General features: G+C 34.5%; 1 pseudogene; it reads right to left on the reverse strand.

Annotated features, from left to right (window-relative positions):
- Positions 1-60,379: 60,379 nt before the first annotated feature.
- Positions 60,380-88,967, reverse strand: LOC134379114 (TBC1 domain family member 14-like; annotated as a pseudogene).
- Between the last annotated feature and the right edge of the window lie 55,212 nt (positions 88,968-144,179).

Genomic DNA, 144,179 nt, shown 5'->3' on the forward strand with positions numbered 1-144,179 from the left:
TAGGTAGGCAGACAGTAAAGTGCAAATAGTAATTATATGGGTTAATATTTGAGAACTAGATTTTAAAGAATTAGTAGTTTTTTAGTTCCTATAACTATTGCATTTACCGTTACAAAATAATTTTTTTAAAGTATAATGAAACCTTCAAAGATTTTTTGTTAACTTCTAGATATGACAAAGAAAGGTAGAAAGTAAACCAAACTACATATTTCTTAAAACAAAAACCAAAACAATCTCTAAAAAAAAATATGAACTATGATTATTTTTTCCTTTATAGGCGGAGAGCAGACCATCATTAAAGAGGTATTATTTACACTCTTATTACTGAGAGAAAAAATATAAAAAACAAATAAACATATTAAAGTTGCACTATTACCAAGACATTAATGGTATCAACAGCCCAATCAATGGCAAAATTATTGGAAAATAAAGCAGAATGAGCTATTGGTAAAATTCTTATATTAATTATATGGTTATCATGATATTTATTTTTATTTATTTATTTTTTAAGTTTTATTTTGTCGATATACATTGTGGCTGATTATTGCTCCCCATCACCAAAACCTCCCTCCCTTCTCCCTTCCCCCCTCCCCCCCAACAATGTCCTTTCTATTTGCTTGTCGTATCAACTTCAAGTAGTTGTGTTTGTTATATCTTCTCCCCCCCCCCGGTTTGTGTGTGTGTGTGTGTGTGTGTGTGTGTGTGTGTGTGTGTGTGAATTTATATATTAATTTTTAGCTCCCTGTTCATCGCAGCACTCTTTACAATAGCCAGGAGTTGGAACCAGCCCAAATGTCCATCATCAGATGAGTGGATATGGAAAATGTGGTACATCTACACAATGGAATACTACTCAGCTATAAAAACGAATGAAATACTGCCATTTGCAACAACATGGATGGACCTTGACAGAATTATATTAAGTGAAACAAGTCAGGCACAGAAAGAGAAATACCACATGTTCTCACTTATTGGTTATCATGATATTAACAATATATTATGTATAAAAGCATTTGCCATCTTGCTCTAATATGACAAAATATTTTGCTTTATAGTTGATTTAAATAACTCATGTGCATATAGAGAATTAATTATTATCATTTTTCAATTCACAAATAATGGAAAAAATGCTTTATAACTTTTTGATTTATTAATATAGAAAATTCACAGAACAGGAGAACAGATAGATGATTTCATAAGCCATATTTTACATATGAACAGGTGCCAAAGGATCAGTTATGATGGGATATTAATAAGAAAGTGTTTCACTAGGGGAAAAAGTTATTTCTGAATATCAGCGCAAAGAAATTGTTGATGGTCAAAAACAATCTTTCTGTTCTGATTCTATAATTTAAACTTCAGATTTCATTTAAATAAAGATATGCTTCTCTTGACATAGTAATTTGGTAGACTCTTGTAACACAACTGTGACTTGAAACTGCACATGGCTACTAGAGCTCAGGAATGCTCAAGTGATGGGTATAATAATACCAATATAGCCAATTATTCTAATTTTTCCATTTAAAAGACAGAGATTATCACAGTATATAAAAGTAAATCCCAAGGATATGCTTTTTACATGTGACTCAACATAAATATAAAGTTACATTGAAAGTAAAAGATAAAAATGAAGTATACGACTGTATATATACCAAGTATATATTATATTATATGTACACTATAAGGTTCATGTGTATAAATGCATGTGTATATAAAAAAGCTGATAAGTCTGCGTTATAATAAGAGAGTGGAATTTAAGACAGAAGGTAATACTAGAAAAAAAGAGAAATGGTTTATAGTTAAAGGATTAATTATGAAGACATAATAATATTAGATGTGTATGCAATCAGTAACAGCAAAAAAGTCTCAGAACTAAGAAAAGAAATAGACAAATCCACATACACAGTCACAGATAGTAATAATCATAGTTAAAATAATCTTAGTTAATTACAGTTAAAATCTTTATTGTAATGCCCTCTCCTGGTAATTGAGGGAACAAATAGACAAGTCTGTAAGGATATAGAATATTTGGTAGGAATGTAAGGGGATGCTACCACTTTAGTAGATTGTTTGACAATTTCTTAAACACTTAATTCACTCCACACACTATTAATCCATTTGACCTGACTGCTAGTGAACACCGCATGCAACAGTTGCGGGATTCATATTCTTTTCGATGTGCATATGGCACATGTACCAAACTAGAATATTTGCTGTGTCTTAGAAAAAAACTATCAATAAAATGAAAAGATTTGTCATCCCTCACTACAAGGGTATTACATTAGCAATCAAGAAGATCGATAAGAAATAAGAAACAATAAAATATTTAGAAGATCTGAAAATCATTAAAAATTAAGTAGCACACTTACAAATAACTCACAGTCAGAGAAGAAACCACAAAGAAATCAGGATATATTTTATAGTAATTTGCATGCCTATATTAAAAAAAATTCAATGAAGTAAGATTACACATTAAGAGGTTTGAAAAATGAGCAGGTAATACACGAAATAAAATTTAAATAACTAAGATAACATTGGAATAAATGACATGGGAATTAAACAATAAGGAAAAATTTGAAAAGCCAAAATTTGATTCTCTAAAAAAATTACAAATATTAATTAACTTCTAGTAAGACTGATCAAGAAAAACAAAAAGAGAATACAAATTAACAATACTATAATTGAAAAAGAGCATATCACTATGATATTTATAGAATGAGGATAATACAAGAATATTATGAACAATTTTACGTCAAAATTGGAGGACATACATTACTTAGTTTTAAGATGTAATATAAAGCTATACTAATTAAGAGAATGTGACATTGGCATGAGGATAAACAAATGAATCAGTTGAACAGAATAAAAAGTCCTGAAGTGGATCTACTGCTGATTTTTGACCAATTTGCTGAGTTAATTTCACAAGTGAAAAGAATGTCTTTAAAGAAATGATGTCAGAATCACTAGAAAGTCATAAAAAAAAATCAGTCCTTAACTCACTCCAATTAATTGCACAACAATTAACTCACACAACAATTAATTGCAGGTTAATTATAGACCGAAGCATTAAATACAAAACTATAAAGATTCTATTAAACTATAGGAGAATCGGTTTGAGTCCTCATAGAGAACATACATAGTACAAAATGTTTTTAAAAATACTGATTAATAAGACTACCAAAATTAAAGTTTTCTGCTCATTCAAACACACTAAGAAATGGGAAGGCAAGCCGCAGATTATGAGAAAGTATTCACAATACTTAAATCTTTAAAAAGATGAAAAGATAAACAACATTTTGCAGAAATTCAAAGATAACTACATTACACTTGCAATGGCTACAATTTAGAAAATAAAAATAAGATTTCTGACAAAACCAAATGTTTGGAGCAGCTGACACTCAAAAATTGGTATGAGGATGCTACTACTTTAGTAGAGTGTTTGACGATTTCCTAAACATTTAAATATACATCTACTCTATGATCCAGAACTTCCACATATTAGCCAAAAAGAAATAAAATTATAAATACATGTGTTTACACAAATACTCAGATAAGAATGTTTGCAATACCTATATTCAGAATCGTCCAAAACTAGATAGACTCAAACATCTACAAATAGAAGAATGGACAAATATGATGGTGCATATTCTTACAAAGAGTATGACAAAGTGATAGAAAGGAAAGCTACTGATATGTGGGAAAAGGAAAACACTGATGAAACTCAGAAGCATGATAAACAAAATAAACCAGACATAAAAGAATATATATGGTCTGTTTCTCTACTTTAAAATTCTGTGGCTGTTAAGGATGAAGAGCAAAAAATATTCTAATTTATTGCTGACAGGAATACAAAATGGTAAAGTCACTTTAGAAAACAGTTCAGTAGTTTCTTATAAAGATAAACATAGAGTTCTCATATGATCCAGCAATGGTGCTCCTAGGTCTCTATCCTACTAATTTCAAAACAAGTCCATACAAAAATCTGTACGGGGGGGAGAGGGCTTTTGCCACATACCCCTGACATCTGCCCTCTGCTCCGCAATGACTAAGCCACCACTGGAAGCGCCCCCACCCCCTAGTCTCCCCTGTGGAAATGAGGGGGTTGCCACAGGCCTCAATCCCACCCCTCCTCCTTCTTCCTTCTTCCATCAAATTTCCTTCCCCTTTCCCTCTCCCAGTCCCTCCCAACTGCCCCACAACAACATCCTAGAATGTAAAAAAATATATATACATATAAATAAAATAAAAAAATAAAAATCTGTACAAAAATATTTATAACCACCAAAAAGTAGAAGCAGCCAAGATACCCTTCAAAAGACGATGTATGAACAATATATTATGCATCCATATAATGGAATACTATTCAGAAAAGGGGAAAAAAAATAAAACAAGGTATCAGGTCACACAAAAACATGATACATCTTAAATGAAGATTTCTACGTGAAGAAAACTAGTCTGAAAGACTACATATTATGTGATATATATATATAATATATATATATATTATATATATGTGTGTATATGTATAAAAAACTAGAATTAATACCCAGGTCAGTAATTGCCAGGAGCTGAGGGATAGGGAAGGATTGAATAGGTGAAATAGAAGATTCTTTAGGATGGTGAAACTAATCTATATGATTCAGGTTATATTATACTATGCATTTGTCAAAACCCATACAACTTTACTGCACAAGAGTTAATCAATGTATGGAAATTTTAAAATAAGCCACTTAGGATATTGGGGATCCCCAAATGGAGTGCAGACTGTGACAAAAGTTTCTAACTCTGTTAAAAATGTATGAAATAATATCAGTGGGGTTGGGCAAAATGTATTCTCCTAAGTAACTTTAAGTGAATTCTGTAAAAACAAAGGCAAAAGAAATTGTACATAAGCACTGTACTCTAGTTGGTAAAATTGTGAATTTTACCTTTCATTAGCAGTACCATCAGGGTACTAGTTAATTCTGAAACCAGAATTGAACAATTAAGTAAGTGGATGTTAGATGGTGGGAGTCAGATTGGTCCTTGTTGACGTGGAGGTTACAGAGAAGGAAAAGGCTAGAATAATTTATGTGACAGTGGATTAGAATTGGAGACCGCAGTACAATTTTGTGTTTAGCTTAATATATATACAGAAGAATTCATACACAAATATTTTTAAATATGTATATTTGTATGAGTTAATTTACACACATATTTCCTTGATCTGTCAGTTGAGAGACATGGAAGCAATAGCACCCCAATAATAATGAGCACACGCAGAGACCAGATCTTGACTTAAAGCTCCTTATTCAATAAAGTGAACCAGGAATGCTTGGAGTAATGGATGATTCTAGGTCTGGATCAGGAAATAAACAAAATAAACGTGGAGCATCTTAAAGTGCCAGAAAATAAGAAAGTGCTAAATAAACAAAGATAAAAATAAAACAAACAACAACAATAAAACAAGCACAAAGAAAGCATTGACAGGGTATGCCACAGGGACACAGGAGCAATCTGAAAAAACTCCCAATGGCAAAGCTGGAACATCTTGAACAATAAAGTAAATAAAATTATATTGAATTATAACCCAAAGTATAAAATAAATATATATGAGTATATACTGATATAAATACGTGATTGAAAATGTAAATAAATAAATGGGAAAAAAGACAAAATTACACACAAAGTATATGTAGACATGACCTCCTCACGGAGGTGATAAACTGGAAGGAATCACAAAGAAATTATCCGAGGTGATGTAAATAGTCTAAATCTTGATTCGCAGTTCTGTTGGTATATTCATTTGCTTAAACTCATTAAATTCCATATCTAGATCTATGTATTATACTTCTGCTTCTGGACAAGGTGAAGTAATAGGGTCTAGATTTCTTCTTTCACTTTAAAAACAAATAAAAGACAATACATTATGAAATAGTGACATGTACAACCTTGAAAAGCAGGTAACAAATGACAGTGAAACCTGAGAGATAGGAAACAGATTAAGTGAATCCTGCTATTATCCTTGCTTACTTCCTAGAGAGAGTTCATAGGTTGTGGTGGGATGAGTGGCAGCTGAGGCAGAGCCCAACAGACTCCCTGAGTTGAGGATGTAGAGCTGAGAGTCTGGGGATTCCAAGGCAGTGAGAGTTCATGGAGTGGAGTTTTAGAAAGAAGAAAACTGCACACAGAAAGAATTCTGGGAATCTATAAAGGGTTCTCTTCAAGTGTTCAGCTGAGTATTGATCAACGAATGTATTTGAGGAATCTAAATGAGAATAGAGAAAGAACTGTCAAAAATAATAAGAGGAACTAATACAGAAAGTTCACACTGGGGAGGGAATGATGCCTGTTTTCAACAGCTGATGTGGAAAACCTTATAATTCAGTTATTTGATTAGAGCTGGCTTCAGCAACTTTGGCCTAGGGGCAAATCTAACCTATGACCTATTTGGTTGTAGACTTTGAGCCAAATGGTTTGTATATATCAAAAAGATGTAAAAAGAAAAATACTCACATACACATGAATAAAAAATAATATTTAACAGAAACCATAGTGACTACAAAGCATAAAATATGTACTACTTTATATAAATACTATTTTATATGTTTCCTTTACAGTAAAAATATTTGCTGGATTGTTGGCTTTTTGGGGGGTCTTGCTCAGTAGTGGGCGACAATTAATACTAGATGAATGTAGCTTTGTTTCTTCTTGAAAAAAAAAGCTATAAAAAGCAAGATTCAAAAGTAAATTATTTTCAAATAGCTTAATGGTGCCCCCAAGCAAATCACAAGAATAAAAAAATTTCCAACATCTACAGAAGTAAAGTTTATGAAGTCTAGCATCTAAAAAAAAAAAAAAAAAAAAAAGCCAGTTATGGAAAGAGCAACAAAATGCAAGTCAAGTGAAAAAAAAAAAAATCAATAGAAACTGACCTACTTGTAACACAGGTAATAAAAAGTTTAAAGGACATTAAAATATTTTTTTTATGACTGTTTAAAAAGAAAGAGAAAAAGTTGGTCTTAAGTAGAGACGTTACATATATATATATATATAACTTCAGAAAGTTCATGGAAAAATAGAATTAAAAGACAACACAAAATTTTTCATGAACTTTTTGAAGACCTCTCATGTGTATATATGTATGTATAGATAGTCTTTACAACCATTTTAAAAACACATTGTAATTATACATATTTATGGAATACAATCTAACGTGTTGATACATATACATGGTATAATAATAATTGGGTTAGGGTAGTTAATGTATCAACCACTTCATGCATTTATCATTTCTTTGTGTTGAAAACTTTCAGAAGCCTCTCCTCTAGCTAGTATGTAATATACAAAATTAAACTGTTAACCATAGTCACTCCACTGTGCACTAGAATGTCAGAATTTATTTCTTCTAATTGAATTTTGTAGCCATTGCACAACTTCTCCATATTTTCCCTCCCCACCCACCCCCTCTTCTCCCCAGTCTCTGGTAACCACTGTTCTACTCTATGCCTCTATAATATCAGTTTTTTTTTTTTTTCTGTTTTTACATTCCCTAAATGAGTGAGGTCATATGATATTTATCTTTCTGTGCCTAGTTCACCTCACTTAACATAATTTCCTCCAAGTCCACCCATATTACCACAAATGACAGAATTTCATTATTTTTTTTACTGCCGAATAGTATTCATACCATACGTACATGTGCATATGTAGTATATATACCACATTTATTTTTATACATTTATCTGTTGTTATACACTTAGGTTGATAGAAGTTGATTCCATATCTTGGCTATTGCATATTGTGCTGCAATAGACATGGAATGCAGATCTCTTTGACATACTGACTTCATTTTCTTTAGGTATATACCCAGTAGCGGGATTGCTGGATCAAATGGTACTTCTATGTTTAATTTTTGAGGAACTTCCATACTGTTTTTCATAATGGCTGTACTAGTTTACACTCCCACCAACCAGTGTGCAAGTGTTCCCTATTTTCCACATCCTCACCAATGTTTGTTATCATTTGTTGTTTTTATCATAGCTGTTTTAACTGGAGTGAAGTGGTATCTCATTGTTTTGATTTGCATTTTCCTAATGATCAGTGATGTTGTGCATTTTTTCATATGCCTGTTGGCCATTTGTATATCTTCTTTTCAGAAATGTCTATTAACTTTGATGGAGTTTGGATGTGTTGTCCCCTCCAAAACTCATGTGGAAATTTGATCCCCAATGCGGCAGTGTCAGAAACTGATTGAGTCTTGGGGGCAGATCCCTCATGAATTGATTAATGCTCTCCTTGGGGGAGGGGGATTAATGAATGAGCTCTCACTCTATTAGTTCCCACCAGAGCTGATTGTTTAAAAGACCCTGGCATCTCCTCTCTCTTTCTTGCTTCCTCTCTCTTTCTTCCTCTCGCCATGTGATCTGCTTATACCCACCAGCTGCTTTCCACCATGAGTAGAAGCAGCCTGAGGCCTGCACCAGACACAGCTGTCCCAGAATTGTAAGCCAAATAAACCTCTTTTCTTTATAAATTATCCAGTCTCAGGTATTTCTGTTATAGCAACACAAAATGGACTAATACAGAAAATTGGTACCGAGGAGTGGGGGTGTTGCTGTACAGATACCTGCAAATGTGGATGCAGCTTTGGAACTGTGTGTCAGGCAAAGATTGGAGGAGTTTGGAGGACTTAGAAGAAGACAAAAGGATCAGAGAATGTTTGGGACATTTTAGAGATTGGTTAAATGGCTGTGACCAGAATGTTAATAGAAACGTGGACAGTAAAGGCCACACGGATGATGAGGTCTCAGATAGAAATGAGGAACTTTTCAGGAATTGGACAAAACATAACCCTTGCTACACCATAGCAAGGAATTTGGCTGCATTGCGTCCATACCCTTGGAATTTGTGGAAGATGGGACTTAAGAGTTGTGAATCAGAATGCTTGGTGGAAGAAATTTCTAAGCAGCAAAACATTAAGGAAGCTGCATGATTACTTTTAACAGCCTACTCTGAGTTATGGTGGCAAAGGCATGATGTAAAGCCAGAATATAAAAGGGAAGCAGAACATAAAGATTTGGAAAATTTGCAGTCTGGCCATGTGGTAGAGAAGTGGTAGGCAAGAGAAAAACGCAAGAGTGAAGTAGATAAACTGGTTGCTAAAGACATCGATTGGTAGTGAGGCAGCCAGATGCTAATAACCAGGACAATGAAAAAAAAAATCCCTAACGGCATTTGAGAAGTCTGGAGGGGTGCCCCACCCATCACAGGCCCTGAGGCCTAGAATGGCCAAGTTGTCCCAGAGGATAGACCTGGGGAACAGCTGCCCTCAGGAACCAACTCCCAGCATCCCAGCTGCTCTGGCTAGAGCAGTTCTGTCGAAAAAAGCCCCAAGTATGGTTTGTGCAGCAGCTCTGGAGAGTAGAAGCCTGAAACCCCAGTGGCATTCACGCTGTGTTAAGTCTGCAGGCCAGCAGGACGTGAGAGCAGTGGAGTCACGGCAGCCTCCACCCAGATTCCAGAGGATGTATGGAAAAGCCTGGGGACCGAGGCAGACACCTGCTGCAAGAGCAGAGGCACCACAGAGGCCATATCAGAGAGCAATGCCAAGCAGGAAAGTGAGGTCTGAGCCCCCACAGAGAGCCCCCACCAGGGAAATGTCTAGTAGAGTCAAGTCAGTGGAGCTGCCAGCAGGACCCCAGATCTGTAAGGCCACTGACAACATAAAATGTAGGCCTGGAAAAGCTGCAGGCACCAGCAGAGCTGTGGAAGTGAGGCTGTCCGAGGCTTTGGGGGCCCAGATGCCCAATTGTGCCCATGATGCAGGACTTGGAGTCAAAGAATATTATTTTGGAGCTTTGAGATATAATGTCTGCCCTGCTGGGTTTTGGACTTGTTTGGGGCCTGTTTCTCCTTTCTTTTGGCCTACTCTTCCCTTTTGGAATGAGAATGTATACCCAATGTCTGTTCTACCACTGTATCTTGGCAGTAGATAAATTTGTCTTTGATTTTTACAGGTTCACAGCTGGAAGGAGATTAGCCTTTGGTCTCAGATGAGACTTTGGACTTTTAAGTTGGTGCTGGAGCAAGCTAAGACTTTTGGGACAATTGGATGGAATGATTGTATTTTGTATGAGAGTGACATGACTTTTGGGGGGCTAGGGGTGAAATGATAGAGTTTGGATGTGTTGTCCCCTCCAAAACTCATGTGGAAATTTGATCCCCAAAGTGGCAGTGTCAGAAACTGATTGAGTCTTGGGGGCAGATCCCTCATGAATTGATTAATGCTCTCCTTGGGGGAGGGGGATTAATGAATGAGCTCTTGCTCTATTAGTTCCCACCAGAGCTGATTGTTTAAAAGACCCTGGCATCTCCCCTCTCTTTCTTGCTTCCTCTCTCTTTCTTCCTCTCGCCATGTGATCTGCTTATACCCACCAGCTGCTTTCCACCATGAGTAGAAGCAGCCTGAGGCCTGCACCAGACACAGCTGTCCCAGAATTGTAAGCCAAATAAACCTCTTTTCTTTATAAATTATCCAGTCTCAGGTATTTCTGTTATAGCAACACAAAATGGACTAATACAAAATTCTTTGTCAATTCCTCAATTAGGTTATTATTACTATTATTATCATTATTTTGCTCTTGAGATGTTTAACTTCCTTATGTATTCTTGATATTAACCCTTTGCCAGATATGTAGTTTGTAGGTATTTTCTCCCATTCTGCAGGTTGTCTCCGCACAGTATTGACAATTTTCTTTGATGTGCAAAAACTTTTTAGTTTGATGTAATCTGACTAATCTATTTTTGCTTTTATTACTTTTGCTTTTGATATCTTACTTAAAAATTCCTTGTCCAGCCCATGTTGTGGATCATTTCCCCTACATTTACTTCCAGTAGTTTCATACTTTTGGGTTTTACATTTAAATCTTTAATCTATTTTGAATTGGTTTTGGTATATGGTGAAAGGTGGGAGTCTAGTCTCATTCTTCTACATGTGGAAATCCAGTTTTCCCAGCACCATTTATTGAAGAGAATATTTTTTTCCCAGTATGTGTTCTTGGCACCTTTGTGCAAGATTAGCTCGCTTTAGGTGTGTTGATTTATTTCTGGGCTCTCTATTCTGTTCCATTTGTCTATGCCATGGTAGTGGTTTATATCTCAGTACAATGCAGTCTTGGTTATCATTGCTTTGTAATATTATTTGAAGTCAGATAGTGTCATGCCTCCAGCTTTGTTCATTTTTCTCAGGATTGCTTTGGCTATTCAGGGTCACTTTTGGTTCCATATGAATGTTAGGATTGTTTTTTCTATTTCTGTGAAGAATGTCATCAGTATTTTGATAGGAGTGGCATTTAATCTGTGGATTGATTGGATAGAATGACCATTTTAACAACATTGATGCTTCTAAATCTATGAACATGGGATATGTTTGCATTTATATGTGTCCTTTTAAATTTCTTTCTTCAAACTTTTATAGTTTTTAATGTAGAGGTCTTTCATCTCCTTGGTTAAGTTCATTCCTAAGCTGTTTTGTTTTTTTTTTTTTTTTTTGGCAGATACTGTGAAAAGAATTGTTTTCTTGATTTCTTTTTCAGATAGCTTACTATTAGTATATAAAAATACTACTGACTTCTTTATGTTGATTTTGGATCCTGAAACTTTACTGAATTGGTTTATTAGTTCTTACAGTTTTTGTTGTTGCCATTTTTTTTTTTTTTTGCTTGTTTGTTTTGTTTTGTTTTTAGTAGGGGAGTCTTTAGGGTTTCTATGTATAAGATCATGTTGTCTACAAACAGGCACAGTTTGACTTCCTCCTTTACAATTTGGATGTCTTTTATTTCTTTTTCTTGTTTATTTGCTCCAGCTAGGACTTCTAGTACTATGTTGAGTAAAACTGGTGGTACTGGGCATTGTTGTCTTGTTCCTGATCTAAGAGGAAAAACTTTCAGCTCTTCCGCATTCAGTATGATGTTAGCTGTGGGTTTGTCATATACAGCCTTTGCTGTATTGAGATACACACTTTCTATACCTGGTTTATTAAGAGTTTTTATCATGAAGGAGTGTTGAATTTTGTCAAATGCTTTCACTTGATCAATTGAATTTATCATGTTTTTGTATTTCTTTCTGTTAATGTAATGCAGCACATTTATTGATTTACATATATTAAAACATTCTTCCATTCCAGGATAAATCTCACTTAATCATAGCGAATGATCTTGTTAACGTGCTGTTGGATTTATTTTGCTAGTACCTTGTTGAGTATTTTTGATATATGTTCATCACGGATATTAGCCTATAATTTTCTTTTTCTGTTTTATCCTTGTTCAGTTTTGGAATCAGAGTAATGCTGGCCTCTTAAAAAGAATTAGGAAGCATTCCCTCCACTTCAATTTTCTCAAATACTCTGAAGAGATTTGAAATTATTTCTTCTTTAAATGTTTGTTAGATTTCAGCAGTGAAACCATCAAATCCTAGGCTTTTCTTTAACAGAAGACTTTGTATTAATGATTCAATGTCCTCACTTGTTATTGGTCAGTTAAGATTTTTTATTTCTTTATACTGTAATCTTGGTAGATTGTATTTGTCCAGGAATTTATAAATTTTTTCATGTTATCAAATTTGTTGGCATATAGTTGTTCATAAGAGTCTATTATGATTTTTTGTGTTTCTGTGACATCAGTTGCAATATCTCCTTTTTCATTTCTGATTTTATTTCTTTGAGTCTTCTCTCCTTTTTCTTGATTAGTCTGTCTAAAGGCTTATCAATTTTATTTATCTTTTCAAAAAGGCAATTCTTCATTTTATCAATCTTTTCAATTATTTTGTGTGTTTTAATTTCTTTTATTTCTGCTCTCAGCTTTGTTATTTCTGTCCTTCAGCCTATTTTGTATTTGGTTTGTTGTTATTTCTATAGTTCCTTTAGGTGCGACATTAAGTTGTTTATTAAAAATCTTTCTTCTTTTTTGATGTAGGCATTTATTGCTGTAACCTTTCTTCTTAGAAACTCCTTTGCTATGTTTAATCAGTTTGTTATGATTGTTTCCATTCTTGTTTGTCTCCTTCTTATTTCTTCAACAACCCATTGATTGTTTAGGAGCATGTTGTTTAATTTCCATGTGTTTGAAAATGTCCAAAGTTTTTCTTATTGTTGATTTATAGTTTTATACCACTGTGGTCTGAAAAGATACTTGATATGATCTCCATCATTTTAAATTTTTGTGGACTTGCTTTGTGACCTAATATATGTTCTATCCTGGAGAATGTTTCATGTGTAGCTGAGAAAAATATATATTCCAAAGCCATTGGATGAGATGTTTTGTAATTATCTGTAAAGCCCATTAGGTCTATAGTGCAATTTAAGTCAGATGTTTCTTTATTTTCTGCCTAGATGTTTGGTCTGTTGTTGAAAGTGGTGTGTGAAAATCCTTTACTATTATTGACCTTCAATCTATCTCTCCCCTTAGGTCTAATAATGTTTGTTTTATATGTTTGGGTGTTCCAGTGTTGAATGCATATATATTAACAATTGTTACATAATGTTGTTCAATTGATCCCTTTATCATTCCATAGTGAGGTTCTTTGTCTCTTTTTACAGTTTTTGATTTAAATTCTATTTTATGTGATATAACTATGGATACTCCTGATCACTTTTGGTTTACACTGCCATGGAATATCTTTTTCCAGGCCTTCACTTTCACTCTTTGTTTATCTTTAAGTTAAATAAGTCTCTTGTAAGCAGCATATCATTAGCACTTGTATTTTTATCCATTCAGTCACTTCATGTATTGGAATTGGAAATTTTAACTTATTTATATTCAAAGCTACTACTGATATGTGGGAACTTATTTCTGCCATTTTCTTAATTGTTTTCTGGTTATTTTGGAGATCCTTGGTTTCTTTCATTTTTTTTTTTTTTTTTGCTTATTTACCTCTGTTGATTGGTGATTTTCTTTTGGTGCTAAGCTTTGTTTTCTTTTTCATTTTGATTTGCATATCTGCTATAATTTCTTTTGTTGTGGTTACTTTTGGGGCTAATGTAAAGAGTCTTGTCATTATAATAACCTGTTTTAATCTGATATCAACTTAATTTTGGTCACATGAAAATACTGTAGACTACACCCCCATTTATATTTTTGTTGCCTTAATTTATACTGTATGTGTACTAGTTCGTTTCTGTTGCTTATAACAAAATACCTGGCACTAGGTAATTTATGAGAAAACAAAATTTATTGCTTGAAGTTTCTGAAGCTGTGAAGTCCAAAGTCCAGGAAATACATCTGGTTAGGGTCTTCTTTGATGGTGGCTTTATAGCAATTCAGAGGTTTCACATGTCAGAAAATGTAGGAGCAGAGAAAGAAAGAGACTCATGTGCTCTCCTTTTAAAGCCCTCCAAACCACATCCCTAATTACCATTATTAATCCATTCACTATGGCACAATCTTACAATATAGTCATCTCTTCAAGGCTCCACTTTTCAATTACCATAAAAGGATTTCCCACCCTCAACAGTTAAAGTGGGAGTTAAACTTCTAATATACAAACTGTTGGGGACACAATTAAATCAATCCATAGCAGTATTAATTGTATATCCCTTATACAGTAATTTTAGCTGTTGTTGTTTTTCACCATTATGTCTTTGAACCTTCATACTACTCAATTGAAGGATTTACACAGGACAATTATCTCCCTGGGACATCCTGAGTTTAAATTATGAATTTACCTCTGAATTTGAATTACGAATATGCCAAACATGAGTTTTGTACTTTTTTTGTATTTTCATGGTAGTAATTACCATCTTTTCATTTCCAATGGTAGCACTTCCTTAAGCATTTTATGTATGGCTGGTCTAGTAGTGATAAATCACCTCAGCTTCTGCATATCTGGAAGATCTTTATTTCTCACTCATTTCTGAATAGCTTTGCTGGATAACATATTCTTGGCTGACAGTTTTTTGTTTATTTGTTTGTTTGATTTTTCTTTCAGCACTTTGAATGTATCAGCCTTTTCCCTCCCGGCTTCAAGGCTTCTGTTGAGAACTCTGCTCATGGTCTAATGTGGATTCCCTTATATGTGACTTTCTGCTTATTTTGTGTGTTTTTTAGAATTCTGTCTATGACTTTTGACAGTTTGACTATGATGTGCTTTGGAGAGGATCTTTTTTGAGTTGAGTCTAATTGAGGACCTTTGAGCTTCCTGAATCTGACTGTCTGTATCTGTCCAAATACTTGGGAAGTTTTCAGCTATTTTTTCTTTAAACAGGGTTTCTGAGTTTTTCTCCATCTCTTCCCCCTCTGGATCATCTATTATTTGAATATTTGTTGGCTTAATAGTGTCCTATAAGTCTTGTAGGATTTCTTCATTCCTTTTTATTTTTATTTCTTTTTCTTTCCCTCTGACTAACCTATTTCAAAAGACCTGTCATCAAATTCAGGAATTCTCTCTTATGCTTGATCTAGTCTGTTGTTAAACTCTCAATTGCATCTTTTATTTCCTTCATTAAATTCTTCAGTTGTATGATGTTTTCCTTCGTTCTTTTTAATTTTTAATATATATATATATATATATAATCTTTATTAAATTTTTCATTCAGCTCCTGAATTTTTTTCTTGATTTCACTGAACTGATTGTTTTTATTCTCTTGTATCTCATTGAGTTTCCTTAAGATTGTTATTTGAAATTCCTTTACAGGAATTTTGTAACTATCCTTTTGTTTGGCATCTGTTACTAGAGACTTATTGTGTTACTTTGGGTGTGTTATGTTGCCTTGTTTTTTCATGTTTCTTGTGTCCTTACATTGATATATGTTCATCTAATGGAGTAGTTGCTTTTACTGATTTTATTTAGTGGATTATGGAGAAATGACTTTTAACTGTACATTAGTCCTAAGGTATCTTTTGGATATGTCGCATTAACTTTGGTTTTGGGTGGACTTGGTAGCATAGTCTCTGTGCTGTTTCTTTGGTTGTAATCCTCTTCAATGATGTCTACAGAAGTTTATGCCAACACTGGCACAGTTTTGCTGGATCAGAGTCACAAGGCTTATTATTAGGTCAGATATGAGTGGGTACAGAAAGCCAACTGTCTGGTTATCTCTCTGAGGTGCAGAATTGTTGTCTTACCAGCTATCAGACCAGGCATGAGAATGCAGCTCTCTCCCAGGTTATCTCTACCAGGGGTGGTACATAGCCTAACTAGGTTTTGGGCTATTAACAGGTGAGCCTGGGTGTGGGGTGGGTAAAGAGAGCAAGTGGCTCTTCAAAGACATGTCAATAGATTGGATGCCACCTCCTGGCCAGGAGCAGGCAAGCATGGGTGTAACATGGTTATGTGGCTCTATGGAGGGCCGCCAGATCAGTTATTGAGCATTGAGCCAGAGAGGCTTACAAGGGTGCAGCTGGGCCCAGCAGCTCTGTGGAGGACCACTGGGTGGAGGTGGAGCCTCTGCCGAATCCACTATCCAGAATGCCTCAGGCATGCACATGCAGAAGAATCTGGCTGCTCTGTGGTAGACTGCTGTGGTTCACTGCTGAGCTAAGAATAGGTGTGTACCAGTGCAGTAAGATTTGAAAGCTCTGTGAAGAGCTTCTGGCTCAGTTATTGAGAGGGAGCAAGCCTGCAAGGATGCAGCAAGTTCTGGAAGCTCCGTAGAGAACTGACATGAGAAGATAAGCTGCTGATTGATTGTTGGTTAGTCAGGGAGCAGGTGAACACTGGTGCAGCAAGGCTTAGTGGCTCTGTGGATGGCCATGGGCAGAGGAAACACTAATACTGAACTGGCTGTCTGGCCAGTGTGAGCACCTATGGACTCAGCAGGCCTGTGGGCTGTGCAGGGTAGGTGCATGCAAATGTGGTGAACTGAACTGCCACCTACTGGTAGCTTCCCTGCTGAGTGGGTCTGCTTATTCACTTGAGGGGGAAAGGGGAGCCACATGGGTTTAGACACTAGAGTCTTAGTTTTCCTTTCTAGCCTGGGCAGCTGGGGTTGTGGTCTTGTTGGTGGTCATGTGAACATGATAAAATAAAAGTGGGGCCACAGGATGAAGAGAGTCAACTATTATAGTCCCCCAGCAGGACATGCTAGCTATAGGTTCTGTTTCAAGATGTCACTATGCCAAAGCTGCTTAGGTAGGGAGGTGGGATTCCTCTACTATGAGGCTGTGTAGCTGCACAAACTCCCACCTAATCTCCAAACTGGGTTTAGAAAGACTGAAGGACTCTCCTGTGGCAAGGACTGGTGTCATTTGTGGTGGCAGTGAAAACATCTGGGATTTTTCCAACTTGCATTCTCTTCACCTGACTCCAAGCTGGTCCAGCTCCTGTGGGGAGACATTGAGATAGAGGCAAGATGCCTCGTTCCACTCTCTGTGCTGCTATGCTAATCTTCTGTGCTCCACAAGAATTTTGCCACTCCCCTGGTGCTCTGCAGCATACTTCTTCAGTCATTCCAGCCAAAATATAGTTGTTTGTTTGTTGTTTTGATCTCTCTCTGTGTGTGTGTGTGTGTGTGTGTGTGTGTGCGCGTGTGTGCGGCAAAGTGCCAGAGAAGTCTAGTCAACCATCTTGCTCTTCCTTCCTGGAATTATGTGTATAATCTTATGGAGATAAAAACTATAATGTCTGAGATAAAATATAAAATACACTAAATGGAATTTATGGTAGTATAGACATTTCAGGAGAAAAGATTAGGGAACTTATAACATAGCAATATAATGTTTTCAAAATAAAATATAGAGGAATAAAACACTTAAAAAAAACTAAACAATGAACTGTGAGACAATTATAGCTGGACAACTAGATGTGTGAATAGTGTCCTTGAAGAATGAGGACAAAAATTATTTGAGGGGTGAATATTACCCAAATTGAGTAAAAATTATAAACTCACAGATCCAAATAGCCTAATGAATGGCAAGAGCAAGAAACATGAAGAGAACTACACTAAGGTACATTATGATCAAATTGTTAAAAACCAATTGTCAAGAGAAAATCTTAAAAACAATAAGAGAAAAATGAAAAACAAAAAATAAGCAAAAATTACTATGACAACTGACTTCTCTTCAGAAACATAGCTAGATATAAAATTGTGTAGTTAAACTTTTAAAGTAATAAAAGAAAATATTTGCCAACTTAGAAATTTGTTTGCCCAGTGAACATACTTTTCAAAAAAAAGTGAAATAATGCCTTTTTAGACAAAAGGAGACATGCTTTACAAGAAATGTTAAATAGAACTCTCTGAAAGAAAGCAAATAGTAGGAGAAGGAAAATGGGATATGCAAAAAGGAATAAAGAGTGCTGAAAATAGTAATTACATAGGCAAATACAAAGACCATTGTTATTTATCACCTTTAAATGATAACTGACTATTTAAAGCAAAAGTAATACATATACACATACACTCACACACACACACACACACATACACACACATATATATGTGTGTGTATTTGAGGGTGTATAACATTTAGAAGTAAAAAGCATGACATCAATAAAACAAAAACTTGGAGAGAAAAAAATGGAAGTAAACTACTCTAAGCTTATTGTAATATGCTGTATATTGGATATTTCCCAAACTCATTGAAGCTTGGTCCCCACTGTGACAATATTAAGATTGTAAATTCTATTATGGTAATTGAAAGGTGAGGCCTTGAAGGGGAGATTAGATTTTGAGGATCACGCCCTAATGGATTGATCCATTGATGGTGTATTGGTGGTCATGGGCATTGTTCTTATACTTTTAAAAGGACAGTGTATGAGAAGATCTCTTTCTGTCTCTGCTCAAGCTATCTGCTATGTGATACCCTGCATCACAGTAGAGCCAACTCCAGAGCAAAACACTCACCAAATGGGTTGTCTAGACTGTAGACTTCCCAGCCTCCAAAATGTAAGCAATAAATATTGTTTTGTCTAATTACCCAATTTTGGGTATTTCTATTATAACCAACAGAAATGGACTAATAAATACAGTACATGAAGTCATATAATATCCCTTGAAGAGAAAGTATGATAAATTAAAGGAGTATACAATAAATGCAAAACAACCACTAATAAAGCATAACTGAGTTATAGATAAAAAAACAAACTTAGGAGTTAAAATAAACTAAGTACATTTTCAATTAATTCAAAAGTATGAGAAAAAGATAAAAAAGAAACAAACAGCAAGGGAGAACATACAAATCCACAGATATTGATAATTACATTAAATATAACTGGTCCAAATTCTCCAATTAAAAGGAAGAGATTGTCAGATTCAGTGAAAAAGCAAGACCAAAATGTTTGCTGCACACAAAAAATCTGCTTTACATTCAGAGACCATAATACATTAATTATAAAAGAACTTCATATATGTGTGTGTGTGTGTATTTATATATGTATATATAGAGAGAGAGAAAGAAAAGAGAGCATGCAAATACTCACCAAAAGAAAGATTAATAAATATCAAAAAAACAGATTTCAGAACAAAGAATAACCCCAGGTTTAAAAAAAGTTTATTTCATGATAATAGAGGAATCAATTCATCAGGATGATACAGCAATCCTAAGCATTTATGCATCCAGTAACAAAGTTTTCAAACTCATTAAGCAAGTTATTATAAAACTTCAAGAATAAATAGGCAAATTCCCAATGATAGTCAGACATCTCAACATTGCTCTCTCAATAACTGACAGAAAATCAGTAAGGATATAAAAATCTTAAACAACATTATCAATTAAATTCACCTAATTAACATTTGTAAAACATGTAAGCCAACAATTGCTATTTTTAAGTGTATTTTCAAGTGTACACAGAATATCATGGGCCATAAAAACTGTTTCATTAAATTAAGAAGCATTTAAGTAAAAGAAAACATGTTTTCTGTCCACAATGGAAATGAATTAGAAATAAATAACAATATTTTCTGCAAAATATTTAAATATTTGGTAGAAATACCACACTTCTAAATAGTTTAGGAGGCCAAGAAGAAATCTAAAGGGAAATTAAAAATATTTTGAACTGATTGAAAATGAAAACAGAACATATTCACATTTATGTGGTACAGATACAGCCAAACATAGAAGAAAATTTATAAGACAAATGTCTTTTAAAAAAACTACATCTAAAATCATTTACTTCAGTTTTCACCTTAAGAAACAAGAAAGGGAGAAGAAAAAAAGCAAAAACAAGTAGAAGAAAGGAAATTATAAATACCAAAATAGAAATCAATAAAATAGAAAACAGAAACATAACAAAATAAATGAAACAAAAAAGTTGTTACGTGTATTCCTCATTGGTAAAAAGAAAACAAAACAAAAACACAACTCTTATCAATGAATAGAAGGTAACATAATCAACATGGTCAAGGTTATCTAAGAAAAGATTACAACAAATATTATGCTTAATATGAAAGACTGAAATGTTTTCCCCCAGAGATCAGGAGCAAGGTCAAGATGCTTGGTCTCACCACTTCTATAGAATATTCCTTTGGACGTGATAAATATGGTCACTATTTTGTTTGTGCTGTTGCATTACAAGTGCATATATATATCAAAACTTGTCAAGTTGTACCTTAGACCTATGCAGTTTATATGTTAATTTACCTTAATAAAGCTGTTAAGATTATTTGTATTACACTTCATCTTAGTCACAGCACAATAAAATACCATTACAAAAATATAATGAGTGATATCAATTTAGGAAATATTGAGATTTCCATTCAGCGCCTTATACAAATAATTCAATAAATAATATAACCTGAAAAAAGAACATCATCCCAAATTTTACATCCTCAAGTGCTTCTAACCATTTAATCACTGTGGTCTTTCTAAAATACCAGTTTGAATATTTCAGGTTCCACTTCAAAACTTCTTACTAATTCCATACAACAAACCACTTAAAATGACCTACACATTGATTCTGTTTACTATCTGCCTTTACTGTTTCTCTGTCTTTATCTGTTAGTAACACCTACGTTTCATCTTCTAAATCACCCACCCCACTCCATCTCTTTATCCATGGTGACCCAAGTTCCCTGCTGCATGAACATATTTCATAATATACTGTACAAACTCTTGCTTCACTTTCTTTTACATGCTTTTACTCAGGCCAGACAATTCTTCCTTATTGTTTGTGTTTTATCTCTCACAATGCTTTCTCCAGAGATCCTTCCTTGACTCTTTAGACTAAAGCAGGTAATTTTGCTATGTTTGCTATGTGAAATAAATTTTTACTAAAGAAAGAATTTTTGTACCAAGTTTATTAAATGTATTTGAAGAGGAAATACCATAAAGTATGACAAAACCAAATAAGAGACAATAAACAAAAGGAAGAGGTATTTTAATTTCTATCATAACTCATGTTATTCCCGGCTAGAAATTGTATGTGAGTTTTAATGGCATTGAGTATTTCTCCTAAAAGATTATATCCCCCTAATTCAGATCTCTTAAATGATGATAAATTGTGTATTTGGGCATAACTCTAAATCCCACAGTTTATGATCTACAAAATTGTCTCTTTCACTTCCACTAATAATAGTTTATTGATTAGAATCTCTCTAGAGCTGTATTTTGACATCCATAAATATAAGCTCATGTAGAATTCTTTTACTGCCCATCTCATCCACATTTATCTCAAAGAACTAGAGGTAAGAAATCAAGGATAAAGAACAAGGAGAATTGTAACAAAAATGGAAATTATTAGATTTCAATTTTTATTTTAAAGAAAATAGAAGCAAAGAACATGAATTGGAAAGAGATTTATTTATTCACTCTAATCTAAAGAGCTATAATAGAGGATTTGATGTACAATGTAAAATAACACCCTACTATATGAAGAAATCAACAAAGAACATTTTGGTGATTTTTACTCAAGTTAAAATAGATTCAGCTTGTATGAAATATTAAAGAATGCAAATAATTTCCAAAAAGAGAGGAGAGTTCTCAGACATTTTGTCTGCATGAAAATCACCTACAAAATTTATTAAACTATAAACTTCTGACTGGTTACTTCAGAATTTTTATTAAATTGATATTACGTGAGTATCCATCATTAGTATTTTTTAAAAAGCACCTGACATGACTTTTACAGAGGTCATATTGAGCCATACTTTTATAAACACTAAATTGAGAAAATCAATCATTCAAAATCTTATACCCCACAAGCAAATCCTATTAACATTTTAACATGTACTTTAGTATAAATTTTTCAAATCTTTTTTTTACTTGCTTTATATAGCTATTTTGTTTCAAATCTTGGCATATAACACAGCCTTTAGATAGGTGTTGTGAAAACCACTGAGTTGATTTTCTCTACAGGCCTGGAGATTAAAAGCAGAATTGTGGTAGTTGGCAGCCTGGGTCTAATCTTGGCTTCACTGTTTTCTTACTTTAAGCTACTTCTTTAACCATCCATGCCAAATTTTCCTCACCTATATAAAGATAAATAAACATTTAATGTAATTATTATAATAATTAAATCATGAGATATTTGTAAAGTACCAGACACAGTGATTATAGTTAATGGACAGTATATGAGCTATGATTATTGTCTTAGTAAAGAGTTGCTAATTTGTTCATATCAGAATAAAATACATTCTTTAAGTGACAGACTTCAAGTTATTTTATTTTAAAAACAAATATCAAAATAATAAAGTATATACCAACATATTAGCATTACTCCTTACATGTAATACATTATTTGCAGTAGATGTCCAACTTCCAATTATATGAGCAAAATTCCTTTGTTTTTATACCAATAACTTGATTTAGAATCATCATTTGGGGCCAGAATTGACAGGGCATGTAAATATTTAAATGAAATATAGTATATGAATCCTTAGTGTGATGAATTGAAATATTTTTCTTACCAAGATTTTTTTTACACAACGAATGCACATTCTCTAGTAAATATTACTAATTATATTAAATTTTAGTCCACTTAATGTGATGAAAAAGAGGATTGTTGATAAAATAATATTACCTCAGAAGTTATTTGTGAATACTACATTAAAGTTGCTGATGGAACCTGAACATAAACAAATGCCATTCAAAGATGAGTAAAACCATCTTAGTTACAGAAATGTCAGTGTTTGGGAATCAAACTTCAACAGCTATATACAGGCTTATCATTACAAACATAAGTATAATAATTACAGTCAATCCAAGAATGCTATCCAATTAGAACTATGATGATACATTCTTAAATGCATTTAAAGATTAATATTTCCTTTAGGTAAGTGAAAAATAAATGAAAACATACTAAATACATGGTTTCCCAGCTGTTTGAAAATATAACACTTCATGAGGGAAAAGGAAGAAAACTGCTTTTATATATCATAGAGGCCCTGGGGAAATCAGGAGCTTGTGTCTACACGTGCATGTGTGTGTGTGTGTGCGCATGTCTGTGTAAATGTAGACTCTTGTAACACAAAGCAGGAAAGTGGTGGATTGGAAGAGTGCTGTGCTTTCAGGCAGATATTGTGGCCATTGTCTTTTAGCCTAAACCTCACCTAAGAGAGAAAGAAACAAAACAAAACAACAACAACAACAAAAACAGCAACAAAACAATATCTTAGCTGTGCTTTTGAATAAATTTCTATTTTCCAGATTAATTCTTTCTTTTAAGGATTGTTCCTTAATCTGATATGTTACCGTGAACATAAACCTCACGTTTCTGGTGTGAAACACAAGCAGCTTTGAATTAGTGAATAATCTGTAATAAAGACAAAATATTCTGCTTAAACAATTAACTTTGAGAAAGTAGAAACCATTTATGAATTTTTAAATTGTTCTTCCCTGCTATGGATTCTATCTTGTGACATCAAGACAATCTGACTTTCAAAGCAACATCAAATACAAAAATTATTGTCTTCTAAGTTCAAAAATTTAACGTAAAGTGGTTAAGGCAAGAGAGAATAAAATAAAGTAACTATGAAAGTGATGGAAGTGAAATTCCATATAAAATCTTGGAGAATATAGTTTTATATATGTGTACAAGTAATTGTTTAGAAAGATATTTTTTATCCTTGTTGTTAATTCTTTTTTTGTGGTGTTGTTGCTTTTCCTTCCAAAGCATATTACATTTTCTGTATGCTTATTAAATTTTATTTATTTATTTTTTGATATTTATTTTTTTGATACACCAAGTTTTGAGAAATATTTTTAATTTTAACAATTCTAAGACAGGCAAGTTCTAAACCTTGGGAAGTCAGATGTTTTGAAACTCTGAATGTGGTTTTAGACAGTTTGAGTTCCTCAAATGTAGGAGTACAGAAAGCAGTAATATCAGTTGCAAAATAGCAGATTCCCCTCCAATGCCATTTTTAATGTTTAATTTTATAAAATGAAAAGTATTTCATTACACATATGTCTATAAATGAAATCTGGTATTTGTCATGAACCTGCTGATAGCTTAACAAGGTATCTTAGGAAACAGGCCTAAGATCTTCAGCAGTTTACACCTAAGTAAAGAGATAAGACAATAGAGAAAACAGAAATGAGAATGGAGCCAGCAGGGCAGGGGGAAGGATATGAGTTCAATGTTAGCCAACAACCCCTTTCAACTTTCCTCAAACCCTCTGCCCTTACCAGTTGCTTCACTTAAAAAGAGCTTTTACTTTGTGGATCACAAGAACCTTTCACATTGTGGTGAAAGATATAAAAAAAACAGTACCTAGGCAAATAGGCAAACATACAGAAAATTGTGTCCTATAATGGTAAGGAGTACATGGACTCTATAAAGACCACTCATGCTCTGACTTCATATCCTCCATTCAAATTGTATCAAATTTGTGCCCAGAATGACTTTGAGTGCCAAGAAACCTCATTCTCCATGTAATTAATTTATTACAGAGAAATAATTACATAATTCAAAGCCAACAAAGTTTTGAATATAGATGCTTTATATTAATTGATTTAAAATACGTATTACATGGGAAGAAATCGTGTACTGGTACAGCTGATTCTCCATAGTCCCAATCATGTTTTCAATTTGTCCACGGTTTCTGCAGTGTAATCATCACGTCCTTCAGGGGAGAGGGTTATAATAAAGGCCTCCACAGAATCCCATCTTCCTTGCCCACATGCCTTTGCTACATGACAATTTTGGGTCTATGGTGAAGAGGTGAAGTCTATTTCTGCATCCTTTTCAATCTGGGCTGGTCGGTGACCTGCTTTGACCAACAGGATTGAATAAAAATGCCATTGCAGCTTTTACTCTTATTCTTATTGGAATTCTGAGATCACTATGCTGTGAGCAAGTCCTGTTTAGCCTACTTCAAAATGAGAAACGCTGTGGCAGAGAATTATGGTACCCTGTTGACAGCCAGTAAGTTCCCATTGTCAGGCATTTGGGTGAGGACATCTCGAACCCTTTAGTTTCAATGGAATTGTCAAACAACTGCAGATGCATGAGTTATCCCAGGTAAATCCAGCAGAAGAACTATACAAGTGGTAAACCTTCATAATTAGGTAAAATAATATTTTTTTTGCTTTTGGCTATTACACACACACACACACACACACACACACACACACACAGTTGTAAGTGTACAATAGCTAACTGGACAATTCACAGTGGGAGAATTCCATAATAGTCCTTCTGTCTCCATGTATATATTTATGGAGTACACTGTAATGTTTAGGTATATATAATACTGTGCAATGGTCAAATCAGGGTAAGTAGCACATCTATCACCAGAAATATTTGCCATTTCTTTGTGTTGGGAACATTCAAAATTCTCCCTACTAGCTATTTGAAGTTATACAACAAATTGTTGTTAACATTAATTTTCTTACATCACTAAAGAACACTAGAACTTCTTGCTGCCTAGCTGCAATTTTGTATCCATTGACCACCCTCTCTCTACCCCTCTTACTCTTAACAATCTCTAGTAATCACTATTCTACCTTCTACTTCTATAAGATCAAGATTTTTAGCTTTCACATATGAGTAAGAAAATGAGGAATTTCTTCTTCTGTGCCTGGCTTATTTCACTTAACATCGTTTTCTCCAAACTTATCCATTTTGCCACAAATTGCTGAATTTCATTTTTTATGGCGGAATAGTATTCTAATGTGTATATATACCACATTTAAAAAAAATTATCTGTTGATGGACACTTAAGTTGGTTCCATATATTGGCTATTGTGAATACAGCTGCAATAAATGTGGGAGTGCAGGTATCCCTTCAGCAAGTTGATTTCCTTTCCTTTGAATATAGACCAGTAGAAGGAATGCTGGATCATAAGGTAGCCCTATTTGTGGTCTTTTGAGAAACTTCCATGCTGTTTTCCATAATGGCTTTAGAGTTTTCTGTATAAGATCATGTCATCTGCAGAAAAGAACAATATTTCCTCTTCTTTTTCCATTTGGAGGCCTTCTGGTTTTAAGATGTGCCTGCCTGTCTCTGATTTGAGCCATTCTGTTAATTTCGTACTTTAATTCCCTTATGGTGATCTTCTTGCCCTCATTTTTTAGTTCTTTTATTTATCATCCAAACCAAGACAGATCTTAGAGAGAAAAGTGCACTATTAAGAATTGTGACAGAACAATAGACATAAATCTATGTATGGTATATAGACTGCTTGACAAACTGAGATGTCACCTTCCTTATTTCCAGCTCTTAGAGGACACTCACAGTGGTACACATTGAACCTCTGCACAACACAGTAGCCTAAAGATGGTGTTATATGTTCATCTTCTAATTATAAAAGGCATGAAACACTAAAAGTTGATGATGACACATATAAAAACAGAACTTTGCTTAAATATTTTAGAAGGCAGAGAAAATGTGAATAGACAAATAGCTAAACAAAGTTATGGTATATGTCTCTGAAACAATTGACATGAAATAAATAAACATGCAAAATACAACCTCTTTTTGAACTTATTAGTATGTATTCCATGAAGCTATAAATTTTGTTGATAATAGTGAGAGTATTGATCTCTTTCTATTTGTGATTATCCAAGTTCAATGTCGATCTCTAGTTTCTTTACCCTATGTCTTTCTCACTCCCATCAACTCAAAATACTCATTGTTGTAAGGGATTTTTTTATTCCCTTTCTTCTTTGTGAAGTTCAAATTAATCAGTTTCTAAATGCCTTCTAGTTCACCTTCATTACCATTTTAATTTCCTACAGTATGGAAATAAAAAATAAATACATCCCTCCTCACAGATATGCACCACAAATACATACATACACCCCCTTTTATGAATTTTCCAACTCCCTTTTCCTATATACATTTATCTTTCTTCACTGTTTGAGATTAAAATTTTAAAGATAATATTTTCAAAATAATTAAATTTGATTGAAAATACTAAGTCACAGTGGAGAGAAATTATGTGGAATGGAGTATGATCATCCATTGAATTCTAAAAGCAAAAAATCAAAATTGGTCATAGGAAAAAATTATCTAAATAAATATAATAAATTATTGAAAGAGCAAGGATTGTGTTTATATTTTTCAGGTAGTTAACTAATATTCAGTAGCATAGTGAGGCTTTATTTGACTTTCTCAGTTTTCTATTAGAAATATGAAAGAAGAAAAGAAGGAAGAAAGAAAGAAAGGAAAGAAGGAAACATTATAAACTGAATGTTTGTATCCCCCCAAAATTCATATATTAAAATCCTAATTCCTCAATGTGATAGTACTAAGAGGTAGGGCTTCTGAGAGGTAATTAGGTCATACAGGCAGAATCCTTATGATGAGATCAGTGCCTATTAAAAACAACAACAACAAAGCAAACAAACAACACAACTGCAGAGAGTTTTTTCGCTCTCTTTCTGCCACGTGAGGATACAAGAAGAAGTTGCCAATCTGCAAATGGAAGAGAGCTGGCACTAGGACCTGACTATACTGACACCTTGATCTCAGACTTACAGCCTTTAGACCTGTGAGAAATACATTTCTGTTGTTTAGAAGCCACGCATCTATGGTAATTTTGTTACAGCAGTTCGACTAAGAAGGAAGGAAGAAAAGAAGAAAAGAAGAAAATGAGAAAGAGGGAGGGAGGAAAGTGGGCAGAAAGAGAAGTGGAGAGGAGGAAAGGGAACAGAAGGGGAGGGGAAGGGAGGAGACGCCACTGAGGTCAAAAGTCAAAGTGATAAAAACCAGATTCAGAAGTGAAGACTTTTTAAAAAATTATTATTTGTAATTATAGTTATGTGTTTTTTAAGAGATTGTAGCTGGCCACCACACTGAAAGAGGGGACCTTAACTTCCCCTTGTGTTGTCATGTTGTGGTACGGGATGTGGATACCCTAAGTGGCTCTGTTGATTCATTTAGTTGCTTCTACCACCCAGGCCTTGTCCAGCTACCCATGAGGGCCAGTTTACCACATGTCCTAAGGCTGGGGGCTTAGAGATCCCCGGGCCTGCTGTAGTGGAAGCTCAAGAAGCTCCAGCAACCAGGCCTGCCCTGACAGCGTTTATGAAAACTTTGACTCTTCCCACCACTTCTGGACTTACACCAGGGTACTTCAAAAAGCTTGTGAGAAAAATAGAATTAAAAAATAATATGAATCTTTCCAGGAACTTTTTGAAGTAGCCTCATATGAAGTGTGTCACCTCTGGACATGGGATCTGAAGTCTGCAGCAGCTGACTGAGGGATCTAGGTAACATCTCCTGAAAGCGTGGAGAGTTAATGCTCCCTAGGGAGGCTCTGAGCGATAAGAAGCAGAAGATGGGAAAGAGAGAGTAAGCGCATTTTACTTCTCCCCACCTCCAGCGCATTGTCAGGTGCGGTGTTTCCATACATCTCAAGTGACTGAACAACCAGCAGGATATTCTTGGGACTGGCTCAGAAACGCATCACTTTCTGTTTCCTTTCTCCCTAATATGCTTCCACACATTATTATCTTTCCTGGCTTGGATTACACCTCCCACTAAAATCTTAGCTTAAAAGCTTTGCGTCAGGCTGTTTTCTAGGGAATCCATCCTAAAACAGAGCATTTGTTTTTCTATACTGCTAGATATGGAAATTTCACTTTTATATAGCTTATTTTTTTAAAATTCTAGTGAAGTTATTTTATTCAATTATATCAACTTTCTGTTATTTTTATCCTAAACTTTTCTGAAATCCATTTCTTCTTGTCTAGCCCTACTGTCTATGATTCAATACGGGCCATCATCATCTCTGTCCTGGAATACAGAATCAGGCTTCTGTTTACTCTACCGACCTCTCTTCCTGTTCTTCTCCCATTCATTCTCCATGCAAATGTCAGAGTGACCTTTCTAAATCTTAAGTCTAAGCATTCATTCTTTTTGCTTTAAAACCTTTCAATAGTTCCCCTTTCACGATAAGATGAAGTTTTATTTTTATGATAAGCACATTGTGCTCTGGAACCTATTTCTAATTCTCTGTATCTTTATCCTTGCTCATGCTGCCCCGTCTGTCTAGGACTTTTCATCTGCCCTCCCCTTACTCTGGTTAAATCCTACTCTTCCTTTAAGGCAGTAGCTCATGACATTCCTTGACTATTTTTGTCTTGACACTTTCATGTTATTAAGAGACAATATTTTATCCCAAATATACATTAAGGCTATTTTGTAATAAATCTTCAAAGAGAGGAAATGATTTTACTAAAAAGTATACTAATAAGTTATTTTATTTTGCTAAAAAGCTATTTCTACCAAAGAAAGTCTGACTTAGCTGCAGCTTAGCTTACCAAGTCATGAGGCTATAAAATCTGTACAAATGTTAACAGTGGCTGCACCGAACCATACTTTCAGTTAGGAAGGGAGGGAAACAACTTTGTTGTTGTTTTGCAATTGATGTCACAATTTACATTAGACTTGAAAATATTATCTTGGCTGGCTGGCTTTATTGAACATGTTTTCCCCAAACTCAAGTACTGCTAATGAGTTCCTTCTTGAAAAATCTAGTAGTCTTTCATTCAGAACTTCTAGGAAGAATTTAATTATTATCTTTATTTGAAATATGGGAATTATTTTGCTTTAAATCATGAAATGTGCTTGTTTTATTTTTTCTTTACGTTTATGGGTTTTTACGACTGTCAAAAACAAAGATTTTATGATATGAGTGATTAACTTTTGTTTTCCTAAATAGTGGATCAACAAAAGTTAAATGTTTCCAACTTATTTCTCTTACAGTTGCCTGAAAACCTATCCATAATAAGCATAGACCAGTGCTTTTCTGTTCAATGGCCAAATACATTATTCACAAATGATTGCCTTGAGATGGGTCAAGGAAGCACTTTTTTCTTTTTTTTTTTTGGTCAGGATTTAATTATTTCACAGAAACTAAAAATCTCCTGTTATTCTGTAGACAAGCATAATCATAAGAATAGACAACATAGATAAAAACATAAGCAGATTAGAATGTATTTCTGCACTAGTAAAATTACATAAAAAAATATAAAAAATAAGCCACTGAAAGATGGAGAAAAGAAGTAAGACCAGCTTGGGAATCTGGGACTCAGGAAATGACACAGTGGTGATTTTCCTGGATTTTCTTTTTGCCTCAAATATCCCAGACTTAGAGCTGCTCTCTATAGCCAGAAGACCAGTAAAGGTTCAGCCTAACAAACCAGAAAATTTTTTGACAATTACCTCTCTTTGTCACAGAAAACAGAACAAAACAAAACAAAACAAAACAAAAATGTGGTTCTGCCATGCTAGGAAAGGCTGATTAGAGAACTTAGGCTTCCACCAAGTCTTCCTTCCATGGCTATAATGAGGTCTGCTAACACAGCTGCCAGATAGTATTAGAGAAGGCCAAACTGAGAGCTGAGACTTCTGTCCCACCAGCTGATAATGAGCCCACCATCCCCTCATGTCTGGGGCACTATATAGGGGCGTGGATTTCAACCTCCACCTGGCAGTAACAAGGTTTCACCTCCCTTTTCTAATTGGGGTGGTACAAGGGAAGGCCTAGCAGAGAGTCAAGACTTTCACTATTGCCCAGTAGTAGTGAGGACACCTTCACTGAAGTGTCAGTGGAGATCATGTGAAAACCTGGAACTCTCATCTCTTCTAAGCAGATATGAAGAGTGTGCCCACTGGCCCTGACCACAGAGTGTCAATGTCAGTGGAGGCTGACTGGAGATGCTAGACTTTTACCTTCACTTTGCATTTCAGTCTAATCATTTGAGCAGTTTTAGTAGTTGGGTAGCTCACTTTTTACTAATTCATGTTACACCCTTACTGAGTGGCTGCCATGTGCCAACGTGTTCACATGAGAGATACAGAGGAGGAAAAGTGGTTTCTTCCTCCTTGAATATTTTTGAAAAGAATATTTCCTCTGATGGAGTGATGTCAGAGAAATCTAGTTAAAGCAAAAGGTTTAAATAAGACCCAGAGTCTCATGACATATCTATTAATGTTTCAACTGAAAATCATTTGTCATATCAAGAAACAGAAAAAACCCAAACTAAACGAAAAAAACCAAAACAAAACACAGTATATGCCAACACTGAGATGACAAATGTTAGAATTACTTAATAAAAAAATTAAAACAGCTGTAATAAAAATGCATCAACAGCAATTATGAACACACTTGAAACAAATGAAAGAACAGGAAGTCTCAGCAAAGAAAGAAAATATAAAGAACTAAATTTTATGACTAAAACCAAGGAAAACAACAACAACATAAGACTGAATGAAAGCTCAGTGGATGCGCTCAACAGTAGAATGTAAGATATAGAGGAAAGAAGAGCCCCACTGAGTGCGTGTCAATCAGAGAAGCACCCAGCTATAGAAGCCCGAGATCTGCAGAGACCACAGCCCTGTGGCACCAGCATGCGACCCAGCAGGTAGGCCTCTTCACCGCTGCCTGACTCTATCCCCAGCCCCGCTGAGTGCGTGCTGATCAAAGAGGTACCAAGATCTGCAGAGACTGTGCACCCTGTGGTGCCAGCACGTGGCCCAGAAGGTGGGCATCACTGCCGCCTCCTGACTCTGTCCCCAGCCCCACTGAGTGCATGCTAATCAGAGAGGCACCCAGCCAGAGAGGTCCAAGATCCTCAGAGACTGCATGCCCTGCAGTGCCAGTGGCGACCCAGCAGATAGGCCTCTTCGACGATGCCTAACTCCATCCCCAGCCCTGCTGAGTGTGTGCTGATCAGAGAGGCGCCAAGATCTGCAGGGACCACACACCCTGTGGTGCCAGTGCATGACCCAGCACGTAGGCCTTGCCGCCACGGCCTGACTTCATCCCCAGCCCCGCTGAGTGTGCGCCGATCAGACAGATGCCCTGCTGGAGAAGCCCAAGATCTGTGGAGACCACGCACCCTGTGGTGCCAGCCTGCAACCCAGCAGGTGAGGATCGCCGCTGCCTGACTCCATCCCCAGCCCCGCCAAGTGTGCACTGATCAGAGGAGTGCCCAGCCAGAGAGACCCATGATCATCGGAGTCTACCTGCCCTGTGGTGCCAGAGCACAACACAGCAGGTAGGACTTGCCACCAATGCCCGACTCCATCCCCAGCCCATCCAAGTGCAGGCTGACCAGAGAGGTGCCTCCTCTGAGAGGCCCAAAATCAAGGTGACCACGCACCTGAGGCACTAGTGGGCAACCGAGCAGACACTGAGGCAGCCATATGAAATTGGCAACCCCAGCAGCATCCTAGCCAGACAAGAGTGTCAAACCAGTGGACTGTGAAATCCCCTGCCACAATGACTAAACATCAAAGGAAAGATACCAGAAATATGAAAAATCAAGAAAGTGCACCACCCAAGGGTAGTAACTCTCAAGATCTAGATCCTATAAAACAAGAAGCCTTTGAAATATCTGACAAAGTATTTTGAGTGATAATTCTAAGGAAATTAAAGAGATACAAGAAAACTCAACTAGACAACACAATGAAATGAGGAGAAGTATACAGGACATGAAAGAAGAAATGTACAAGGAAATCAATGCCCTGAAAAAGAATGTTGCAGAGCTTGCTGAGTTGAAGAATTCATTCAATGAAATAAAAAACACAACAGAGAGTTTAACCAGCAGGCTTGCACAAGCAGAAGAGAGAACTTCTGACCTTGAAGATGTGCTGTTTGAAATAACACAGGCAGACAAAAAAAAAGAAAGAAAGAAAGAAAGAAAGAAAGAAAGAAAGAAAAAATAATTAAAAACATTGACGAAAATCTAAGAGAGATATCAGACAACCTTAGGCACTCAAATATCCTAGTCATGGGTATTCCAGAAGGGGAGGATAAAGGAGATTGCATTGAAAACATATTCAACAACATAGTGACAGAAAACTTCCAAGGTATAGGAAAAGACACAGATCTTCTGATTCAGGAAGCTCAAAGATCCCCAAATGTATTCAACCCAAAAAGGTATTCTCCAAGATATATTATAGTCAAATTGGCAAAACTCAAAGAGAAAGAGAGAATCTTAAAAGCTGCAAGAGAGAAGCATCAAATCACCTATAAAGGAGCCCCAATAAGACTAACATCAGACTTTTCATCACAAACCCTAAAAGCCAGAAAGGGATGGGATGATATATTCAAAATACTAAAAGACAGATATTGCCAGCCAAGAATTCTCTACCCTGCGAGGCTATCCTTCCAAAATGAAGGGCAAATAGTATATTGCTCAGACAACCAAAAACTGCGGGAGTTCATTACCACACAACCACCCTTACAAGAAATTCTCAAGGGAGTATTGGGTTTGGTACGTGAAAAATAACTACCACTGTCATAAAAATTCAAGAAAAATCAAAACCCACTAGTAAAATAAAAAATGGCAACAATGAAGAGAAAAAAAAAAGTTTATCTACAACTCAAGGAACACACAAATACAGAAAACAAACAGTAAATCAGAATGAAAGGAACAAAAGACATTTAAGACATCCAAACAAAAATCAATAAAATGCTAGATGTAAATCAACACTTTTCAATAACAACTCTTAATGTAAAAGGCTTAAATTCCCTAATCAAAAGACACAGACTGACTGACTGGATTAAAAAGGAGGACCCAACTATATGCTGCTTTCAAGAGACCCATAAAGACTCACATAGACTAAGAGTGAAAGGATGGAAAAAGATTTACCATGCAAACAGAAATGAAAAATGAGCTGGAATAGCTATTCTTACATCTGATAAAATAGACTTTAAACTAAAAACTGTAAAAAGAGATAATGAGGGCCAGTACATACTGATAAAAGGATTGATCCTTCAAGAAGACATAATAATCATAAATATAAATGCACCCAATGTCGGAGCAGCCAGTTGTATAAAACAAACTTTGTTAGACCTAAAGAAGGAAATAGACACTAATACCATAATAGCAGAGGACCTGAACACCCCACTATCAATATTGGATAGATCATCTAGGCAAAGAATCAGCACAGAAATACAAGATCTAAACAATACTCTAGACTAATTGGACTTGGCAGGTATCTACAGAACATTCCATCCAACAACCTCAGAATATTCATTCTTCTCATCAGCACATGGATCATTCTCCAGGACAGATCACATATTAAGTCTCAAATCAAGTCTCAACAAATTTTAAAAAATGGAATTATCCCATGTATTTTTTCAGACCACGATGGATTAAAATCAGAAATCAACAACAAACAAAATTCTGGAAATGGTACAAACAGATGGAAATTAAACAGCATTCTAATTAGTGACACATGGGTCTAAGAAGAAATCAAACAGGAAATCAAAAAATTTATTGAAACTAATGAAAACAATGATACATCATACCAAAATCAGTGGGATACTGCAAAAGCAGTACTAAGAAGGAAATTTATTGCATTAAATGCTTACTTCGGAGGAATGGAAAGATGGCAAGGGACCAACTTAATACTTCACCTTAAAGAACTAGAGAAACAAGAACAATCCAAACCCAAAGTTAGCATACAGAAAGAAATTATTAAGATCAGAGCTGAACTTAATGAAATTGAAACCCCAAAATTCTATACAAAAGATCAATGAATCAAAAAGTTGGTTTTTTGAAAATATAAGTAAAATTGACGAGCCATTAGCATGGCTAACTAAAAAAGAAGAGAGAAGATCAAAATAACAAAAATTAGAAATGAAAAAGGCAATATTACAACTGATACATCTGAAATGCAAGGAATCATTTGAAACTACTGTAAACAACTATATTCCAATAAATTTGAAAATCTGGAGGAAAGAGATAAATTTCTGGACACAAAGAAGCTACCAAAATTGAGCCAAGAAGATATAGAAAATCTGAGCAGACCAATAACAATTAAAGAGATTGACGCTGTTATCAGAAGGCTCCCAACAGAGAAAAGCCCAGAACAAGATGGATTCACAGCAGAATTTTACCAAGCATTCAAAGAGGAATTGACACCAATTCTCTACAAACTATTCCAATTTATTGAAACAGAGGCAATTCTGCCAAACTCATTCTATGAAGCAAACATCATCCTTATACCAAAACTAGGTAAAGATACAACTAAAAAAGAAAATTACAGGCCAATATCCTTGATGAATATAGATGCAAAAATCCTCAATAAAATAATAGCTAACAGAATACAGCAACACATATGCAAAATTATACACCATGACCAAGTGGGATTCATCCCAGGGATACAAGGTTGGTTCAACATATGCAAATCAAGAAATGTGATACACCATATCAATAAAATCAAACACAAGGACCATATGATCATCTCTATAGATGCTGAAAAAGCATTTGATAAAATTCAACACTCATTCATGATAAAGACCCCCTATAAGTTAGGTATAGATGGAAAGTATCTCAACATAACTAAAGCTGTATATGATAAACCCGTCTCCAATATCATCTTGAATGGGGAAAAGCTGAAAGCTTTTTCTTTAAGAACAAGAACTAGACAAGGATGTCCACTCTCACCACTCCTATTCAACATAGTGTTGGAAGTACCAGCCAGAGCCATCACAGAAGAGAAGGAAATAAGAAGGGCATCCAGATTGGAAAAGATAAAGTCAAACTGTCCCTCTTTGCAGATGACATTATCCTATATATTGAACAGCCTAAAGCCTCTATAAAAACACTCTTGGAGTTGATAAATGATTTCAGCAAAGTAGCAGGATACAATATCAACACACAAAAATCAGTAGCATTTCTATTCTCCAATAGTGAACATGCCGAAAAAGAAATCAAGAAAGCTTTCCCATTTGCAATAGCCACCGAAAAAATAAAATACTTAGGAATAGAGATAAGCAAGGATGTGAAAAATCTCTATAATGAGAACTACAAACCACTGGTGAGAGAAATTAAAGAAGACAGAAGAAGATGGAAAGATATCCCATGCTCTTGGATTGGAAGAATCAACATAGTGAAAATGTCCATACTACCCAAAGTGATATACAAATTCAATGCAATCCCCATCAAAATTCCAAAGACATTTTTCTCAGAAATGGAAAAAACTATCCAGTCATTTATATGGAACAATAAAAGACCACGCATAGCCAAAGCAATGCTCAGCAAAAAAAATAAAGCTGGAGGCATAACACTACCTGACTTTAAGCTATACTACAAAGCTATAATAACCAAAACAGTATGGTACTGGCATAAAAACAGACACACTGACCAATGGAATAGAATAGAGAATCCAGAAATCAACCCACACACTTACTGCCAGCTGATCTTTGACAAAGGCACCAAGCCTATTCACTGGGGAAGGGACTGCCTCTTCAGCAAATGGTGCTGGGATAACTGGATATCCATATGCAGGAGAATGAAACTAGATCCATACCTCTCACCGTATACTAAAATCAACTCAAAATGGATTAAGGATTTAAATATACACCCTGAAACAATAAAACTTCTTAAAGAAAACATAGGAGAAACACTTCAGGAAAGTTCATAATCTCTCATCTTCACTTACATCCATCCAATACACTGAACTGATACAGTTTACTCTATGGTGTCAATCCTTTCATCATGACAGATTTGAAGTCATAATGGGATGCTGTTCATTGAAGCTTGGACAAGGTAGGCAACTTCAACTCTCACCAACCATGCTTGCTGGCTCAGCAGAACACTGTGCAGGTGGGGACTCAATGAGTTTGCTCACTGCTCCATGCCCAGCAAATAGCAGGTGATTAGTATTTTCTGAATGGGATGAAAATAGTAGTTATAATTAAGTGTTCAGTTGATAAATAATTTCCATATAGCACTGAGTAAACATATGACTATGTGCAGGCATTTGGGTGTGTAAGTTAATTTTACCATATCTAATTAGACATTATTTTTAAAAATCTATGTTTTAAAATTCTCAACATGTTTCAGATGGAAAGAAACTTCACTTTTCAAGTGTACTGTTAACTTGAGTCCATCTTAGAAATTAGTACATTAGAGGTATATTAACTTCTACATTTGTGGAGTAAACAATAACATTAAAAGACAGAAGAAATACTAACAACTGATTTATATTGAGATATACAATCACAATTAGTTACAATGGGGACTGTGATCTGTAAAATATGATTAATTGTATTCATTTTCCAGGTTCTGAGCAGAAGGTGAGGCAGAGTAGAATAATCAAAGCTGAGTATTTAAATAGTGGAACAGGAAGACACCCAATTGGCCTGACAATATTTTTACAGAGATATTTATTTATTTATTTAAAATATTGCCATTTAAGCACCTTGCTGATAATTTTCTTTCGAAGCCAAATGGTATGATAAATACAGGCAGAGGAAATCCATGAAGGTAGCAAATCCCTGGATTCTAGATTAAGTCATTTCCCTCACATTTTATGAATTCTATAGACTTTAAACTCTCTTTTTAAAGTACACTTTACAGTCCTTCTGGTAATAAAGATAGCCTTCAAGCTGAAAATCAGTGAATATTATGAGCTAAGAGTGAATGAATTTTCTTCATTTGTTTAATGAAACTTCTTTTGCTTATTTTCTGAATATTGGAATGTGTGGAACAGAATAATACATATTTAGTAAAAAATCATGGGCAAAAGTAGATCATCTGTAAATGTACCAAACTGTTCTCAGGATATTAACGGTATTTTGATGTTGTGTTTTGGGGTAAAAAAAATAAATTATATTACAGATTTCTTCCTGGTTCAATAAATGTTTCATATGGGCTTATGATGTGAAAAATAGACCCCTTTTCCAAAGAGTGGGTAAAACTTTACTATAATTTCTGGACAGAAGTTTATACCTTATTTTCTCATTTTGAAAGTTAAATTGATGCTTCTTGTGCCAGGCTAAATAATGGCCCTCAAATATATCCATGTTCCAATCTCTGCAAGCTGTTAATTTGTTACTTTACGTTGCAAAGGTATTTGCAGATGTGATTAGGTTAAAGATATTGAGATGAAGATATTATGCTGGAATATCCAGGTGGGTACAATGTAATCACAAGAGTGCTTATAAAAGAGAAGCAGAAGGTCAGAGAGAAGAGAAGGTGATGTGACCAAGTAAGCAGAGACTAGTGATGCAGCCTCCAGCTAAAGCAAACTGGTGGCCTCTAGGAGCTAGAAGAGATAAGAAAGAGTCTCCCTGAAGTCTCCAGAGGAAACCATCCCTGCCAGCTCCCTCGATTTTTGCCTGTAATACTCATTTCAGACTTTACCTCCAGAGCTATAAGATTATAAATTTGTGCCATCTTTATCCTCAAAATTTGTGGTAATTTTTTACAATAGCAATACAAAACTAATATACTTTGTTTAAAAGAAGTGACAGACTTTTTTGTTTACATATTTTAAAAAATAATTTGAGGTGATATAAACCTAAATAAAACCTATGAGTGAAGTTATTATATATAGATATGTGATATATCACATATAAATGAGTAAATGTAGATTAAAGAGATAATTTCTAATCTTTTCTGGTGCATCATGAATAGAAAGAATTTAAACCCTTTTTGATAAGTTCCTTTCCCTCAGTTATAGAAAATTTTCCACAAACAGTAGAAATTACAACTTTTTTGAGATGCAGTGCATATATTTTTATTTAAAACATGCTATAGACCATTTGTTTTAAGTTATGAGCATAATAATGATATTCATTGAAATCTACAACTATTTTGATATATCACCTAATAGATTATAATTATCTAGGTAATAAATCTTAGTAAATTAAATCATATAGATTATTCAAAAACTATTTTTATTTTGTCTCAATCTTTTTTTAACTGTAGGAGTGCTTGAATTGGGGAAGAAGAGAAACATAGAAAAAGATTAGGAAAGAAATGACTATATAAAATATAGTGAATTTTTAAAATATAAAATATCACAATTATTATCATATGTTATGTTAGCAGACATATTAAAACTTGAAAGAAAATAACTTATGCTGAGCAAAATCAATATTTACTGTTAAGATATGGGGAAAATTTTTATGATATTGAATTGTAACATAAGTACAATAAGATAGCAATTCTCCCTACTAAGAAAGATTATGTAATTTTATCTTTTGAATAATACCTTCTAATTAATACATATTTTTAAAAGAACAAATTATAGTCTTTGCCTATTGGCAATTATCATAATGAATAGTTATTAATTTAATAATGCAAAAATTAAAAATTATGTTATAATTTTAAGTATGTTAACACGGATCTGAAAAAGCCAGAATATTTTCTTTTATTATCCTCTATTCTTTTATTTGTTATTACTATTACTTTTTTTGAGAAACACAGAGGAAAATACTTGAGCAATCTCTGGAGATTCCTGTCTAAACAACATTGCAATTAAAGTAAAAGCAAGTGTTTTAAGAATGGGTGAAGACATAAATCTATTCAGGACAGAAGAAACAATAAGTGACCTATATTCATGTGAAAAATATGTAATGACCTCACCAGTAATTAAAGAAATACAGAGTTAAAAATACTGTGAGATTTCATGTGTTGCTTATCAAACTTGAAAATTATCTTTAACATAATAATGAGCAATTTTATTATAATTTGAGAGGAATGACACACTTCTACTTCCACTCCTACAGTGCTAGAGGGAGTTTAAAATAGTATAGACTTCCTGGAGGGCAAACTGGCGATTCTTAAATTGGCAGATATTTACTTTATTTAATTTTTTTAAGTGTGAAGATGGAAGAATAATGCCATCTTAGTGGGGAAGAGGTAGTCTGGGTAAGTTACTTGAAAGAATAGGTCCAAACACCTTCTGATTTAGTCTAGTATGACTGCATTCAATTGCTAAGAATACTGTATGATTGCTCAATTATGATCTTCAGCTGCTGTATGAGATTATTTATGAATATGATACTTGAGGAAGATAATGACAAACAGATTCTTTACATGTCATAACAAAAGGAGCAACACAAAAATGAGTTAAGAATTAGACACAATATTTATAAAGAAACAAAAGTACTGGAGCGTGTGATGTTTTTAATAAAAATTGTAGAAATCCCATTGGTGTTAACATGGGGCATCCTAAAATTATTTGTTTTCCACTAACATGAAAGACAAACTGGGTCTTTCAAGTAGCTAGGTTTTACATATTTCTTACCATGCTGTGTGCACCACATGTCCTTTGAAATGCTTACCCTTCTCCACACAGGAGTAAGTCATTAGTATTTGTGAGAGAGAAAGATGAAAAAAAAAAATTCAAGGAAGGAAGCATTAGGAAGTACATTTTTTATTTATTAGAGTATTGAACCATAAAATTTAAATTTTATGAAATGCTTTAAACTCCTAAGATACAGAGTGGTAGGAAAACACCATTCATTTCAGAAGCCTTACTTTTATTGGAAAGCTACAATCTTTTTCTTTTTAGTTTAAGAATTTTGCATGTTCTCTCACCTTCTTTAGGATCTATGTGGGTAGGATTTAGCAGAATTCAGGCATTGCATATAAATAAAAGGTTGATGTAAACACAAAAATCTCTGAAAAAGTTCTAAAAGACTATGTCAATTTGGTGGACATGCTGCATCTAACACTATTACTACCTGAAAAAGAAACCTCAAAAACTTCCACTCAAGGAAGCTAGAAACCAAGGTTCTTTCTTTGTATAAACAACATCCTGCTACATTACCCTTCCAGATTACTAATATCAGTTATTCTTCTTACTTTGATTTATATGACTATGTCAACAAATTACTACTAATGTAGTGACTTAAAGCAAAAATTTATTATCCCACAGTTTCCAGGTGTCTCATGTTTAGGCATGGGTTAACTGGGTTCTCTGCTCAAGGTCTTTCCATGCCCAAATCAAGTTAAGGATTGGGAGGCTTTCTTTTCTGAAGTTTGGATCCACTTTTAAGCTCATGTGGTTGTTGGAAAATTCATTTCCTTGTACATAGGACAGATAGATTCTCCTGACCTTTGTCTGGCTGCCAGCCAGGGGCTGTTCTCAGGCTCTCAGCTGCAGCTCTGCTCCCAGATCCTTGTAGCCTGGTTCCCTCCAATCTTCTGACTTCACAAAAGGTTCTCTTGATTAGATCAGCCCCAGCCAGATAGCCTCCCTTTTGACTAACTAGAAATCAACTGACTAGTAGCCTAATCGTGGGGGTAATATCCCATCATATTCCCACATTTCGCAAGCAGTCCAGGTTGAGGGCTGTGAATTATATAAGGTGTGCACACCAGAGGGAGGCAATCTTAGGTCCGTCTTGGAATTCTGTCTACCACAAATATACAAGTGCATGCTTCTTATAATATAAAATTATTACTTGAACTTTCCACTTAAATTCAAATGATAATACATTTGTCCTGTTTTATAGAAACATTAATTTTGTAAATAAAAGATAAGTCAGCTTTTTATAAATCTTCTGCCTCAAACTTAAGGAAATGACCTAGAATTTCACATATCAGTTAAAGTTCTTATTTGAAGATATTTAAGTTTATTTTCTAACATTTTTCAGTGTAAAATAAAATTCTCTATATGATCTACTAGTATAAATTAAAAACTTGAGATTTTAATTCCTTTTTGTTAATAATAACTTGATTAAAAGCTTGCTGTGTGATAAGTCCTTTCCAAGATGCCAAGATTTCTGTCACATAATTCTCATGTCAGTCTTTTGAAGTAAATATAATTATCTTATATTATAGATGTAGAGAAAGAAACTCAGAGAAGATCACACCACTAATAAGTGTCTAAGCTGGATTTCTATCCTTCTCTGCCTGTACTGCACCCCTACTGATAACAATGCACTCAGACAAAAACCACTGTTCTAAAGCAGAAGTTACCAGTGGAATTACACAATCCTAGATCCCTTCAAGACATACTAGGGCACCTCTGAAATAATTAGTTTTAAAATGTGTTTGGAAGTCTGAAATTCTGGAAATTTGTCTGACGGGCTACCTGAGGAATAAAGAAAAGGCAAAGTAATGTTATCTTTTTAGATACATTGTGGTATTTGGGACATGGGAGGTTATTCTACTAAAGCGTGCATTCTTTAGAGAGAGATGAATTCTATTTCTCATTGAACTCATCTTATAAAAATATATTGGTACCAGTATACGTTTTTGGTAACTTTTTAATTTTGATAAAAATTCATACTGAAAAAACAGACAAAATGGATAGACAAAAGACTGGCAAAGTGGATTCTCTGTGGCTAAAGAAGTCTTTCAAATTGCTAAACAGAACCAAAGGACCACAGCTGGGTGGAGGGGGCAGACATGTATCTTTCAGCTTGCAAATATATGTTGCTGTGCTACTGACTGCTATTTCTTTCCTGTAACTAAGTAAAAGGCAACTCGCAGAAGATATGGCCATATCAGTTACAGCTGGGATTCTACATTGACCTTCAAAAAGTCCACCTGGTGCCAGTCATTGACCACCCCCTTCTCATTCTTGGGGGTCACGTACAGCTCCAATTTGACAGTAAACAGAATCCATGGACAATCTTCTCCAGATAATAGGGACCATATCAAAACCAGACGTGGTCAGTCTATGTAGTCTGCTTAGTAATATACCTTAGCGCCTTATAATTGCGTATATGTTCACTCACTGCATGCACGTATAGCCTTTGACATAAATATTTATATCATTCCTCTAAGCTCACTTGAATATGCATGTAAACTCGATCCCTCGTGGCATAAATACCAGTCTCCTCCCCTAGCTCCATGGGAGCACATATCTTCCGTCCTGTTAGAGGCTGTTTTTCTTAATCTTCAGATTGTTTACTTTCCTGGAAAGTAAAGTTGTCTTTTTCTTCTTTAGCAGATCCTGTGGTCCTTGTTGTTAACAATACTTAGAGAAAGATTGTAAGAATAGTTAAGAAGCTCTCATACAACTTTCAGCCAGAGTCACCAAATGTTTACATTTTGCTCCATCTGTGTACTCTCTTCCCCCATATATACACACACACATACACACATACATATTTATATATAAGTGTGTGTGTGTGTGTGTGTGTGTATATATATAATTTAAGTATATATATATGCGTAAAATTTTTTTTAACAATCATTTAGGAGTAACAGAGATATCATGCCCCTTTATCTCTGAAATGCAATATTTTTAAGGCTACTCTAGCATTTTAAAAATATTCTTCTTCTAATCAGACAAAAATTTTAGTTTTGAACATTTATTCACTGGCTCTAGTTTTGCTACTATTACCATACAGATTAAATATAATTCTTCCATGAACTTCTTAATTTCAAAAAGCCTATTATATTTTTAAACCTTTCTTTAGGTCCTGTTACTGTTCCTCAGATGACTTGGGGTAAGGATGCTGCTTCTTTTCTACATGTAAGATGGATTGTTGTTATCCTAAAATTTGTTGTTATCCCTAAATTTTTACTACCAGGTTCTGACCAACACTGTTTCTGCTTAATGGAATTTTCACATCCTTTCTTCGGGACACTGTGTTGCATCCATGTTGCTACCTGTCTAGGGCAGGCACATAGTCAATTTTAAGAGCTAATGATAAATTATTTTACAAAGTACTTGCACCACTATATGCTCATGCTATAGAGGTATTAGTTCTCCCTGGTCTACAACCTCAGCAACGCATTTTAAAATTTGCAAATTTGTTAACTGTAAAATGCTTTTTCATTGTAGCTTTAATATGCATTTCCTGATGTCTAACATCATTTTTAAAATTTATTATTTATTCATGTTTTTTTTCTGAGTAAAATGCCTGTTCATATTATTTTCTCAGTTTCCCAGTAGGTTATCTTACTAATCTGCAAAAATGTACATATATTCTCTACACTCATACATTTTTTTTATATCTGATGAAAATTGCCTTCTAGTTGTGTGTGGGGGGGCTTGTCTTTTCACTTTCTTTGTAATGTCTCAAGATGCAGGGTTTTATAATTTATTGTAAATTAATTTATTTCAGAATCACGAATATATTTTCTATATTGTTTTAACATATTTAAAAAACTTGTATTTTACATTTGAACTCAAAATCCATCTGTAATTGCAAGTATGGGTAAGATAAGATGCAATTTTTCTGGGTTTTTTTGTTTGTTTGTTTTATTAGGGAAAGACTGTTTTATAAGTAGTTTGTTTTAGCACTACTTTTAATACCTTTTTTCACCTCTGATCATAATAAATGCTGCCTTGTTACATGTCAAGTTTTCATATATATATGTACTTGAATCTGTCTTCAAAAGTTTAGAGGTTGCAGTACCTGTTACATGCAAAGGGCCAGAAATAGTGCCTCCTCCTGCCAGCCAGAATGGAAAAAGTCATAACTGATGAAACAGTGTATTGAGTACAGAGAAGAATCTTGACTCAGTAGTGGGGTATAAATAATCCTAGACTGAGAACTTATTTAGAAACCTTAAAAGCAAGACTTGAAAAGATCAAAAGATTTCCAGGTAACTTAACTGCATCACAGGAAAAAGCTCAAGACTATTTACAGAAATATAGTAATATCTAACATCAAAAGGATAAAATCATAATATTTGGCATCAAGTAAAAATTTACAGGGAATGCAAAAACCAGGAAAATATGACATGTTGAAGAGAAAAATCAATCATTCAAGACTATTAATTCTAACATCTCTGTCAGTTTTGACTGATTTTTCTCCTCATATGTGTCTCTTTTTTTCCCCCGTAAGCTCTCTATATAATACATATAATAAAAAACTTCTGACAATTCAATAAGAAAACAAGCCCTATAACAATAGGCCAGGGTTTCACTTGACACTTCACCAAGAATACTACTACAGACACTTTATCAAAGAATATTTACAGATGGTAGTATGCAAATGAAAAGATGCTCGACACCATTAGTCACTAGAAAAATACAAATTAAAACCACAATGAATCGTTTGAAGAGAATTGGTATTAATTCCTCTTCAAAGGTTTTGTAGAATTCAGCAGAAAAGCCAAGTCCTGGGCTTTTCTTTGTTGGGAGATTGCTGGTTACTGCTTCAATCTCATTGCCTGTTATTGATCTATGCAGGTTTTCTATGTCTTTTTGGTTCAGTATTGGTAGTTTGTATGTGACCAGAAATTTATGCATTTCCTCCAGGTTTTCAAATTTTTGTGTATAGTTGTTTATAATAGTCTCTAATGATTCTTTGTATTTCTATGGTATCTGTTGCAATGTCTCCGTTTGTATTTCTGATTGTTTTTATTTGGGTCTTCTCTCTTTTTTTAGTTAGCCTTCTTAATGATTTGTCTATTTTGTTTATCTTCTAAAAAAACAACTTTTTGTTTCATTGATCTTTTGTATCATTTTTTTTGTGTTTCTATTTCATTTAGTTCTGCTCTGATCTTAATTACTTCTTTCTATCTACTAATTTTGGGGGTTGATTGATCTTGTTTGTGTACTTCTTTGAGGGGTAGCATTAGGTTGTTTATTTAAAATCTTTTTATTCTTTTGATGCAAGCATTTATTGCAATAAACTTCCTTCATAATACTGCTTTTGCAGATTCCCACCGGTTTTGGTATGATGTGTCGTTATTTTCATTAGTTTCAAGAAATATTTTGATTTTCTGTTTAATTTTTTCTTGGACACACAGTTTGGTGAGGAGCATGTTGTTTAATTTCCATGTGTTTTAATAGTATCCTGAGTTTCACTTGTTATTAATTTCTAGTTTTAATCCACTGTGGTCTGAAAAGATGCTTGAAATGATTTCAATTTTTGAAATTTGTTGAGACTTGATTTGTGACCTAACACGTGGTCTGTCCTGGAGAATGTTCCATGCACTGATGAGAAGAATGTATATGCTGTAGTTGTTGGATAAAATGTTCTGTAGATATAAGCCAGGTCCAGTTGGTCTAAAGTGTAGTTCAAATCTTGTGTTTCTGAGTTTATTTGCTGCCTAGATTATCTGTCCAGTGATGAGAGAGAACTGTTTAAGACCCCAACAATTATCTATGTTGCGTACTGTCTCTTTTTCTTAGGTCTCATAGTGTTTGCTTTATATATCTTTGTGTTCCAGTGTTGGGTACATATATATTTATGATTGTTACATCTTCTTGCTGAATAGATCCTTTTATCATTATATAATGACTTTCTTGACCTCTTTTTATGGTTTTTGGTTTAATGTCTATTTTATCTGATATAGGAACAGCTACTCCTGCTCATTTTTAGTTTCCATTTGCATGGTATATCTTTTTCCATTCCTTCACTATTAGTGCATGTCTTTACACGTGAGGTGAGTCTACTGAAGACAGCATATAGGTAGGTCTAGCTTTTTAATCCAGTCAGTCTGTGTCTTTTGAGTGGGGAATTTAATCCATTTATATTCAAGGTTATTGTTGGAAGATATTGACTTACTCCTGGCATTTTATTGATATTTCTTTGGATGTTTACAAAATCTTTTGTACTTTCTTCACCTTTTATTGTTTGTCTTCAGTATTTATTGGTTTCTTGAGGTGTTTAGATAAAGCTTCTTTCTGTTTCTTGTGTTCATTTTTGTTCTACTAGTGGTTTTTGTTCTTTCTTGTGTATTCATGGTATTGATTATCGCTTTTTGGATTCCAGATGCAGTACTTCCTTCAGGATTTCCTGTAGGGCTGTCATGTGGTGTTGAATTCCCACAATCTTTGTTTATCTGTGAAGTACACTATTCTTCTTTCATTTCTTAAAGATATCCTTGATGGATACAGTATTCTTGGGTGACATTTTTTTCTTTTATTATTTTGAATTTATCATCCCATTCTCTTCTGGCTTTTAGGGTTTCTGTTGAGAAGTTTGCTGTTAGTCTGATGGGGACTTTCTTACAGGTGACTTGACTCTTTTCTCTTGCAGTTTTTAAGATCCACTTTGTCTTTGAAATTTGCCAGTTTGGGGCCGAGCCGTGGTGCACTCGGGAGAGTGCGGCGCTGGGAGCGCAGAGACGCTCCCGCCGCGGGTTCGGATCCTACATAGGAATGGCCGGTGCACTCACTGGCTAAGAACCAGTCATGTAAAAGACAATAAAATAAAATAAAATAAAATAAAATAAAATAAATTTGCCAGTTTGACTATAATGGGTTTTAGAGAGTACTTTTTTGTTCTGAAACTGTTTGGGGATCTTTGAGCTTCCTGGATCTGAAGGTCTGTGTCTCTTCTTATACCTGGGAGTTTTCCATTATTATTTTATTGAATGGGTTTTCAATACCTTTTTCTTTCTCCTACCCTTTTGGAACACCTGTAATATGTATATTTGTGAGCTTAAGGTTGTCTGTTAGCTCTCTTAGATTTTCTTCATTTTTTGGAGTCTTTTTTCTTTCTTTCTTTCTTTCTTTTTTTTTCCTTTTTGGTCTGCCTGTGTTATTTTGAAATGTCTGTCTTCAATATCAGAAATTCTTTCTTCTGCTTGTTGTAATCTGCTTCTTAAGGTCTTAGTTGTATTTTTTATTTCATTGAATGAATCTTTCAACTCCAGCAGTTCTGCTTCATTCTTTTTTGAGGCATTAATCTTTTGTACATTTCCTCCTTCAGATCCTGGATACTTTTTCCCTTTTTGTTGAGCCATTTAAGTGTGTTTTTCTGTATTTCATGGACTTTCCTTAAGATTGTTGCTCTGAATTCCTTTTTGATCATTTTGAAGGCTTCCTGTTCTATGGGGTCTGGTGCTTGAGAATTATTAAATTCCTTCTATGGTGTCATATTTTCTTTTTCTTTTTTTTTCCCCAAACTATTCCAAAAAATTGAAATACAGACAATTCTCCCAAACTCATTCTATGAGGCCACCATCACCTTCATACACAAAACAGAGACACAAGAAAAAAAAAAAAAAAAAAGGAAAACTACAGGCCAATATCTGTGATAAAGATAGATGCAAAAATCCTCAACAAAATATTTGTAAACAGAATACAGCAACACATCAAAAAAACTATACACTGTGATCAAGTGGGATATATCCTAGGGATGCAAGGATGGTTCAACACATACAAGTCAATAAATATGATAAACTGCCTCAACAAAATCAAGGACAACAAACATATGATTATCTCAATAGATGCAGAAAAAGGATTTGACAAAATTCAACCTCCCTTCATGATAAAGATTCTCAGCAAATTAACTATTGAAGGAAAGTATCTCAATACAATAAAAACCATGTATTACAAATCCACCACCAATATCATCCTAATTAAAAAATGGGAACAAGACAAGGATGCCCACTCTCACTTCTATGACTAAACATAATATTGGAAATACTAGCTAGAGCAGTTAAGCAAGAGAAAGAAATAAAGGACATTCAAATTGGAAAAGACAAAGACAAACTGTCCCTGTGTGCAGATGATATGGTCCTATATATAGAAAAACCTGACTCTACAAGAAAACTCTTAGACTCAATGAACAATTTCAGTAAGGTTGCAGGATACAAAATCAACATGCAAATATCAGTAGCATTTTAATATCCAACAACAAAGTAGCAGAAAAAGAAATCAAATAAATACCTACTAATAAATTTAACCAAGATTGTGAAAGATCACTACAACAAAGACTACAAGTCACTGTTGAAAGAAATCAAAAAGGACACAAAAACATGGAAAGAAATTCCATGTTCTTAGATTGGAAGAATTAACATTGTGAAGATGTCCACATTACTCAATGTGATCTACAGATTCAATGAAATCCCCATGAAAATACCAATGACAGTCTTCACAGAAATGGAAAAAAAAATAATCATAACATTCATATGGAACAACAAAAGATCCTGAATAGCCAAAGCAATCCTGAGAAAATAAATAAACAAACAAACAAACAAACAAACAAACAAACAAATAAATAAATAAAGCAGGAAGTATAACACTGCCTGACTTCAAATTATAGTACAAAGCTATAGTAACCAAAACAGCATGGTTCTGGCATAAAAACAGACACATGGATCAGTGGAACAGAATAGAGAACCCAGAAATCAAGCCATGTGCTTACAACCAACTGATGTTTGACAAAGGCAACAAGAATATAGATTTGGGAAAAGGCTTCCTCTTTAATAAACTATGCTGGGAAAATTGGACATCCATTTGTGGAAGAAAAAAAGTAGACCTGTACTTCTCACCATATAGCAAATAAACTCAAAATGAATTAAAGACTTAAATATAAGACCTGAAACTATAAAAGTCCTGAAAAAAAAAAAAAAAAAAACATAGCAGAAACACTTCAGGAAGTAGAACTGGGAAAAGACTTACGAATATGACCCCAAAAGCACAACTAACAAAAAAATAAACAAATGGTATCATGCCAAACTACAAAGCTTCTGCACAATGAAATAAACAATTAACAAAGTGAAAACACATAGTATAGAATGGGAGAAAATATTTGCAAACTATGCATTGAACAAAGGTTTAATATCCAGAATATACAAGGCACTCAAAAAAAGAATATACAAGGAACAGTAAAAAAAAAAAAAAAAAAAAACCCAAAAACTTGGTTAAACAATTGGCAAAGGAGCTGAATAAGCTTTTCTCAAAAGAAGATATACAAATGGCCAACAGACACATGAGGAAAAAAAAAAAAAGCTCAACATCACTCAGTATCAGGTAAATGCAAATCCAAACCACACTGAGATATTAGCTCATGCCAATTAGACTGGCTATTGTCAAAAAGACAGAGATAGCAAATGCTGACAAGTATGTGGAGAAAGGGAAGCCCTACTACACTACTACTACTACTACACTGTTGGCTGGACTGTAAATTGGTGCAGCCATTATGAAAAATAGTATGGAGGCCCCTCAAACAAGTACAGATACAATTGTCATTGGATCCAGTAATTCTGCTGCTGAGAATGTACCAGAAGGAATGGAAATCATCATGTCAAAGTGATATCTGCACTCCCATGTTTATTGCAGCTGTATTTACAATAGCCAAGAATTAGAACAAACCTAAACGTCCACATCAGACAAATGTATAAGGAAAATGTGGTAAATTTATGCAATGAAATACTACTCAGCCATAAAAGAATGAAATACCGCCATTCACAACATGAATTAACTTAGATAAAACTGTATTATGTGAAATAAGCCAGGCACAGAAAGTGAAATGCCACATGTCCTCACTCAGTAGTAAGAGCTAAAAAAAATAAATAAATAAACAAATAAGATTAAAAAAAGAATAAAGAAAGATACAACAATCACAATAATGCATTGAAATTTCAAAAGGAGAGAACAGAACTGAGGTTACCAGAGGTGGGAAAGGAGAGAATGAGTATGGGAGGAATTGGTAAAGGGCCACCAAAATCAATTACATTGTGTAGTGTTGAATATACTAATTATCCTGATTGATTGTCACCAAAATAAATAAATAAATAAAATATAAATAAAATCTTTGCAACAGCTAAATAAAAAAAAAAAACAATTAAATACCACTATTAAATTATTAAAATGGCTACAATTAAAAAGACTGGCCATAAAAGTTTTGTCAAGGTCATAGAGGTACTGGAACTTGTGGGAGTGTAAAATGTTCCATAGAAAACAATTCAGCAGTTTTCTAAAAAGTTAAACATGCCCCTACCACATGATGTAACTATTCTATTCCTAAGAATTTACTTAAGAGAAATGAACACATGTGTACATAGAAAGACCTGGACATAAATATTTAGAACAGTTTTGTTTGTAATAGAAACAAACTTGAAATCTCCCAAATGTTCATTACCTGGTAAATGGATAAACAAACTATGGAATATTCCTAAAATAAGATATTATTCAGCAATAAAATAATGAGCTCCTGATACACACTTCAACATGGATGAGTCTCAATATAATTACTCTGAAAATGTCAGACAAAAAATAGAACAAATTGAATGTCACAATACATTAAATTCCAGAAAATGCAAACTAATCTATAACAGCAGAAGCAAATCTGTATTTGTCTTAGGAGGAGACTCTGGGAAGGAATGTAAGAGAAAGACTACAAAAGCATCAGAAACTAGGCTTCTGCTCACGATGGTGGAATAGATGGTCCCCAGTGTCACTCTCTTCCACAAATCAACCAATTTACAACTATGAAAAAGTAACAACAGCCAAGCTGGGGCCACTAGAGCTCAGGAGAAGAGGAGGAGAGACCTACAGAGTGCATGAAGGTGGGAGAAGCCATGATGAGGGAAAGAAAAAAAACACTTTGACCATTTCGAGCCCTGGCTGGAGCTGCTGAGCTCATGGAACAGGAGCTGGCAAAAGCCTCACCTGTGCCCTTCAGATGGAGTTACTTGGAGGCAGTAGGGGAGAAAAGGGCCATGGCGGCCCCCAGGTCAGCAAGATGAATAATAGGGTTCCCATGGACCAACATAGGACTGAGGAGCCACACAACTGAAAAAAAGGAGACACTTAGAGGCTGGTGACTCAGTGCAAGAGACTGGCACACGGCCCATCCCATGGAAAATGATTGCAGCACAGGCTGTCAGGGAGATGGGCCCACTGGGAGAACACTGGGGTGTAGCAAGGACAGCTGATCTGCCCCCAAATCAGCAAAGGACCACTCAGAGGTGACTGGTCATGAACATAGAATTGTATGGGGTGCAGTTTGATGAAAAGAGTCAGGCCCAGACCAGAATTTCTACACAACGCAGGTGCACCAGAACTCTAGAGAGTGGGAAGTACCTATAAAGTCAACCATTAAAACATGAGCTACACAAAAAGCTTTCCCTAGAGAATAAGCAGCAAAACAGCAATTTAGTTCAAGAACAGAACTCAAGTACAGGTCCCCACAGGAAGATCCCCCATTTTAGAAGTAAGCAAAGGACAAGAAGTTAGTTCCAGCACAGAGTTTAAATGTGGGAACAGCAAATAATGCAACACAGAAATGAAAGAAAAAACAAAGTACCTGCAACCAGAGACAAAGTTTCATATTAACTAGTAAAGGTCTCATTTCACCAAAGAACACCTACAACACCTAGAAGGACTGGGCTACCAAGCCAGAAAGAGGGGAGGGCTGGGGTCCTCAGCAATGCCCCCTGACACCCACAACCAACCCCGAGGGTAGGAGACGAGGGTCTCAGCCATGCCCCCACAGCATGAGCAGCCAGCACAGCAATGACTACCAAGTAGCAGCAAGAAGGGCCCCACATTCCTGAGCCGGGATGGTGGGGGCCGAGGGCTTTTACACCCCCCCCTGACATACGCACCCAGCCCAGCAATGACCAAGCCACCACTGGAAGCCCCCCAGTCTCCCCTTTGGGAATGAGGGGGGTGCCACAGGCCTCAATCCCACCCCTCCTCCTTCCTCCTTCTTCCATCACATTCCTTCCCCTTTACCCTCTCCCCCTCCCTCCCAACTGCTCTGCCACAACATCCTAGAATGTAAAAAATAATATTAATAAAATTAAATTTTCTTTAAAAAAATTTTTTTTAAAAAGCATCTGCAACTAAACTTTTGCAGAGATAGATGTATTCATTATCTTGAATGTGGTGTGTTTTTCATGAGTTTACACTTTTGTCAAAAGTTATCAAATTATACACTTTAAATATGTGAATAATTTGAAACATATTTTATACACTTTAAATAGTTTATTGAATGTCAATTACATTTCAATAAAGCCGTTTAAAAAAAACTGGGTCAGGCTTCTGAGAAAATTAATTTTTTGCCTTATATTCTTTGAATCATAATATATTTTAAAGCATGTATCTTAATATTTTGGTTGTTTTTAATAATAAGTTTTTCAGGATTTTTAGTCTGTCACACTGCCAGAAGTGGAAATCTCTTCCTAGATTCTTTTCCACACAATCTCATCCATGAACTATTGATGAAATTCTGCTTTCGAAGATCAAACTATGAGAACATAATTAAAAGTTTTCTTAGTTTTGTTCCACTCAATAGCGAAAATAAGCTACTGACTTTCTAAATCCTTATTTATTATTATTATTATTACTATTATTTTTTGAACATTAGACATCTTAAATTTATTTAAGATAGTTTTATTTTATAATTTTCCATCATTTGTAAGTGAATAGCATTAACATCGGATAACTCACCACAGATAGAGATACCTTACATGGGTTTAGTTACAAAACCTTTGAAAAATAATTGATTGAATATATCTGTGGGTTACCGAGTTGAATATCAATACCCATGTACAATGTGATAGTCAAATCAGGATAATTAGCATGTTCATCATTAAAAAAATGTAATAATTCCTTGTGTACATTAACAAATTTCTCACTAGGCCTCCTTCCCACCCCACCCCTGCCTCTTTTTTACCTCTAGTAACCACAGCTCTGTTCTCTCCTTCTGAAAGTTCACACTGAGATATCATCTCACCCCAGTTAGCCTGGTTACTGTCAAAAAGACAGAGAACAGCAAATGCTGACGAGGATGCAAAGAAAGCAGAACCCTTATACACTGCTGGTGGGTCTGTAAATTAGTGCAGTCATTATGGAAAACAGTATGGAGGTTTCTCAAACAATTACAGATAGAACTGCCATAGGATCTAGCAATCCCACTACCGGGTATGGAAATGGAAATCATCATTTTGAAGGGATACCTGCACTCCCATATTTATTGCAGCTCTAGTTGCAATAATCAAGGTGTGAAATCCTGTTTAATACTTTTTAAATCACAACTCATTAACTAATCTTTCTACCCTTTTGGTAATCACCTCTGTACTATATATATATCCTCTATAACTATCCTGTTCATCAGAAAAATGTTGAACGGGACAAGATATAAAGAAAGCCTTAAGAACTCCACCAAATATTTCCCTTAGTTGAAACTGATTAGCGAATGATTTTTCAGCATAATTCCAACTTGCATAACACACAATTGGCATGTCTTTTATAGGAACTTACTTAATATCATTATTGTGATATACCAATTTATTAACTCTTAAAAAGGAGAGGATTAAATTACTACTTTAGCAGTTTCTAGATTGCCCTATGTTATAGAATTTTGGAAGTGTTATATCCTAAGTCATTTTTCACAATTTATGAATATTTTCTTCTTTCATTACCCTATATGTATTTTCCTTAAATATTATCAATAGAATTTATCTTACCATCTTCAAGCTCTTTGCCCAGAACAAAATGAACCAAGTCCAACACATGCATCCCATTGGGTTAACTGAGTGCCAGCCCAGCTTTCACTTTCATGAGTCCCTGAAATCTCTTCAGTTATACTTAGTGACAGTCACTTCTCATTTGAAAAACACTGTTCTATCCTAAATATCAATCTCTTAGTCACTACTGTGCACTGAATATGGTATGAGATTTTTAGTTTGAAATTAATAGTCGCTGCTTCCAGGTTTGTTTAAGTAAATGTTTTATTGTTCACTCACTTTACAGAAGGTATCAGTCCTACATATATGACTATTTTATTCCAATGAATATTTTGATATAAAATATGTTCAATTTTCAACTTGCTATACATAGACTAGAATTTTCATCTTATATGATTTAGGGAGGTTTTGAAATATGACACAGATACAGAAAATATTGCAAGCTCTCATCACATAGGATAATTCATTTTATCACATACCTAATTCAAATTTCTTGAGTATAAGTTTTGATTTGAGATGGATTTTGTCCAGGATTAATTATGTCTTTCCTCTCTAGGTTGAGGATATTGACTTTATTTTAAAACCTGTTTTTACAAGTAGACTCACATTTTGAGTGTATAAAATATGGAATTTGCATTACAACATTTTTGAGTTTCCCGTCTAAGCAAATTTATTGACTAAAACAAACCATCTAAAAAATAACATATGGCATCTTTTGTTACTGTGTAAAAACTATTTTAATGCTCAGCCCCAAGCAGAGATGGTATCTACATTTAATAACAGCTACTTCAAAGATATGCAGAAACACATTTGCATATGCTACGAGGAGAAGAATTTATGTGCTTAGTTCACGGATATTAAAATTAATTGCAAAATACCACTAAGGGAATTTGTCTTTTGATGTTTTCTGTTGGGGCAAATTTATGTTTTAAGATTAAGCATTAAAAATGAAACAACTGAAAATAATGTATGTTTTCATCCTGTGATTAGTGTGTAGAGCACAGATACATCCCAACCCATTATTAATTGAGTGTTTTCAAGGATCTGTGTTTAAAATATGCCACAGGAACATGTTTTAAGTACTTTATGAAGAGTTCAATTTCTTTTCTTAAAAAAATAATGCTATACCAGCTGCTTTTTGATCTAAAAAAAAAAAATACCAGGTATATGAATATTATGGAGGTGTTTACTGGTAATTTATCACTTAAAAGTTAAAAAAAGCTTTTAATTAGTAAGTATGTAATAAGAAACTTAATGAAAATGCCTAGCGAATTTCATTTCACATAAAAATCAGAGGCAAAGTTGACCTCCTGTCTTAGATCATTTCATTCTTTTTCATAATTAAGTTTCTAAGTAATTTCATGGCCCTTAAGTAGCACACTCCTCTGGGTTCTTAGTTCATGTCTAATTTTCTCTATCCAAAATTTCTGAAGAAAACTTCAGTCTCAGTGGACATGGCTTTATAATCCCCCAACAACGTGCCACCACATCACTGTTCTGAAGTGCTGCCAGCTCACACCTGGTGTTAGTAAAGTGTGGTAAGCAGACAAAATCAGCCAATTTATTACCCTGTATTTGCCTTAACAAAAAAAGGAAAACAAATAATAGAATATTTGAGATTTTTTTATGAGACACAAGATCAACTAGTTGAGAGATGGAAACTACAGTCCACACTTGATCTAAATTTAGGTGCTTTCTTTTAAGATTTAGCTACAGGGGTAAGACATTCCCATGAAGGCTGAAATGAAAGCGAGTTCCCTATTCTTGTCAGGGTTACAGTTCATCAGAGCAGACGACATAATCCCTGAGGTGTCTCATCATGGTTTGGTAGGTATCAATATAAAAACCATCTACAAGTGTGGAATATACTATAAAGCATATGTACTTCACAGGGCCTGGTTTTCCAAAGCCTTGAAGTTTCAAATATTGACCTTGCAAGGACAGGAAATTTTCCTCAGGCTATAAGTCTCTGTTGCAAGATTAGAATTGTGGCACAGCAGGTTGCTGGCTCAAGACAGACTAGTTACTGATGGTTATGTAAAGATACTGAGAAATTGCTATAAGATGGAATGTTTGCTAAGATCAAGCTTGTGTTGATAAGATCACTTAATTGTCTACTAGAATCCCATCTGGCTTGTTTCACTGAAAGTTACCAGCCTATATTGTTAAACTATAACCCCACCTTTGTTCTCTTCCTGTAAATTCCTGGTCTGGAAAATAAATGCAGGAAGAGAGCCCCAATTTGGTGTTAATTTCCCAAGGAAGGGTTGCCTCTTGCTTGAGGGTTTCCAGGGAAGTTACCACTTTGGGGGCTCTCAGTGCTCAGAAGAGATGGGCTTTGAGTGATCCTTTGCATCTCCGTCACCTATGGGAAGTGGTGTGACAAATCAGAGGGGGCGAAGCAATACAAAGCAACATACAAGTAGGCAATGGTTGATAAGGAAGAAATTAGAACATATTGCAAAATTTTTCTTTACTCTTTGTGTACTATTTGAGTACAAACAGAATAAATCTAAAATAGGCTTCTGGAGAGCCTCTGATCTCCATGATCTCCCTTCTTTTCTATTTTCCTCCCTGTTCCCCACTTCCACCATCATGCCCTCACTGTTCCTTATGTTTTATCCTTCCCCCAAAGTCCCGGTCCTCTCAGGGAGAGGTGCCAACAAACACTGATGCTCTGATTATTAACTTTTCACTCTAACCTGGAAAATTATCACCATGGATTTACCGGGGGAAGTAAATTCTAAGAGGAAGCTTTAAATCTTTAATTAGCTCTGACATAAAGTATCTACAAAGTAAAGCTTTCTCTTGTTAACACTGAATGTTTTTCATAGCAAACTTTAATATCTTGTTAAACTGGTGAATCTTATTTCATTTACTCTATCTTATTAGGATTAAAGATAGATGAAAAGAAAAGAAAAGAGAGAGAAAAATCTAATTTTCTTAAATAAATACTAATAGAAAATTTTAAGAGGACACTTAAAAGAATAAATACAACAGTGGACTAACAACTATACATTTGATACCACAGGAATATCAAATGAGAGAAAAATAGATGTGGGGTTAAATTAATTGGAGAAATCTTATGGGAACATTTTTATTATGGGTCTTGTAAAAAAAAAGAAGAATAAAGAAAACATTTGTGTCGTTGGAAAGAAAAAAACATATTACAGGTGAAGGGAAAAAAAGGATAAGAGTGAAGTCCAGGGATCGGGGCTGGGAAGAAGCAAGTTATATAGAAAAGATAATAAGAAATTATGAATAACTAGAGTTGAAGAGCCAAATGGAGAAAAATTAAAAGTTGAATCTTTTCTAAACAAAGTGACATGACTCGATAAATTTAAATGTAATTTTGAGACATTACAACTAATGAAGTTTCTAGAACTGGGGAGAACAACTGGTTATTCCCCAAAGCCTATTTATTTTTGCCTTCTACCATAGTTAATGGATTTTTAACTAGCACACAATTGTCCAGTTAGCTACTACCATTCTCAGTCTCCTCTACAACAACATGACTTTGTGCAATTGAGTTTTTGCCAGTGGAAGGTGAGTAGGGGAATTAATATGGATAATTTCAGGTAACCTAATGTTTTTTTGTTATGTTGGCTTGTCTAGGCTACAGTTCCCAATTAGTCAAACACTCTCTAGGTGTTTCAGTGAAGAGATTTTTTTTCAGATATAAAGTCCCTAATCAGTTGGCTTTAAGTAAGGGAGCTGATCCTGTATAATTTGTGTGGGTCTGACTTAATCGCAGTTGGAAGGCCTCAAATCAGAGCGGAGGTTTCCTGTATTGAGAGAGAAAGAAAGAGAAAGAGATGAGAATAAGGAGAAGGAGAATGGAGGAGAAAAAAGAAGAAAAGAAGGAAGAAGGAGGACAAGAAAAGGAAATGAAAAAATTCTGCCTTGCACGGCAGCTTCAGCCTGTGTTTGTGGAGTTCCATCCTGTTTGGGATCTTCTCTTCCACAGTACCTGCACTGCGGATTTTGTACTTGCTTAGCCAGACATTTGCATGAGCATAAGCAAATTCCTCATAAAGAAACTATGCATGTAGTACCTAATTGCATAAGTAAATTATGAATATTAAATGTAACATATTCTATATTATAATTTATATATGTATGTATGCATATGTGTGTGTATGTGTGTATACTATTGGTTTCTCTTCTCTGACAGAATCCTTACTCTTACACCTGCATAATGTGAAAATACTCTCCTTTCCTTTCACTTCTTCACTTACCACCTACCAGCCTACCTGGGATAGAAACACAAATGTGAGCAGGCCTGACTAACTTGGACCACGCAGACCAGGACAACACACTAGAATATGACAGAAAAAGGTGGGATTAAACTGGATTCCTGAAAAAACAAAAACAACCCCCCCCACCCCCCCAAAAAAAACAACCTCATGGAACCAAGTTGCCCACCTGTCCTGGACTGCTCACCTAATTCTACACTTATAAAAGAAATAAACTTTTATTCTGGGGGTCAATTTACTTATTCAGAAGCTTAGTTTATATCTCACTTGTTACAGGACTATGTTTTTAATGAATAAAAATGTTATTTGGAAAGGTTTGGGCACTATGATATTTAGTCAACTGGATCAGAAAGACTGGAAACAAGGTGACATTAATAGGGATGATGTTACTTCCATTCTGCTCAGAAACTATTGCTTATGAAGTCCGTTACCACTATGAGGCATAAAATTTTATAGAAGGCTGAAATATTTCCAGTGTGAGAAGCAAAGGAATATCAGAGATATATACTTGATAGTGGTTATATAATCTTACCCCATCTGCAGTTCTGAAAAACCCATATGAACGCTGAGTGGACAAATAGATTCAAACTCTGTCCCTGTTGCTGTGTGACCTTCGAAAGTTAGATAATAAGTTTTACGACTTCAGTTTTGTCATCTCAGAAGAGGGAGTAGTTTAAGTACCTCTGCTTATGAAATTCTCTGACTCCACGTGTTGTTTGTCCTTAGAGTAAAGTATAAGAATTTTGAGGAAATAAATGGTGTTTAGAATTGATTACCTACAACTGTGATTATTGCTAAAGAAAAACATTTCATGTAAAATGCTAACTTCTACATAACTATGCTCAAAAATTGCTTACCCCAACAAATGAGATAGAAAAAACATTTGATTTGAAGTACCTACTATTGTCAGAAATAATAGCAGTAAGTTTTTTGGAGGCGGAACTGGTAATTGAACTCTGAATTAGAACATATTACAACCTACTAGCTATTCGTCTTGGCCATTTTTCATCTGAAATTGTTGTTTGAGTTCAATTGCTAATTCAAAAATTAAATTAATTTAAATGAAATTCAAAATTAATTTTTCTCCTTAAGATTATAATACTGATAATATAATTTTAAAATTATTTACCCCTTAAGATTCAAGGAAGAAAAAACCACACTGTCGCCAAATTAAGCTACATGGAGTTTTCTAATTTGCCCCATGCTCTTTCTTTATCCTACGTTTTTATTCTTGCTATTTCTTTTTCCTGGAATATAATTCCTCCTGGTCAAGATAGCTTGCCATATCTTTGATACACAATCCTGTGGTAAGTCATTGCGTCTTCTCCCGACAAGATTGGAATAGTGACCCATGTATTAGCCTCTAGTCCTCTGTAGAATTCTATTTTGTATGACATGTACACTCTACTGGGATTAAAGTACCTATTTCCCATCTGTGATTGGAACACTCGGGGCTGCTTTGTTGAAACCCTAGATAGACACAGTGACATTTTAAAAAATGGAATGCAAATGTGTAACCGTGTTATAACAAGAATTTCTTAGGTGGGCAATTAAGTGTTAATGCAGTACTTTCAGTCTGAAGTGGTTTAAAGGACAGTAAGTCTTTTAAATAGAGATATCTATTTATTTGTCTGTCTACCTATCTAAATTTTACCCTGGTCACTGTGGAATTCACACTGACTATATTGATGGCCTCTTGACAGGAGAGTTAATAAGAATCAGAGTTTCTACCTTCCTAGGGAGTGCTTAATGTTTTGCGCTGTAATTCATTAGTACTTCTTTCTATTACTCCTGCTTTTCAGGAGAAAAAAAAAAAAAAAAAAAGAAAGAACCCCCCCCCCCCCCGGCATTTAAAACACTTGCATAATGGGCTATACCTTATAAGTAATATTAGTTAAAGTTGCATCTGACCAGCAACACCTGCTACTGCCTCTTCCAAATTCCCATTAAAATACCTACAAAAACATATACAAATTTAAAAACTCATAATGAAACCCAAATTATGAGATTCAACCTATTGATGGCATTTAGGAAACATTTCCACTAATGAGAAGTGTGATGGTCCTGGATTGCAAAAATCAATAACCAACCACACAAAATATCAATCAGATGAGCACATGACAATGACAAAAATGTGGCACCTCTGTTCCCTGAAGAAAATAAGAAGTGAATCCACTTCTTCCTTATGTCTGGTCTTTGGCTCAATAAATAAATAAATAAATAAAAAAGGAGAAATGAATAAAAAATATTGGATAACATTCTTATGTGTACTGTGCATATTATGTTTTGAGTTACCCAGAGTGCATTTTCTCATACCACCGTCATTATCCCCATTGATATCTCTTATATATAATCATTAACAAATGATGAATCACAAAATGCACCTGGACAAGACACAGAGCAATGGATGAATGAGGATTGGGTGAGATGGACATGCAGCAGTTCACTTCTCCAAAGATCTAGTTTTCACAATTACTATGATACATGTTGGGGAAGAGGTCAGAGGAGTCCAAACAAAATTGTACTATACACTTAAGATGATGCTTTTAAAAAATCTTTTTTCTGATTAGATTTTCAGGGAGTTAAAGAATGGTGGTGGTAGAGTGGGGGATGAAAGTGATAAAAAATTAGTAGCCAACACTTTTGTAACATTTCCTACGTGACAAACATTACTCTTAGCACTTTATGAGCATAAATTCAGTTAAGTCTCTCAAAAACCATTTAATTAACCTTTGCTGAAATAAAGGAGCAAAGGGAAGTCAACCATTGTCCTGTCTTTATCCCATGCAAAAAATGTAGTGTTTGGCCAAGGTCAAAACTAGGTCATGGTTCCAATAAGCTTCTTAATGCTAAGACTTGGCTTAATTCCTTAGAAGTTTTGTTTTGTTTGATTTGTTCTTGTTTTTGTTTTGCTTTGTTTTGTTTAAGGCCAGCTCCAGTGTTAGGAATCCAATGTGAAAACAGCTCCTATCCTCCTCAGCTGCTAGAGTGTCAGTCTGGGACAACGCAGGTGCCCCTTATAGATCTGCTGCAGTGCTGAGCAAGCCCTGCCTCCGCTGCTTCAGTGTCTGAGGGATGGGCTTGCTTTCTCTGTTTCTCCATTGTCTTTCTGCAATGCAGTCAATACCTGAGTCCACTTCTCGTTTTGACTATGCAATCTGAATTGTAGTGAAGGAAGCAAACAGTTCTTCCACAGGTAAGTCTTCAGGCAGTCTGGTTAGGAACTGGGCCATGTGAATGAAGTCCACTTTGGTCAGGATGTCCTCAAACAGCCTGAGGACACCCAGGGCTGTGCGGAACAGGAACTCTTCCCATCTCTACAGAACAGGTCCCAGATATGACAGGCTAGGTCGACAGGCAAAGATTCACTATATAAGGTAAAGATCCAATCAATTAGGTAGATGTCTGGAGTTGTTTTTCTTTAAGTGAGCAAATAATTTCGGCAAACTTTCTTCAAAGAATACCTCAAACTCAGCAAAATAAGTCAACATCAAGCTATGGTCCACTCAGAAAAACACTATTTGACAGGGTTTATTCAAAAGATTAGAAAAAAGCAATAAAGGCATCTGTAGTATCTAAGTTCAAGATCAACACTGCCACTATAAAGAACATGCACTGAACATAACACACATCCGGTCTGTAACAAGTATTGGTACCCCAAATACTGTGCAACATGCCATGATATGGACCACCTTGCTGAAAAATGAAGAGATTAGGAAATGTTCTAGAAATGTCCAGTTTAATAAGCTCCAGACTGGCTTTGATATGGAACAGACTGGACAGAGAAGTGATTGACACTCAGAGGGTTGGAGAGTCAGGTATTTTATCACCCCAGAGGGCCCAGAAAAGCTAGTGCTCCAAGATCTGAGCCCCAAGCACAAATGTTGCAGGGTTTATATAGGCAAACTCTTCTGGGATTTAGGTTTCAGTTTCTTAGCATTCATATGGCTAAGGCAGCTGTAAGTTTCGTTTTCTCCGAGTTTATGTGGTCCAGCGGCACGTAATGTGATAAGCAGGCATGGTTATAGAAGTGAGGAATGGAAGCAGTTTATTAACAGCTAAGCTGATGCAATAAGCAAGTACTATTTCAAAGGCAAAGCAGGCTACTGAAAGAATTAATTTCAAATTTTCCCAACAGCTTCTCTATCTGCTGCTGAAGAACCAGCATCTTCATAATCCGCTTCAAAACCTCTTCTGCTAAGGGACCGCCACCTTTCCTTGGCTTGGGCAAGACAGATGTCAAAGTGTTCTTTTCTGAATAAAAAGAGCAAACAGCAAACTATACTGAGCACCCATTGTTGGAAATACAATCTTGAGGATTTAAAGAATCAAAGAGCCATCTGAAAGTTATTTACCAAAGACTTAGAGAATTATTTAGAAATCTATTAATATCCTCAATAATATTCAGGAAAAGAGAAAAATGTATTCCATGCAAAGGCTATTTATACTTTGAGATAAAAAAGCACTATAATATTATGTGTGGAATGAATGACTGAAAATTAACTAATAATATCAAAACAGAATCTAAATATCAAGGCCATATAAAGATAAGTAAACAATGTAGAAAATTGAACATATACTTCAAAAGTAAAATTTCTTAAAAATTTGCTTAAGAATGAACAAAAGCGAAAACCTAGTACATACGGAGGACATGTATCTGAGATGAGAATTATACGTGTTCCTGTGGAAACAGAAAATTTGAGTTAGAAGCCATAATCAAAAATATGACTGAAGAAAACTATGGTGAAATGACTAGCCTCAAAATATAGAGACCAAAAGGGCTCGTTACAGTTTAGACAAAACTATTAAAAGATGCCCTTTCAAAGATGTATCTTAATGCATAAAATTTGCTAAATGAATAAAAGTATAAAAATTATTAAACTACCATCCAGGAAAAAACAGCATTAACTTATTATATATTAGATATGCCCACAATTCTATCATTCTTTATTGTCTTACAGCCTAAATATTTTCACTTAAAATATTTGAAATTATTTTCCTACTTATTAAATATACATTTAAAAAATAATTTCTAAATTGTTCATAGCATTACTTATTTAATAAATCCTGCAATTTTCTTTAATATAAGCAAGGATATAATAAACATATTTATACTAGTGTTTTGGCATATATTCATTAGTCTAAGAATAAACTGAAGTTTATGATTCTTTTAGTGTACATGTTCTTAGGAATTTTGACATTAATCTTGAACATATTTTAAATGGGTATATTGTCTGACAACAAAATTGTCTCAGCATCCAGTTTTCTTGTGACAAAAACATATCTGCTTCAAAGGAAATCAAAGTATAAGTACTGTTTTTAATGTTGCTTTTGTTTTTTAAGGACAGCAGTTTTGAAATATAGGTTGAGGATAAATGTTTACCTTTATCTTAATTTTAAAAGTTCCTTAGTAATTGGTATAATCAATTTCTATAAACTTTACTATATTATTGGACCGTACAATGTTTTTCTGTTCTCCTATCATCAGACTATAAATACTTCATATCTTTTCCATCAATCATTTAATCAAATATAAACATGTATTGCTATTCATTATTCATTCAGTAAATTTTTCTAATACATTTCTATAAATCCTGAAAACATTAATATATCTGATAAATAGTTGTTGCCTTAGTGTTATTCGTGTAAATATTACTTGTATATTTTAAAGGAATCTGGAAGTGCATAGTCATTTATATGTAAGGTTTCCAGAATGGGAAATTTAGCAAGTAGGGTATTGAACAATTTTAATGGTTTGCAATTTGAATATATATATTTTTAATGTAACCTCATTTTAGATTGTGGAAAAAATGGTAGGGCACATATCTTGTATCACTCCAGAAGTTGAGTATAAAAAATGTAGGGAAAAATATGCTTGGCTCATTGCAGGGAAAACAAACAAATAAACAAAAAAAACCCAACTTTCATTGTCACTGCCACCATTGAGCCTATGCGCCTTTCCAGTCTCTGGCTAAATTTTCTCAGACTCCTCCAAAATCAGTGTCCCTGAAGTTCTGATTATTTCAGTTTTTCATGCTCAAAAGTTTCAATATACGATCACCTTAATAACCAACAAATACCTTAGGCTGGAAACATTCCAGGTTCCCTTTAATCTGACATCAGTCCACATCTACTGCCTTATTCCCTCACAGTTATCTTTCTTGAAATTGAAACTTTTATTTTCCATTATCTAAAGTTTATTTCTGGCAACTTTTGTCCACTTTATTTTCTCATCACGAATTTTTTATGCCACTTTTAACTTTATTAATCTGTGTTTACCTTTAAGGAGGTCAAAATATTACAGCATGGAAGTGCTGGTTAGAAACAGATTGGTTTGAATTCCAGATCTATAGCTATCTCAATATGTGGCTTTGGGATAGCATTTGACACTCTGCTCTTTGATTTTTTCATGAATACTATATAGAAGATGTTAGTCTCTACCTCCCTGAGCACTTAGACAATGCCTGGCACAGAGAAAGGACTCAGGGAATATTAGCTCTTGTTACTTAATCAAATACTTTTACATCTGTGCATACACACATTATTTTTGTCCTCTTCGGACTATGAAATATTGATGTCACTAATTGTGACTTATTTCTCTTTGTATTGTCTTAGTGCTAAACACATCATATTGCTCATGGTAAACTTAAATTGAATACCAATTGAATAAAATAATTCCCAGATCTATTAGAGTTGCCTAATAAAGGAAAGTTTGCTTCACAAACATCCTGCTCGTAAAAGCATTCAAATAGGTTGGCTAATTCACGCAGTGGAATAATGCATAAGTTTAAAAAAGTTAGAGGGATATGGGAACAGATGAGCTTTCTGACCTATTCTAAGACTCTCAGATAAGTAAAGAGATCTAACTACAATTAAACAAAAGAGAGGAGAAAACCATTTTTGAATGGCTTTAGATCACCACATTTATTGTGAGATCACTGTGGTATTTAGGGTCAGATAAATGTGTAAGGAGGAAATAGAAGTCGTGACTTTGAATTATTTTGATCAGGAATTGTATTAAGAAAATACAATTTCCAAACATGCCACATACTTAATAATGCCTACTAAAAAGCCATTGCCTGGTGATAATCAGAATAAACGGGGGATCCTGAAATTTAGTTTTCCAATGAACTACTAGCTGTGTGATTTTGAAACTGTCCCTTAATCCCTCAATATCTGCTTTCTCATCTATAAAATTTCAGCTTGAACCAAGTAACCTCATAATCTAAACTTTATAAGAGCCATGAGGAAACGTTAATAATTTTAATATACAGAATGTTAAATAGAATTTTGGAAATTCAGAAGCACATAAATATTCAGCAAAAGATACGGCCAAATTACTGACAAACAAACTCTGGTGTGTTTTCTTATCAACCTAAATTAAACTGCAATTGTATCCCAAACAGCCTTATATGTCTGCAGGCCAGTATGTAGTTGGATCTCTCTTCTGCAGCTGTCAGTGATCCTCTGAAGAGACAAGTGAATACGGTTGTCAAACTAGAAGTGTGGAAAATGGCACATTAAAGCACAATGAATAAATTATGTTAGCACTAGGAGAACACCTTTAACAAATGAACATAGACAACAGCTATAGTATAAGCTTCTAATTTTGCACAACTACAACTTTAAAAGTTTTTAAAAATCTGACATTTTAGTTTAGTAATGTATAGTTTTACTGTGGTTCTATACTTTAGCTTTGCCATTGATACACAGTTTTTTCCCCTTCTTTCATTATGCTGTTTATTTATTTATTTAAATTTTAACTTCTCAATATACATTGTAGCTGATTTTTGTAACCCTTTTCCTGTTCCTCTTTCCCCCTGATGGAGTTTGGATGTGTTGTCCCCTCCAAAACTCATGTGGAAATTCGATCTCCAATGTGGCAGTGTTGGAAACTGATTGAGTCATGGGGGCGGATCCCTCATGAATGGATTAATGCTCTCCCTGGGAGTGGGGGGATTAGTGAGTGAGTTCTCGCTCTATTAGTTCCCGCAAGAGCTCATTGCTTAAAAAGACCCTGGCACCTTCTCTCTCTCTTGCTTCCTCTCACCATGTGATCTGCTGTACCTGCCGGCTGCCTGCCACTTTCTGCCATGAGTAGAAGCAGCCTGAGGCCCGTGCCAGATGCAGCTGTCCCAGAATCGTAAGGCAAATAAACCTCTGTTCTTTATAAATTACCCAGTCTCAGGTATTCTGTTACAGCAACACAAAACGGACTAAAACACCCCCCTCCCTCTTTCCCCTCCCCCTCTTCACTGCATCATATCTGTTCACTTGTCTTAACAAGTTTAAGGAATTGTTGTGATTGTTGTGTCTTCTTCCCCCCCCCCCCCCGACCCTTTATTTGTTTGTGTGTTTATTTATTTATTTATTTTTAGTTCCCACAAAAAAGTGAGAGCATGTGGTATTTATCTTTCTGTGCCTGACTTATTTCACTTAATATAATTTTCTCTAAGTCCATCCATGTTTTTGCTAATAGTAGTATATATTTCGTTCTTTTTTATAGCAGGGTAGAATTCTGTTGTGTAGATATACCAAAGTTTCCTTATCCACTCATTTTGGCTGGTTCCAACTCTTGGCTATTGTATACACAGTTTTATTTTTAAAAGACTTTGAAAATTAAGATTACTAAAAAGATTCCTGAATATGAAGTCAGAAAACCTGGTATTTTTAGTTTCAGTTTTTCCATGAGACTCTGTAGTATACACCCTTATTGGGTCTCAGTTTCTTTATGTGTAAATTAACACTATATTATATCCAAGGTCTTTCTAAAGCTCTTTCTGACTTTGTGAGTATTCTATTTAGTGTTGATATAGAAGCCCAAAATACTTTTTTTTTTTTACATTGCATGCACTATAAAAAGGCGTATATAATTATTTTCCTATATTGTAAATTAGTTGAGGTTAATTTGAGAGTATTAATGGAAACAGCTTGGTAAACAGATCAGTTAAATGTTTCAGGGAAACGGAATTAGAAAATGAAGCAGGTGGAAGATTTGTTTGTTCACTGCAGATGTCAGATAGGAGCAATGCAGACATTATTTACTTCAGTGCTAGAGTCACAGAAACAAATTATGTATTTTTGTGTTTGCCACAAGTATACCGGAACTGTACTCACCTTGGATATTTAGATGGAGACTTGGCAGCACCAGCAATTGTTAATAAAAAGAATATAGCAAATAGAAACAACGATTTAGCAGGTAGGCACTAGTACAAAGAAGCACATAATTGGCACTTAGAATTCAGATAAACAGGCATATGAACAATGCCCTTCAAAAAAAAAAAAAAGCTATTAGGTTGTCTATCACACCTTAGACTACCTTTAAAGGTTATGTTTAGAGAAACAATGAAGGAACAGGGTGGCAAATGGTCAGAACAGGCAGTGGAAGTAGTGCGATTTTTACTTGGAATAATACATAAACAAGCAGTAAAGTTGGAATCTGAGCCTGTGGTGCAGGTGCTAATTATTCTTTCAGTGGCACAAAAAGAGGTCAGGGAATGGAGTCTGATTTATAGCCTATCTCAGCTAGTACTGACCAGGCATAAGTAATTCCAGATGCCAAGTGCAATGGGGGCACTGGAGGGGCTCAACAATAAATAGCTGCAATAAATTTTTAGATGAAAATTGTTGCACCTCTCTTCTATTACTCTTTTTGCTAAGTAAGGATTATCTTGAGTTATAGAATGTGGATTTGTGCTGACATTGACTTTAAACTTGTGTTGAATTTTAGTATAGCTGGACCAAATGTATTCGTCCTCTTCCCATCCACACCCCACCCAAGTATCTTATAGTCAGCCTAGATCACTCAGTGACAAGCATCTCTTGTAATAAAGTTAAAGTCTTCTATGAAATCAAGTAACTATAATTTACATTCCTCTAAGAAAATAAAAATTGGAAACAAAACTAAAAACATGGCTTAGAATTTTCTTTCCTACTTGTCTCACTTGTCAAATTCATACTTATAATTCAAGACGTAACTGCAACACCTCTGCTCTATGAAGTCAGAATGTGCATTCTCCCCAAACTTCCACCTTGAAGTTAATCACATTTATATTGTACTGCAAGTTTTGTCTATTTGTTAGTCTTTACTCTCAGCCCTTCAAGGCAAGAAATTTATCTCAATTGTATATGTTGAATGAATGGACAAATACATGGCTGATTGGAATAGTGGATGAATGATGTACTTACCCTTACTATCTTGACAACCAAAGACAGCAGTTCTAGGCTTGTGATTGAAAATGATGGCACAGTAATAGAAGTTATAATTGGTAGCTTTCTGAAGCTAAGGAAAGTGTAACACAGAGGGTCTAAACCCTTGTGTACGCACCAGGACCATGTGAGAACGTTTTATAAAAATACTGGTATCTGAGCCTTACTCTAGTGGACTGGTACTCAAAGTGGTCCTTTGATCAGCAGCATTGGGATTACCTGAGAATTTGTTAGAAATGCAAATACCTGAGTCCCATCACAGACACTCTAGGGATAAATCCCAGAGATTTGTGTTTAATTAAGCCCTCTAGATGACTCTGATACATGATAAAGTTTGAGAATAATTGTGAGATTCTGATTTAATTGATGTGAAGTTTAATATAGGCATTTATATTTTGTATTTTATTTTTTTATTTAAAAAATAACTGACTAAACATATTTGTGGGATACAGAGTTGAATATCAATACCTGTGTACAATGTGTGATGATCAAATCAGGATAATTAGCATGCCCATCACTATAAAACATAATCATTCCTGTGTCCATTAACCAATTTTTCACAAACCTCTCTCCCCTCCCCCTTTCCCACCTCTAGGAATAAATTTTGTTCTCTCCTTCTGAAAGATCAATGTATAGATTGTGCTTTTGTCCTTTCTTTCTTTCACTCTCACTTATGAGTGAGGACATGTGGTATTTTTCTTTTTGTTACTGGCTTATTTCACTTAACATATTTTTTCTCCAAGCTCATCCATGTTGCTACAAATGGCAGAATTTCATTCTTTTTATGGTAGAGTAGTATTCCATTGGGTATATATACCACATATTCTTTATCTAGTCATCTGTCAATGGACATTTAGGTTGGTTCCATATCTTGGCCATTGTAAACAGAGTTATGATAAATATGGAGTGCAGGTATCCCTTCGACATGATGATTTTTATTCCTTTGGGTACATACCCAGAAGTGGGATTGCTGGGTAGTATGGTAGTTCTATCTGTAGTTATTTAAGAAACCTGTTTTCTATAATGGTTGTACTATTTTACAGTCCCACGAATAGTTTAGATTTCCCCTTTCTCCACATCCTCTCTAATATTTGTTATTCTCTTTTTAATAATAGCCATTCTAACTGGGATAAGATGATATCTCAATGTGGTTATGGTTTTCATTTCCCTGATGATTAGCAACATTGAGCATTTTTTTTCATATACTTGTTGGCCATTTGTATATCTTCTTTTGAGAAATGTCTATACAGCTCCTTTGTCCAATTTTTAATCAGATTAATGGGGAAAAGCTGGAAATTTTTCTTTTAAGGACAGGAAGAAGACAAAGATGCCCTCTCATAACTTCTATTCAATATAGTATTGGAAGTATCAGCTAGAGCAATCATGCAAGAGAAAGAAGTAAAGGGCATCTAAACTGGGAAAGAGGAAATAAAACTGTCCCTGTTTGCAGATGATATGATCCTATATATAGAAAAACTTAGGACTTCTACGAAAAATCTCCTTGAACTGATAAACAAATTCAGTAAAGTTGTGCAATACAAAATCAATACACAAAAATCAGTAGCATTTTCATATACCAACAACAAACAAGCAGAAAAAGAAATCAAGAAAGCAAGACCATTTACAACAGATACCAAAAGAATAAAATACCTAGGAATAAATTTAACCAAGAAGGTGAACGAGTTTTACAATATAAACTACAAAACACAGCTGAAAGAAATTAAAGAGGATGTCAAAAGATGAAAACATATTCCATGTTAATAAACTGGAAGAATTAACATTGTGAAAATGTCCATACTGCCCAAAGCAATCTACAGATTCAATGCAATCCCCATCAAAATACCAATGACATTGTTCACTGAAATTGAAAAAAAAAAAAACAATTCTAACATTTATATGGAACAACAAAAAACCCTGAATAGCTAAAGCAATCCTGAGGGGGGAAAAAAAAAAAGCCAGAAGCATTACACTATCTGACTTCAAATTATACTGCAAAGCTATAATAACCAAAACAGCATAGTATTGGCATAATAACAGACACTTGGACCAATGGAAGAGAATACAGAGCCCAGAAATCAACCCATATACAGAACGTCAAGTGATCTTTGACAAAGGCACCAAGAACATACATTGGGGAAAAGACTGCCTCTTCATAAATGGTGCTGAGAAAACAGGACATCTGTATGTAGAAGAATGAGACTAGACCTGTACCTCTTACCATATATGAAAATCAACTCAAAATGGATTAAAGACTTAAATATAAGACTAAAAACTATGAAACTCCTGAAAGAAAACATAGGGGAACACTTCAGGATGTAGAACTGGGCAAAGACTTTATGTATAAGACCTCAAAAGCAAGGCAACAAAAGGAAAAATAAACAAATGGGACTATATCAAACTAAAAAGCTTCTGCACAGCAAGGGAAACAATCACTGGAGTGAAAATACAATGTACAGAATGGGAGAAAATATTTGCAAACTATATCTGACAAGAGATTAATATACAGAATATACAAGGACCTCAAACTACTTTACAGTAAAAGGCATTCATATTTTCTTTAGAGCTCTTCAGATGTTTCTAATATGTAGCCAAAGTTGTGAACCATGGGGATAGCAGAAGTGAAGACAAAACTAATATCTATAGATATAGATACAGATATATGGTCAAATTCACAAGACACAATAAGAGTGAGTTGGATAAAACGAAAATGGAGGAAAAAGAGTATGTAAGATTGTAAAATGTTGACTCAGCTGAATTTTTGCTGTTTTAACTGTGCTGACAAGAGGAACATATTACAGAGGCAAGTATTTTCTATAGACTCCTAGTAGAAGTGACTTGATTATTCTACAAATTTAATGTCAATCCTGGATGTCATATTTTCTGCGTTATGAAATAGCCAAACTATAGGACTATTTTCTTCAAGAATTATCAGCTATACCTGCATTGGTATAACTGCATCAAATTCAATCTTATTTAATTCTTAAATAATTCTTTGATGTGTAAACATTATTACACTAATTTTTTACAGATATATAAACAAACTCTGAGAGTTTAATTAATTTGCACAGAGTCATACAACAAAGGAGTGACATAGCTGAGATTGGAACTCAGGTCTCTTTCACTGAACCTATTTCTCACAAGCAAGATACTTGAGATATTAATATCATTAAATATGAATCATAAGAGATATTGGAAAGGCTGTAATTAAAATCCAGTGTGGGAACTTTGCTGTACATGATGTATAATGTTTTACCTATTTTTCACCTGTGCTGAGACACAAACAAGAAGAAACAGGAGTAACACATTTTAATGCCTAATACTGACTGAGTATTTAATCTCCATTAATATACTTACCTTTAAAAATCCTGATGTGAAGTATTATAATAACTATTTTTAAGTGAGAGAATTCTGCCTGAAAGCAATCAGAATGGTGACCAAGCTCACACAGCTAGGCAGTACCGGATGTAAAATTCAAACCCAGCTCCCTTTGATCACAAATGAATTTGCCTCTTCATTGTCAGTCCAATGGAATTTCTCTCCCTCAAACATCTGGGAAGAGAAAAATTATGAGTGAATGATTCCTGAATTACTCTGAGACTGAAATGAGAGTCAAAGAGTAGGATGAAACAAGATAAGGTTGAAGTGAAAATAGCATGAAACAGTGGAGAAATGCGAATGTCAGTTTAAGAGCATACATTTAAACTTTTTGAAATTGGCAGGCTTTTCTAAGAGCAAAGGGAGTCTAAGCAAATTCAACGCAAATAAAAAGCAGAAGCAGAAAACTAAATACAGCGCTGTGGAGGCTGAGCAGACAGTAAAAATTATGGCCTGAAAATCATGGGTGAATTGATGAAAGAACTGGTCATTAAGGAATAATCAGGGTGTACTATATAGGGGGAGGAGATTGTGCATTTTAATTAGAAACAAAAGTATGAAAATGCATGGCATATTCTTAGAAGCAGGAATTAGGTGTAGCTGGAAATGAAGGTTTTGGAAATGTCCAGAGGACTGACAGAAAAATGGATAGGAGGACAAGTTCCAAATATTTCAATGTGTGGAATATTCTCTGGAAGTTTTTCTATTCTAATAAGTGCTTTTGTGCAAAGAGTGACTTGAAGGCTGGAACAGAGAAAGGTCTGGACATTGGGGGACCAGCGGAGGACTAGAGCATTGGTCTGAGTGAGAGGTAATGAGTGCTAAATATGAATAGTGGGTACCCCAAAGGGGAAATTGATTCACTTTTTATTACAAAATTGTGTCTTAGTCTATTTAGGCTGCTATAACAAAATGCCATCAACTGGGTGGCTTATACAAAGCAAATTTACTTTTCACAGGTACATAGGCTAGGAAATCCAATATAAAGGCTCTGGCAGAATCTGTCTGATGAGGGTCCATTTTCTGGTTCACAGATGGCACTTTCTCACGCTGTTCTAACAGGTGAAAGGGGCAAACAAGCTCCCTGTATCCTTATGTGTGTCCTCTTATAAGGACACTAATTCCATTTATGAGAACTCTGTCTTCATGATCTAATCACTAACCCAAAGCCCAACCTCTTAATACCACCGCATTGGGGATTAGGTTTTAACATATGAATTCTGGTGGGACACAATACAATAGAACCAATGTTTTTTGTTTCGTTTTTTGTTTTGATACCACGTATAGTTGAATGAGAAGAATACCAAAGGTACAATCTTGAAAAGTATGCTAAAGATGAGTTAAAAGAATCCACCATCAAGTAGAAGAAGGAGTTATGTGAGTGATGGATGAACCAGGAAGAGCAAACTTATTTAGAAAAATGCTGTATCATTTTTCCAAATTTCAGTCCGTCGAGTAAAACAGTTTCATTTTCACTATATCTCCATACCACCTGCACTGTGAGTTTCTTTAACGATTTTTGTATATTACCACCATTTTCACATATTTTGAAAATGAACTTTATATCATTACTATGAATAAACTGCCCATATCGTTCTAACTTACATTAAAACAAATATGCAACTGGGTGTTAATAAGGATGGCAATAATTGAGAAAAAAAATTCTCAGAACCCTAGGCGAATGTTTCTCCATATATGGGAAAGGCACACAGAGACATAGCTGTGCTCCCAAGTAGGACAAACTCCCTGGGCTTTTGATGTCACGTGATCTGGGTGAGTATCCTCCCAAGCCTGCAAAAAGTTTCTTCAGGCATTCTCACAGTGGGGTTTCTACCCTTCAATTATCTTCCAACTGCTTTGGGGACTCTGGCTTCCATTTCTCATACTACTCACTTGAGCAAGTTAGTGGTTGCAACACCAAGGACCTTGCAGTGTTTTCCCTTAAAGGTGAAATATCCACGTTCACCATTCCTCTAGGATTCCCAGACAGGCTTCATGGCTGTAAAAAATTTTAAGTTATTTAAAGAAGAGAACTGAACAGATAAATAAAAATGATGTCTAAAATTTATAAGGTACCTAAATTCAGAAGAAAAGTAGTGCTAGGCTTTTTAAGGAGAACTACATCGTGGGAGTAGTACTGCATTAACTAGGGCAGGATCAGTCTTAAAAGCTTCCCTATTTTAAGGGAACATTTAGACTAAGTTTACAGCTTTGGATTAAGGAGTCTTAAAAAATCTTGTATTTTTCTCTGATCTCTGGCTTATAAAAATAGACTCATTTCACATAATAAATAACTAAAACATAAACAAAAGGATTGCTTTAAATTAAGAAGTTTAAATAAAATTTTGAGGTGTAGGTGTTGATGTTGTTGTTTATAATTTTGAGCATTGACTATGATTATTTTCATTTCTCAGTTATCCATACCGGAGGACAGACAAACTTAGAGTTTGCTCTCCATAACACAAGACCCTACTAACTACTGTGTAGCTTTGACTACAATTAAAGGCAGTATCCCTCAGTCAAAAAACGCTCACTGTTTGACTGTTAAGGGTTTTAGGTGATTGGTGATCTTCCTACACCTGCATGGAAATTATTAGGGTAATATGACACTTTCTTTCTGAAATTAGGATATACAATTTTTATTAAAATTGGAAACCGATTTGTGAATAACGCACACATTCACACATATGTAAAATGAAAGAGAGAGAGGGGGAGAGAAGGAGAGAGCTGCTGCTTTTAGATTACTTTCTGCAAATCTAACTTACCTGAATGTAATAAAGGCAGAATTTGTTTTTCTCTGAAGATAGATTGTAAATGTATGTAGTTATATAGTACTTTGTCATACAGTAGGCTGATTTAGATTTATTTTATGCAAGTTTTTAGAATAGAACCTGTTTCCATTAGCAAACTAAATCCTTAACTTTGCTTAGGTAGCACATCCCAGGATAGCCCTGTGAAAATTATATTTTAGTTGATGTTGCCATGCCTGTCCTGTTCTCTATCATTAATGAATTAAAATGGAATACTCATTTTTCCATCATATTCAGTCTTTTTCACTGTTATCTCAAGGGCACTTTAAGAGCACTAAGAACCGGTATTGGAATACTGCTATTAGATTATTGGAACATGGTCCTCTGAGAATCTCAACAGGCCATGAATATTATCAAGTGTCCTTGAGTCAGTCATCTCATACAAATGAATTTGGGATTAATGTGCTACTACTTCCCCAATTAGTGTAGATAATAAAGAATTGATTGCAAAATTATGAGAATAAAAATCTAGTTTTTTTGTAGGACAGCTGAAAATAGTTTTTAAAATTCCTATCCCTGGATAATATTTCTTATGCCTTTTCTATTTTTTTCTATATAATAATTTAATTCATCACCTCTGAAGCAATTTGACCTTTACCACCTCCACCTGCCATTGTTACTGGCCCCCAAATCAAGCAAGAAATAGAAGCAAAAGATGCACAATAGAAAAGGCAGTGAACTGTTAATTTCTCCTATTATTTGATGGAGACCTCTCTTGCTGTGAGACTGACTTTCTTTTTCTTTCTATTAAAAGCTCTATTGTAATGTCCCTTAAAGAATTTTCAAAGCATTTAGTAGATAGTAGTTATGAGTTTGAGATAATGTAAAGTATGATATCTAATATTGCATTGATTTTTTTAATACTTTTGACATTCCTAAAACACTAAATATTTGACTTTAGGAGTTTACTATAAAATATTCAATTTATATGTATCAGGGTACAATTTTATATTAAATTACATCCTCTTTTATTGAAACTCATGGGAAGTAATAATTGAAAAGCTTATTAATCTGTACCATTGCAATAGCCATAAAATTGATTTATGTGCATCCAGTTTCTTCCTTTTTGATCTATCCCACGGATAACTGCCAGACGGAGCACTTGGATTCTGACTCCACTCTCACAGGCCTTCAGATCCTTCATACCATCAAAACAAAGTGGAAATTTAGAATCACTTCCATGCCCCTTTAGCATTTAATCCTACTGTAACTTCTAAAACCTTTTCTCATTGCTCTTCTCATTGTTTCTATGTCTTATGCCCTGGCACAACCATAGCTTCATATGACTTCCCATAGATGCCGATGCACATCTGTCTACTCCATCTCAGTTGTTCTGGCTCATAGTCAAATTGTAGCTCTCACTCCATCTTCTGACCACAAGTAACTTCTCCCTTCTTTAAATTTTATAGCTTTCAATTATTTACAGTTATTCTGCCTCCTTACTTATATGCTTGTCATTGCTCCCTGGTTAAACTCTGTAGTCTTCAAGACTAGAGCTGTATCCATTTTACTTTGTATCATTAATAGAACCTACCAGAATACTTCCAGTATTGCGGGTACTGAAGCAACATGTGCTCAAAGCAATAGTGAGTATAATGTGTTACTTACCTGTTTCAATGGTGAATGATGCCAAGAGCATTCATTTATTCATTAATTCAACAAGTTTATGAGGTTCCCATTATGTCTTAGGAATTATTCTCTGAGTATTGCTTTCCAGTTTCATGTCAATAAATGAAGTAAGCCAGACACAGGAAGACAAATACTGCATCATCTCTCTTGTATGCAGAATCTAAAAATACAAGTCAAACTCATAGAAGCAGAGAATACAGTGGTTGTTATCAGAGACTGGGGAGTGGGCGGTTGGGGGGGAGGGAATGGGGAAAGGGTTGATCAAAGCGTAAAAAGTTTCGGTTAGGAGAAATAAATTTTATTGATCTATTGCATAGCATGGTGACCATAGTTAATAATAATATATTATTTATTTCAAAGTTGCTAAAGGGTAGATTTTAAATATTGTTACCACAAAAAAAAGTGAGTAAAGTTACAGACATGTTAATTAGCTTGATTTACTCTTTCAATAATGTATACATATATAAAAACATTACATTGTACCCATAGATATACAATTACTATTTATCAATTAAAAACCTTTTAAAAAAATCATAGTGGATTTGGAACCTGGCCCTGAGGTATATTTTCTCCAGAAGCCCTGACTTACTCATATACTTGTCTGCTATCTAGGACCTTTCCTGTGGTTACTGCCTTCTTCTAATATCCTTCTAACTAAACCAAATAAACTTCCCAACCTATAACTTTAAAAAATTGCTGTGGTGGAAAATAGCTCTCTTTCAGAAATCTCTCCATGCATGCTACTTTCTGTTATTACAAAGTAAATGTGTTGGCCACTGGTGTCACCTTGGATGGTATTTAAATTTGCTATGCCTTTGTCTTAAACTCATGGCCTCATCCTGTAGGTGACTAATACCTCTCTATTCATTTCCCCGATCCTCATCTTGTTGCAATCATAACTTAATCTGCCCTTTCCTATAGGGAAATTTAGCATGGCATGCTATTTATTTATGTCAACAATTGTAATTTTCTGAAAATATGGTTCCAGGAAATATTTTATGCTTTTAGAATTAGGCTTCAGTCAGAATTGGAGTCATATCCTCAAGGTATAAGTAAAATTTGATTTAACATAACCTTTGTTTCAATGCAGGTCACACAGGTTTTGTTTTAAAAGGCAAATAGTTCAGCAGGCACTGCTTTTTTTTAACACTTAACAGAGAGTTTGGTGTATGGTATGTACTTAATACATATTTACTGAATTAAAATTTGGTGTTTTTGTGCATTAAAGAAAGAACACCTGAAAATTTCAATGTATGTGTGTTTATCTACCCCTGTGAGTGTGTATGTATCTCTGCATGTGTGTATGTTAGTACATATGTGTGTCTCTCCAACTGCTTGAGAGATTGTGTGTGTGTGTGTGTGTGTGTGTGTGTGTGTGTGTGTGTGTGTGTGTGTGTGTGTGTGTGTATCTTCTTTAGCTGAAAGACTCTCCTGGGGTCTCTGGGTCCTGTCTTGGCTTACACTCTCTTTAGAATACTTCTATCTGTTCCTAGCTCTGTACATGCATTTAATCTATCTTGGTTTTCCACTTCTTATCTTCAGAATGATGGGAGTTGATTTAAACAACCTCTAAATTCTCTTCTACCTCTAAAATCTGAGATTTCATTGATTAGGTCTCCTTATTTTATTCCATTCCTTTCTCATTTGTGTTATTCTCAGTGTGCTTCTCCTTTCCACAGGAAACTAAAGCACTATATTACAAAAACAGTCACAGTAGAAAGCATAGAAACTGATTAAAAATAAATCTACTAAATAAAAGTAATGATACATGAATAACGTAATATTTTTATGACTTCCTATTTCAAAGTTTGCTATTACCAGCTAGCTACGTGAGTGAAGAAAAGCAGAAGCTGATGATAAAATTGTCTCATTGAAGTGGGATTTGGCTTAACTCTGAATGTCAATTGTATAGATTCAGGCTTAGAGTAAATCTGGGCCCTTTGGCAGTTGCAGTATCTATGACTTTGCTCATCCTTCTGGTCTTTTTTTCTTTTCTACTCTGTACTGTTATTCATTTCTTCACAACTTTACATGGCCTAATTACGAGCTCCTCAAACACATGAATCATGACCATATTTTAATTAAAGTTTTCAGTAGATTCAGGAAGCTTCTCTAGAATAGTAATCATTCCAAAATAATACAAACTGGATCAATCAGCTTTAAACTTTTTAGTCCTTAAAACTTCGCTGATTATAAATTTCATTTGAAGGAGTTTCTTTTGCTGATAACCAAATCAAGGAATCTTGTAAAATCTTGCTGTTTAATTTGGATTCCATTATTTTGGCTCCGTTTCTTAGTAATAGACTTGAGGTCTCAGTCTTTCTATCTTTAGATATGTTGTAACTTGCCACCTGGCAAGGCTTCCAGCAATGATGCCGGGTTACAAGACTTAGAATTACAACATTCGATGTATAAGTCAGAGTTATCCAGAAAGACGGAAACAATAGGATATAGATATATGTAGAAATAATAAATACACGAGAGGGAATTTATGGAGGGAATTGGCTTATGCAATTATGGAAACTGAAAAATCCCATAGTCGGCTGTCCTCAAGCTGGAGAACCAGGGAAGCCAGTAGTGTGTCTTGACCCGAGTCTGAAGGTCTCAGAACCAGGGAAGCCAATGATGTAATTTTCAGTCCAAGATCTAAGTCTTGAGATTCCACGTGCATGTGTGGGGGTGGGGTGGGGGAGGGGCTCTGGTAGAGGTTTCAGAGTCCAAAGACCAGAGAACCTAGAGTTCTGATCTCTAAGGGCAGGAGTAGAAGGTTTGTGTTCCAGGAGAGAGAGAGAGGGAGAATTTGCATTTCCTCTGGCTTTTTCTTCCATCTGGGCTGCCAGTTGATTGAATGGCACCCACCCACATAGAAGGTGAATCTTTCCCACTCAGTCCACCAGCTTATATGCCACTCTATTCCAAAACACTCTCACAGATGCATGCAGAAATAATCTTTACCAGCTGTACTAGTCCATTTCTTGTTGCTTATAACAGCATACCTGAAACTGAGTAATTTATTAAAAAAATGAAATTTCATACAGTTTTGGAGGCTGGGAAGTCCACAGTCCAGTGAGCCCATCTGGTGGGGGCCTTCTTCTGGGTGGGAACTCTCTACAGAGTCCAGTGGTGACACAAGGCATCACATGGAGAGAGTATCACAAGAGCTCTCTCATGCACTTCTTACAAAGTCACCAGTCCACATACAAGATAACTCATTACTCCAGGAATGGATTAATCCATTCATGAGGGCACAGTCCTCATGATCTAATCACCTCTCAAAAAACCCTTCAAATATCATAATTAGATTTCCCATCCTCTTAGCATTGTTACAGGGAGAATCAGGTTTCTAACACATGAACCTTTGGGGGACACATTTGACCCATAGCACCAGCTATCTGCATATCCCTTAATCCAATTAAGTTGACACCTAAAATTCACCATCACATCCTCCTGCCCCCATTTCCTGGAATGTCTTTCTGGACCAGGAATACTCTCTGATACTAATGCTCTCTCACATATATCCAAAGGCAGGCAAAAAGGGTTTCCTTTTACCACGTGAGTTTGTATTGTGAGTCTTTAATTATTCTCAGGCAGGCCAAACAAAGAGGACAGGACTTAACCAAGAAAAGCCCCTTACCAAAATTTAAGTTCCTTGTGAGGAAGGGACTTTTGTTAGTTTACTTAATTAATATTTTCCAAGCCCTAGATTAGAGTTTACACATTTCAGACACTTCACGTATATGAGTTGGTAATCTGATACATTTCTACCAATTGACTTACCAGTTTCTGTTAGCCCTGGCATGTTCCCCAGAGACAAGAGGCAATAGCAAAATGAATGGTGTCTTCCAACCCACAGTGAGGAATTTTTACTTGAATCTACCAAACACAGCCAGCTACATATTTTGGGATATATTATAGTTGAAATAGTCCAATGTTTTGTATTATGAGTTGCATTATAAATAAATAACCAAAAAACCCACAACCACTTAAATTAGCTTATGAATTAATTAATTTATAATTATCATTATGTGCTGTTTGGTGGAATTCAGTGATAGAATCTGAGTTGCAGGAAAAGTTGAATCAATTACTGTACTATATCAAGACATTTCTACCTCTTGTTCTCTATCTTCTCTGTACATCTTCCATGTTATTGCTCTCTTTGTGTGAACACTACTTCCAGTTATTGGTCCATAGAAGTTCAATAACAGTTTCTAAATAAGTCCAATAACAGTTCTAAAATCTCTATCTTGTAGCTTTAGCCAATTGAAACTTTCTCCTATTAGCCTAGGCTCAACAATGTCTCATTTAAATTCTCAAAGTACACTTTTCAAGAAGTTAAACGCATAATCTTTATAGAATTATAACATAAATTCATGTCAAAATGTATTAAACTTCTTAATGTGAAACCAGAAGAATAGTATGATTACTTTTAAAAGTTTGAGAAAAAGTTTTGCTATTCGCAGGAAGTTAGAATGTTGGAATAAGATTTATAAATCACATACAAAATTGTCTGATGTCTTACTAGGCAATAAAAAGAAAACTTTGGGGTGAAATCTTTAGCATGTTTAAATCTCTATTTGCATCTCAGAAATTCCTTTGCATTGCTATCTGACATGAAGCGTTTGCAGCATGATCTGTTTTGTACAAATCAATATTTACCCTTACAGAGTTGTAAAACACATTAGTCAATAGTAAATAAAATAAAATGTGTATACCTCTAGAAAATTAGAGAATTCTTGGCTAGTCCTGCTAGATAGCATTTTAGTGTAATTTTGGAAGCACATGTAGTCATTCTTTTCCTATATCCAAGCTATGAATATTTTTAAACAATGCAATAAAGTTTTTTTTTTTTTTTTACTCACATTACATAGATTAAATGAGAACATGCATAGAAAATGCTTAATACAGTTTTGGTACAAATAAACTCACAGTATGAGTACTGCTATGGTTTGCATATTTGTCCCCTACAAAGCTCATGCTGAAGTTTAATCCCCAATATGGTATTTGAAAGATGGGGCCTTTAAAAGGTGATTGGATCATGAGAGCTATACCCACATGAATGTCTTACTCCATTCCTGGGTTAATGAGTTGATAGATTAGGGTCATCCTTTGAGTAGACTAGTGGCTTTATAAATGCCTTGCCATGTGATGCCCTCCACTACTTCAGGACTGTGTAGAGTCTCCACCAGGAAGAAGGCCCTCACCAGATGTGCTCCCTCATTCTTGGACTTCCCAGCCTCCAAATCTGTAAAATAAATTTTATTTCTTTATATTTAACCCAGTTTCATGTATTCTGTTTTAAGCAACAGAAAACAGACTAAGACGTGTACTGACTATTAATGTTGTATTTATTAACATTATATTACAATAATATAATCTCTAAACTACTCTTTATCCAGAGGGACTTGACCTACCTTAGCCAATATTAGATGAGACATTAGACATTAGTAATGTTTACCAATATCCAGCATTCTTCTACTTCTGATTACACTCAGAAAAATTTTCCCATCCATTGAACTTAGGCGCGACCAGCCCCACACATCTAATTTTGGAGATTGCATGTGTCAGTTCTAGAACCAAACATTTATTTGATAGTGATCAACATTCCAGCTCTCTCTATTTTTCCCTGCCATGGCAAACTATACCAAAGCATGTTGAAATGGAAACCTCTTTCAGCAATAACCATGAATGAGCCGAGCTCTCCTTTGGCATGAGAGAGGAAAAAAAAAAAAGAAAAATAAAAACTTTTTTTTTTTTTTTTGCAGTACAATTTTGGATCGGTTTGTTTCAGAAGCATAGCCAAACTATTCTGATCAATATAATGACCTATGTCACTTTCCCCAAAATGTCATTGAATACTAAATTATTCTCTGAATAAAAGTTTCTATGTTAGATAAATGTGCTGAGCCATACCCAATGCAGAAGATTTACAGTGTATGCTACATTAAAAGCTCTAAAATCCTTGCTAACACAAAAGAACAATTGTCTTTATTTAACACAGAAATTTATAAATTTGTGAGAAAAAATGCAATTGCTGCATATTTAGTGATTTTCTATAGAAAAGCAATTTGTGGATCTCCAGTTCAGAAGATGTTGCCTCAGGCAGGACAAGATATACCTAAATGAAAATAAAAATAAAGACAGGTGAGCAAAGAAATGCCATAGAATTAAAATAATCCGTTGAGAAGTTTAATGCATTCTGAAATTTGGGTATATAGTATAGCCCTTTTTAATTTAAATGTAAAGCAAATAATAGTAATAAAAATGATAGAAAGCATTTACCACTAAATTGCTAATGAAATTTACCACTAATAAATTGCTAATAAAATTTTAGCATTGCTCTTAAATTTGAAGAGAGAAAACCCAGTTACTTATAGGGTTGTCATATCCAAATTCATCCTAAAGGAGAAATACAAACAATAATACGTTTTTATTGTTTCTATAAAATTTAATTATTTGTTGGCTTTGAAGTAGTATTTACAAGGAACTAATGAGAGTGAACTTTTATAAGATTCAAGTTTGAGGAAAGAAATGAAGAAATCAAATATATTATATATTCCGTATACTATTACTGTGACAGACACCTGGCTGTTTTCTACCTTCTTCCCTCTCTTCTTTTTTCTTCTTACTTTGTTTCTTTGTTTTTATAATTCTGAGTAGATACAAAAAGCTTGCTCTTATAGTTTTATATAAAATTATAAGGACTGTCTAGATTTCTATCAATAATCCAAAAAAGTAGATATTGCTCTATTGCAGTGATAAGAAGCAGCTGCCCTACTTTGTGAATTTGGCAAGTATCACTAACGAAAATTATATTTTAAAATACTATTTTTACTTAGACATTAATATTCAGAGTATCAATTTAATGTTTTAAAAGATTCTCTGCAAAATATAAATAATAACTAAAAAAAGTTATAAATATCTTATTAGGTTTTATATTATGGTATATGTGGAAGTAGAAGAGAATTTACATTGCCATGTCAAATCGTATAAATTATTCTAAAATCGCCTTTAGATTCTGAGAGATATTTTTTGTGTGTGCATCTGAAATGTCTTTAAGCAACTTTAAAAGCATCACCAAGAATAAGATAAGCTTTACATTTTCAGGTGCTTTCAGAGTAAACATGCATTTCAATGAGGAACTCTTTCAAGGGAGAATGCAACAATTTATAGTACAATATAGGCTCCCTGCAGGCTAATAATCCTATATTATCATTCTGCAATTTTTTACCACAGTGTTCTCAGTGTTATTCTTTTCATTAAAAAACACAGGAAAGCAAAGATTTAATTAAAAAAATACAAAGTATCAAATTGGAATAGCACTTTTTCTGTGGATGGGAGCCTGCAGCCATGCCAGGTTACCCAGCCGAGCAACCCGAGATTTAGGGTTTAGGCAACCATAAAAACTTCTGTAGGCTGAGAGGTAAACACTTCCACATGATATAAGCACTTAAACAAAAATTACAATACACAGATACACTGGTAGGATTTCAGCAACATGAAGGGCAGGCAATAAAGAAGAAAAAGAATCCTATCCAAGGAAATAAAGTTAATAGGATAATCTGAAATTATAAACATTATACACATTTTATTTTAAGAAAAGAAGTAGAACAAGCAACCAGAGAAAACAATAAAAGGATACAAAATAAACAACAAAAAAAGATGTACAAGTGGTCTTTAAAGAGGAAAGATTTGTATTATCTTTTAATGACATTTTTCCACAAACTTTTTGAAATATCCTCATATGTGAAAAAAAGAAATAGGAAATCTTGAATGTGAAAGAAATGTATTTTTTTAAATTAATAAAAGTAATTGGCTAAGTAAGAATCTCACACAACTGGAGATAGAATTATTAAATTATAAAAGGTTAATGAATAAATAGCTTAAAAGATAGTGCTCATGAGATAAAAAAAAAATTTTAAATGAAAATAAGAGACATGAGGAATACCATAAGAAGCATAAATGTACAGCATTATTTGCTGTTTAAAGACAAAACTAATGGAAAAAAATGCAAAATTTAAAGGGATAATGATAGAGAATTTTGCAGCATAAAAGAGAAACATACATTTTAGATTTAAGAAACCCAGCACATGCTAAAAAGATAAAGTAGAAGTAAATACTATACCAGACCCATTGCAGTAAAAAAGATAAAGTACAGACCCATTACAGCAAAAAGAGAAAACATTAAGGATAAAATAAAAATCTTAAAAACTACCAGATAGTAAAGGCAAATTAACTACAAAGCAACACAACTCATGGTCAACACATTTAAGAGACTGTGGTTCAAGGTTCTTAGACTCAAATTCCGTTCTACCATTTCTAAGTTGTGCAAGCTCAGGCTTGTTGCTCCAACTCTCTGTGCCTCAGTTTCCTCATCTAAGCACTTTGAACGTATTATCCCACTTAATCTTTGGAAACATCCCTGACATATGAAGAGAAACTAATCAATATTAGAGATTTTTATTTATTATTATTTTAAAAATTATTAATAGTTTTTAAAGGACGCAGAAGACCACTGAGTAATGTTTGTCCAATGCTGAGGGAAACAAATATGAACCTAGAATTCTCTAAATAAGAGCCAGAGCAGATTAAGATTATTTTAAACATTTGAAAAATCAGGGCTTTCATAATAGTAGCATTAATTTATTCAGGAAGAAGAAAAAGTTACCCAGAAAGAAGAAATGGGATGTAAAAAGCAAAAGTAATTTAAAAACTAATAAAATGTGTGTGTGAATAAAAAAAGTATTTACTTTAGTACATAAAAAATATTTTATGATGTGCTGAATTGCTTTTTCTTTTGCATTTGTGTCTACATCACTATTTGCCTGAAGAGTCTAAGGATTCCATCTGTCCCTAGATTATCCACATTTTGAATAGTTTGCAGGTAAAGAGAGAAGAATGGAGGTAAAATACAAGAAACAGATTGCCCAAACACTCAAAACTGAATAAACCTCACTTCAACTTAGCCTGTTACAATGCAGATTGCATGATATTTATAAATACTTTATTTTTATTCAAATAGGAAAAAAAAAAAAAAAAGATAGAAATTGTGATTGCCTGAGGACACGTAATCTAGAAGTAACTGAACATGCACTATTATCTTTCTGGCTTTGGGACAAAATTTTCACAGATAAAGCTGGAGATGCTAAAACCAAAGGAATATTCACACTTTCTTAATGAATATCTGAAATTAGAAAGTATTCCTCATAGATTTCCAAAGAAATTATTGTTTTTGCACTTTTTAAAATGTAATATTTTAAAATCTTTATTGATAGCTCATATTCTGACACCATCAGGATTGTTTGTTTCATTCAAAACACAGCCTCATTGACATTTGATACAAATGGAAAGATTATACTCATTCAAAAGAAAAAACTCTGATGTTAATAAGTTGTTAGAATGAAAATGATTTGTGTTTTTGAGATGTTACTTGAGGTTATGATATTGAGATATACATAAAATTCTTTTAAGTAATAGTTTTTCCCCTTCCTTTCTTTTTCTTCTGAGTTCTTTTCTCCTTGTCTCCCTACCTTCCTTCCTCTCTCTCTCCCCTTGTTCCTCCTCTTCTCTCTCTCCTACTTTCTTCTTTTTCAAAAAAAATTCTGGTATGCAAACTTATCTGTTTAGCCAGCTATTTCTTTCTTAGAAATGCAAGGAAAACAAGCAGTCTGTTTCATTCCTCTGTCTTCTGTTCTTGCTATTCTTGCCTTGCTTCACTCTGCTCCAGACACCCTGGCCTTGGGATCTTTTAAACTGGCTCTTATCTCTTTTGCAAACTCTCAGTCCCAGATTCTTCTAAGCTTAATTCCCTCACCTCTTTCAAATCACTTATTCTCTTGTTAGCTTCCTATTGAGATCTTCTACTATGACCATCTGATTTAAAATGGTCCCTCATCCCATTTTTCCTCTCTTTTGACATACTGTTTTATTAACTATAGAATTTAACCATTAGCAGATATCATGAGATTTAATTTTATATTACTTTTTGACATCTGTCTCTACTCTCTCCCACCAAAAGACACTTGGAATGTATTTTTTTCACTATTTTATCCTAAATGTCTAGAAAAGTTTGTGGAACATAAGATCTGCTATACAGAGATAGATATTTGTTGTAGATTTATGGAAAAAATTAATAGGTAATAACAGGAAAAAAAATCAACTCTTAAAATGAGATCCTGGTGGAACAGCTTTCCAGTGGGGACAATCTGCTCAGGAAGGCAAGCTGACAAATGGACACCTGTGAGATTCACTCTTCCTGTTTGGGAGGTTACTAAATATGATACTTTGGAGTCAATAGTGAAGGCATGCTGAATCTATTTCCCTGAATGGAATTCTTTACTGTGATTTACCTGGTTTTCTTCACATTTGTTTATCAGGTATTTTGGAAGTGGTTATATTTATTATTTATGCCAAAGATTGTCACAGGATAGACCACAGGTCATGTCCTGTCACAACCTGTTTTTGTATCTGTGAGCTAAGAATGCTTTTTACATTTTAATCATTACAATTTTTTTAAAAATAATATTTTATAGCATGTGTATATTACATAAATCTATTTCAATGTCTATAAATGAATTTTAGTGGAATACACTGCACTTATTCATTTATGATGTTGTGGTATTGTGGCTGCTTTCAAGCTGCAATGGCACAGTTGATTAGATGTCATAGAGACCATATGGCCCTTAAGCCTAAAATATGTACTAACTGGTCTTGCTGAAAAAAGCGGTTGGTGTCCCCCAAATTAGACCATATGTCTCAAGATAGAGAAGAACTAAATCCAGAGAGATTGGGACTGACTAGAGGGAACAGGAATAAAACACGGAAGGTGCAGATTAGAAGAACATTGGACCTATGAAACTGTCTATGAAGTCATAAACTAAACATGACACTAAGTGATTACTTGTTGTGGAAGAGATGTGTGGATTTGTTTTTTGTTTGTTTGTTGGTTTGTTTTTGAAACTGTATTTGAGGTAAGCTGGGACATTTTGAGAAATACGTATGTGAAAAATACTACAATCGGTGTGCTAGTAAATGAAATGTGATGATTACAATGGGAAGGTCAGACTAGTACCAACCCAGAACCAGCTTTACCATCATCTTTTTCCATGACTTGAGCAGGAAGCTGGATAAAGGTCTAAAATTTATTAAGTCCAATGATTAATGTGGACCTGTATTCCAATGTGTGGAACAGATAAATGAAAAAGAGTGATCTATACAAAGAAAGGATGACACAGAAGGAAAAAAAATTAATGCAGTAGTTACTGAGGAATAGAAAACAGCGATGTAAGGAAACATTTGAAAATATTCAGGTTCCTGGTTTTAGTTGCCGTGGAAGCTTAGATACATTCTTAGCTTAGGTTCTGCAAAATTCGCCAGAATCTTTATTAGAAATGTCCCTACTGATGGGGAAGAAAGAAAACAGAATTTTGACTATATACTATATAGCTTAAGACAAAAATAACTGTACACAATCACTGTACTTTACTTAGTAAATTTGTTTCCCACAGGACTAAAGCTACTTTATTTGTATCCTAGGGTTGAGCAAATAAGTGAATATATTTGGATTATAGATAATGAGAGGCAGATTTTTCACTATCCAAGAAAGGAATTACAAATATGAAAAGGAGAAAGGCCAAAATGACCTCTGTCATGATGGATTGAAATCGAAAGTATCAAATGGACTTTTTGTAGCTAGCTAGCTAACTAGATAGACATATACATAGTTATAAATGTGTGCATACATGAGTTGCTCTTTGCATGTGCATGTGTATGTGTGAAGATATATATATATTATATAGTATACATTTCACATAATATAATATGATATGATAAATATAATAATTATGTATAATATAATATAATATGATATGATGTAATATAATAATATATAATATAATGAAATAATATATATTATATAATATATAAATATATTTCCTTGCTCTCTTCACTGAGAAATGTTTGCAGCAGTGACACCATAGTAGCAATAAACATATCGTCTAGAGCCCAGAGTTTGGTTTCTAAATACCATTCTCATGAAAAGTAATCTGGGCTCATTGGAGAAATGGCTGATTCCAGAAGTGAGGAAGGGAAACTACAAGATAAGCCTGGAGCATCTTATGGTGCCTGAATATAAGAAAGTGGCAGAACAACAACAACAAAACAACAACAACGAAATACTAAAACTTTTTAAAGGATGGGTGCTATGGTTTGGTATGGGGTTTGTCCCCATCAAAACTCATGTTGAATTTTAATTGCCAGTGTGGCAGTGTTGGGAGGTAGGGCCTAGAGAGAGGGGTTTGGATCATGGGGGCAGATCCCTCATGAATAGATTAATGGGAGTGAGTGGATTCTCACTCTTGTGGGAATGGATGAGCTCCCAAGAGAGCAGGTTATTATAAAGTCTGGTTCCTCCTGCGTTTGCCCCTTCACACCTGTCTACTTCCCCTTTGACTTCCACCACGTTGTGACACAGCACAAATGCCCTCACCAGAAGCTGAGCAGATACTGGCGCCATGCTTCTTGGACTTCCCTGCATCCAGAATCTTAAGCCCAATAAACATCTTTTCTTTATAAATTAGACAGTCTCAGGTATTCTGTTATAGCATCTCAAAATGGAATAAGAGAATGAGTGATATTGAAAGAGCACAGGAGCCATCCTGAAACATCTCCCAATGGCCAAATTTGTAATACCTTGTACAATAACAATGGAATTAAATTATAATCTTCAAAATTAAATAAAAATGCATGGGTCCATATAATAAACAACAAAATCAATCAATCAATAGAGGAGAATAAACAAATAGTTCCTGTGGAAGAATTCCAAACTTTAATGGTGCAAGTAAAGCAAGAAATGGAAAACCACCAATCCACTTATGGATTTTGTAATTAGTGAACAAATTTTAAACAGAAACAGGATATTTGTATAGTCTCAAATAATCTCCTACAAAATATTTAGTAATTACAAAGAAAAAAAATAACTTTACAGTGGGGAATCCTAGCAAGAGCCACTTTTGTCAAGTGGTGAAAGTTAATATCACCAATAATAAGATATATAGCATTTGTGTCCCCTGATAGGATGCACAGAGAAAGGCGTAAAGCTCTGAAATGTTTTTCTGAATAATGCATAACCTCAATCTAATAAAAAAAAAAAATCAGACACACCCAAACAGGGACATTCTAAAAAATAACTGACCAGTACTTTTCAAAAGTGTCACGGTTTCGAAAGAAAAAACTGAAGCAGTCTCCTAGATGGAAGGAAACTAAGACATGATAATAAAATGCAATGTGGGACCCTGGATTGGATCCTGGAACATAAAGAGGACAATAGAATAAAAATACTGATGAAATTTAAATAAGTCCTGTATTTTAGTTATAATATTGTATCAATATTAGTTTTTTAGTTTTGATAAATATTCTATGGTTATGTAAGTTGTTAACAGACAGGGAAGCTGATTGAAAATGTGCATAGAAACTCCCTGTACTGTTTTTGAAACTATTCTATGAGTCTAAAATTATCTAACGAAGAAACTTTTTAAAAAGCTCCCTGTTCCCCTCTCCTTCTTGGCCCACAAAGATTCTAACAATAATAAGGGCTGTGAATTATTCCTGAGTTCGTTATTGAGCAGGCACAGTATAGAACAAACAGCTCAGATAACATATATGCTACTTTCTAAGCTTCCTGACACTTTCTATTCCCTTCAGGAATGACCATAGCCAGAAGAAAGAAATGAGCAGAAGGAAAAAGTCAGAGTGGCTTATCTTCTTTTTATGCCCAGAAGGAAGAACAAAGACAGCTCTTAGAAACCAATGGAGAGAAAAATCTGAACACTATATATTATTCTCATGCTTTTCTCTATTTCTTTTAAATAATAATTATTTTATTGCTGAAGGAATACTCTTCAAACAATAAAATCTAGGCATTGTATTAAATAGCAATTCAAACAAGAAGTTCAGCATTTTATCATTTTACTCTTGTTCCTCATAGATGTTTAAATAGAATAAAAGTAAATGCCAACCTGATTCCCTTATGTACAAGGAGATGATTGGAATAGCACTGCCTGCAATATTAATTAATGAAAGATTTCCAAAGAGGAGAGATGATATGATTTTTAAGTTATCTTGTTAGAACTTAAAGGAAAAGATTTTTAATTTACATGTATATTTTGGGCTACAAGTTATCAACAATTTTTTTTTTACTTCACTGTTTTCAAGCTAAAATCAGAAGGAATGGTAATAGATATGCAGGAGAAGAATAATGTATTTGCATTCTGACTTATCACTATCATCAGCAGGTAGTTTAAGCAAAAATAAAATTCACTAAGTTGCAAAGTAATTAAGGACAAACCTCCATCTAAATCATTGGCAATGTATTGTTATCTGAAGTGAACAACTTTTTTCTCTCTAGGTTTCACAGCAAGGATGACAAGCTCAGAAACCTACTGGGGCAAGCAGATAAAATAGAGTGGACTAGGTTGTGGTGTGCACTGTGGCAGACAGAGGAGCCTCTGAAAAATGGCAGCCACTAACAGGACCCAGTTCGTTGTTGCCTTAGAGGAAGGTAGTAAGTAGTCTTTCCAGGTATTTTTTCCTCGAAGGGAAAGCAAACCCAACATTTTTTATATAAAATCTCTCCAGTCTGTGACTTCTTTCCCATAGGATTGTTAGTGCTATTTGGGATATATAGTCAAAATATATATTCTGCTTCTCTCCCAAGGACACAATAATCAGGAAGAGATAAGAGGAAGAAGGCAGGTGTCTGTCCTAAGCAGCAGTCTGTATCCTTGGATATTAAAAACAAAACAAACAAACAAACAAACAAACAAACAAAAAGCAACGTTCTTTCCAAGTAGGAATGGGTAATGCAAGCTTAAGAAAAGTTTTGTTTGCTATTGTACACATTAAGGGTAATTTATGCACTAAAGTGCATGACGATTTCCAAGTGGAGATTATACTATCTAAATTTTCCCCAAACTTTCCAAAGTTAAGAAAGATATTTCATGGCTTTAGGAATACTAAAATTCCATGCATCTCTATGCACCTGCATTTATATCTATGATACACACACACACATTTTTTTTATGAAATTTTTTTTCTGGGCATGTCTGTACATTTGAGCACACAGGCAGGCACGTATTTTTTTTTTTTTTTAATTATTCTCATGTTTCAGAATTGACATGTAAGTTTAATGAAGTATGACCAGCAGATTGTTTTACCCTGGGCGTATGTAAAAAGTAATCTTGAGTTGGGTTAAAGCAAATGTTTGCAAAGCCCTTGCTTACATTTCTGATTTTGATACTTCAGTCTCTTCTTTATGTTATGATTATGTCTCAGCACTCCATAATCATGCCTCATCAATTCATGCTGGTTCAATATACCCCCAGTGTTTTTCTTCTGTGAACCTCACTGGTCTTTACCCTACTCCAGTTGGATTTGGTAGCCTGCTGAGTGAGATTCAATTCTCTGAACATGTCCTTCCAAAAGCAATTGTCATTGCAGTGTACTTTGATAATTTCATATGTGTATATACACTTTTAATTCTTTTGTTTAAAACAAAATTTTTATGCTATCGACAGTAAAAATTTGACATATGCTACAAGTAAAAATCTCACTGAGTTGCCTGCTTAATGGGGATATCCTGATTTTTTCTCTGCCACTTGTTAATTTTAAAAATGTCAAAAGATAGATATACTTATCCTCAGTTTTTTAATCTGTGAAAAGAGAAACTCATAATAAATGGATGCTCCTACTTTCAAAGATTGTAAGGCATTGGTTTTCAAATTGAGAATTCATTAGCATCACTTCTATGGCTTGTTAAAACACAGATTGTTGGACTCCAACTGCAGAGATTTGGTTTAACAGTTTGGGAGTAAGAAAAATGAATTTGCATTTTTAATATGCACTGGGTGATGATAATGCTTTTCCAAACCACACTTTTTGTAGCACTACTCTATGAAATATTGGCATAAGCATTATGCTTTGTTCAACTTTCCATAACATACTCACTGAGTAGCATCTTCTGACTCTATATTCTTTTATTTATTATTTTACAAAATTATATGGGTTGGGCACATATGACACGACCGTGAAGTAGTAAGAGTAAGAACTCTGATGTCACTTGTGCTTGAGTTGGAATCTCAGTTATCTCTGTAAACTCTTTGAACCTCAATTTCTTCATTTCTAAAATGGGAAGACTACTAACACTTGCTTCATATAAGGGTTAACTATATATAAATATATGCATTACATTTAGATTTCAAATTCTTCTTTGTTATCTTCTCCTTAATTTTTACTTTACTACAAAGATCATTTGTCTCCAATATAGGTAGCTAACATGACAAGAAAGTTTAGTTATTCTAATATTTAATAAATTCAGTTAAAGAGAAATAGTACTGGGAGCCACAGGTCAGATATACCCATAGACCAACTACCAGTGGCAACATAAACAAAACTTAACATCATGATTTCCGCTAAAGCAACCTCTAATCATAAACTAAACAGAAGACATAAACTCTGTGACACTGTGAGCATGGCTCAATGAAATTAAACCAATCAGCTATAGACAAATCAGCTTAAACAGCTTTATTTGCCCTATAAAGAATATAAATGTATAACAGCCAATCACAAAAAAGTCAAAATACTTCCTCCCGTATGATTTATACATCGTACTGTAAATGCTGTGAGTGAAGATTCCTACTACTTTCATTTCAAGGTGTCCTGGTTATAAAACTGTTCCTTCATATGCACAATAAATTTTTAACTTTTTCTAAGTTGTTCTGACTTTATTTTTGGCAATACCTATTTGTCTAGACATATGCAAGAAATAGGGAGACTTGGTGATAAAAATATATAATGAAAGTGGATAACATATCAATAGCTTCATTCTAATAGATTCTGTGGAAGCACTAAGCCTAGCCTTCCAACTTGGAAGAGGTTGAGATGACTGCATTAGCCTATTTTTGGGTTGCAATAACAAAATACCAGAAACTGGGTAATGTGTAAAGAAAAGAGGTTTATTTGTCTCGCAATTTTGTAGGATGGAAAGTGCATGATTAGACAACTGCATTCGGCCATTTGGCGAGGACCTCAGGTTGCTTTCACCCATGGTGGAAAATGGAAGATGAGCCAGCATGATCACATGGTGACAGAGAAGCAAGAGAAAGATAGAGGAAGTCCCAGACTCTTTTCAACTCTTTGCTCTCAAGGGAACTATTCCATTCCTGGAAGGCCTCACTTGTTCTCCAGGAAAGGCATTAATTTATTCATGAGGGATCTGCCCCCATGACCCAAACACTCCCCACAAGGCCCCACCTCCCAACACTGCCACATTGGAATATAATTTCAAGGTAAGTTTTGGAGGGGCTAATGTATACAAACTACAGCAATGGCAGTGTCAAAAAAAAATGCATCTTAGAGAAGATTCTACTTTCATTTATCTTTAAAATGACTTTGCATAAATAGCTAAGAAAGGTCTTTCAGAAAGTATCAAAGGTGAAGTAAAAGAATAATCAAAAACTATGAGGCTTTGGAATTCAAATATAGGTATATCAAAAAATTCATGGAAAAATAGAATTAAAAGATAATGTGAATCTTTCCATGAACTTTTTGAAGTACTCTGGTGTGTGTATATTTACAATATACATATTTTATATGCATTTAATATATGTAACCCCTATACACACACATATACATATATAGCATGTTAAACAGGTATGTTTTGATTTTCTATCAAAGTGTACTAAACCACCTGATATATTTGTTGCTTAAATTAACAGCCATTTATTTATTTAAGATTATACAGTTAGAGCAGATTTTGGCAGGGATGTCTCATTTGCTCCACAGTCATCACTCACATGACTGGCAGGTGGAGCTGGCCGCTGGCAGGGAGCTCAGCTGGTGCTGTCAGTGGTCTTGGTTCTCTTCCATGTGGACCTCTCCATGTGGCTGCGTGGGCTTCCTCAGAACTGCATTCCAAGAATTAGTGTTCTTAGCATTTCTTGCAGTGCAAGTCTAGTGGTAACAAAACAAACTTCCTCAGCTTTTGTTTACCTGAGAATGTTTGAATTTCTCCCTCAATTTTGAAGGATAATTTTGCCATATATAGAATTCTTGGTTGATAGTTTTTTTGTTTGTTTTGTTTTTCTTCTAGGACTCTGAATATATCAACCAACTACCTTCTAGCTTCCAAAGTTTCTCACAATAAATGTGTGAATAATTTTGGTGAGTATACTTTGTATTTCAACAGTTGCTTTTCTTTTGCTGATTTCAAAATTCTCTCTTTGTTTTTAGATTTTGGCAATTTGATTATAATGTATCACTGTGTAGTTCACTTTGTGTGGATCTCTTAGCTTCTCGAATGTTTATATTCATGTCTTTCATCAAATTTGGGATATTTTTAGTCATTATTTTTTTTTCATATGATCTTTTTACTCCTTTCTCTCTATTTTCTCTTTCTAGGACTCCCATGATGTATATGTTGGCCAGCTTGATGATGTCCACAGGTCCCTTAGGCTCTGTTCACTTCTCTTTAATACTTTATTTTCTTTCTGTCCCTCAGACTCAATAGTTTTAATTGTCTTGTCTTCAAGTTTACTGATTCTTTTGTCTGCTTAAACCTGGATTTGAATCTCTCTAGTGAATTTTTATTTCAGTGATTGTACTATTCCTACCTGAGGGAAGAGCCTCAGCATGGGAGGTTTCCTACCAGTTGCACACTGGCATGGATGGGTGTGCCAAACACCATGAAATTTCCCACGCCTTTTGCTGGAATCCCTTCTTGATTGTACATTGGCCTGAGTGTTATAGATTCTCAGCTGGTCTCTAGCATTGTCACAGAGGTATTCCAATTCATGTATTGTGAAGTTCAGTTCTCTGTGGGTAAAGAGAGCCTGTAGCTTCCCAGTTCATCTTCAGTCATCATGATTGCACTTCTCCATCATCATCTTTTGACTTCCTGGACTTCAGCCATAACCTCGTAGATTGCATATCTTCCACTTTTTTGGTTTATTTATTTTTGTTGTTGTTTTTGTGCTGGAGTCAATTCTCAAGTTACTTTCTGAGATAGGGTATAGAGTGGAGTATATAGTATACATGTAGAAGGTTGATGGGATCGAATTTTCAGCTATAGATTTTCAAGTAATCTTAAGATTTTAGTCTCCTTCCTTATTGCTACCTGCACTACACTGTCTTTTTGAAGTCCCCAACATCTCAGGCATACTTTAGCCCTTCTTGGGGATAGAGGGTCAAGTTTTCCTAACCCATCTCCATTAGTAACTACTCCTCCACTCACTCTCTCTCTTCCAATAATGTAATAGAATTTGTGTTCAATGATGGACACATCCTATTACCATTTTGGTTGCTGACTTATACCTTTGTCTTATTAATCTGGTTTTAATGTGGTCTTGGGAAGACGAGGAGATGGGCATGTGCTCATTCAAACTGCCAACTTAAACTGGAATTTCTATTTTTTCTTTATAGACTTCTTTAACATAATTTTGCAGTTCATCAAATATTTATTAAGTAAAAATAGCTTGCCGTATGTTTGGTAATATGAGAATAAAGATGGTTTCAAATATAAGAAAATATGAGTTCAAAGATTATGTTATGTTATATTCATATTATATTATGAACTCATGTTATATGAGTTCAAAATTTTTTGAGAAATTTTTAATCTAGTACAAGAAAGAAATGCATAGCAGGTACTTGCCATTCAGTGTAGGTGATTACATTAAGTATAATTTTGAGTGCCTAATATGTGTTAAGCATTGAAATGTAGCTTATATTTGTAATCTCTCAAATCTTATAATGATGACAGCTAACCACGTGCTTCCCAGAGAATGGAAAATTCCATAAATAAGCAATTGGTAAGTTTCAATTGCTTATTATTCTGAGTAGCATGATGAAATTTCACACCATCCCTCTTCATCCTTTCTTTATCACAAGAAGAAGGGTGAATACAATATAGTAAGATATTTGAGAGAAAGAGAAAGAGAAGGCCACATTCATATAACTTTTATTACAATGTATTGCTATAATTTTTCTATTTTATTATTATTGTTACTCTCTTACTGTGCCTAATTTATAAATTAAAACATCATAGGTAAGCATCTATAGCAAAAAAACCCAACACATTATACAGAGTATGGTGTGATACTCTTGGTTTCAGGCATGCATTGGGGGTCTTGGAACATATTTCTCTTGGATAATTAATTTCCTGCTGTATGCAATTTTAAAAGATTCATTGAATCCATGAAGCCAATCTATGGGCCAAATAGTATTAATAGATCCCAGGTTAAAAATCCTTTAAAATATTTTATCCATTCATTTGTTTACTCAAAAATACTTATTAAGCACTTACTATAAGCCAGACTTTATTCCAAGTATGTGGGGGCGGGGGAATGCAGCAAATCAATGAAACAGGCAAAAATTCTTATCTTCTTGAAGTTAATAGTGAATAGTATGGTCTGTCAAACAATGATGTGTGCTGTGGAGGAAAATGAAGTAGAAAAGGAGTTAGAAGTATGATTAGGGGACTCAATTTTAAATATAATGGTCAGGGAAACAAAACTGAGAAAATTGCATATGAGCAAAGATCTGATTGAGGTGGGGGAGCTAGCCTTGTGGTGAGTGGAGCAGAGTGTACCAGGTGATGGAGCATCAGTGGCATTACCATGAAAAAAAAGCATGCCTGGTATGTTTGAGAAGGGAGATAGTGAAGTGCATGATGTCAGAAAGCTAATGAGGACACGGTAGGGCTTTGTACATTAGCTTTAGTAAGTTGGGAAAAAATTGAACAGATTGGATAGAGAAATGACCTGTTTGATTTCCCTGAAGAAGTAATGTTTAAACAACTACATACATAGTAAGTACTAGCTAGGCAAATGAGACAGTAAGAGCATTCCAGGTAGAAGGAAGAACATGTATGAAGACACTGAAGGTTTCCCTCTGAGAGAATGATTTCTCTCCGTTTCTGTTCCGTTGGGTCAGCTATGAGATAAGATGTGAAGTTGTGAGGATTTTTCCCCTGATGATTATGGGTATTACCAATCCTGAGTTAATTTCCTAATGAAGGTATTAGGACAAGTTCCTAACTAAACAAGCTTTTAAAAGGAGAACCAACCGAAGTTCTAAAAACTTAGACCTATTACTTGGATCAACATAGAGCAGACATTTTTTTTTTTCAGTGAAATTGCTTCAAGCCCAACAATATGACAAATTTCAAACTTCCTACAGCCAAAGTAGCATGAGGGTTTCTAACGATCAAGCTATAAACAGCTTATAGAGTGTCCACAAATAGACCAATAGACAGAGCTGATATTTTTGTTTTTTATTTTTAATTTTTGGAAGCATTAGTTCGAAGTTTTAGTGACTTCAAAGTAAAAACAAAACAAAACAAACAAACAAAAACCAAACCCTTAAGAATCGATTTTTTAAAAAATAAACCACCTAAAAATGCTAGGTATTGGAGTTTTCAAGATGGCGGCGGCTGCGGCGGCTGGCGCGGAGTAGCTGAGGTGGAAAAGGTGGCCACTGGGCCTCAGGCAGCCGGGAAACTTGTGGACCTTCCTCTGGCCATCTCTTAAGGGAGGACCGCTGCTGCTGGCCGGTCGTGGGGGCTCAACGCCACTTTGCCCCCGGCAGGAGAGGCTGCCTCATTTACAGGCAACAGCTTTGAAGTGTGGAGCAGGAAAAGAACTGATTCTTAGCTGCAAAAGCGAGTCTTGAAACAGGGAACACGGCGCCAGGGCTGCTGTGGATGCAGCCAGGATCCCGGAGGCTGGGGCCGCACTGAAGGCGGCCAGCTGCCCTATCCAGGATTCGAGGTTTCAGGCCGGCATTAAAGAAGACTCCTGGGAGCGCCCGAGCGGCGCCGCGACTGAACAGCCCGAGGCGGCAGCGCCGAGAACACGGAAGGCAACAAACCAGAGACAGAGCGAGCGCCCGACCTGGCACAGCACTGTGAGTGATCCCTGGCAAAGCTCTGTTCGGGGGGTGGATGCCCACGCGGCTCCCGCCTGCACCACCAGGCCACTCACCGCCCCCGTGCTGCCTCCATTTTCCCAGGTGCGGGCAGCTCCGCCCTGCTCGGCCATCACTGAGCCCATTTGCTTGGCCTGGCGCGGGGCTTTCCGGACCCTGCGGGCAGACCTCCTCTCCCACTCCCTCCACGGTTCTCTGGCAGGGCTGGGGGTGTGGGGCGTCCCGACCAGTTTTGGGAGGGCTAGGAAGTACGGGCGGGCCGACTGTCACTCCACCACACCCTGGACTCCGGCCCCGGTAAACTTCCTGTTACTGGGAGGCAGATACCATCTCTGCGACCACCAGTTTGGAAAAAAGCCTAACGAATTTCTGGTTGGGAATAGTGTGGTAGGAGAGTTCCCAGGTCTGCTTGAACCTGCCGGAGAGCAGGCTGCAGGCGGGCACTAGACTCGGTTTATACCGGGGGGATACAAAGGTGAACAAGACCCGAGAAAGATCTACACAGTGCTACAAAGGCACCCAGAGAGACTGGTCGTCTGTGCCTAGCAGAAACCTGGTAGACTTCCTGGGCGAGGCGGTGCTGAGCAGGGTCTTGAAGGCCCAGCTGATAGAGGAGGGGTGCAGAAGACACGCCCCAACCCAGCACAGTGTGCACAGAGGGGGGAGACGTGCGGCCAGGGAGGCGGAGACTGGACAGAAACCACACACCCGGTGGGGTCGCCACTGCACGATCTAACAGCCTGGGCCAGAGCACACTGAACGGGGAGAAGTCCTGTACAGAAAGTGAAAGCTCAACAGAGATCACACACCCTGTGGTACGTGATCCACCAGCCCAGCAGAGTACAAGCTGACCAGAAAGGTGGCTCCCCGGAGAAGCCCAAGACCCGAGGCAACCACACACACAAGACACTAGAGGCCAACTGAGCAGCCACGGCGGGAGCCATACCAAATTGGCAACCACAGCAACATCCTAGTTAGTCATTAGTCTTAAACCGGTGGACTGTGAAACCCCCTGCCACAATGAATAAACACCAAAAAAAAGACACCAGAAATACAAAAAATCAAGAAAGTACACCACCAAAAGTTAATAAATCTCATACTCTAGATCCTATAGAACAAGAAGCCCTTGAAATAACTGATAAGGAATTTCGAGTGATAATTCTAAGGAAACTGAATGAGATACAAGAAAACTCAGCTAGACATCATGATGAAATGAGGAAAAGTATACAGGATCTGAAAGAGGAAATATACAAGGAAATCAATGTCCTGAAAAAAAATGTAGCAGAACTTGCTGAACTGAAGAAGTTATTCAGCGAAATAAAAAACACAACGGAGAGTTTAACCAGCAGGCTTGTCGAAGTTGAAGAGAGAACCTCTGAACTTGAAGATGGGCTGTTTGAAATAACACAAGCAGACAAAAAGAAAGAAAAAAGAATCAAGGACATGGAAGAAAATCTGAGAGAGATATCAGACAACCTCAAGCGCTCAAATATCCGAGTCATGGGTATTCCAGAAGGGGAGGAAAATGGAGATTCCATTGAAAACATATTCAACAAAATAGTGGCAGAAAACTTCCCAGGTATAGGAAAAATCACAGATCTTCAGATCCAGGAAGCTCAACGATCTCCAAACGTATTCAACCCAAAAAGGCCTTCTCCAAGACATGTCATAGTCAAATTGGCAAAACTCAGAGACAAAGAGAGAATCTTAAAAGCTGCAAGAGAGAAGCGTCAAATCACCTATAAGGGAGCCCCAATCAGGTTAACATCAGACTTTTCATCACAAACCCTAAAAGCTAGAAAGGAATGGGATGATATTTTCAAAATACTAAAAGACAAAGATTGCCAGCCAAGAATACTCTACCCTGCAAGGCTATCCTTCCGAAATGAGGGGCAAATAGTATATTTCTCAGACAAACAAAAACTGCGGGAGTTCACTACCACAAGACCACCCTTACAAGAAATCCTCAAGGGAGTACTGGGTTTGGTTCCTGAAAAATAACTACCACTGCCATAAAAACCTAAGAAAAATCTAAACCTGCTAGTACAATAAAAATGGCATTCATGAAGAGAAAACAAGCTAACAAAAACACTATCTACAACCTAAGGAACCAACAAACAAAGAAACCAAACAGTAAATCAGAAAGCAAGGAACAAAAGACACCTAAGACAACCAAACAACCAATAAAATGCTAGGAATAAATCAACACCTTTCAATAACAACTCTTAATGTTAAAGGCTTAAATTCCCCAATTAAAAGACACAGACTGGCTGACTGGATCAAAAAGCAGGACCCAACTATATGCTGCCTACAAGAGACCCACCTCACCCATAAAGATTCACACAGACTAAGAGTAAAAGGATGGAAAAAGATTTACCATGCAAACAGAAAAGAAAAACGAGCTGGAGTGGCTATTCTTATATCTGACAAAATAGACTTTAAACTAAAAACCATAAAAAGAGACAATGAGGGACACTACTTAATGATAAAAGGACTGATCCATCAAGAAGACATAACAATCATAAATATGTACGCACCCAATGTTGGAGCAGCCAGATTTATAAAACAAACTCTATTAGACCTAAAGAAGGAAATAGACACTAATACCATAATAGCAGGGGACCTGAACACTCCACTGTCAATATTAGACAGATCATCTAGGCAAAGAATCAGTAGAGAAACACAAGATCTAAACAAGACTCTAGACCAATTGGAATTGGCAGATATCTACAGAACATTCCACCCAACAACCTCAGAATATTCATTCTTCTCATCAGCACATGGATCATTCTCCAAGATAGATCACATATTAGGTCACAAATCAAGTCTCAATAAATTCAAAAAAATTGGAATTATCCCATGTATCTTCTCAGACCACAATGGATTAAAACTAGAAATTAATAACAAACAAAACTCTGGAAACTATACAAACACATGGAAATTAAACAGCATTCTACTTAATGACATATGGGTCCAAGAAGAAATCAAGCAGGAAATCAAAAAGTTTATTGAAACTAATGAAAACAATGATACATCATACCAAAACCTGTGGGATACTGCAAAAGCAGTATTGAGGGGAAAATTTATTGCATTAAATGCTCACTTCAGAAGAATGGAAAGATGGCAAGTGAACAACCTAACACTTCACCTTAAAGAACTAGAAAAACAAGAACAATCCAATCCTAAAGTTAGCAGACGGAAAGAAATCATTAAGATCAGAGCAGAACTGAATGAAATTGAAAACCAAAAAACAATTCAAAAGATCAACGAATCAAAAAGTTGGTTTTTTGAAAAGATAAATAAAATTGACAAACCATTAGCATGGCTAACAAAAAAAAGAAGAGAGAAGACTCAAATAACAAAAATTAGAAATGAAAAAGGCGATATTACAACTGATTCATCTGAAATACAAGGAATCATTCGAGACTACTATAAACAACTATACGCCAACAAATTTGAAAATCTGGAGGAAATGGATAAATTTCTGGACACACACAAGCTCCCAAAACTGAACCGTGAAGACGTAGAAAATCTGAACAGACCAATAACAATAAAGGAGATTGAAGCTGTTATCAGAAGGCTCCCAACAAAGAAAAGCCCAGGACCAGATGGATTCACAGCAGAATTTTACCAAACATTCAAAGAGGAATTGACACCGATTCTTTACAAACTATTCCAAAAGATTGAAACGGACGCAAATCTCCCAAACTCATTCTATGAAGCAAACATCATCCTGATACCAAAACCAGGTAAAGATATAACCAAAAAAGAAAACTACAGGCCGATATCCTTGATGAATATAGATGCAAAAATCCTCACTAAAATACTAGCAAACAGAATACAGCAACACATACGAAAAATTATTCATCACGATCAAGTGGGATTCATCCCAGGGATGCAAGGTTGGTTCAACATACGCAAATCAATAAATGTGATACACCATATTAATAAACTCAAACACAAGGACCATATGATCATCTCTATAGATGCTGAAAAAGCATTTGATAAAGTTCAGCACTCATTCATGACAAAGACCCTCTATAAGTTAGGTATAGAGGGAAAGTATCTCAACATAATTAAAGCCATATATGCCAAACCCACTGCCAATATCATCCTGAATGGGGAAAAGCTGAAAGCTTTTCCTTTAAGAACAGGCACTAGACAAGGATGCCCACTCTCACCACTCCTATTCAACATAGTGTTGGAAGTACTAGCCAGAGCAATCAGAGAAGAGAAGGAAATAAAGGGCATCCAGATTGGAAAAGATGAAGTCAAACTGTCCCTGTTTGCAGATGACATGATCCTATATATCGAACAGCCTAAAACCTCTACAAAAAAACTGTTGGAATTGATAAATGATTTCAGCACAGTAGCAGGATACAAAATCAACACACAAAAATCAGTAGCATTTCTTTTCTCCAATAGTGAACATGCAGAACGAGAAATCAAGAAAGCCTGCCCATTTACAATAGCCACCAAAAAAATTAAATACTTAGGAATTGAGTTAACCAAGGAGGTGAAAAATCTCTATAATGAGAACTACAAACCACTGCTGAGAGAAATTAGAGAGGATACAAGAAGATGGAAAGATATCCCATGCTCTTGGATTGGAAGAATCAACATAGTGAAAATGTCCATACTACCCAAAGTGATATACAAATTCAATGCAATCCCCATCAAAATTCCAAAGACATTTCTCTCAGAAATGGAAAAAACTATTCAGACATTTATATGGAACAATAAAAGACCACGAATAGCCAAAGCAATGCTCAGCAAAAAAAATAAAGCTGGAGGCATAACACTACCTGACTTTAAGCTATACTACAAAGCTATAATAACCAAAACAGTATGGTACTGGCATAAAAACAGACACACTGACCAATGGAATAGAATAGAGAATCCAGAAATCAGCCCTCACACTTACTGCCATCTGATCTTTGATAAAGGCACCAAGCCTATTCACTGGGGAAGGGACTGCCTCTTCAGCAAGTGGTGCTGGGATAACTGGATATCGTTATGCAGGAGAATGAAACTAGATCCATACCTCTCACCATATACTAAAATCAACTCAAAATGGATTAAGGATTTAAATATACACCCTGAGACAATAAAACTTCTTAAAGAAAACATAGGGGAAACACTTCAGGAAATAGGACTGGGCACAGACTTCATGAATACGACCCCAAAAGCACGGGCAACCAAAGGAAAAATAAACAAATGGGATTATATCAAACTAAAAAGCTTCTGCACAGCAAAAGAAACAATTAAAAGAGTTAAAAGACAACCAACAGAGTGGGAGAAAATATTTGCAAAATATACATCTGACAAAGGATTAATATCCAGAATATATAAGGAACTCAAACAACTTTACAAGAAGAAAACAAGCAACCCAATTAAAAAATGGGCAAAAGAGCTAAGTAGGCATTTCTCTAAGGAAGATATCCAAATGGCCAACAGACATATGAAAAAATGCTCAACATCACTCAGCATCCGGGAAATGCAAATCAAAACCACATTGAGATACCATCTAACCCCAGTTAGGATGGCTAAAATCCAAAAGACTATGAACGATAAATGCTGGCGAGGCTGCGGAGAAAAAGGAACTCTCATACATTGTTGGTGGGACTGCAAAATGGTGCAGCCTCTATGGAAAATGGTATGGAGGTTCCTTAAACAATTGCAAATAGATCTACCATACGACCCAGCCATCCCACTGTTGGGAATATACCCAGAGGAATGGAAATCATCAAGTCGAAGGTATACCTGTTCCCCAATGTTCATCGCAGCACTCTTTACAATAGCCAAGAGTTGGAACCAGCCCAAATGCCCATCATCAGATGAGTGGATACGGAAAATGTGGTACATCTACACAATGGAATACTACTCAGCTATAAAAACGAATGAAATACTGCCATTTGCAACAGCATGGATGGACCTCGAGAGAATTATATTAAGTGAAACAAGTCAGGCACAGAAAGAGAAATACCACATGTTCTCACTTATTGGAGGGAGCTAACAATTAATATATAAATTCACACACACACATACACACACACACACACAAACGGGGGGGGGTAAGAAGATATAACAACCACAATTATTTGAAGTTGATACAACAAACAAACAGAAAGGACATGGTTGGGGGGGAGGGGGGGAGGGAGAAGGGAGGGAGGTTTTGGTGATGGGGAGCATTAATCAGCTACAATGTATATCGACAAAATAAAAATAAAAAAATAAAAAAAATAAAATAAAATAAAATAAAAAAAAAAAAAAATAAAAAAAAATAAAAAAAATAAACCACCTAAAGCCTTAAAAATTACTGTTGAATGAATGAACAAAAGTATTTTGAGTTTTAGTAGTCTCTTTTAAAAAATAAAACTGTAGGAAAACTCTTAGTATAATCAAATGCTAATATTGTAATACCAGTAGAAACATTCTTGGTCTCTGATTTATTAATACTCTGTATTTTAGTAAGGTGTTTTCCTGTACTCCATGGCAGAATATGAGATTATTTTATGGAAGCTGTCTACTTTTGAGGTAGTATACAATCACACAGAGATGGAAAATACCCCAAATGCGTGTGTCAAGCAGATTAAATTCTACTAACTACGGAAAATACTACAAAAACCTATTAAATATTTACTTCTATTTGCTCTTTTATTTTTATTGAAAACTCTGTGGCATTGATGTACATAGATATTTTCTTCTCTACTTGTAAGAGAGCAAGTATAGCTCAGAAAATTTCCAGTTATGTTGTTTGTACTCAGGCAGAAATTTCCAGTTTTTTGATCAAAAAAGGTTGCTAAGTTTCTTGTAGATATATTTTTTATCTTCTGTTTTATTTAAATATTTTTTACATAAATATTTATCTTATGTTTTAATTAGATATTTAAAGTCACGATGAAATATATTTGATGTAACGCACATATATGTAATAATGATAAGCTTAATTCTAAGGAGAATTAGTGTTATTTGGTAATTATTTTAGTAACCACTAAATTTATATTTTCATGTGCATATGTGGGGGTACTTCAGAAGGTTTATGGAAATATTTGTATTATCTTTTCATTCTATTTTTCCAAGAAATTTTTGAAGTACTCTCATATATATATATATATATATATATATATATATATATATATATATATATATATATATGTATGTATATATGTGTGTGTGTGTACACACACACACACACTGGATATATATATATCTACAGAGAGATACAGATATCTATGTGTATATATATAACTATATGCACACATATGCATTATATATATTATTTTTACAAAACCGTGTAAACAACTACTAAATATGGTTACTTCTGGAAGGAGTGTAGATGTCATAATTAAGAAGGCCAAATTTTCAGAATGTGTATTTATTAGTATTTCATATTTTGTTTTTCATCCAATATGCTGTGTATTTTATATACGTTATTTTGAAACAAAATGATGTAACTTAATTCTAAAGAGATTTTTACTAATTTTTTGAAGTTTATTTTTTAATTGTCAGGTATTGATTGTACATATTTATGGAATGCAGCATAATATTTCAGTACATGTATATAATTTGTAATGATCAAATCAGGGTAATTAGCTTATTCATCATTGTAGAGCTAGGGCTGGGTCTGGAGCTCACAGACCCCTCAAGCCCATTGTCCAGACTGGACCACAAACCTTTCACATGCCAGGCTGGGTCACCAGACCCCTCACACCCAGGTCTATGAGCTAGGTAACCAGTAAACAGGTCCTTGGAAGCCATAGGTTGGAGAGCATGGTTGCACGGCGTGCAGATGCCCAAGGCACTAAACACCAACCAGGCCATGGTGCTGCACATGCACACTAACTCCACCCACACACACATAATTTACAAAGAATGCACTGTACCACCCCCAACTTGGCCTAAGGCAAGGGGACCTGATTAAATTATTCTATTTTCCCAACAACCATCAACAAAATTTATAATTACTTTGTGGAAACTTTAAAGAAAAGAAAGCCCGAGACTGCTGAGTGCTATGAGATCTGAAGGGAACTCATCTAAATTTTCTGGATAATACTATAGCAACCTCATGTTCATCTTCATAAGTAAATCAGATAAGATGATTGACAAGGGAAAGTCAAAATAGAGTATAATTTAATGTTTGCATCTCCTTTCCTCTGTACTTTGTGGAGACAATGACATTTGACAAGGGAAATGTTCCTCTTTTTACCTTGTTCAGAGACAGGGTATTGTATTGAAAATAGCTAGATATGACTTCATTTATGAAATCTACTTCCTATCTAGCTGTGTGTCCATTGGTAGTTACTTATGCTCTCTCAGCATGTTTTTTTACATGAAAAGTATACATAATAAATAATACTTATTGTATGGGTTGCTGCTATGATTAAACAAAGTAATGTAGGTAAAAGAACTGGAATATAGAAGTATTTAATGAATGTATTATATCTTGTAGGTTGTTAGAACATCCTTACCTTTAGTTTTTCTAACTCAACAGCTTTTTTTATTTTCTAGAGCAATACAATATAACGGAATTTTTATTGTTAAGCCTCTTTCAGCAGCACACACACACAAAATTGTGCGAATTATCTTCCTACAGTTCTATACTCTAGAAATCAGGCTATCACCACAGGATGTTATAAAACCAGCGTAGGCCTGTTTGTCTTCCTTCCTGCCTTAAAATGTTTGTAATCACAGAAGTTTTGTAGTTTGATTCAATTAAGATGAGACCTCAACATGCCTCCCATATTTACTTTAGCACATTTTCTGGAAGCTCTGTTTGTTATTCAACTTGCTGACATGTTTATTGCTTGTTGTATTGCATGTTTTATACTTCAGTGTTTATTTTATGTCCTGGAGATTTTAGGAACCATATCCCAAGTTCTGTCACTCTGTTAGTGTATGAAAAATATCTATGTTTTTACTGACATCTATACAGGTAAAACTGTGGTTACAAATAATAATTCTCAAATCAAAAGTTGTTCACTTGACCTGTACACTGTTTTAACAAAAGTGAATTATTTCCAATAATTAAAAACAGGACAATTTCATATTTCTTTAAAAAGTAGGAGCCACATCCACCCAAGTCAACAATGAGCCAAAGCTCAGTGGCAGCTGCCATTTTTGAGAAACCTGTGATTTCCTGTTCACCATTATTTCCATCTTGTCCTTTCACTCATTTATGCTACCTCCTGATAGAGCCAGGCATTTGATTTTATGACTATCAATGTGGAGAGATTCATTTAGTCATTTCAGTATGGAGAACATTCTCTTTAATTAGATTTGTTAAATTGCTTAATGCTTTTTGAGAACTGTTAAAGATACCCAGTTCCCATAGGGCAAGGATATGTAAGCCTATAAGTCAATGTGATTTCTCAGAAAACACATGATTTACAAATCCACTGTGTTCTTAAAGACATTTTCATACATATCTCATAGTCAATTTAGTGTGTGAAGGTTCCCAAAGCTAGAGTAAGCTTACCATCTTTCAGTAACCAGATTGTTTAGCTGCTACTATGATAGCATCATTCTCATAATCACAATTTATAATGAGCAACCGTTTTTAGATGGCATTCATGGGAAAAGAGCTAGAAAGGTTGCTTTGGATTGATACAGCTAGGAGATAGTGAAAAGAGTGTGGTAAGAAAAGGTTACCTAATGAAAAAGGGAACTGAAATGTTATTGTCCTTACACATATTTCTCTACTTGCAAGACTATACGTACAATTTAGATTAATAGCAATCTTTAAATCTACAAGAATTTTTATAATTAACAATAGCATTCTCATTTTTAATTCCGAATATTGACCTCAACTTTAATTATGTTCTGAAATTAGGATTTTTATTGTTATTCAGTGTTTGTTTACATCGAACAATGAAAGTTTCCTGAGGTGGAGATCTTTGGGTTACGGTTTGTGAAACATCAGCTACATTTTTAGTTAGACACAAATCCATAAAATAAACAAATACTTGTGACCAAAAGCTTCATAAGAGGCAACTAATTAGTTATTACTGTTTATAAACTGTTTAATCTGTAAATGAAATACAGACCTAGCTTTCTATTTTTAGCATAAAATAATTATTTAAAATTTTTTACAAATAATTTAACATTTGAAATGACAGTATTAGAAAATTCAATTTTATAAAATTATGAAAATAATCAAACATTTAAAATATATAAATAAACATAGATATAGACATATAGATATAAAATTTAAAATATATGAGAAAATTGTTTTGCTTTTCTTTAGGCTTAGGAGAAAACAGGATATTCCTGTTCTTTTCCAGTTTTTTTGTTGTTGTTATTGCTCTTCTTTGAACAAATTAAGACATATTCAAGTTATTCAGATTGAAAAATATACTTATCTTGCTTTTGGGTCTTTTTTATTATTTTTTCAAACATTTATTTATTTACTTTAAATTGACAGATAAAACTTGTATGTGTTTATTGTGTACAACATGATATTTTGAAGTATGTGCACATTGTGAAATGGTTAAATTTAATTAAATTTAATATGTGTTACCTCACATAGTTGTAATTTTTATGGTGAGAACATTTAATATCCACTCTCTTAACATTTTTCAATTATACAATAAATCATTATTAAACATAATAACCACGCTGTGCAATAGATCTCTTGAACTTTTATTTCCTAAATGTAATTTTGTATCCCTTGACCAAAATCTCCCTGATACCCTCACCCCTACCACTTCCTCAGCCTCTGGTAGTGACCATTCTACTCTCTACTTCCACGAGATCGACTTTTTTAGATTTTACATATGAGTAAGTTCATGCAGTATTTCTCTTTCTGAGCCTGGATTATTTTGATTAGCATAATGTTCTACAGGTTCATCCATATCACAAATGACAAGATATTATTCTTTTTAATGTCTGAATAGTATTTTGGTGTGTGTGTGTGTGTGTGCGTGTGTGTGTGTGTGTGTGTGTGTGTGTGTGTGTTTGTGTATCCCAATTTCTTTATCTGTTGGTGGACACCTATGTTGATTCCTTGTCTTGGCTATGTGAATAATACTGAAGTAAACATGGGCATGCAGATATCTCTTCAACATACTGATTTCATTTCTTTTGGATATATACCCAGTTGTGGAATTGCTGGATAATATAATAATTCTATTTTCAATTTTTTGAGGAAACTCCATACTGTTTTCTATAATGGCTGTGCTCATTTACATCCCAACCAACAGTGTGCAAGTGTTCCTTTTTCTTCACATCCTTATCAACATTTTTTATCTTTTGTGTTTTTATTAATATCCATTCTTACAAGAGTGAGGTGATATTTCATCTTTGTTTTAGTTTGCGTTTCCCTGATTGTTAGTGATGTTGAGCATTTTTGCACAGGTGTGTTGGCCATTTCTACATCTTCTTTTGAGAAATGTCTGTTCAGGTTCGTTGCCCACATTTTTAAAATAAAGTATTGATTTTCTAGGTATTAAGTTCTTGAGTTCCTTATACATTTTGGATATTAACCCCTTATCAGATGTATAGTTTGCAAATATTGTCTCCCAGTCTGTAGGTTGTCTTTCACTCTGTGGATAGTTTCCTTTGCTGGACAAAAACTTTTTAGTCTGATATAATCTCATTTCTCCATTTTTGCTTTTGTTGCCTGTGCTTTTGAGGTCATATTAAAAAAATCATTATCCAGACCAATGTCATGGAGCTTTTCTTTTGTGTTTTCTTCTAATACTTTCATAGTTTTGAATCTTACATTTAAGTTTTTAATTCATTTTGAGTCGATTTTTGTGGTGAGAGATAAAAAGTCTAATTTCATTCTTCTGAATGTATATTTCAATTTTTTAAACACCAATTATTGATGATACTGTACTTTTCACATTTGTCTTGATGTTTGTCCAAAATCAGTTGGCTGTAAATGCATGGATCTATATCTGGGTTCTCTATTCTGTTGCATTGGCTTATTTGCTTACTATGCTGTTTTTGTTACTATTGCTTTGTATTATATTTTGAAGTCAGGTATTGTCATGCTTCCAGTTTTGCTTATTTAGCTTAAGATTGCTTTGGCTATTTGGAGTCTTTTTTGGTTGCATAAGAATTTAGAATTGCTTTTTCTATGTTTGTGAAGAATTCCATTGGTATTTTTATAAGAATTTAATTAATTCTGTAGATCACTTCACATAGTATGAATATTTTCATAATATTCATTCTCCCAATCTATGAATACATGATATCTTCCTATTTATTTGTGTCTTCTTCAATTCACTTTATCAATGTTTTATAATTTTAGTGTAGGGATCTTCCACCTTCTAAGTGTCTTATATTTTCTGTAGCTATTGTAAATGTGATTGTTTTCTTAATTTTTTTTTTCAGATAGTTCACTGTTAGTGTATGGAAACACTTCTAATTTTGTATGTTGATTTTGTATCCTGCAAATTTACTAAATTCATTTTGTTAGTTCTAACGTGTTTTTTTGAGGGCATCTTTAAGGTTTTCTGTAAGATTATGCTGTCTACAAACATGGACAATTTAACTTTTTCCTTTCCAACTTAGATGCCTTTCTTTTTTTTTTTCTCTTGGTTAATTTCTATGGCTAGAACTTCCAGTACTATGTTGAATAGATGTGGTGAGAATGGGCATCCTTCTTTTGTTCTGGGTCTTAAGAGAAAAGCTTTTAATTTTTCCTCATTGAGTATAGTATTAGCTGCGGATTTGTCATATGCGACCTTTATTGTGTTGAGGCACATTTCTTCTATACTTAGTTTATAGTTGAGAGCTTTTATCACAAAAGAATGTTGACTTTTGTCAAATGCTTTTTCTGCATCTATTGAAATGATTATGTGGTTTTTGTTCTTTATTATGGTAATGTGATGTATCACATTTATTGATTTACATATGTGAACCATCCTTGCATATCTAGAATGAATCCCACTTAATCACGGTGAGTGTTTTTTTTAGTGAACAGTTGAATTCAGTTTGCTAGTGTTTTCTGGAGGACTTTTGACTCTATGTTCATCAGGAATATTTGCCTGTAGTTCCCCCCTCCCCCCCACAGTGTTCTTCTGTACCTTTGGTATCAGGGTAATGCTGGCATTGTAAAATAAATTTGAAAGTAGTTCCTACTCTTCAACTGTTTGGCACAGTTTGAGAAGAATTAGTATTTTTTTTTTTTTTAAATGTTTGGTAGAATTGCCCTTTAATAGTTTTTGGTTTGTTCAGAACTTTGAATTCTTCTTGATTCAATCTTGGTAGGTTGTATGTGTCATGTAATGTATTTATTTCTTCTAAGTTATACAATTTTTCATCATGTAATTGTTCGTAGTAGTCTCTTAAGATCCTTTATATTTCTGTAGTATCAGTTGCAATGTCTCCTTTTTCATTTTCACATTTATTTATTTGAGCCTTTTTTCTTTTTTTTTAGTTCAGTTAAGGGTTTCTTCAATTTTGTTAATTTTTCCAAAAACTCAGCTTTTCGTTTTGTTGATCTTTTATATCATTTTTCTAGTATCCATTTATTTCTGCATGGATCTTACTCTGTAATTCCTTTCATTAATTTTGGGCTTAGTTTGTTCTTGTTTTGCTAGATTCTTGAGAGGCAGTGATAAGTTGTTTATTTGTTATCTTATTTTTTTGATGTTGGTGTTTACTGCTATAAAATTTTCTCTTAGAACTGCTTTTGCTGCATCTCATAAGTTATGATATGTTGTGTTTTTATTTTCATTTATCTGAAGATATTGTTAAATTTCCCTTTTAATTTCTGCATTGACCTATTGGTTGTTCAGAATTTTCTAGTTTTATATCATTGTAGTCAGAAAAGATACTTGATATGATTTTAACTTTTTAAAATTTTTAAGCCTTCTTTTGTGAATTAATAAATACTTTTTCCTAGACAATGTTTCATGTGCACTTGAGAAGAATGTGTATTCTGCAGCTATTGGATAGAATGTTCTATATATGACTGTTACTTCCATTTGGTCTAGAGTGTTGTTTAAGACCAGCGTTTCTTATTGCTCTTCTGCCTGGATAATCTATTCATTGCTGAAAGTAGGGTGCTGAAGTCTCCTACTATTATTGTATTGCATTTTATTTCTTTTTTCAGTTGTTTTAATATTTGCCTTATATCTTTAGATGCTTCAATGTTGGGTGTATATATATATTTACAACTGTTATATTCTCTTTCTACATTGGCCTGTTTATCATTATAGAATAATCTTCTCTGCCTCTTTTAAATCTACTTCATCTGGTACAGCAACTTTTGTTGTCCTTTGGTTTTCATTTTAATCAAATGTTTTTTCATTCCTTTACTTTCAATACATGTGTTTCTTTACAGGTGAGTTGAGTTTCTTTTAGGCAGCATCTAGATTTTGTGTTTGTTTGTTTGTTTTGTTTTGTTTTTATCTGTTCAGCCATTTCATGCTTTTTAATTGGAGAATTTAATTCATTTACATTCAAGGTAATTATTGATAGGTAGGAACTAACTCCTGCCACTTTGCTAATAATTTTCTAGTTGTTTTGTAGATCTTTTGTTTCTTTTTTCATCTCTTGCTGTCTTCCTTTGTGGCAAAGTGATTTTATCTACTAGTATGTTTTGATTTTTTGCTTTCTATTTTCTGTGTATCTCCTATAGGTTTTTGCTCTGTGGTTACCATGAGGCTTGCAAAATTGTCTTATAGATATAGCAGGCTGTTTTAAGCTGATAAGTTAAATGATTGCAAAAACCTCTACAGTTTAACTCCACTCCCTCTACACATTTTTAGTTTTTTATGTCAGAATTTACAACTATACAATGCATATTTCTTAACAAATTAGTGCAGTTGTTATGATTTTTAATTGTTTTGTCTTTAAACTTTTAAACCAAAGACATAGGTGATTTGCATGTAACCAATACAGTACTAGAGTATTCTGAATTTGTGTACTTATTTTTACCAATGAGTTTTATACTTTCAAATGTTTTTGTGTTACTCATTATCATCCTTTTCTTTCAGCTTGAATAACTCTCTTTAGCATTTCTTGTAAGATGATCTGATGGTGATAAATTTCTTCAGCTTTTATTTTTCTGGGAAAGTCTTTATCTCTTTTTTATTCCTGAAGAAGAGTTTAGCTGAGTATAGTGTTCTCAGTGGTTAGTGGTTTTTCTTCAGTATTTTGAATAAATCAGCTTACTCTTTCCTAGCCTATAAGGTTTCTGCTAAGAGATCTGCTGCTAGTGTTTTAAAACCTCTTTATATGCTATTTTCTTCTTTTCCTTTGCTGCTTTTAGGATCCTCTTTGTCTTTAACTTTTGACAGTTTGTTTATAATATGTGTTGAGGTACTCTTGTTTGGATTAAATCTGGTTGGAGACCTTTGACCTTCCCATACCTAATCATGCATATCTTTTTCTATGTTCAGAAAATTTTCTGCTATTATTTTTTTAATAGGCTTTTACCCCCCCCCCTTTTCTTTCTCTTCTTCTTGAACTGATATGACTTGAGACTTTATTTCTTTTTTGGTAGTTGTCATGTAAATAAAATACACTTTCTTCGTTTTTCAATATTTTTCTTCTCTAACTTTATATTATCAAGTAACCTGTTCTTCAAATTCACAGCTTTTTATTTCTGCTTGATTAATTCTGCTGTTTTTGCCCTCTATTGTATTTTTTCATCTTATTCATTTTATTTTCAGCCCCAGTACTTTTGTTGTTAATGATGATGATGATAATGATTTCAATCTCTTTGTTATTTATTTATTTATTTATTTACTCTGGTCACTTAATGTTTTTTTCTTATTTTGTTGAATTGTATCTGTATTTTCTTGAAGCTTACTGAGCTTCCTTAAAATCATTATTTTCAATTATTTGTCAGACAGTTTATATATCTTCATTTCTTTAGGGTCATTTTCTGACTTTATTTTTTCCATTTGATGATCTATTGTTTTCCTGATTATTCTTTATTTTGTTGTCCATGTGTCAATATCTACTCATTGGAATAAGTAGACTAATCACAGTCTTTACAGAATGCCTTTTTCTGAGAATGTCCTTCAACAGTAAGTCTGTCCAAGAATTTAGGTCAACTCATGTAGTGTAGTTGCTAAGCTCAGGACCACTGTGGCTGTTGTGGCACTGGTGAGTTACCATAGCCTGGGAATGTTGTAGCAGGTGGGGCTTCAGTTTAAAATCCTTTGGCTGCTAAGGTTGATGTGGAGCTGGGGCATTCCAAAAGCCTATGGCCACTGAGGCCTATTTGCCTTTGAGGATTATCCAGAGGCCATAGGCACTGTGTTTGGCCAGTGGTAATGCAGACTGGAGATTACGTTTGCCTTACTATGGCTATGGGTTACTGCCTGGAGCTGGGGCAGATATGAAAGCTCAGTTTGCAAGACCTGGCCTGAAGTCAGGGGCTGTGAGGTCTGTCTGATGCTGGTTTTATTGTAGCAGGCTCAGTGTTAGGGTCCAAGGCAAAGTCCTACACTCACTTCCCTTTCTTTTCCCCAAAAGGATGGTATCTCTCTCCCCACAGTGCTTCCTGGGGTTGTGGAGAGTGGTGGTGTAGATACTGTAAATTGACTATTCCCACAAAACTCATTGAATTTTGATCTCCATTATAAGAGTGTTAAGAGGGCAGAATCAGATTATAGCAATGTTGAAATGTGGGGCCTTTAAGAGGTGATTGGATCATGATGACAATGTGCCCATGAATGGATTAATCAATTCTCCATTCATGGAGTAGCGGGTTAATGGTTTAGTGGGTTGTCACAGGAGGGACACTGGTGGCTTTATAAGGAGAGCAAGTGAGCATGTTTGAAGCTCTTGCTGTTCTTGATATATGATTGCCTGGGTCACCAAAAGACCTGTGATTGCCTGTGTCACCATGGGTCCCTGTAGAGTGTTCCTACCCAGATGATGGACATCACCAGATGCATCCCAAGGACCACAGGCTTTCCAGACTCTGAAACAGTAAGAAACAGGAGCTGGCTGGCTATCTAAATGGTTAGAGAGTGCTGCTGATAAAACCAAAGTCAAGGGTTCAGTTTCCTGTGCAGGCCAGACACACACACGCATGACACACACACACACACACACACACACACACACACACACACACACACACACACAATTCCCTTTATAAATTACCCAGTTTCATGTACTCTGTTATAAGCAACAGAAAACAAACGAATACAATATGTAATGTAAAACTGTCCTTTTAAACCTCTTCAATGCATCTTTTCTTATTATTCTTTTAATCGGGTACTCTTCTGATTTCCTTAGCTTTTGTGAAGGTATTTCTTTGCATAGATAATTGTTCAAATTGATGTTTCTGTGGTACAACAAATACAAGAGTCTTATTTTGCCATCGTACTCTGCCTTTTCCTGGTTTATTATTTTTAAATGATCTCCTTTCTTCCAGGGATCCATTCCTATTTCATTTTATTTATTCTCATTTATTTATCTGATTTTTATTGAATCATAATGGATTATACATATTTTGGGGGTTCAACATTGACATATGTTGATCAAATCAAAATTACTAGCATATATATTATCACAAATCATACTTGTTCTTTATGCCCCTTGTCTGATCTCTCCCTATCTTCCTCTCCCTCCCCCCTCCCACCTCTGATAATTCTAGATTTCTTCTCTGCTTCTGAAAGAGTACTGGTTACACTGTTGATTTGCTGCTTAGATGATCTGTCCAATGCTAAGAGGTGTGTTCAGGTCCCCCAATATTATTATAGAGCAGATGCTTCTTCTGTCACTCTGGAATGGGCTTTGTGGAGAGAGACATTCTCTTCTTTTCTTTAGTCTCTGCGGGTGACTCTCCTTGTGACAATGCACTCCACTGGCTGGTGGACCATCTGAGTGGTGGTTGTGGCATCTAGCTGCTTTCACGACAGTTGTAGTTCTTGTGGTGGCTATGGTGGGCCACCCACATGGAGGTGATGTTTTTGGCATGCTCCTTGGTGTTGGCAGTGTGCCTGGTTGTGGGGGGGGGGGTCTGGTCCCTGGTTCCATATCTCAGGTCCCCAGGTGGGCCCCGAGGTGCTGGCGGTGTGCCTGGGCTGGAACTAATTTTTTATCCTCTGCTTACTTCTAAAATGGGGGAACTTTCTGTTGGGACCAGTACTTGAGCTTTTTGGTTTAGCTAAATGACTGCTTTGTTGCTGATTCCCTAGGGAAGGGTTTTTGCACAGCTCAGGTTTTAATGGTTGCCTTTATAGGTATTTCCAGCTCTCCAGAAACCCAGTGTACTTGGGTTGTGTAGAAACTCTGATCTGGGCCTGAGTCTTTTCATCAAACTGCACCCCTTGCAATTCTATTCTTGATCAGTCTCCTCTGAGTGGTCCTTCACAGATTGGGGTGCCAGTTAGCTGTCCTTACTGTGCCCCAGTATTCCCCCGGTGGGCCCATCTTCCCCACTGCCCATGCTGCAAACACTTCTCATGGGACGGGCAATGTGCCAGTCCATTGCAATGACTCACCGGCCTCTCTGAGTGGCTCTTTTTTTTCTGTTGCGGCTCCTTGCTCTTATGTGGGTCCATGGGAACCCTGTTAGTGGTCTTGCTGGCCGGAGGGACAGCAAAGCCCTCTTCTACTCAGCTGTGTCCAAGCAACATCATCTGAAGGGCACAGGAGAGGCTTTTGCCAGCTCCTGCTCCATGCACTAAGCAACTCCAGCTTTAAAGCACCTGCAGCATAAAGTGGTCAGAGCAGTTTTTTCTTGCTTGCATCGTGGCTTCTCCTGACTTCATGCACTCTGTACATCTCTCCTCCTCTTCCCCTGAGTTCTAGCTACCACAGCTTGGCTGCCATTGCTTTTTTATAGTTGTAAATTGATTTGTGGGAGAGAGATACTGGGGACTGTCTATTCCATAATCTTGACCAGAGGCTTCATTTATTTATTTTTAATGAAACATAATTGATTATGTTTGTTGGGTACAGAGTTGACTATCAATATCTGTGTACAATATGTGATGATCAAATCAGGATAGTTGGCATATTCATTTCTATAAAATGTATACATTCTTTGTGTCCATTAACGGATTTCTCCCTAAGCCGCATCCCCTTCCCCCATTCCTATTTTAATAAAGTGCATTGATTTATTCAATTAAAAAATTGTAGATACTCATTAAAATAAATTTGGTAAACATGTGTAATTACTTGGGAAAGTATTGAGATGACATGTTTTCTCTACATAGATGTAATTTTTATTAATATTTGATATTCCTATATCAGTGCTGCCTTCCTAATTTTCTATATATGTAATTCTTGTATTTTTTTAGTGGGAATCAAATTAAATAGGATACTTTTCATGATTACCAGAATATTAACAATATTTTCACATTTTATTAAATATTTTTCTAAAATCCTTTTTATCACCAAAGAAATTTACCATAATTTATTAGAACAATTCCTACTATTAAACATGTAGACAATTTTTTTATTTCTATTACTAATAATTTTGTTATTGAGAATCTTATACATTAATTTTTGTGTGTATACTGACTATTTGCAAGTTCCAAAGTCACATTCTCCTAGTTCAGCCATCCCAGTAGGAAGAAACTGTTTTCCCTAATAAATAAGTCCAAACTAGAGAAATTCTCAATTCTAATTGGTCATTTACATTCTTTCTTTTGGGAACAAATTTTCCATATCTTTTGGCTTTTTCTATTATTCTAGTCACCTTTTTAATAATTTAAAGAAAATATTACATATTTAAAACAATAACCCTTGTTATATGTGGACAATGTTTTACATATTGTCATTTGCCTTTAATTTCTTTTATACATGGTTCTCTTAGAGATGAGCATTCTTTATAGTATATGTATCATGACAGAAAGTAGACTGATGCATGCATATTTCTAAGTTGTTAAGTAATTATGCTAATAAATTTAACTAAATCACACTTTCCAAACTCAATTGAACACATATAAACACATATATGTAGCATATTACACACATGAACATGCATGCATACACCCACACATTGCACACACCCACATTTTATACTGTTAGGTGCAAAAAAAAAAGGACCTGATTAGGATTGCATTATATTTGAATTGCATTACAGGTTAATTTGAAGAGAGTTGGCATCTATAAGGCATTTAATCTTCACAAGCAGAACAATAAAATTTCCAGTGTTTATTTAAAAATTCTTTTATTATTCTTAACAAGTTTTTTGTTTTCATTTTATAGGTTTTAATATTTTTAAAATGTATTCGTAGGCATTTCAATGTCATTGTGTATGATTCAAACTTTCCTGTGATTGTTTTTAAACTACTTGTGGTTCTTATGTTGAGAGCTATAGCTATTAGCTGCTTTAAATCTATTTTAAAACTATCCATATTAACAACTCTTATGCTAGTTCCCTAGTTTTACAGTTGATATTCTCGAATTTTCTTCAGAAACATTTGTAAAATCTGCACATAGTGATTACTTTAATTCTTTCTTTTGAATAGTTATCTTGATTATTTCTTTTTTTTCCTTCTGTTAGCTTGAACTCCCAGAACTATGTTAAATAACAGTGGTGGTACAGAAGTTTTGTCTTATTTCTGACTTTATAATTATTTGCACTCTAATTTACCTAAAGTATTTTTTATCAGAAATGCATGATGCATTTTGTTCAATTTATTTTCATATCCATGAAGACCTTTTTTGTTTCTTGTCCCTTTTGACTAATACAAGTTGTGCATTCTTTTTATAAATTTATAATAGTAAGCCATTGTGGTATGATTACCATGATCTGTAGCTGCCATTCTCTTATTCTATTTTTGTATTTAATTAGCATTTATTAAAAATAATTGTATGAATATTCACAAGTAACATTGCCCTAAAGCAGTTTTTTCTAACATTTTTTAGCATTGGATGTTTTTGTTCAAATGAAATGCTACTTGGAAATCTGGCATGTAAAAGAAACTAACTTGGAAATATTATGAATGAAGATTTGTGAGAAAGGAGTGTCTTCTATTTTTTTGTTTATATTCACTGTGTATAACCTAAAGAGAAATTTGTCTTCCTTAGGTTTTTGTGTGTATATTAACTACATATTATTTTTTATTGTCCTAACTATTGAGTTGACTGCCTAATTTTGAGTATGTGCTCTGTCTAATTTAAGGATGAAAGTATTTTAAACTAAGCACTTTTGTTTAAATGTAGTTTTGGGTTTACTCTAGAAATTTTGACATGTCATTAATTTATAAACATTGTGAATTATAATTTTGTGTATTATTTTCTCAGAAATATCATTTAAAAGAGTTAAAAGTTTCTTAGGTGGTTGAGTATATTTAGTAATGAATTTAATGTTAATACATTCTAATTATTAAGAAAGACCTGTGCATTTTCTGTTATGTAAAATTATTTGAATAATTCAGATTTGGTGACCGACTTATTTATTCATTTATTTATTTATCCAGAGAGAAGAAGTGTGATGAGGTCTTCTACCACTATAGAATTTATGTAAAATTTTTGTTATATTTTAAGGTTATTATTTGTTATCTGTTTACTTTTATTCTATCAATTCTTTACTCAGCTATTATGAAAGTTTATGGTGTTTTATCTGCATTATAGATTATACCATCTATAAAAATTCAGCAACTGTACTTTTTCATGAGTTTTGCCTTTAATTTTATTTTCTTCTGATATTATTGGACCAGTTCTTTTCTTGTTGCATTTGCTTAGTATACATTTTTCTTTAATTTTATATTTAATCTTTCTTAGTCACTTTGCTCTAAGTGTGACAATAATGCATAGATTTGTTTTTACTAATCTGATAGTCTTTGTCCTTCATTGTTGAGTTTATTCCTTTTATATATTTTGCAAAAACATATGTCTTTTGCCTCACATTTATCATCACATAATTTATATGCCTGTCCTTTGATATAGTTACATACACTATGCTTTATGTTTCTCAACCATGCATCCTATTTAAAGTCTTCTAGAATAATATTTAATAAATACATTGTTGTTTTTAGATTTCTTTTTATCAATAATGTTAAAACAAAAATATATCATTTGACTTCATACTGTATAAATCAAAATATTAAGTATACCATTTTTTTCTACTTCATCATATCCAATTTCCTGTTTTTTATTGGTATTATATAGGATTTCAGACCCTTATGATTACTACTTTTATTTATCAGAAAAAAAATTGATGCATAAATATGTGTATCCATTTTTACACTTGATCTTAGCCAAAAGGCCGAGAACCGATATGTGTATCCGTTTTTATTTCACATAAATCAATTCAGAACTTAGTGACTTAAAATAATAATTTATTTAGCTGATGATTCTTCAGGGGATGTCTTTGATTCTGAGCTATGCTCAGGTGATCTAGGCTGGTCTCATTCAGCGGGTTAGTCCTAGATGACCTCACTCATATGTCTTGCAGTTGGTTGGCTGTAGGTTGTAGCCACAAGGGTGACTGAGACCACTTGTCTCTCATATCCAGCAGGTTAGCCAATAATTTTTACAGGGTTGCAGAGTCCCCTGAGCTGCTAGAGAAGATAAGTCCCAAAACACATTTTTCAAGTACTTATATCTCATTTGTTCATGTCCCTTTGGAAAGCAAGTCACAGGACAGAGCACAGAGTCAGACTCAGAGGGCTCTCAATGTTCCATGGTAAGGGTATTGGATACAAAGACAGGAATAATTGCTGACATTTTGTAATTATTTTGCACAAAATTTTACAGACTATGTGAATTCCTTTTATTTTAAAGAATTTTTTATAGACCAACATGTATTTATCCTTTCTTCTTTAGTTTTTCTTAATTTACTCTTGAATTCCTATATACACCTCATCTTGTATATGTTTATAATTACTGATGGTGTATTTCTTGTTGAATTTTCTTATTATTTACCTAGCTGCATTTTTAGTACTCTCCTCAGATCTTTAGTTGGAGGGCTTGTTGATATAAATTTGCATTTCTTGTACCGCAATTTAGCAGAGTGACTCTAATAGCAAGGGAACCATAGCTCTGGGCAGTTCCAGCAAAAGAATTTCGTTTCTGCATAGTTTATTCTCTGTGTTGGAGAGGCAGTTGCCATGGGAGCAAGATTTCTGCATTTAGCTTTATGACCTGGTTGTCTTGCCAGCTGCCCTTGTATCTGCTTTATAGCTAAACCCAACCTCCTTTCTGGAGTATCAGTGAAAACCCCAACCAATTTGTCAGTCACTGCACAATCCTGATTCTTCCCTATTCAGTTGCTCTTGAGTGCTTTTGAAGCTATGCAGGGAGAATAATTCCAATTGTCATTTTCTCTGTCTGGTGTGTAATCTCAATGCCTTGAGGTGTATATGATCTAAATTAGGAAGAGTTAGTGTGATACTGCCAGGATAGCCTATGCTTCCTTGGATGATACATTGCTGTCATATAAAATGCAGTTACAAGTTAATCTTTTATGGTATATCTGTACTCTAGTCCTATCTGTATCATGCCAGTAAATATTGGAGTGTCTTCTTGCATTAGGTTATCTTGTTTTATATTTCTCTTCATGTAATCTCATCCACACCCACAACTTTATCATCTACAGTTAAATCAATCAGAAATAATTACATCTATTCAATATCCTCCCTATTAGTGGCAACTTGGCATTTCCCTCTACATGTCTTAAAAGTATCACTATACGACTATGTCTAGAACTATATTTGTTGTCTCCTTCCTATCTATAGTCTTTTTCTCATATTTATACAACAGGGAGTGGATAGTGCAAGGTACCAGCTTTCTGCGTTTGAATGCCTTTTTTATGTCACAAACCAGAAACCTGGGAATTAAGTATGTTCTTGACACTTTGACACTTGCCTCTCCTCCTTGATACTTCAAAGCTTGTATAACCCATCACAATATTCTGTTGATCTTTATATTTTAAATATTTTAAAAAATCTCTTCAGCTTCCTTTATGTCCATCACCCTGACCCAAATGTCTATTCTCTCTCCCCTATACTTTTTCAGAAGCTTCCTAACTGCTTTACTTGATTTTAATTTGTCTTAAATCATATAAAATCATTTCAGTAAGATTTGGAAAGAGCTATTCATAACTTTTGCTTAAGTGCCTCTAATATTTAACAAAGTATATGGTATGCTTTGCTAAAGACTGCAGTTTGCTGGAGTCCTCACATTTAATTCTATTATTTTTCTAAACCATAGTCCACATTTCACTTTAATTTTAGTGTAAATTTCACTAAAATTTAACACTATTTTTGCTTCCCTGCCTTTGTTCTTGCTCCTGTTCAGTTTATTCTTAACATTTCAGCCACAATGATCCTGGTAAATGTAATCCAGTTCATATTAATACTCTGCTCAAAACTCTCTAATGCGTCCCAAAATTATTTGAAGTCAAACATCAAATTCCCCGCCCCCCGCCACAGCACATGGCTGACCCCTCATTCCCACTCTGAACACATCTTCTATTGCGTCTGCCTTTTTCTCTGTGCTCCAGTCACACTGTCCTTTTTGCTGTTCCTTAAACACATTAGGCATGCTCCTTTCTCAAAGCCTTTTCACATACTCTTCCCTCTGCCTGGAATGCTCTGCCCTGAGATATTCACATTGCTTCTGTCTCACCATCTTCAGGTTTTGCACAGCTATCTCCTGTTCAATGAGGTTTTCACTAGTCAGCTTTGAAAAACTGCAGATACCTCCCCCTGTAATTCCTCTCCTCCTCCTCCTCTTTATTTTTCTCCTTAGCATTTTCTAACATATTTCATTGAGAAGGCAGGAATATTCCTGCTTTGTTCATTGTTCTATCACTTAGAACTATGGCTGGAACATAGTGATGGCTACTTAAATAATTCTTTGAACTCACTTTAATAGAATGAAAGAATGATAGAATGTAAATGAATAAATTGTATAGTAGCCAAGAATTTGGACCTCAGTAGATAGAAGTTTAAGTTCCAGGTCATCATTTAGTAACTGAAATTTTAGGCAAATTATGACCTAACTAAGCTTCAGTTTTCTCTGGAAAATTATTATAATACATTTTTAAAGATTATTGCAATGATTAAGTGATGTTATTCTATACTGTTTTAACATTAGCTCCTAGGATTTAGCAAGTGCTCAAAATTGGTGATTCTAATTTATCTTATTTATTATGAATACACCTAAACTGATTTTTGTCTTTTATTATGTCTTTCATTAGGTTACTAAATTAAGAAATATAATTATTATCTAAAATATATCCACTTTTAAAAATTATAAATACCAAGTCATTTTTATTTAATTCTGAAATATTTTGAGTTTTTCTATGAATACATTTTTAAACAGTAACATCTTTTGTTTCACTGAAGTTTTCTGCGTGTACCATATTTTGCATGTTTGTGTTCCTCTATGTAATTCTGGCAACTTTTCTTTACCTTCTTTAACTTCACTTTAATAGAATCTAATCATATAAACTTCACGCCCTCTTCCACAGAATACTGTTTCTTCAGTTTACTGGGGTTAACAACACTAGCACTTTTTCAATTGTTCACTTTGTTGTGGTCAAATATAAGATTAAAATGCATTTTATTTGAAAAAGATGTTACAAATTATTGGTACATATTTAATTTATAAGTTTAAAAATTGTTACATACAGATATAAAGGCTAGGAAAAGAAAATTTAAAATGATTTTGTTTGACATAAACAAGTTCCAAAATTAATATTATTTCGATTCTACACTGAAGCAAATATACCTTTTTCAACATAGGAAAAAAGTCATTTGCACATCCATTTGCATATTTTCATAAAGAACCTTATGTAACAAATATTGAAATTATTTTTATTACATAAAATATTATAATATTCTACTATTATTGTCATAACCACAACAAATCTGCAAATTTTACAAAATGTGTCAGTCTTGAGTGACAGATTTTACTTAGTTAATTTTATTTTATTAAAAGTCTTTAACACAGTTATTAAAACTGGTTTGTTCTGAATAATGACCATTAATACAAAAAGAAGTAAATAAATATACAATGCCAGAGATTAAAAAAAAAATTAAAATAGGTGGTTTTCCTACAATATAATAGCTTGTATTTTATCTTTAAAATTAAATCTCAAAATGGGTTATGCTCCCTCCCTCCTTTGGCTTTGGGGAAGACTTCATGCAGAAATGATCTTTTCACTCTATTTCCTGCACAATTAGTAAAGTTTTGAGGCTGTCTTGTTTGATATCTTTTTCTTTTATACCTTTTCTCTTTCTTTTCCTTCCTTCTTTCCTCCCTTCCCCCTCCCCTTCCCCCTCCCCTCCACTCCCCCCCACTCCTCCTCCTCTTTTGGTAAGCCAGAAATCCTCAGTAACTTTCATCCTTTCCAACTTTCTGTATCTATCTTTTTTATAATCAGCTTTCATTTTATTTGATTTTTTCTTTACAAAAGAAAACAAAAGAGGAAAATAGTGTCTGCCCTCTTTTTTATATGCACTCTTTCTGAGTTGGCATTTTATTTTCCAGTTAGAGTTAGGGACTATTAAATCCTGTTGAATTCAAGATCTTCAGTACCTTGGTTCTGGCGCAAGAAATTAAGTGTCGGAAATACAAACACTAGACATGAAATGATTTTCTGGTGGAGAAAACCACATAAATAAAAGCACAACTGTCAGAAAGTTTGGACATATTAGGACATTCTTAACTTACCTGCATTATATGTATTGGAGAGAACAAAGATGAGCATAGAATTATAGATCAGGACCCTACTGTGAAGAGCCCTGATTGCCAGGTTGAAATTTATAGCAAATAGCAAAATAAAATGTTTTCCAGGTGCAAGAATAGGAAGGAAAAGTAGGCATATGTTATATAAAATAGTCTAAATGGTGTGAATGACACTGCAAAAATAGATGTGTGCCTTCTCAGTGCAGGAAGGGAAAAGCAGCTTAGCAATGCATAACCAAGACTCAGCTTTCTCTTAAGTGTGCACACACACACGTGCGCACACACACACAAAAGCATACTGTTGGTGTTTCAATATACTAACGTTCAAGTATACATAGGAGGATATACTATCACGGATGGTTAACTGAACTGAAAGAGAAATTTATTGGAGCTAAACTATTGCTGTAATAACGTTAGTAACAAACAACTCGAAAATCTCACTGGCTGATAATAAAAAACAAGAATGTTTTCTTACTCATGGCTTGTCTAGCAGCAGGGGTGGCAATTAGGCTCAGATGTACCTCAAGTTCTCCTTTGACCAATGACTTTCCAGTACATGCATTCTCACAGTAGATGGCAGAACTATTTTATGAGAACATGTGATCCCTATTAAATGCTCAGCTTGGTACTAACACTTCATCTCTTCTACCCACATTACACTAAGACAAATCATATGGAAGCACCCAACAGCAGTGGGGTAAGAATAACATTACATTCCCAGTTAATCATGGTAAGTAATGCTGGGGAGAAAGGAAGAATTGTAAAAAAAGTAACATCTTTCACAGTCTGTTGGAGGACCAGTTTGTTAATGGTGAAACAAATTCTACATTATCAAATTTGCAAGTTAACAATTACGTAGAAGACAGAAGTTAAGTAAAATTATCCCCCCCCCGAAAATATTTTATTCTAATTTTCTATCTTTCTAGTTTCTACTGCAAAAATTGACTCATACTTTTGCAATGAAAAAGCAAAAACAAAAACCTTCAAGTGTGATTTGACTAAGATGTATTTCGTTTTAGCTTGGTATCTCAAGAAACAAATATCAATCTCAACTTTCAGGAGTTACTATTATTTTTTAAATCATGAGGACATCTGAAAATATGCTATGTAGGCAGTCATCTATCCCACATGCCTGCATGCCAACCCTGATGTTACATCTTATATCAATGGTTTCCAAACAGTGGTGAGTAAAAATAAAAAAGGGGTGATTTCCTTAAGTATTTTAAAAAATATTTTAACTGGTCATTATGGCTGTGTTTAATGTATGTATGCTTACTCACTTCATTTTCAAGTGATTTATTAAAACTTCAGAAAACTTGGGATTCCAGGGAAATATATTCTCAAAAATATATGAAACATTATTCTTTACCCTTTTTTATACTCAATATATATTTGAACAATTTTTAATAAATTACTTAGCATGTATTGTGGTTTCCATTAAAAGATATTGTCTTTATTTAATACATACATATTAAAAATGAATGTAATTTGTGTTTCCTTTTAGAATAGTTCCCCTATAAACCTTTAATAATATATTTTCAAAGTTAAGCAAATTAAAAATAAAAGAAAGCTACTAGCACATTCCACATGTAAATTATAATATAATACAATGTATCAGGCCTTGTATCATAAAAATCCCATATGATATCAAAGAATAAACTAAAGTTGTCAGAGTCAACTTAAAGGTAAATGTTTCTGTGGCTTTCTAATAAATGGAAACACAGTCAATAAAATTTAGAACATATATGTACAACATATTTTAACATGCTGTGATGGCTAATTTTATGTGTCAACTTCACTGGCCACAGGATGACCAGATTAAATGTTATATATGGATATGTCTGTGAGGGTGTTTCTGGATGAGATTGACATCTGAATCAGTAGACTGAGTAAAGCAGATTGCTCTTCTCAATATGAATGAACCTCATCCAATCTTTTGATGGCCTGAATAGAACGACTCATCCAACCCCTGACAAACTCTGATCTTTTATTATCTTCATAGTTTTGTCTTTTCCAGAATGTCATATAGTTAAAATTATACAATTTGTTGCTCTTTTAAATTGGCTTCTTTCACTTAGTAATATGTATTACTAAGGTTCTTCCGTGTCTTTTCATAGCTTGCTAGCTCATTTCTCTTTAGCACTGAATAATAGCCCATTGTTTGAATATACCTCAGTTTATTTCTTCATAATAATTTTCAAAAGATAAGTATCATTTTTTATTATGGCTGAATATATAAACAAGTCTCTGAGCATATACGTGTTATTCAAAAGTTAAAGGTTACTGTAGAAGGGTATTTCAAAAAGTTCATGGAACGATTCATATTATCTTTTAATTCTATCTTTCCATGAATTTTTGAAGTACCTTAATATATGAGCACTCTATATGTAAATAACTAATACTTAGAAATATGGCTATGTAAATAAAGCTACTAAATAAATAATATATAAATAAAATGCCCTTCATTATTATGTATTTTACATATTTTACATGTATAAATACAACTTCTGTCTAGTTCACATCAACTCAGTTAAAAAACTGTTCTTAAAAATGGCAATAAAACAATCTAATATTTGAGATTAACATATAGAAGATATCAAAATTCAAATAGTCAATATTAAGAAAAAAAGGTCACAAATTCTTTTGGTAGATAAACTCCACTAATGTTGACATTCTAATAGTTACTCCTAAGTCAATGAAAACAAAATCAACTCTCAGTGCTCATAAGGTTTCACAACATTTTAGCTGAAATGAAAAAAATACAAATTCTCAGACTTACACCCAAATTAATGATCACAGCAAGCCTACAGGCTACCATTTTACAGTCTGCGTTTTCCTGGAAATTACCACTAAAGCAAAAGGTGAGAAAGTATGAAATAATGGTGGAAAATTCCTTAAGAAATTTTTCTCTCTCAAATTTGCATATTCAATTCCTTCAAAAAGTATTTAATAATTCTTAAATTATCACATAACATAATTTCTATTGCTGTGAGAAAACAACTACTTTAATAAATTTAATAAAGACAATTAAAGTAGACTTTGATATTAATTTTCATTATGCATAGCATTAATTATTTTAATTTGTATTTATGAGAGATTTGTAAGATAGTAGGAATATTTTCTAAAAAATTATCTTAAATTTCATTTTGAAACACCTGATTCTAATAATTCATAATACTTTTTTTTTTTTTTTTAAATTTTTGGTTTCACCTTAGGCTGGTTAGTTTTAGAAAACTAATTTTTTAAAATTAATTTTTTAAAATATATATTTGGATTGATGAATTTGTTTTGTTGTTTTTGTTTTTATAAAACAGCAGCCAAATAATTAAAGAAATAATTCACTTTGTTTAGGGAAGTTATGCAAATTTGTTTTAAAAAATGAGAAATATTATTAATAACATTTACTTTTACATAAATTAAACCAACAGTTTAAAATATGACTCATTGTAGTTAACACTTGTACTGCAATTGAATATCATGTAATAGAGAGTGGGAGTTGATTAAAAACTCTTATTTAGTACATTTTTCTTTTTATTGCATAATGTACGTTTTAATACCACTGTCCATTTTTGTAACATGGTTTTTAAAGCTGGAAAGCAGCATTACTTTTCTGATTGCTTTATTTACTTTTATGTGCTACCTAAGGAGAATTTATTTATTTTTTCATTGGTGCCCCCCAAAAATAAAGTTTGATAATGCTGAAATCTGTCAAATTTAGCTTACATATTCTGAAAAGATATGATCAAAATGTTTTAGAGATTTAAATTAGAATACAGGAAAGCTATAGTGGATCTGTAATTCAAAATCTTCTGTTTCAAAAAATCAAGGCTGTATATGGATAAAAAAAATTAATTTGACAAATATTCACCGTATCTCTGCTATGTACCAAATCCTTTAAAAGTTTGCTGTGAAGGTAAAGATATTTTGTACTTTACCATATTTATGATTGGTTGCTTACTGTTAGCAGTTTATCATCAGTATCCAGTGATTTACTGTTGCTTGTTGGTACCTGAGATTCCTGATAAGACTCCTGCATAGGGTCATAGGGTCGGTCTAACATCCAATTCAAGTGGGAGATCTGGGAAAGCTAATGATTTGCTGTCACTTCAAACCAAATTTGCTCAATGTGGGCTAGGAAGAAAGGCATTAAGGAGCAACTGGCAATCCATTTTGCTCCCATTCCTGAGGTTGAGGCAATATACTTGAGGTAGAAAGAAGGTATATGATCCTGTCTAATCTCCTGTGAACATAAAAATAATTGATCTTCTGGCAAACAAAGTAATGGTAGATGCCAGCAAGAGAGTCTTTATATAAGCATAGAATATTTACTCCTATAATGATATTGAATGCCAGATGTCCCTGATCTAAGATTGCTTTTGATAAACAAACCTGGGACCTATGGATTAATGGGGCATGGCTGTCTAGAAAATGTCACATAAGTTTCCATCTGAATAGAAAATGAACATAGTTCATAACCAAATTGGCTCCTGATTGCATGAGTAGACCATACACTTCCCTAACTTGAGACCTCAACACTTAACCTGGGCAAGAACGTGCATCTAGTGTGGGTAGAAAGGCACCCTGAAAATCCTGAACATCTCCCTGCTTCACTTATTTCTCTTAACATTTTGTTTGCTTGAAATTATTAATAAAGCTTGAAAATGAGTAAGATTTCTGATTTGTACAAATCCGATTTGACAATCTGATTCTTTGTGATAACTTATATGCTTAAGTGGGGGGATTGAGGTACATTTATTTTCTAGTAATGAAAATTATACACATAAAGAGACTTGTTTCCTTTTCTGTTTGTTCTGGCTAAAGCAGAGAGGACTTTATTTTTAAGAAAATCCATAAAACATTTCTGACTTTGCTAGAGTTTTGCTCTGTCTTCAGATTTCTTTAGAGAATTTCCAACTTAGATAACACTTTGGAAGCATAGTAATATCTCTGATTTAGGGAATAACTTAAATCACTTGGGGTTTTTTTGTTTGTTTGTTTGTTTTTGGTTTAACTAAAATGCACCATATTACATTTGATTTAAAGTTGTATTTGTGAATTTATATACTCACTGCAATGTTTAATCAGGCTGAGATGAATTTTCTTTAGGTAAATTGGCTCTTGTTTTCTTACTTTTGCTTTGATTTCAGTCTAAGGATAGTGTCCTTCTTGATGAAAATATCAATAGTTAGCATGCTTTGTGAATGTGTTCTCTGGGTTTAAGTACCCATCATGGAGGAACATACTGGACAGCGACAGCTGCCTTTCCTTTATTGTTTCTGTAACTACTCTAAATTTCCCACCCATTTGAAGAACTTTTGTCGAATATTTATTTGTATAATTATTCACATGTGAAAAAGCCAACTTTTATATGATCTTTTTGCTTGAGTCTCATACCTGCATTCCAAAATGAGAAAATTAAATGTCTAATATCTTTATGAATTGTTATGCAGTGTGGTGTAGAAAGAAATGAATCTTTATGAAAAATTAAACATGTGACATACAGTGTAATATATTCCAGTACCTTAAGAATTGCAACCTACAATGTCAGAAAGATTTGGATAAATGACAGGATAGGGATTATATTTTTAAATTAATTATTCTTATTAAGCTACATGCTTCTGAACAGGATACAACTATGTAAATGAATCAAAGACTCAAATGACAGGAATAACAGGTACTCTTTTGAGACAATAGGTCAGAGGCTGTGACCTGGGAGGCCATTCAGTAGACCTCAGATGCTCCATCAACTACCTTAAAAGTTATTCGGATAGTTGTTCAAATTTAAATTTTTCTATGCTATTTCGAAATTATGAGTGACATTTTAAGGAAAAGTTACTGGTAATGTTTTATTTTCCTCAAAGGCTTACTAAATATATTTTGACTTTATAATTAGTACTATGAGAAACTATTTTTGTAATTCTTTTTCTTTGAGATGAGCCAGATGGTGGCATCATTTTCATTCAAATTGTAGCTTTAAACTTTATTATCTACATATTTTGGTTATTTTACAGTAGATTCTGAGTAGTGTTTTTATGGCAAATTTCAATTTCCACAAATTTATCAATGTCTACTCTACTTTAGGCATGTGGCCAAGACATTGGGATAAAAAAGATGAATGCTGCCTATCCTTAGAGAACTTATGCTTTGCTATGGAAGTCAAAACTTTCAAATAAATGATTAAAATTATGATTTTTATATGCTTTTCTAGAAATATGTACAGACTACAAAATTGGTACCAAGTACAGTGATTATCTCCATCTGCTTCTGTATTAGTCCATCTATGTTGCTTGTAAGAAAGCACACAGAACTGGGTGATTTATAAAGAAAATGAAATTTATTGCTTACAGTTCTGTGGCTGGGAAGTCCAAACTCCATTTGATGGTGGGGAAAGTGACCAAGGGGTCTCACATTGCAAGATTTGGAAGCAGAGAGAGCAGAGAGAGAGCAAGAGAAAGAGAAAGACTGACTGTCCTCTTCTTTTAAAGCCCTCAGAACCACTCCCCAACCACCATTTTTAATCCATTCACTACTACATGGTCCTACAATCCAATCACCTCTCAAAGCTCCACCTTTCAATTACCATAATAGGATTTCCTACCCTCTTAACAGTCACAGTGGGGGCTAAGTTTCTAATGCATAAAACTTGGGGGACACAATTCAAGCTTCAGTGAGTTTTGGGAGGACATAATTCAATCCGCTACAGCTTCTATCAGGGAATTAAGGTAAATCATAAAGGGAAAGTGATGTCTGACTTGGGTTCTAAGGAACAAGTGTTTAATAAGCAAAGAAAAAATATATTTTGGACAGAACTTAAAGTTTGTGTAAAGCCATGGAGGAAAACTATAATGCTGGTCTGTGAGTTTAAATATAGAAAAGTATTATGAAAAATTAGAATAAAAACAGATATGGCATTAAGCCAACAAGGTCAAATAAATGGTAAGAGAAAACACCCACAAGGGCTGGTGAAACAACACTATTGGGGTGAACTATGAAACTGGATCAGTGGTAAGGTTGTGGATCCTATCACCCACCAAATTTTGGGTTATGGCCTAGGGACAGAGCAGAATCAGAAGCCAGACTCTAGGAGAGGGACCTAACATTTGGACTGTGGGGCTATTTAAACTTCACGATTAAGAAATAGTCACCCCCTCCCTGGCCTGAGTAAGAACTTAGATTCAACAGCACTTTAACGTGCAGAACTTTGGCTCAAGTCCAGATCTCCCAGATCAGCGTCCATGGTTAGAGGAGCACCAGTACGCTGAAGTCTCATGGTGTGATCAGGAGTCTGGGTTCCAAGCCTTGTGATTGCATCTGTGTAGCATGCCAGGCCTGTGTCTTGGTCCTCCATTTCAGTCTCATCCAAGGTTAGCTGCTTAGGAACTCAGCAGTGATTGTATTCCATGGAGGTTTGCTAGAGACCAAACTTCAGGGAACACATCCTGGACAAGTTAACCCTTATTTTTATGTAAACAAAGTGTTTAGAACACATCCTGGCATAACAGAAGCTCTACATATTTTCAATATTTTTTTCTAAGTATAACAGATAGTCCGTGGTGGAGTTGGTATTTAAAAACGGTCCTGCTTGACTTTTCAGCACACCTCTTTAAACACTGTTCCATGATGACCTTAGCATCACTCAGTGCATACATATTTATTCATGTTGCACTTTCTCTCCAGTCACTATGGAAAGAATAAGGAAGAATAAAATGATCTTTCCTTTTTGTCTGCTGTTTCCTGAAGCAGTAGAACTGACTTTACCAAAAAGCAAACAGATATTTTTACTTTCTGTTTGCAATAAATAAATAGAAGAATCAAACAATGCATTTGCTAAATATAAGTATTGAATAAAAATAATAATCATGATGAAACAATATAAAACATTTTTGGCACAAATATACTCCTAGAATTTCTGTGCTAAATTTTGAAGAAAGGGAATAAAAGCTAACTGTAGTGGGCATGACGTAGTTATTTTAAAATATCTCAGAATTTGTACCTAGGGGAATATGTGACAGAGTTCATATAATGTGGGAGATATTTTCAATTCATAACCAACCTAGGAGTTATTTCTTCATCAAAATTCCAAGAGCATTACAACTATTTTATTATGGCAATGGAGGAGATGAGGCACTGCGCACAAAATTTGAGTAAGCACATAGGATAGGCTCCATTCCTACGCTTATGGTATTCAGACATGTTGGAGGCTTTGGGAAACTTACAATCTTCATGATTGGAAGTAGAGACAGCTAAAATACATTTTTCACGAAACTCGAACTAAGCTTTCAATTCTTTTCTTGGTTATTAAAAGTAATATTGCTAAGTGAACTGAAGTAGAACAGGATTATCACAGAACAGAAATTACAAGTGAATCAGAACCTCTGACTAAAAGAGCCGATTAAAGACAAAGGATCCAGTACCAATTTCTGGACTTGATGACTAGGTGCATTCTGAGGACACTAGCCAAAATAAGAAATGAAAACAAAACAAAACATATTTCGTAGTAAAAATTATTGTTACCATTTATGATATTTTGAGGTAATTCAGATGATAAATAAAAATGAAGTCAGATGAAGACATTTAGTTTTAAGTATGAATCCAGAGCTAGACAAAGAATCAAGACTAAGCTGTATGATTAGCAGAGCATTCATATTACGAAGAAATAGTTGTACCCAACCCCAGGAGAAACATGGAAATCCAGGGAATATGGTTTTTTGCTTTAGGAAAACACAAGATGCTGAGACCTGTCTATACATTTTATTTTATTACATTCTCGTAATTTAAAAATATTCTTGATTTTTAATTCCTGTTTATATGTTCCTGTCTATCTTGATATATTCTAAAATATAATAAACCCAAGCATAAAGCTTCATCTATAATAACCACTACTTACCTGTGTTAACTACTCCAAGTTTCTAAACTATTGCGTACTTATTAGTTGAAATTTATCTACCGGGTGTGTGTGTGTGTGTGTGTGTGTGTGTGTGTGTGTGTGTGTGTGTGTATCTGAATACATCTGAAAAAACTGAAACTACATAGAGATAAAAAATTTAAAGTATAAAAACTCATGAAATGAGAAGTTGGTATAATTTGACACAAATTTAAATTTAATATACACATATGAGTATACTATAAATGTAAAGATATAATCTATATCTAAGATATAGACACCTATTATGCATATATAATACATCAATGCATGCAAAAATACACAAAACTAACACACACCATGATCTTGTTATTAATATTAAATCCTACACTAAGTGATTTCAAGAAAAAACTCACAGTCAGTATGCTAATGAAATTCATTCTACTGTAGATAATTCTACATCACAGTCTGTGGGTTTTTTTTATTGAAACATAATTGTTTTATATATCTGTGAGGTACAGTGTCTAATATCAATTCCTGTGTGCATTATGTGATTCTTAAATAAAGATAACTAAAATGTTCAGTATTACACAACATAATCATTTTTTTGTGCCTCTTTTCCATATAAATATTAGGATTGTTTTTTCTATTTCTGTGAATAATGTCATTGGTATTTTGATGGGGATTACACTGAATCTGTAGATTGCTTTGGGTAGTATGGACATTTTCACAATGTTAATTCTTCCAATCCAAGAGCGTGGAATGCATCTCTATCTTTTTGTGTCTTCTTTAATTTCTTTCAGCAGTGATTTGTCGTTCATGTAGAGATTTTTCACCTCCTGGGTTAAATTGATTCCTAGGTGTTTTATTGTTTGGGGTGACTATTGTAAATGGGCTTATGTTCTTGATTTCTTTTTCTGCTAATTTGTTATTGGAATATAAAAATACTACTGCTTTTGCATGTTGATTCTGTATCCTGAAAATTTGCTGAAATCATTTTTCATCTCTAAGATTTTTTAATCGAGTTTTTAGGTGTTTCTATATGTAGGATTATGTCATCTGCGAAGAGAGAAAGTTTGACTTTGTCTTTTACAATCTGGATGTCCTTTATTTCTTTCTCTGGCCAGATTTCTCTGGCTAGTTCTTCTAATACGATGTTATATGGGAGTGGGGAGAGTGTCATCCTTGTCTTGTTCCCGTTCTTAAGAGACTGGCTTTTAGCTTTTCCCCACTCAGGATAAAATTGGGGGTGGATTTGCCATGCATGGCTTTTATAGTGCTGGTGTGCTTTTCTTCTATACCTAATTTGCTGAGAGTCTTTATCATGAAGTGATGTTGAATTTTATCAAATGCTTTTTCTGCATCGATTGAGATAATCATATGTTTTTTGTCCTTGATTTTGCTAATGTGGTATATCACGTTTATTGACTTGCATATGTTGAACCACCTTTGCATCCCTGGGATGAATCCCATTTGATCATGGTGTTTAATTTTTTTGATGTGTTGCTGTTTTCTGTTCACTAATATTTCATTAAGCATTTCTGCATCTATGTTCATCAGAAATATTGGCCAGTAGCTTTCTGTTTTTTTGTTGTATCTCAGTCTGGTTTTGGTATAAGGGTGATGCTGGTTTCATCGAATGAGTTTGAGAGAATGGCCTGTATTTCATACTTCAATTTTATGGAATAGTTTGAAGAAAATTGGTATTAATTCCTCTTTAAAGTTTTCATAGAATTCAGCATTAAAGCCATCCGGTCCTGTGCTTTTATATGTTGGAAGACTGCTGAATACTGCTTCAATCTCATTGCTTGTTATTCGTTTGTTCAGGTTGTTAATTTTTTTTTTTTTTTGGTTCAGTCTTCGTAGTTTTCATGTGTCCAGAAATTTATCTATTTTCTCTAGGTTTTCAAATTTGTTGATGTATAGCTGTTTATAATTGTGTCTAATTATTCTGTATATTTTTGTGTTATTGGTCATAATGTCTCCCCTTTCATTACTGATTATTTTTATTTGGGACTTCTCCCTTCTTTTCTTTTGTTAGCCTAGCTAATGGCTAGTATATTTGGTCTGTCTTCTCAAAAAACCAACTTTTTGTTTTGTTGATTTTTTGTATCATTCTTTTGGTCTCTATTTCACTTAGTTCTGCTCTGATCTTAATTTTTTCTTTCCATCTACTAATTTGGGGGTTGGATTGTTCTTGTTTTTCTAAGTCTTTGAGATGTACTGTTCAGCTGTTTATTTGAAATTTTTTTATTCTTTCAATGTGTTTATTACAATAAACTTCCCTCTTAGCACTGCTTTTGCAGTATCCCACAGGATTTGGTATGATGTGTGTTTATTTTCTTTAGTTTCAAGAAATTTTTAGATTTCCTGTTTAATTTCTTCCTGAACCCATATGTTATTCAGGAGCTTGTTGTTTAAGTTCTGTATGTTTGTACAGTTTCCAGAGTTTTGTTTGTTATTTATTTCTAGTTTTAATCTGTTGTGATCTGAAAAGGTACTTGAAATAATTTCAGTTCTTCAAAATTTGCTGAGACTTGATTTGTGACCTAACATGTGGTGTATCCTGGAGAATTTTCCATGTGCTGATGAGATGAATGTATATTCTGTAGTCATTGGATAAAATGTTCATTATATATTAGCCAGGTCCAATTGGTCTAAAGTGTAGCTTAAATCCTGTGTTTTTCTAATAAAACTAGAAATCAACCACAAAAGTGACACCAGAAATCAAACAAATACAAGGAAATTAAATAATATACACCTAAACAACTAATGGGCCAAAGTAAAAATCAAGAAAGAAAATTAAGAAATTCCTGGAAACAAATGAAAATGAAAACACAACATACAAGAACCTATGAGATACAGCAAAAGCAGTTCTAAGAGGGAAATTTATAGCAATAAATGCCTATATCAAAAAAGAAGAAAGACTTTGAATAAACAACTTAACATTACACCTCAAAGGAACAACAAAAACAAGAAGAAACCAAATGCGATATCAGTATTAGAAGAGAAATAACAAAGATCAGAGCAAAAATAAATGAATTAGAGCTGTGGAAAAACACAGAATATTGACAAAACAGAATTATTTTTAAAAAGATAAACAAAATCAGTACACCTTTAGCTAGACTAATGAAGAAAAAAGAGAAGACTCGAATAAATAAAATCATAAATGGAAAAGAAGAATTACAAGTGATACCACAGAATACGAAGGATCATAAGAGACTACTAAGATCAACTAATATGTGAACAAACTGGAAAACATAGAAGAAATGGATAAATTCCTGGACGCACACAACTTACCAAGGTTGAATCATGAAACTATAAAACCTAAACAGACCAATAATGAGTAATGAGATTGAAGCAGTAATAAAAAAATCTCTCAACAAAGGAAACCCCAGAGCCAGATGGCTTTACTGCCAAAAGCTACTAAACATTTAAGGAACTAATACCTATTCTTTTCATATTATTATCAAAAAACTGAGGAGAGGAGTATACTTTCAAACTCATTCTAGAAGGCTAAAATTATCCTTATTTCAAAACTGGAAAAAGATACAATGAAAAAAGAAAACTACAGGCCAATATTACTAATGAACACAGATGTGAAGATCCTTAACAAAATATTAGCGAATGAAATACAGCAACAAATTAAACAGTTCATTGACCACGATCAAGTGGGATTCATGTCAGGGATGCAAAGACGGTTCAACATAAGCAAATCAATAAGCATGATACATCACATCAGCAGAATAAATGAAAAAAGCCATATGATCATTTCAATAAATGCAGAAAAAAGTATTTGATATAATCCAACACCTCTTCATGATAAAACACTCAACACACTAGGTATAGAGGGAATATGCCTCAACACAATAAAAGCCATATATAACAAAGCCACCCCAAATATCATAATGAATGGGCAAAAATTGGAGGCTTTACTCCTAAGACCTGGAACAAGACAAGGATGCCCACTTTTTCCACTCTTATTCAACATAGTACTGGAAACTATAGCCAGATCAATAGGCAAGAGAAAGCAATAAAGGCCATCCAAATTGGAAAGGAGGAAGTCAAACTATCCCTATTTGTAGATAACATGATCATATACATAGAAAACCCTGAAGACGCCACAAAAAAATTACTGGAATTAATGAGTGAATCGAATATATTGGCAGGGTACAAAATTAACACTACAAAATCAATAGCCTCACCCCAGTTAGAATGGCTATTGTCAATAAGACAGAAAATGAGAAACTCTGGTTAGGATGTGAAGAAAAGAGAACACTCCTGCATTGTTGGTGGGAGTGTAAATCAGTACAGCCATTGTGGAAACAGAGTTGAGATTCCTTAAAGTATTAGAAATAGATCGACCTTTTGATCCAGCTATTCCACAACCAGGTATATTCCCAAAGGAAATGAAATTAATATGTCAAGAAGACAACTGCATTCCCATGTTCATAGCAGCTCTATTCACAATAGCCAAGAGATGGAATCAACCTAAGTGTCCATCAACAAATGAATGTATAAAAATCTGTTGTATATATACACAATGGAATAGGAACTCCAGTGGCACAGTCAGTTATTGCACAGTAATTATATGGAATAGTATTCAGTTATAAAAATAGGATATGCTATCATTTGCAGCAACATGGATGAAACTGGAAACAGTTATGTTAAGCAAAGTAAGTCAGGCACAGAAAAGCAGATACTGCATGGTCTCCCTCATACGTGGAATCTAAAAGAAAAATAAAAGTTCTGAAAGAAGTAAAGAGTAGAATGGTATAATGATTACCAGAGACAGGAAGAGAAGAAGGGTGAGGTGAGGGAGAAGAGTGAACTAATGGCTACAAAGCTATGCTCTATACCCAAAGTGAATCATTGTGCAGTATATGCATGCATTGAAACAATACACTATATCCCACAAAAATAAATATAAACAAAATTGAAAAAAAAATATTGTTGAGCTATGTCCCTACCCTATCCCTCCTCACCAAAATCCCAGGAACCCTGGTAAACTTTATGAGTCTATCTCAGGATAATCTTTCTATATTTTTCTTTGTATTACACTTCTTATCTTTCCTCAGGATTTTACGCTTTGTGTATTTATCTCTCTTCCTTTTCAACTAAATAATTTTCCAAGTTAAATTAATTTTGTTCTTTTTTTAAAAAAAATGATAGATACATAGATGGATAGATCTCCCATTCAACCACTCTTGGTCCTGTAGCTACTGCATTCCCTTTCCTTCCTCTGATAACTAAGCATTCAAGGAGTTATCCATAATGTGCTCATCCTCCGATCTCTCATTAGTTCTTCAAGACACTTTTTTTTCTGACTTTCATCTTAACACTCTTCTGAAAGTGGGAAGTCTCACTAATTTTTTCAGACTTCTGTTACTACATCCAGTATTTTGACTCTCTGTCTTAGTTTCTCAACAGCATTCAAACCTGTTCATCATGTCCTGTATTATGAAATTTTCATTCCCTTGGGTTTTATATTGCAAAATTTTTCTGGCCTTCCAAATTATTTGTCTGCTCATTACTTACCTTCTATTAAAGAAGTATTCTGCAAGTTGAATCTCTAGCTTAATGATCTGCATCTAACACCTTTATTTACAATATCTTTACAGACTAATCACAAACTGAATTTTTACCTAGACTGATCCACTCCCACAGAATAATCCACTAAAATGGAAGTTTTTTAATATATGTACTGACCAAAACAGTAGCCACTATCTACATGTGGCTATAGAGCATTTGAAATGTGGCTAGAGAGACTGACAAACTGAATTTTTCATTTTACTTAAATAACCACATGTGGCTAGAGATCACTGGTAGGAATGTACAGATATAGACCTCTCAGTAATCTACATGGCTTCACCTCTTAGACCTCTGAAAACCACCTCTGACTAAATGAACAAGACTGAATTTATCTTCCTTTTATCCAAATCCACATTTCTTCCAGATTCTACCACTTGTTTTTTACATGAGTTGAAAATCTGAGTCATCCCAAACACCACTGTCTTGAATATCCCTATAGACTCTCCTTCTAAATAGCTCTCAGATCACTACACTTTCCCCATGTCTACCAGGATCCAACCAGTCTATCCCACCACTGTTTTGCTGTTTTGCTGCAACAGCCTCTCTTACTCTTCTCCAATCCGTCTCTAGACATAGCCACAGTAATCTTGATGAAATACAAATCTGCTTTTATTCTTTCATCCTGCCTCATCCCCACGTATACAGTTGAAAAGTTTCTGAAAGTTACATTTGTAATAAGGTGAGGACAGAACTCCCAAATGCCCTGCATTTCCTGAGCCATATCTACCCCACTGAACTCTTCTCAAATCACATTTCCCCTTGCTCAATATCTAGGCAATATTAAGTGTATATAAAATTAAGTATAATTGCCTTTAATATTTGTATAGCCTTTACCAACTTATAAAGTAGTTTTTACACCTTATCTAGTTTAATGTTCACATTCTTCCAAGCTGCCTCTGCTCCAGCACACAAGTTTTTTTTTTTTTTTTTTTTTTTTTGTTTGTTTGTTTGTTTGTTTCCTTGACCACACCACCCTGCTTTCAACCACAGGGTCCTATTTCCATCATTCTCTTTTCCATTATATCCATTCTCATGTAATTAACTCTTTCTAACCTACTTTCCTTTTTTCTTATTAATTTTGCAAAAAGCTGATGAAAGTTAATCTTAAGAGATTCACTCTTGCATGGGCTTCTTCCAAGACCCTGTGCTTAATTTGAATTATTTTCCTTAAAGTGGGTCTGCTAATTGTATAAAATATGTGTCATACTAAATCTGGTTCCAACAGTGGCAGCAAAATAAGATAATTTTGCTTCTTCACCTTTTAAAAATGTCTTATGATGATTGCCCACTGAGTGAATTCTGATAAGGAATTGGGGTAGGGGGTGGAATTTAGATAATCTACTCTTTAATTTTGTAAGTTTGCTTAGAACTTATTCTGTGTAGCAAGTTAGAAAAGAAACTGAGTTTTGAAGAGGTTAAGAAATTTTCACAAAGAAATCAACTAGTGATTTTCTAGAATCCAATTCTTGTGCTTACTAGAGGGCTCTTTCATGCTTTATGCTTCAGAGGAAAAGAAATTTAGAAAGTATTGTTATTTTGTTATAAAATGCTATCACTAAAACTTTTCTATTGATGAAACTTTTATTTTTTATAATATAGACAATAAAACAAAATTTTAATAAATGTAATATGTGCTCAATTTGCTGATAAAATGCAAGTGTATATATTAATAGTAAAATTTATATATTAATTGAATAAAAATATTTACTCACTGATGATTAAAAGTGATATAATAGCAATTTTCCTGAGCATATGAATTCAAATATTAAAAGAAAAGAAATATCAAATATATTTCTTCTATCTTGTTTTAAAAAATCTTAAAAGCAGCTTGTAAATTCAAAGCAATAAAATTTGGTATCTTATGATTACCTATTCATGACGGTATTTAGAATGGCTCAATTAACTTTTTATTCCAGTGGTAAAGTCTAGCACCAGCTCTTACATTATAGGGAATGACTTCCATACACTTGCACATTTCAAATGTGTGTTCTCTGTTGAATGTGGAGGACACTTGAAGAACCGATCACCAAGGAACATAGAAATAGGTTGATTTATCCATTTATGAGAGTAGTACATAACATGAGAGCTATGGATTAACAATCTGTTTAATCCTTATATATCTGTAAAAGATGTAAGAATGCACAACATAGATCTTTGTAGGCAGAGTTCTGGAAAGGTATAAATAACATGCAAACATGAGATAAAATCTCTTCAAAGATGGAAATATTAAGGGGGGGGAAAGCTTTTAGTAATTGTTTTGTTCAAAAATATGGTAACATTTTTAAAGCTTACCAATCTAATATTGAAAGAAAAAACAAACTCTTTTCTCTACTATACTCAACACTTCTGACACCAGACTTGTGGGGGGATTTGCCATACCGAGCAATTCTCCAGTTCTCGGCAGACGCAAACTAAGTGTCTTCCAGTTAAACTCAGTTCTGACACTGTCTGGTGTTAGCGGAGACCCCATAGGTTAAGGTTTCAGTCCCACAAGACTGCTTCCGACCTCAGACACCAATTGCAAGTCCAGGTCATCACCTGTATTTCTAACAAATCCACTTTAGATCAGGGGTTCCCATAACCTCCTACTAAAGTTTGATAATTCACTAGAATGGATCACAGAACTCCAGGAAACACATACTTTTGTTTATCATTTATTATAAAAAATATGATAAAGGACACAGATGAACAGCCAGATGAAGAAGTATATAAGGGGAGGTCCAGCAGGGTCCTGAGCATGGAAGATTCTGTCCCAGTGAAGTTGGGGTGTGCCACACTCCTGGAATGTAGATATGTTCACCAACCTGCTCTCCAAGCCTCGTAATTTAGGGATTTTAATGGAAACTTCATCAACTAGCACAATTAATTATTAGCTCAATCACCAGCTCCTCTTTTCTCTCCAGAGGATGGGATGGGGTAGGGTTAAGATTTCCAAGCTTCTGTAATCATGACTGGATCTTTTTGGTGACCAGCCCCATCCAGGAGCCCACCAAGAGTTGCCTCAGTAATACAAAAGATGCTCCCATCACCGAGAAAGTTCCAAGGGAGTTAGAAGCTTTGTGTCAGGTACTGGGGTCAAAGACTAACTATTAGAAAAAAAAAAAAATGTGATCTTAGCACTCCTAGACCTTCAGGAGATTATGAGGGTTTTAGGAACTCTGTGTCAAAAACTGGGTCAGAGACGTGCGTGTGTGTGTGTGTGTGTGTGTGTGTGTGTGTTCACAGATATTGAAAGATTATTGTGCCATTGGGTACCTCAATGAAAGGATTAAGTAAAAAAGGAAAAATAACTTAAAATATTCTAGAAGAAACTGTGGGATTTAATTAAAAAACTTTTCGTAAGAAACTTCATACTCTCAATTTATTTTCATTTCTCTTCATATGATAAATTTATAAAAGATTGTTTTAATTGCAAGCATTATCCTATGTAAAACTTGACAATAATCAGTTGTCTATATGAAATCGAAATGATAATATATAAAAAATTTTCATAGAAAATCAACACTTAAAGGAAAAATATAAAATAAAAGATAAGATGATATTCTTTTATGGGATCATCTATGAATTTACCTATAAAAATACAAATCAAATTTATTTTCACTGACAACCATTTCCTAAAACCAATGAATACTGGCAATTACTCAATAATCCTGCAATACATAATATTATTGAGCCTAGCATTTTGTTCTTTAAAAAGTAGTGCAAGAATCAGTTTGTTTAGTGCTAAGAAAACTACTCATACTTCTAGTAGGGAAAGAGAGAGATCCAATGTAAAATATTTTTCATGAAAGATACACGTGGAGTAATTTCTTCATTACCTAGATGATAGAACCTTCACACAAAAGAAAAAAGTGACTTGCCTAAGGACCAAAGTATTCTAGTTGCTACTTCGTCTTCTACAACAATGTTGCCTAAGGAATAGACAGTTCTAGTTATATAGAAATGACAGTTCTAGTCATTTCGTAGATCACCAGCATCTATCAAGATGATATTGATCATTTTTTGTATTTAACTCCCAGACTTCAAGTAAATAGGTTGTACCAAACCCCTATTTTGGTAGAGAGAAATGTTTATGTTATGTTATCAGGTTTTCTGTGTATTTGGTAACTAGTACAGTTCCAGGTACACAGTTGATGCATACTATTTGTCAAATTAGATTGAATATATCTGAAGTTAAAATATCTATGTTAACAAAATTATACATAATTCTTAAATGAAACATAGTCATTAATATTGCAATAAGGAGGATTTAAACACTTAGAAGATTCAATGAGTTTTCTTATAACACAGTATATTTATTTAAGAAAGTTATGATCCCTTAAATTTTTATGTAATGATATATTTCAGAGATTAAAATTACATTCCTTTTGTGCAATTCAAGAAACATAATACATACCAAAACTTTACATAGTATGCACATTGAAATAAGCCAAATTACAAGAAAGAAGACAAGTAATATTAGGAAAAATTAGGAAAACAGATATAAACATTATAACCAATGTTTCTATGTAATCTAGGCACTGAGGATGTGCAAGAGCTCCCCCCACCATCTCCCCTTAACCAAGAAAGGCACAGATAAGATGGAATTCCTCCAAGTCAGTACTGAGAGAAACAAAGTATATGAAAGAGAATTGTATTGGATTTATATTGTACAGAGTAGAAAGGATATATTTTATACCTGCTCAGATTTTCAAATTGTCTTCAGTTAATTTTTTTTATTCTTCC

This window comes from Cynocephalus volans, chromosome 5 (assembly GCF_027409185.1).
Source record: "Cynocephalus volans isolate mCynVol1 chromosome 5, mCynVol1.pri, whole genome shotgun sequence".
NCBI classification, from domain to species: Eukaryota; Metazoa; Chordata; class Mammalia; order Dermoptera; family Cynocephalidae; genus Cynocephalus; species Cynocephalus volans.